Source organism: Leopardus geoffroyi, chromosome C2 (assembly GCF_018350155.1).
Source record: "Leopardus geoffroyi isolate Oge1 chromosome C2, O.geoffroyi_Oge1_pat1.0, whole genome shotgun sequence".
Lineage (NCBI taxonomy): Eukaryota > Metazoa > Chordata > Mammalia > Carnivora > Felidae > Leopardus > Leopardus geoffroyi.
The window spans coordinates 85,327,998-85,472,176 of NC_059333.1; the positions used below are offsets into that span (position 1 = coordinate 85,327,998).

Genomic DNA, 144,179 nt, shown 5'->3' on the forward strand with positions numbered 1-144,179 from the left:
GTAAGCTCAGTGAGGACAGGATCTGTGTTTCTCTTGCTAACTTTAATGACCTCAGCAGTTGATAAATGGGTGAATGAATAAACTCCTATTTCCCATCTTACCCAATTCCCGCTTGATCAGAAGAGAGATGATAAGAACCAGAAATGGAGCAATCAAGGTACAAGTAGAGAAGAAAGATTGGAATTGAGAAATGTTGTCACCTACTAGTCTCAATTGAATAGCGGTATGCTGTCCAGTGATTGCAAGAACATGGAGTCAACAAGAGTAGTTGATCCTTTTTAAAAGTATAGATGTGGGGCGCCTGGGTGGCGCAGTCGGTTAAGCGTCCGACTTCAGCCAGGTCACGATCTCGCGGTCCGTGAGTTCGAGCCCCGCGTCGGGCTCTGGGCTGATGGCTCAGAGCCTGGAGCCTGTTTCCGATTCTGTGTCTCCCTCTCTCTCTGCCCCTCCCCCGTTCATGCTCTGTCTCTCTCTGTCCCAAAAATAAATAAACGTTGAAAAAAAAAATTTTAAAGTATAGATGTGGGGCACTTGGGTGGCTCAGTCGGTTGGGCGACTGACTTCGGCTCAGGTCATGATCTCGCAGTCCGTGAGTTCGAGCCCCGCATTGGGCTCTGTGGTGACAGCTCAGAGCCTGGAGCCTGTTTCAGATTCTGTGTCTCCCTCTCTCTCTGACCCTCCCCCATTCATGCTCTGTCTCAAAAATAAATAAACGTAAAAAAAAATTTTTTTAATTTAAAAATAGTATAGATGTGAAGGAAAAGAAAGGAAAGCAAAGGGAAGGGAAGAGCTGAGGTGGTGGCTGGAGGAGGTGCTGGATCAAGGAAGAGTTTCATTGGCTTGTTTAGAAGGAGTAGATACAAGGGCAAAGATAAAGGGGAATGATTTCTGAGGAACCAGTGGTGGGTCCTACCCACACACATTTATATAGCTTAGAAAAGACACAATTTGATTGAAAGACCAGTGGAAGAAGAATCTAAAGGACCCTGTGCTAGCCCTGCCTTTAGTATTCATTTCCAAGTGGGCGAGCTTGGACAGGCCACTTGAGCTCTCTGAACCTCGGATTTATATCTATGCAGTATGAAGATGAGAAAATATGTAATTGGTTCATCAGAAGTTGACCAAGAGGAAAAGGGTTTAAGGAAACCCAGCACAGGAAGACTCACAAGGCACTGTTACAATGCATTTGAGGGGAACTGCTTGTGAGCTATCACCAATGACTATGTTTCTTGGGTAGGCCAGCAATTTCTGAGGTGGACAGAACCGCAGACCCAACCTGTCTTAGTAGACCCATTATTCATTCACTGCATCATTGGCACTGACTTGGCTGAGCAGGCCTCTATGGGAACTCCATTGTCTAAGCCAGAAAGAACAAACTGGGTCCTGTGCTTGGTCCTTTTGTATCAAGATTTAGCAATCAGCCAGTTAATAAAGTCTCAAAGATTAGTATCAGTTTGAAAGGGAAAATGCACACAAAACAATTAATTAAGAGCATTAAAACAAATGCATTGCTGAGGACGGCCCTGGATCCAGGAGACAAAATGGGTTAAAAAAAATTTTTTTAAAGGAATGCTCTAATTGAAAACTGGCAGCAGCAGAAGACACAGTATAGTTAAAACAGTATCTTATCAGAAAATTAGCAAAATGTAATTTTTATTGGGTTTTACAGATGTTATTTTTAACCACATCAAAAATCCCACCTCATGGCTATTGGCACAAATTGTCATAATTACTATAATTTGAAGTCTGAGCGATGGAATGGCTGCTGAGATAGTTATCTCATCCCCAGACTAAGTCTGCATTAGTTGAGCAGCCAGAAGAAGGAGCTCATGTTTTTGTACTTGGTCTGGACTTCATTTGTGTCCTTTATCCAATCTCATTCTTGGGAATATTGAAGAATAATTTTTTTTTCTACCTGAAACACTGGAGAAAATCAGGAGGTTAATATTAAGAGTGCTGAGGTCACCTTTAATTAACATACCAATCACCTCACCTCCAATCTGCAAGTAAAGTGTTGTATTTTATTCTATTTTTACATTTCCTGGTGAACTCTATCATAGTTAATGCATATACTAAATTCTGGGCATAATTATTCAACTACCTACATAAGCATGGCTAATAATGCCAAACTAAGAAAAAAGAGCTTTTAATATCCCTAATACCAATTTAACATATGTCTTTGCTACTTCGGGAGGAAAAATATGACTCTACGTGTCCAAAATACATGTAACGTATAAAATTAGGAAACAAGATCAAGAAATTTGTTAGAGGAAATGCTGTGAATAACTTATATCCACAGATTCACATGCCAGATCAAAGAATAAAAACAGTTATGACTGTGCTATAATTTCGATTTGGGTTAGATTGGCAGAGGGCCTAAGAGACTCAGCTGATATAAAGAGAGGAATCTCAATAAGAGAACAAAGCTGATCAGACTTAAGGAAATACTTTGAAACAAGAAAAGAAAGGAAAGGTTAACATGCTATTTTAACGATCGGCCAATGCTGAGTCATCTCATTGTTATTTTAGATCATAGAACATTTTCAAAATGGTTTCTTTCAAACTCTCAACCATAGTTTATCTGACTTATTATAGGAAGAAGGGACCTGGATTACATTCATACATTCGACAGATATTATGTGCTGGTCCTGCTGTGGGCCCTGAACAGTTGTGAGCCAGGAGCGCATACAGTAGAGTCACACAGACAGAAATAAAACAGACGACAGACACGTAAAAAGTAAGTATGTAATATAATGGCATGTAGTATACATGTCTTGAAGGAAAGTCAAGCAGGGTAAGACAATGAAGAGTGATGGAAGGGTGGCAGTTTAGACAGAAAAGCCCCCACCCCCGCCCTGAATAGGGTGATAGGTGGGCAGAGACTTGAAAAGTGATGGAGGAATTTGGGTGGATCTGTGGAGCAAAGGCATTCCAGACAGAAGAAATAGCGAGTGCAAAGACCCTGACATAGGAACATGTTAGGATAGAGTAGCAGGAGATGAGATGGGAGAGAGGCCTTGCGGGCCATGGCAGGGACATTAGGTTTCGTTTTAAGTACAGTGGGAAGCCCAAGGAGAGTTTTGAGCAGTGGAGCAATGCAATCTGACTAAAGCTAAAGGGTGATTCTGCCACTGGGTAGAGAGTAAGAGTGAAAGCCACGAGAACAGTGGTGAGGCTGTTGTACAACTAGCCAAAGGATAATAGTGGCTTTAGACCATCATGGTACTCATGAAGGGGGCAAGAAGTGTCAGATTCAGAATGTATGTTGGATATTGTACGAACAGGGCTTGCTAAAGACTGGATGCAAGGGACCAGAGAAAGAGAATAATCTGAAATGACTCCTAGGTTTTTGGCTGAGAAAATGAATGAATGTAATGCCATTCATTGGAATGGGGAAGACTTGAAAAATATGGGCTCCAGATATTGAGATGGGAATCGAAAATTAAACTTTAGTCATGTTAAATGTGAGATGCCCATTAGATGACAAGTAGATAATTAAATATATGGTCCTGAGTCCAGGAGGAAGTTTGGGCCAGAGTTATAAATTTGGAAGCCATTAGCTTATAGATGTTATTGAAAGCCATGAGACTGGGTGCAGCTAACCAGAGAGAGTATGGATAGAAAGGAGAATCAAAACTGCGATTAGAAAAGGGGGAGAATTCCTCAAAAGGAACTGACAGAGATTACTTGACCTCTATGAGGTCTTTTCAACACATTAAAATAAAACAAGCTGGCTTTGAATAGATAAAGGGGGTGGTGGTTAGGGGTTCACAGTAGACTGTAATCTGGGTTTAGTTATCAGTAGAATACTCACCTTGTTGTTGTTACTTCTATTTTTATACAAAGTGAGATACTGTATAAATGAGTATGTGGAGAGCGATTTTGAGGTACTTTTCCTTTACAGTAAATACTATTGAGTAAGTCTGATTCTGATGCAAGTGATCTAAGGATCTTATTTTAAGAAAGGTGGGACAATTAAGGGGAAAAATTAGCAGATTTGTATGTAAGTCCTAAAAGTAAATGCTAAAAACTAATGAGTTTTTTGCCTCTAACAATTATAGGCTAGAGGAGTCATTAAGTTTTTAAAGGGTTGCACTAGATTGGTACTAAATGAAGAATCTGTGTTTTCACTGAGAATCGTGCAGTAAAGAAAAGGCAAAATCACTCTAAGAAATATTTGGGTTAACTATCTAAAACATGTTCTGATGTAAGAGTTATGAGTTACAAAAATAAAGACCATTGAGAGTCTTGAAAGAATTTAAAGGAAATGGACAAAGAACTCATCCAAGCAAAAAGTTTATAGAATTACTTGAAATGAATTTGATACCTTTAGAATATTCTACTTGCATTTGCCAAGCAGAATTACATTTATTTTTCTGCTAGATACAAATTAAATTGTAAGGAATCATTTGAGATGGGAATCAATTGTAGTCACACCTCTATCTTCTAGAAAACAGATTTCTGTAAACATTAAACATTCAGCTTAAACATTCAGAATGAAAATGAGTCTGGAGTTTTGATTGTTTCTTTGGTTTTCTTGTCTGTTTGTTTGTTTTTTAATTAGGCTTTATCTATCAGGAGAGAAGAAAAGGTAAACGAGTAATTGAAAATTCGAAAAACAAACATTAATGAAACTAACCAGAAAGATGCCATAAGATGGAATGGGAGTTGTTGGCTTCCACATTGTGAGGAAAAGATGGTGATTGCTCTGAAAACCAGGACATTTGGCTCAAGAGCCAACAATTGCTTAAACTAAAAAGAAGAGAAAAGAGAAACAAAGGGACCATCAGAAGTAGCAGAGTGTAGTATAAGTACCTGGCGTTAAGCTTTTAATTGCATCCAACTCAAATGACATCCATCTTGAATAAACATACAGCTAGCTGTATGATAAAGCTACTAGCAAAACAACCATCTAAGGAATGGGCCTGCCCCCACCCATGAAGTTCCCTCCTTCAGAAAGCCCTGGGTGACCTACAGAACTGACCACCCAAGTGACCCCACTTCCCCCTTCCTGTGCCCTAAGTCCCACTCTTATGCTTTAAACTAGCCAATAGAGAACCCCTGGGTGGCTCAGTCAGTTGAGCATCAGACTCTTGATTTTGGCTCAAGTCATGATCCCAGGATGGTGAGACTGAGCACGGCTCAGTGCAGGGCTGGAGACTGCTTAAGATTCTCTCTCTCTCTCTTTCTCTCTCTCTCTCCCCCTGTGTCCTTCCCTTGCTCATGCATGTGCATGTGCTCTCTCTCTCTCAAATAAAAATTGATGATAGATAGATGGATAGATAGATAGATGGATGGATGGATGGATGGATAGATAGATAAACAAACTAGCCAATAGAGTGTACCTGTGAAACCTGAGACTGCTACCTTGGGGCCCTGCTAAAGGCAGAGCCCTGGGTCCAAGCTTTCTCTCTTTCTCTACCCCAGACTTCACTGTGCAATCCTTGGGTGTGTCTTATACCTTCCAGGACTTGTGAATAATAAATCTCATTCCTCAAAGTTCCGTGATGGTTTTTACTGAAATGCATCCTGCAACCACAAGGGCCTGTGAGGAACATGTCTGTGGGGGCTCGCTACCAGAAATACAGGTCTGGCAAGTGCCTCTGACATTTCTAGCCATAGCATCACTATCAAAAGGCTGAGACTGACATAACACAGAGATGAAGGTCAATTAAAACATTGAGGAGCAGACACCCTGCTGTTAGGAGTTACCTCAACGGACCCCACAGGATTCTTTGATAACTCTAGAGATCTGGCACCAAGAGCCCATCTCATCCCTGGAGCTCGTAGAGGGCACACAGACCCGAGGCAGCTCGGCCGTGTACTGCGAGACTGACAGACACATATTTGCAGGGTTTACAAACATTTTGGGCCTGTGGTGACAAGTCTAAGTAATTAAAAATTTTACGATTATTATTCATTATAAACTCTGTTTAAGAAGGTAAGGAAATGTATGGTCTATTCACAACTGGCTTCCATCTCATGGTAAGAATCTACCGGCTATACATGAGACATGGTGTGAGGCATTGGAAATACAAAGATGAGCAGGACAGTCTCAACTCACACTGAGTTTACAGTTAATGGAGGGGGAGGAGAAAGGAGGCTGATAAGGACAGATGAGTAAAACAGATGCTTACAATACAAAATGGTGTGCGGTCACAAAAAAGGGAGCATAAACTCTGACTGTGGCTGGCAGAGAGATTAGGGAAAGCTTTCCAGAAAAGGCAATGTTGAGTTGAGCCTTGAATGATAAATAGGAGTGCTCAGGGTGAAAAGCAATTTAAAGATTTGAACTTCAGCTATTTGGAAACAATCCATTTTTTGAAAACACCTCGTTCCCCCAATTGCACTAAATAACAGATTTTATTCTATGTAAGTCAATTCAAGTGAACATCCTGCAACTTTTATTGTCATAGCAAAGTTCAGAATATTGAATCAACTTTGAAATTTAATCAACCATCTATAGCAGGCAGGTAATTACATATTAGAAATTATAAGTTTTTGTTCAATATAGGTAGAGTGAAATGCTTTGGCTTAGGGGAAAGGTACTATCAAAACAAGTTATCCTCAGGTTTACTATGAGTCAGGATTCTAACTGGGTAATATTTAGGGAACAAAAGTTATGCTTCATGTTTCATATTTTAATTTCTAATGAAACTAAGAACAAAATGCAGAGAAATGTAAACTTTTTCAAATCTCAGAGGTATTCTATTTTTTGTTCTGTATTCTAATCTCTTTGCCAGTTATCAGTTAAAGAAGATTGACTGACTGCCCCATTTTTCTTTTTTAATCTGGTTTACATGAGCTCAGAAATAAATAAAATAACACAAAGGAATTGTCCAATAAATTATGACTAATGAATTAGAAAGTGCTATTTGGTGCTTTGTGAACATTTCAAAATATTGTAAGCCTTTTTCCTCATTAAGATATCCCCCCCCAAAACAAAAACAAAGAAAGAAAGAAAGAGAGAGAGAAAAAGAAGAACTTCACTGTAGAAGCATGAAATATGATAACTAATAAGAACAATTATAATCATTTTCTTTAGAATACAGCAACTATGAATGACACATGTAAATAGCTCCAATATATTCATTTAATATTACTGATAATTAATGTGAGCACTAAATTAGAATTGCCTTTATCAGCCCAAGTTGTAAAGCATTGCAACAGCTTAGAGATTACTAGGGGAGCTTGATACGTGGGTGAGGAATATACCAGACTGCTGATAATGAAGAAGTGTAGAGACTTTTAATTCTGTAAGTAAATAGAATGTTTTTAAGCATCGGACATCATCAAAATTTAGCTGAATTAATTGGTAAACACATCCTGCATGTTTGCCTAAATCCTTTTATTCCCTGAAGGAGCTAAATACCTTTCCTCATTTGCATCTGTTGGAATACAGAATTGTCCTAATTTTGAAATTCGAGCAAGCCCCACGAAATGCATTGGGAGTGATTTCTGTAGAGATTTTGCACAGTTTTACAAAGTGATAAAGTGATCTTCTGGATACACTTCTTTATCTTTCTTTCCCAGATACTATCAGAAAAATGAACAAGATTTTTTTAGCTTAGGAAAAGTTGCTGAAAAACAAGTTATCCCGCAGCTCCCTTTGAAAACCTTTTCTCTTGCACTCAAAATAATATGAATTCAGAACAATCTGAAATGAAGTAAAACAGGACAGAAACTGACTTTGTGATATATCTAAAAGCTACAAATGTACATATTTTAAACAACTTAAGCTGACAAAAATGCCCACATCTGAACAGTGGTAGAATATTTGCTATAATCTGCTTACACCAGGTGCTCAATTAATGCTTGCTGAATGAAGGCGGTCCCATGGGATTTGTTTTAAGAGAAACTTGAATGAGGAGAGAAAAGTTCTGAGTCTGACCACTTATTATTTCTTGAGGTAAAATAATGTTTTGTGCGTTTGCCATTTTAATATCACACAAATCAAAATACTTATTTTCCTTCCTCTAATACCAGCTTACGTCAGACCATCATCACCTCACTCCTCAGTGACTAAAACAGTCATGGTGGTCTTCCTGTCCCATTTCTTTCCCCCCACCCTCCTGCTCCCATCCATTTTCCATTCTATATGCTGACTGACCTTTCTAAAAGCTTTCCATGTCCCTGCATTCCCTTGGGTAAATCTCAAAGCATTCAAGACACTCCACACTGTGTCCATAACCAATCTCTCCAGCCTCCTTCATCTCCGCAACTGAAGCACCCACTTCTTGGTGTTCCAGCCAAGCCATGTTTCAACCGCATGCAGTTTTTCTACACACCGTGCTCTCACCCCAGGAACTTGGCACATGTTGTTCCCTCTTTCGGGAGGTTTTACTCTCTCTCCACTCTTGGCCTTCCATCCTTCCATCTGGCTTACTCCTACTTGTCTTGGAGATTTTCGTTGAGATATCATCTACTCTGAGAACCTTCCTTGACAGCTCCTCTCTTTCTAGACTAGATGAGTGATTTGCCACCCTGTGCTTTCATGTAACGAATGACTCAACATGGTGGCTTTTTTGTTATTACCTCTTAATAAATTCAAAGAATTTATTACATCTAATGTGATGCCTGGCACATAGCAGGCATTCCAGAAATATTCTGTGAGCGAATTAGGGACCTTCGAAATGAGTAGTCTTCTTTGATGAAGCTGATGGAGCAATAACTTCTATTGTAAATGATAATACAGTAAAAAGAAAGTATATCAAAAATCGAGACCTGAATCAGGTAAGTGAAAGCACATTAGAAAATACAAAGCACTGGGGCGCCTGGGTGGCGCAGTCGGTTAAGCGTCCGACTTCAGCCAGGTCACGATCTCGCTGTCCGTGAGTTCGAGCCCCGCGTCGGGCTCTGGGCTGATGGCTCAGAGCCTGGAGCCTGTTTCCGATTCTGTGTCTCTCTCTGCCCCTCCCCCGTTCATGCTCTGTCTCTCTCTGTCCCAAAAATAAATAAACATTGAAAAAAGAAAATACAAAGCACTAGTTATATAAGATATTATCATTATCATCATAATTCTCAAATGCCTAGATTGCCGTTTTGACTCTGTCACATTCCTGCTCAAGAGCCCCCAGCACCTTCACTCTCTTACCACCTCTCCACACCCACTCCCCTTCACCTTCCACAGTGTTTCTCAAAGTGTGGCTGTGTAAAGTGGTAATCAATCTCATGGACATTTGCTCCAGGGGAACTTCTTCCCCCAGTCTTAGACCATGTGCTCTGGATGCTGCTAACTCTGCCTTGGGACCACAGACATAGAGCCTGTGACTCTAACAAGGCCAATGAGCACCTTGCATTCTCATAACCAGTGGACATGGTGCGTGAGGCTCCCTAAACTGTGATTAAGCCAGTCTAGTAAGGGTGACCTCAGAATCTCTGCAGGGAATACTGAAGCAAAACTGGCCATGCTCATCTGCTGTGTCAACCAGGCAGCAAACAACTATAGGAGTTGCCAGCAGCCATCTTGCAATTGTTAGCGAAGCATCCTAGGATGAAGCCAATGCGTCTATCAGCAAACAGAGACATGAAAGTGTCTGGTCCTTGGGGTATTCTCAAGCTGCTGATGCATGCCTCAGTTGACACTACAACTATCCATCATAACCAACAATCAGAAAGATGTAGTTCTGCATCTTGACACGGAATGTGACACCTCTGGGTTTCTCCTCCTCGATAATGGATTTTATTTTAATATTTATGTATTTTGAGAGTGAGAGAACAGGGGAGGGAGAGAGATTCAGAATCCCAAGCAGGCTCTGTGCTGTCAGTACAGAGCTTGACACAGGGCTCTATCTCATGGTTTGTGAGATCATGACCTGAGCCGAAATCGGCAATCTGAGGCTCAACTGACTGAATCACCCAGGAGGCCCTGGAAAGTGGATTTTAAAACGTTTTTTTTTTTTTCTTCCTTATAATAATGCTTTGAAAAATAATTAAAAGTTAAGTCCATATTCAATTAGTGCTAACAAAACAATGAATCAAATTTATAAAAACAGTATTGAGATCTTTATAAGCGGAGGGTTTTATTAACTCAAAATACTATTGTAAGTAGAATTACCATCATTGATTTACTAGTCACCTGACTTCTAGTTCAGCTGCAGGTCTCCAATGTTATTAAAATATTAAGTTAATGCACAGGAAATACATTTTCTACAAAATCAGTATCTAAGGAGAGAAAATAAAGTCCATGTGATCAAGGAAGAGCAACATTAAGAAGGATGTTACTGTTAAAATTCCAGGCCAACTCTTCTACTAAATCTTTCAAAAATGTTGTTGGATCTACAGTTTTGGTCAGATCCAGGTTAACACAAACTTGTCAGAATTGCTTTCTTCAAAAGTAAGCAGTTAGATCAGGAAATAAACCACAAAAATTCCTTAATTGCTAGTCATCTAAGTAAGGTCTTATACTTTGGCTGAAACAGTAAACCGAAGGAAAGAAATACCTAGCAATCTTTTGGGGGTATTTTTTTTTCCACTCAAGCTAAGAAAAACACCCTAACTAGCAAAGGGGTCAAAAAGAATAGAGAGGCGATAGCTCTTCAAACCTTCCTTTCTAGGTAGAATTAGCCATTTAAGCTTTGTCCACATTAGCATTAAGCTAGCAAGTCTAGAAAGTGACTTAACTCCTATCACTTTGCCAGTGTGTTTATTTAATATTAATCCCATGTGTTTTAGGAATTGGTCTGAACCGAGTTATATTGGAATTGCCTCCAAAAAGGCTTAATCATGCCTCAGGAGCATCTTAAACTATTTATTATAATAATTTATTATTTGTTTAAAACTTATAATGAATTCATTTATAATGGGTTCCCATTTACAGAAAGTCAATGTATCATTAGCTGGTTGACTGTGGGCCACTTCTTGTGTGTGCTCTTGGTATGGACAACTAATACCCAGTCCTAGACAAGATAACTCTTCTAGAGAATTTCAGATAAGTAATTTGTATTTAATGAGTTCATGGTTCAGACACAATCATCAACAGGATCAATCAGTTAACAAATAGAGACTAAAAATGACAATAATAAAAATACCATTTATTACTTCCTACAGGAAGACTGGAGAGGGACTTTTCATAGTGTTAAGGTTTGAATTAAAATATCCTTACACAGTAGGAATAATACAGCTATACAGCTATCCCTTCTGGGAGAGCCAACACACAGACTTCAGCTCGCTATTATTGGCTTTTCTGTTTGGTAGGACTTGTTTCTTTGCTTTCCTTTTATAATGTGTATAATAATGTGCATTTAGATGCATGAAAAAATTAGCATAGTAATTCAATATTAGTATAGGATTTGAAATTAGCATAGAATTTCAAGCATAACTCTCGAGGAATTATTGATAAACCTGGAACTTTCTAAAGATAAAATCTTCTAGGAGGAAACCTACTCGTTGAATACATGATGGAAATGAGGCAGGGAGGCACAGAGGAGAACGTGACACCCCTTTGCTAGCCACAGAGGCTTCCCAGCTGCAAAGGTGTTTGAGTGGCTCGGGAAGGTCATAGGAATCCTCTGATCTATACAGCTGCTCCTCTGAGATGGAGCATGCCAACTGACCACGGGTATTCTATGACAGCAGTTGGTGACTGAGTATCGGATATGATTTCTCTCTATGATGCATTAATCCTCAGGTGTGTACATAATCATCCTGCTTATCGTACAGTCCAAGTTTTTGTCGCATTAGAGACACTATAGGTACACTATCTGATTTCTCCACGGATGCTTTTCTGCTGGGGGATAACAGTGCCAGGAGCTACATAATGTCCAAGCTTTAAGGCATCATTTTCTCCAGCCGAGTGTTGACTGTGCCAACAGAGGCAGGAGTGGACTAGGAAACTTTTGAATGCTTAAGATGACCGTGTCTTTCAGCCACTCTCCTTTATGCCCAGACTTCTCCAGGATAGAGCATTTACCCTTCTGTACCACCATGCTACTCTTGCTTGGCAAATAATCAATAGACAAACATCAACCAACTCCAGGGGAAGCCTCTTCTGCTGCAAAGAAAAAATCTCTTCCTTTAAGTTTCCTCACCTCTATTTCAATGCCAGGCAAGAGTTTCACTGCATACACTTGGGTATCATTCCTAACAAAGACAACTTCCCATATGAATAGGCATATCTCTAAGTTGCAATAAGATGCAGTTTTTCAAAGCCCTTATTATCAGGGCACTTGGTGTTGGAGCTCTGGCATCATTAATAAAACAAAATATGTCTTGTGAATGAAAACCATTGCATACGTAAATATGCAATCTGCTACAAGAGAAGCTTTTTATGAGTTTATTTTCTACAAAACTTTTCAGTTCAGTTAAAACCCCCCCCCCCCCCCCCCCCCCCCCCCCCCGCCCACTGCCACATAAATTTAAGCTATGGGAGGTTTGTAGCACGCTGGAAGTATGAGGAATCTCAGTGACCCTGCAGTCCATCGGCACAGAAACCCAGGTGTCCTTTGCTGCCCCCAGTCTGCAAGAGAGAACCCTGAGGCCTTGGTAGGGCCCTGAACCCACCAGCCAGAGCTGCTCTGCATTTATATCACATATGCCTTGCTCTTCTGGAGTGGATTTATCGGTTTCAAAAGGGCTTTTGCTGCTGCCTAAGAAAGACTTAAAGTAAAAAATTTATTTCCGCTAATGATCAGGATGACACTCTAATTTTCTGTAGGCAACTAAGGCCCTGGAAGGTGAGGTGACTTGCCCCAGAGTCTCCCCATTAATAAATGACAGAGACTTCCTGACTTCACCTGTTACTCTCCACCTGATACTGTGACCAATCCTTCTGTTCACAACTCACCTTTCTACATATCTCAAGTTTTTATTTAAAAACATTTCTTTCTGGTTCTGTTGAGCTATAACTAGCATACAGCACTTTGTGCAGCACAATGACTTGACTTATGTGTACTATGAAATGATTACCAAAATAAGTTTGGTTAACATCCATCATCTCATAATGTGTATCTCAGTCTTAAGCTGTCTTTGGCTTCCTGGACCTCATGGGTTTATGACGCTATATTTTTATATGAAGCTTAAAGGCACTAAAGGATCCCAAGGGCAACCTCCCCCTCATGTTTGCAGTCTTAAAATTATCAAAGGCAAATGTTTCCAGATGGAACAGTTACTTCTAACATCCTTTGGCTGAGGAATGCGCACATAGTCAATCAAAGTCACTGGCAAGAAGGAAAGGTGCCTCCGATGTGCCCTGGCTTTTTGACGACAGGTGTATCACAGCGATAGTATTTACAACCAAAACTTTGGACAAATGACTGCTGGAGGTCTCATATCTCAGAACTGGTTTTGAAAGGACAAACCCCTTATGAACCAGTCCTTGACAAACTGGACCCTTTGGACAGTTGTCTCTATCACACCAATCCAAATGAACTTGTTGCTGGTCCCAGAGCCCACACACCAGGCTTTGTTAAGGCCATTCCTTGTGATCCTGTCTGGATCTTCAAGGCTCGGGTTCCTGGCATCCCAACCCTCCTGTAAGTTTCCTTGTGCTCCCAGACTGGGAGTGGTATCTTCCTGTTCTCACTCCATATGTACCACTCAGGTTTTTTACCACATTCTAATGATACTAGTAAAAAATAGCAATAATAACAATTAACGTGCATTTAGCACTTACTATGTGCCAGAGACAATAACTCTTCCAAGTAGGTATTATCCCTATTTTGTACATGATGAAATGAAGCCCAGTGAGAACAAGAAATTTGCACAAGGGCAAGCAGACAATAAATGACAGAATAGGTATTTGAACTCAGAATTCTGTAGCCTGAGCTTGTACCATTAGGCTGTGCATCATTGTCTCTCCCTTGGGTTACAAACTACCCAAAGATGTAATCAGTTTCTTAATTATCTCCGGTCACCATGATTTCTCATGCAGCCATGAACAGAATGGGGCCCCAATAAGGAAATGTCGTCGTAAGAGTAGGGAGACCATGCTCTAAAAACACAAAATCCCTCAACACTGGAAACCATTGGCTACACACACAGACACCTCCAGTCACACTCAGCATTTGGCTCTTTCTGCAGTGTCTGCAACAGCTTGGCAGTTCTAATATCTGAAGGATTAGTGCTGATCTACACTGATTGCTCACACCTGCAATTCAAACTAACCCCTGTTCCGCTTTGTGCAATCAGCCATGCCCAGGTAAGACCATCAGCTTCCCAAATGACAGGCAAACAGAGACCCACCTGACAGGTCTGACCAGACACCTGTGAGATCTGCAAAGTAGGAAGGAAGGGGGAAGGGAAGGTGGAATTACAAAATTAAAGCACCGAATGTAAACGGTAAAAGAATGAGTGCTCCGTTTACTTCGCAGAAAGATTAGAAACTCTGTAGACTGAAAACATCAAAGGTCCCCAGCTCATGAATGCAGGGCAGTAACTGGCAATGGAATTTTTACAGGCACTAAGATCCGATATTTATGGTTTTATGTATAGGAAGCCTTAGAGAAGTCAGATAGACCTTAGATTATCAAAAGTGCCAAACATAATGGTGCTTTGATTTCCAATGCTGCCTCCTAACCAGGGAACTCTGCGTGCATTTGCTAACACTGTCCTGATAATCCTCAAAAGGTCCCCTTCTGGAGGTCAGGGGTGTCGATGGGAAAATGCAGTCTGTGCAGGACTAGGACAACTCACTCAGAGCATTGTAACAGAGCCAGAAAGATGCATTGTTCTTCTTGATGAAAAGGGTCCAATTTTGTCAACTACATTTTCCATTCTGAATTTCTCATCTTTGTTTTCAAGATGTAATAACCAAAAGAAAAATGTGTGCTGTAGATATACATAAACATATGTATGTATGAATGTATGTACACGTATGTTTGTTTTAATAGTCACAGTCACAGAAATAAAAGCCACATCCCCATTCATCATGTTCTTATCTTTGGTAATCCATATTGCCTTCTCAAGGGAACGGTAGTTCAATCCTGAGGGACTGGACTAGTTCCAATTACAACCACAAATAATTGGATTTTGGTTTATTTCCTTCTTTTTATACGTGTCAGATTTTTGCAATATAAGTTTCACTAAATTTGTTTGCACTGTATGACTAACCTTTTTTAAGATGTAAATGAAGAAATATCAGAAAAGCAAAGCGGCAGGCCTGGTTTGATTTTAAAGGCATTCTATTCCAGGGGCACCTGGGTGGCTCAGTAGGTTGAGCATTCGACTTCAGCTCAGGTCACGATCTCATGGCTCATGGGTTTGAGCCCCACACCGCGTCTCAGCTGTTGGTGTGGTGCCTGCCTCAGGTCCTCTGTCCCCCGTCTCTCTACCCCTCACTTGCTCTCTCACTCTCTCTCTCTCTCAGAAATAAACATTTTTTTTTTTTAATTTTTTTTTTCAACGTTTATTTATTTTTGGGACAGAGAGAGACAGAGCATGAACGGGGGAGGGGCAGAGAGAGGGAGACACAGAATCAGAAACAGGCTCCAGGCTCTGAGCCATCAGCCCAGAGCCCGACGCGGGGCTCGAACTCACAGACTGCGAGATGGTGACCTGGCTGAAGTCGGACGCTTAACCGACTGCGCCACCCAGGCGCCCCAGAAATAAACATTTTTAAAAACCCAGTTTTTTAAAAAGGTTTTTTTTTTCCAAATAGAGCCAAATATAGAAAATATACATCACAATATCCCCCATGATAAGTCACCATTTCTCCTGCTGCTGCTGATAATTAACAAAGCATTGACCCAGGGAAATCTTTCTTAATTCAAAGTTTAGTTTGGTGTTTGTTGAGGTCTATAAGCTTAGAAACATCAAGGTTATGATTTCTTCTTAGGAAAAGTTAGTGACAACTTGGGGCACCAGTCCTGGAAGTGACTTCCACTCCCCCAAAAATCATTCCACTGACTTTCATTAAAGGCAAAATGATGCAGGGGCATCTGGGGTGGCTCAGTCAGTTGAGCGTCCAACTGTAGCTCAGGTCATGATCTCATGGTTTGAGGCGTGGAGCCCCACATCAGGCTCATTGCAGAGCCCTCTTCCAATCCTCAGTCCCCCTCTCTCTGCCCCTACCCTACTCACATTCTCTCAAAAATAAACATTCAAAAAAAAAAAGATAAAATGATGCAACAAATAAGCAGGATCTTCTCATGCTCTTCATCAGTTTTTATCTTCAGAGCAGTTACATGCCCTATCTGGTGATATTTGTTAAATATTATCATTACTTTAGCCAGATAGTCAAAGTTGGCTCATGGGGATATATTTGAACTTGAGTGGTTTCAGGTTCCAGTAAGAATGCCAAAGCTTGGCTCTAGATAACACACTCCCTTCTGGCCAAGCCCTGAGCCAATCCGGATGATGGTAGAAACTGTTTTGGGGTTGTGGGTTTGTCTCAACCCAAGAGAGTAAAATCTAGGGCTTTTTAACTGTGGCACATCACACCAGACAAAACAGTAGGGTGGAGCCTCTGAAAGCTGAGTCTCCCATGTCTCTCTCTGACATACCTATTTCTATTAAGCAAAGGAAGAAAAGAGGCTCAGGGAGCCAAGCCACGAGCCTGGCACCTTATGATAGAAGAAGCCACTGAGAACACAGGCACTTCATCTTCCTGTACTCTGTTGATTGTTATTATTATTATTATTATTATTATTATTATTACCACCGCTGGGTTAGTTCAAGAAAGAACAAGTCAAAATTACCACCAGTCGCTACATGTATGAAGTGAGCCAAACACCATAATAGATACCTTACATATGATCTCATTTCATTTCAAAAGTTGGCATAGAAGCGTGGTTAAGAGCATAGGCTCTGGTCCCAAGACTTCCTGGGTTTAAATTCTGCCTCAACTGCTTCTTAGGTGTTTAACCTTAAGCAAACTCTCCATGTCTCAGTAACCACTTCTGTGAGAGAAAACCAACTCTTGTGAGGTTTCTTTGAGAACTAAATGATATAAACTTGTGACATAGTTAGCATAGTGTTTGGCTTGCATATGGTAAGCACTCAATACAAGTTAGATATTATTTTAAGCTTTAGCACCATTTCACAAATGAAAAGATTGAGACTAAGCTTGGGTTACTCGGATGGTTTTCAAAGTCGGGCCTCTGGGAACTTGCTACAAGTGGAAATTCCTGACCCCACCCAACACTAAATCAGAAACTTTGGGACAAGTCCCTGTAATCTGTATGCATATAGCCCTCTCTAGGGGATTCTAATGCATGCTAAAATTTGAGAACAAATGGATAAATCAACTTGCCCAAAGCTATACAGCTTCTATCTAAGCAATAAAATCAAGGTTTAGTCTGATCTAAAGGCCTATATGCTTTCCACTAGGCGTGCTATAAATTCAGTCCCAGACAAGAATCATGTGCTGTGCCCCCATGTCTTGACCACATATTAGTGTCCTCCTTTCTCCATACTCACAAACATGGTTTCTACTTTGTCAATGCAGCAGCCCCAGTCTTAGCTCTGCTACAAGAGCCTTCTGTTTCCTTTTCCCAAATTCAGAGCTTTCATACAGTAGTAAAATCCTGGGAGTGGTGAGAGCCAGGATAAAACATTATACTGTGATCAGAAAAATTCAGTATCTTGATTGGTGATATTTTCACCCAGAAATTTTAAATCTGATTTACACAAAAAATGAGGTAATTTGTATATAATTTTTCCTCTCCCCTCTCCCAAATTGAAAAGGGCACAGGATTGCAAATTTTACAAATTAGTCTAGTTCTCTCTCTCTCTCTCTCTCTCTCTCAACTTTGCTATGGCAAGTATGGAGGTTGAGACAAAGGTCCCACTGAAGTAAAGAATACCACCAGGCACTGTGGGCAGGTAGAATCAATCCACATCTGCCATCTCAATCTTGAAGGAATCAGATCAGACAGTATGATTTTAAGAAGGAAGAGAAGTATTAGTATATAAAGACAGCATTGGATACAACTTTGTGCTATTCTTTCTGAGATAACAATAACCTGGACAAAAATTCTCTTCCTTGAATCATCATTCTGTCTCTTCGCTTTCGTTGGAAATGATGAAACATTGCCACACTAACACACACTTCATCTTCTGGACACGATTGCTCTTTGTTGGTTGACCTACAGTGGGAGCTGGATGCTCTCTTTTCATGCATAACAGTTGCAATTGTCTTCCCTTACTAGATCCTGATCCCAATGTTCAGAGGACTTTGGAGAATAGCTTAGCACTGAAGCTTACGAAAGAATAAGATCCCTTGAACAGGAACAACTAGAGTGTTGTGTAAAGTTTCATTGTGAAAATAAAGAGCACAACAAGCCCACTTTACCTTTTGGTTCGAAATTTCCATCACCACCTCCATTTCCTCATGAGTCATTGTCTTTCCAGTTTACCATTTTACCTTTGCCTAAACTCATAGATCCGATCTGCCTTGAAACCACCAAATGATGTCCCAAGTCTTTGAAAGATAACAATCCATGGTCCAGTGTGTGGTTCAGATACCAAGCCCCACGGCCAAGTCCCCTTCACGCCGAGAAAGGCTAATTTCTTCACATTTTTTTCTGGCTGACTTCGTTCTGCTGCCTCAGTAGAAAACGCACCCATTCATGGGGCGCCTGGGTGGCGCAGTCGGTTAAGCGTCCGACTTCAGCCAGGTCACGATCTCGCGGTCCGTGAGTTCGAGCCCCGCGTCAGGCTCTGGGCTGATGGCTCAGAGCCTGGAGCCTGTTTCCGATTCTGTGTCTCTCTCTCTCTGCCCCTCCCCCGTTCATGCTCTGTCTCTCTCTGTCCCAAAAATAAATAAACGTTGAAAAAAAAAATTAAAAAAAAAAAAAAAAAAAAGAAAGAAAACGCACCCATTCAGAAAAAGCAAATTCTGTTGGATCAGGTCACGTTCTGGGGCCCAAGTTTAATCCTCTGACAGGAATATTTTAACTGATAAAAAGAACCATCCATTAGGTGAAACACCTTTACAAAGAACCACCCCAATACACAGCGTGTCCTAGACCAGCTACCATCAGGTTAGACATTCCTTCTGGACTTGGGATCAATAGGAATGGACCTGACGTCAAGATCAAATCCCACGGCAGGGCACAGTGAGTACCACCAGCCTACTCTCTGGATATAGCTGATAGGGAGTGCTAGCATCATTTCTGATTCAACCATTAGTGATGCTGAAACTGCTGCAAACACACGTTGGTTTGGCATATGGTACTAAATGTTCTTCGTTTTATATGGTGGGCAGAAGCCGGGTGAGATGAACAGGAGTGTATACACGCTATGGAATGAAATCCAGAAGAGCAAAGTACTTGCCTTCAATGGAGGAGACACGCTTATCATCCTGAAGCTTGATGTTGAACCCCAAACTGAAAAGATGGCATGCTCTGCTAGAAACCGAGCAAGCCACAGGCCCCCAAGACCTGCTCGGTTACATATCCACATATCAAATCCGAGAGGAAAATCTAGGTGATTCTTTCCTCTGGGGTGAGGGAGAGGAGGTGGGGGGCCCTAAAGTGTATGGCCAGATACCAGAAGTTACTGAAAATATCTCCCCTGCTAACCCAGGTGAGAGGTGAAGCCAGAGAGTTTTGTTTTATGGTGTGTGTGTTATCGGACAATATCTAAAAAGTGAAATACCTATAGTTGCTTAACTAAGGTCCCTGTTGTAACATTCCAAGTAACAACGAAAGTTACTTTGCATTTTAAAATAACTAAGTACAAATAAAATTCAAGCTTAAAAACAACTATTGCCACGTAAGAAATGTCATAATTAACTGCCACTTGGTCACCAAAACTTCCTACTGATTTCTTCCCAAAGTCATAACTTTAGAGAGGTAACTAATCCCCTCAAAAAACTACTGTAGACATGTCTTACTCCCAGAGTCCACATATCTTCCCAATTGATGTAGGCGAAGGGTCTTACCCACTTTATCCTCCTCCTCCACTTGCTGCGCACAGCCTTCTTTTGTTACTAAAGGATTCCTGAATAGAATCGTCTATTCTGTGACCTTACAAAATTCAGATGTGCTGTTATGTTCTAGTCTCACAGTGACTGTCCCCAGATTTGGGGTGCCCTATTTCCTGTTTAGTTTCTGACACTGTCTACCTTCCTTACAGAGCTGATTAATCTCGGGTGCCTGGAATGAAGGCCATGAGGTCATGTAATATTAAGGCACCAAGAAAACTTCAATAAGTGGTTTAATGTATTTGCAGTGGCCAAAATTAGAACGGCTTCCTTTTCCTTTGATTTGACAGACTATTTTTGTGCTACAATTTACAGTTCTTCCCCCTCTAACAACTTGAGTTAATTTCTACTCTGCAAAAAGTCAGAAGCAAAGAAGCTAAAGCAAAGCTATGGATTGAGATAGATCTGGGTAGGTAAAAGTGCAACAGCAAAGAAAGGCAGAGTCGCTTTCTGGCTGTTTCTAGTGACTGAGGCACCCCTGGGTTATGAGCATCCTAGCAATGGCAACTAGAGAACTGAAGAGATGTGGAGACGTGTTCCGCAGTGGTGACAGTGGGGAGAGGCCCAGGAGTGGACTTCCAAGATGTAGGATAAAAGAAGAACCAGAGGCTGTGATGACCAATAAGCTTCTCCTCCTGCCAGAGCTAGTTAATGTGCTATCTAACCTTTCCAGTACCCCAGAAATAAGGCCTTTTTTTTGGAATGTGCATTATACATGCATGTCTTTTTTTATATACAATAAAATGTTTTTAGATTATACCATTCAAAATTACAAGCATTGGGGCGCTTGGGTGGTTCGGTCGGTTAAGCATGTGACTTCTGTTCAGGTCACGATCTCGCCCTTCCTGTGTTTGAGCCCCATGTCAGGCTCTGTGCTGACAGCTCAGAGCCTGGAGCCCGCTTCAGATTTTGTGGCTCCCTCTCTCTCTGCCCCTCCCCCACTCATGGCTCTGTCTCTGTCTCTGTCTCTCTAAAACTTTCTTTCCTTTCATTGAGGAAGTGACAGTCAAAGGCAGGTGTATCATGACGCTAATGAGGTTTGAGCTCCAGGACCCCTCATTTGCACAGGCCCCTTCTAAGGCTCTGGGAGCGGCCCTGGTAGTGTTCACGTGGTCATGTGCTTTGGGCAATTTTGAAAAAAGATATCTAATCTTGATCAGTTAACACCCTGGTGTCTTTCCACTCTGACCTCCTTTCTGTCATGCTTCTCCTTGTTTCATTCAGCTGGCCTTAGAGTACGTGTATTTTTGAGATCCAGTTAAGGGGAAGTTAATCTGGGGAAATATTTTGTTTCATTTTAATAGGATGTATTTATATGGTTCGGTGGCCATCACAGTATAAAGAGGGGCTTCCCAGTTGATGCCTACCACTACTGTGCTGACTCACCCCGCATCACAAAGGAAGTTACGAGGCAGATATTGTTACATGAATGTGTCTTGCAGCAGCTGGCCCCAGCATTACCTGTGCAACGGAGGAGTAACACAGTTTCAAATTTATGAAACTAATGAAACTAGAACGTGGTCTGTGGGAAATTTTCCGATTGTCAAACGTGTAAAATTGTGAGCGGAGGATGTGCTTCCCTTTGAGGTCTCCTCGAAATGAACATTCCCTCCCATCAGCAATATACTTGACAAGGTACGATGGGAAATGTTTGGGTTCTGTGTTTGGCAGATGTGTTTGGGTTTGAATCTTCTCTTTTTGATATTTATGAACCTCAGTTTACTCTCCTGTAAGAAAGGAATAATAATATCTTTCCGAGTTACGATGGGAATAGCTACCGTTGAACATTTTGTCTGCCAGGCACTGGGCTTTACAACAACTCTGTGCGGTGGATACTGTTATTATTCCCATCTTACGGATGAAGTTATCCAAGGTCATACAGTAAGTGGGAGGTGGCCTCCATATCTACCAGACTCTTCCATGAGGACACAAGATAGCATATGGAATGTTTCTAGCATAAACCAGGCAGAGTCATCATCCAATAAATGGTAGGGATTGTTATGAAACCCACCACAGATCTCTCTCCCTTCTGACTGTCTATTGTAGCAACAAGCTCAACTTCACAGCTTGCAGAACAGAGCTTTGCAGAACAGAGCTTGTCTCTGTTCCTTTCTCCTACATGGTTCCTTTCTCCACTAGCAGGTGGCTTTGTGTTCTTAATTATTACTCTTAGCCAATCTATCTTATTTTTGGAATTAGATGATAAATTATTTTAAAAATACAAAAACACTATTATACCACATTAATAAAACTATTATGATTGTTGATATATTCACTAACATTCTCTACATATTCTAAAGTTTTGTTATAAATCATTTGTATGCATGCATCATTTAAAATATTACATGTTTTCTAGACCTGCAATGATATTTTATAATTGACATTTCCTGAGTCACTACATAGCCTTTAGTCTTATTAAAAGTCTTTCTTCAACCAGAATACACTATTTAAATTTTGTAATTTGTGAAAAGGACATTACATACCATGCAGAGTGTTTCTCTATTTCTGTTCAGGCAGTCATTCATTCAACCAATATTTACTATTTACCATGTGCCAGATATTGTCCTCAGTTTTTAAAACTTGTTTGTACATGCAATTGTTATATAATTGTATTCAAGGTTTAAATATAAGTATATATGTTTTGTATATATGTTTTTTAAAACACCATTTTTTTTTCATTGTTTTAAAACATTTTTCAGGTCTTCATAATTATCACTTTTGGTGGCTGTATAATGTTCCATTAAAAATATCTGCCATACTATGCCACTTATTAAACTATTCTTGGACATTTAAATAATGCATTACCATTGGAAAGAATGCTATAGTGAATATCTTCATACATAAAACTCTTCTCATCTGTTGGATAATTTCTTTACATTAAATTCCTTTAAGTCAGGGGACTGAACTTTTTTTGTTTGTTTGTTTTGGGCAGCTATTGTCTTCCAAAGGACTTTAAGAATTCACGTTTTCATCAAATGTAAAGATATTGCAAACACTTGCATATTGTTACTTTAAAAATGTTTATTAGCACATGTAAAATAGTGCCTCCTTCTTCTTTAGCTTTGCATTTCTCTAAAAATTTGTGAGGTTAAACATTTTTCTATTTCTTTTTAAAACAAGCTTATTAACTCTTAAATTGTCTACCACAGGGCTGTGTTAAGAGGACCAACACCAACAGTAACATGGATCAACACAGTGAGTGATAAGTACTGAATTAGGTCCACGTGGTGAATCTTCATATGAAGATTGTGATGGGGACCATGATGGGGAGAGTGTGAGTTGGAAAGGCTGTCTAAACCTGGGTTCATATCCTTCTTCTTCACTTGCCTGTTGGGAAAACCTGGACTTCAAGTCCATTGTGTATAAGATTGCATGAACAGTATAAAACATCAAAGGTTGTGATGAGGCTTAGGTAACTCTGAGGCAGAGACTGTATCCTTAGCACACAGCACAGGGCCTAACATGCAGTAGGTACCCGATAAATATGTAAGCTCGGTTAAGTCCTGATAACACAGAAGTCCCCAGTAAACGCTAAACCTTAAGATATTTTCCCTGATCTCCTGGAACTAATAACCTGGATATGACAATAAGATACAAGAATAAAATCATAAGTTCTTTATGCAGATATTTTCACAGGGAAGGCTTTCCATATAGAAAGAGTACATTCTAGGAGAGTGCAGAGGACTCTTGATAGAAGTGAGACAAGAATAATCAACATGACTTGGTTTATCAAAAAAGTGGGAATGTTCAGAATAGCCATACCCATAGGGAATAGACTGTGAAGTAACTGTTGCCAGAGACGGGGGAAGGGGGAACGAAAAGCAACTGCTAATGGGTATGGGATTTCTTTGGGGAGTAAAGAAAATATTATACACTTAAATAGTGGTGATAGTGGTACAACTTAGTAAATATACATAAAATCACTAAATTGTGCATTTCAAAGGGGTGAATTTTATATGTGAATCACATCTAAAGAAAAAAACTAGAAGTATATTCTTTTCTGTGGCTTATAATTTAGAACCCATGCCAATTAAGCAAATTCTAAGGGAAGGTTAAATAAGGAATTTATTCAAAGGCTCTAATATTTTACTTTTGCATGTGACTCAGCCCCAAATTCAGAAACTAGGAGAGTGGTTGAATAAATTTTGGTACCAATTGCCCCTATCATCAAGAAGAAACTGTAAACATGTCTTGTTATGCTTTCCTACCCCAAATTAGCTATTCGTTTCCTTGAATTAAAAAGTATAAAGATCACCATTTTCAATGAGCTTGGGTCTGTTTAATGCTTAACAGTGTCTTAGGAGTTGCTGAGAGCATATCATAGCAGAGGGCAACAGATCACAGCACCTTGATATTATTCACATAAAAGCTGATAATTCCTTGGGTAAAGATGGTAGAGATGTCTTTACAAGGTCCCTTAACTACTCAATCAGAAAGCAAAAGAAGGCAGTTGAAGGTCGGACCACCACCAGCTTAACTATGTTTCTACTTTATAATTACTTTTTTGTCTGATGCTACCTTTTAAAATATCTTAGGTTACCTTTCTCTTGTCCTTCAAAATGTCTGAACAAATAATTTATTACTGCATAATTTAGTTATTTCAGTATGAAATGGTCAGAGAATGGGTATCTGTGATATTGCAATTTTATAATTAGACATACATATTTGGTTCTTGACACAGAGCTCCTAAAACCCATGGCATGTCATAAGTGAGGACAGTGACAAAGGTATCTTTTGTTATATTAATGAAGGGACTTTTGGACTGCCCTGTGAATTAGGGCTCCTTGCCTGTGGAATCAACCCTGTGATTCCAGGGTTACATCTTTTAGTCCCACCCCCCCCACGCCCACCCCACCCCACCCCCCCTCCCCCGACCTCCAGGAGGGGGGAGGGGCTGGAGATCGAGTTCAATCACCAAAGGCCAATGACTTAATCAATCATGCCTGTGTAATGAAGCCTCCATAAAAATCCAAAAGGACTGGGTTCGAAGAGCTTCCGGGTGTGTGAACCCATGGCAGTTTGGGGTGGGTGACTTGCTCTGGAAGGACATGGAAGCTCTAAGCCTTTTTTCCGAACCTCATCCTGTAGGTCTTTCCATCTGGCTGCTCCTGAGTTGTACCTTTCTTGATAAAGTGGTGACCTAGTAAGTAAAATGTTTCTGACTTCTATGAGCAGCTCCAGCAAATTAATCAAAACCAAGGAGGGGGGACACCTGGGTGGCTCAGTCGGTGAAGCGTCCCACTTCGGCTCAGGTCAGGATCTTCCGGTTCGTGAGATCAAGCCCTGCATCAGGCTCTGTGCTGACAGCTGAGAGCCCAGAGCCTGCTTCAGATTCTGTCTCCCTCTCTCTCTGCCTCTCCCTCACTTGTGCAATCTCTCTCTCTCTCTCTCTCAAAAATAAATATTAAAATAAAATAGAATGAAAAAATGAGGGTGTCATGGGAACCTCTGAGTCTGTCAGAAGCAAAAGTAGCAAGCCTAGACTTGCCAAAAGCTATTCGAAGTGGAGGGCAGTCTTGTGGGACTATCTCTGTAGAGACAGCATGAGAAACCTATTGAGTTGAATTGTAGGATGCCTAGCGGGTGTTGGAGCATTGCTTGGTGTGAGGGGAAAAATTCACACGTTGGAACTAGGTGCAGAACCCTTAGTGTCATATGCCCAAAACAACTACACATAGTCTAATCGTATATTAATTGGTATTAACCAATAGCATTTTTCTGCTGAAAATTCAAAAGAGATTTATTTTAGCTGTATCTGTTCCAAAATGTAATAAGTTTATGTGAACAATCACGTGAAGAACATAATTGCATGATATACACACAGTGCCGTGTATCAGACACGGTGGCAAACATCGGACTGCAATGTGTTAAGTGTCAACTTATCATAAAGTTGTTCCGTAATAAGTGAAAAATGTGATTTGGCTCCTTGTTGTGTGGTTTCTTTCGCTGCACGTTCTCCAGCTGTTACTTGCTTGATGGCACTCAGAATACCTGGCTAGACACTCTCGAAGTTGTAAGTCAAACATGGAGGAATCAGTCTGGCTTGGGTTTCCTGCTTGAGCCAACAGGAAGTAAAAATTAGTCCTCTGCTGTTTTGTCCTATTTAAAGGTTAAAAAAAAAAAAATCATATATGTGGGAAGCAACCAAAAGCCTTCTGCTAAAACAACGGATAAAACCTACACGATAAGTAATGACTTAAAATGTTAAATGGATTTTTTCCCCTTAACAAACTCAGAGTAGTTTAATCCTAAAGTGCATGTATCAGAGAGGAATAAACATGTGCTCAGTTGAATCTGAGGGTTGATAGAGGGTCCAAACTGGTAGAGAAAAAATATCCATATTGCCCTGTTTCCACTTTATTGTAGTCCATAAGATTCCTCAAAAAATTAAAAATAAACTACCCTACGACCCAGCAATTGCACTACTAGGTATTTATCCAAGGGATACGGGTATGCTGTTTCGAAGGGGCAAATGCACCCCAGTGTTTATAGCAGTGCTATCAACAATAGCCAAAGTATGGAAAGAGCCCAAATGTCCATCAATGGATGAATGGATAAAGAAGATGTGGTATATATATACACAATGGAGTATTACTTGGCAATCAAAAAAAAGGAAATCTTGCTATTTGCATCTACATGGATGGAACTAGAGGGTGTTATGCTAAGCGAAATTAGTCAGAGAAAGACAAATATCATATGATTTCACTCATATGAGGACTTTAGGACACAGAACAGACAAACACAAGAGAAGGGAAGCAAAAATAATATAAAAACAGGGAGGGGACAAAAACATAAGAGACTCTTTTTTTTTTAATTTTTTTTTCAACGTTTTATTTTTGGGACAGAGAGAGACAGAGCATGAACGGGGGAGGGGCAGAGAGAAAGGGAGACACAGAATCGGAAACAGGCTCCAGGCTCTGAGCCATCAGCCCAGAGCCTGACGCGGGGCTCGAACTCACGGACCGCGAGATCGTGACCTGGCTGAAGTCGGACACTTAACCGACTGCGCCACCCAGGCCCCCCCATAAGAGACTCTTAAATATGGAGAATAAACAGAGGGTTGCTGGAGGGGTTGTGGGGGGGGGGGTGGGCTAAATGGGCAACGGGCATTAAGGAATCTATTCCTGAAATCACTGTTGCACCACATGCTAACTAACCTGGATGTAAATTAAACAATAAATAAATTTAAAAATATATTGTAGGCCATAGGAGATTATAGTGAATGTTCCTTTTAGTGGAAGTTTCTTTCAACTCTTGCTACTTAACAAAAGGAAGCTTACCTCTAAGAAGCCAAGATTTGGGAAAGGTTTGTCTGCTCACATCAAGACCCCCTCCCCTTGTTTTATTCTTATTTTTCTGTCTTTGAACACCCAGAAGCTCTACTCCCTGTCCAACACACTAAGAATGAAATGGTCTTAAGTAAGATCAGAAAGCTCTGGAAGCCAGGTCACTGATACCAGGCATTGGTTCCCGAAATGAATGGATGTGGTTCTCAGAGGGAAGTTACCCCAAGTTTGAGCTATTCTAGAACAGTCATTTCTAGACTGGCATTTCTCCTAGCAAAACCTAACCTTTGAATGGAGAGAGATTGTTCCCATCTGTCCCCACCTGTTCTTTCACTTCCCATCTCCTCTTCCACATCTTGAAAGCCGTGGCTGGGAAAAAAAAACTCAAAAAAAGGGGAAGTCTTCAGAGTAAGGAAACCCTTCCAGTTTGCTTTTTTTCCTGATTGGCTGAGTTGGTATGGGAAGAGAAAAAGAAAACAACAAAACTGTCCTATTCAATTAAAGAGCTAAGGATTTAAACACTGGCTCAGTTCATTTGTCCCTGAATAAATTACTAAACCCCTAGGGCCTCAGGTTCCTGATCTATTAAATGGGCATAAAATATACGTCCTTGCTGGTTTACCCTGAGGAAAGTATCTGACACATAAGTGCTTAATAAATGGTGTTGGCCTTCCTGTGTGTTCTGGGAAGTGCTTTAGGTTGTGGCTAGGAGTAAAGGGAGGTTTGCCTCTAGCCTCTGCCCAATCACGGTGCCAGATGAATGTCCTGGGTGATCCCAAAGGCAGTTTCAGTTCATTAGGCACACTTTGTGAAAGGGGTTCACAAGAGCTCAATTAAAAATGTCAGATGATACCAGCTTGTTCAGGGATCTCTCCATAACACTTTTTTTTTTTTTTCAATGTTTATTTATTTTTGGGACAGAGAGAGACAGAGCATGAACGGGGGAGGGGCAGAGAGAGAGGGAGACACAGAATCGGAAACAGGCTCCAGGCTCTGAGCCATCAGCCCAGAGCCCGACGCGGGGCTCGAACTCACGGACCACGAGATCGTGACCTGGCTGAAGTCGGACGCTTAACTGACTGCGCCACCCAGGCGCCCCACTCTCTCCATAACACTTTGAGGGGTTCCTTTAAATCAGGACATTATAAAAATACTAGAGGATTTTTACAATGGACAAATTCACACTGTAGAACAAAGTATACCCAATTTTGAAATAAACTTAGATATAACTATTTATATAATTATATCTGCAATTCATATTTTTATTATAATTCAGCCTTTACTGATACAAAAGATGGCAAAAATAAAATGAGATGAAAAACTCTATAATCAGTAGGTGAAAGTAGAACAAAAATGTAAATCAAGGTGGAGCAGCATCCCCAGCCACATGTTCACACTTCCGATTTTAGAGAAATGTAACGTTGCCAGTTTGAGCGGGGGCCCCCTTAACAATCCCACAGTCCGGCCAATCACCTGAAGCATGTCATCACTTTAGATGCACGTGAAGATTACAGTCACTTGTTTCCTGATTACCCAGGTCACTTTTTAAAAGCATTTTATTTACTTTTTTGTATACATACCCACATATAAAGATAAATTGATATAAGTGGCACCATACACATGCATCTTCAGTCCCTTTCTTCTCTTACATTATGGCCTGTGCCAGCCCTTGTCTCCCGCCCACTTTGCTCAACAAAATAACTTAGGTTAGCAACTCCATCTATCCTTCTATAAATGAGACCACCTTACACAAAATCCAAAGATGCCCTGGTCTCTACAGCTTCAGCCTAATCTTTCTCCACCTTCTACATCAAGAACTAAGTTGTATGATGTTCGACATGCTGCTAGAAAGATAAACCAATATACCGTAGAACTATTTTCAAAAGCGAAGTTGAGATAAATGGACTTATCAGTCTTTGGTTAAGCTTGGTGCTTTGCATGTAGCACGTTGTCAGTAAAATCTTGATTCTGGAACTATTTCTAGTTTTTACTTGTCCCCCCCCCCCCCCTTCTTGGTACCACTCTGTCTACAGGAATGAATTTTCAGAGGTTTCTGGGTAAAAATTTTAGCCAATACATATGTATGTTCTGGGGGGAGGGGGGGGTGGACACATACACCCTGAAAGTCAAAGGAAAGAGTGGAGTCAGGGTACGATCGGCCACCGTGAATGGATGTTTGAGTTACCAAGAAAAATGGGCCAGAGGTTCCATCCAACACCTGCAAACCAACTGCCACGTATTAATGTCTCACTTGACATCAAAGATCTTATTTAGTGCCTTATTTGGCTTAGTGTCATAAGAAAAGTCCCAGCAAAGTAATGAGCCCCTCAAGTCTCCCGCTTCATATCTTTTTTAAAAAATCATTTCTTGTTTTTTTTTTTTAACATTTATTCATTTTTAAAAGAAGTAAAGATGGAGTGTGCAGACAGAGAGGGGACAAAGAATCCGAAGCAGGCTCTGTCAGCACAGAGTCCGATGCAGGGCTCAAACCCACGAACCATGAAATCATGACCTGAGCCAAAGTTGGTCCCTTAACTGACTAAGCCACCCAGGTGCCCCTCCCACTTCACACCTTAAAACTTCTTCTTAGAGTCTCCTTTCCTCTCTGCGGTTGCCAGGGCCCAGAAGGTCTCTCCTCATTCCCCATTAAAACTGCTTCAAAGAAAAAACCAAAGGGACACATTCACACTAATATCATATCATAAATGAATAATAAGAGAACTTCAACATACATACCAGTATTGTTTGCAATTTTATAAAAACCAAAGCATTATTTTTAAAAAGAAAAATCCAATAGGGTAGTTTTCAAGGATAATAGAAACACAGGAAGAAGTCCTACAGAGCCTTTCTAGCACTCCTGAGTGCATACATGAGCCTCCATAGAAGGTGGCCCTGAGAAACCATTACGAAGAGCACAGGGCTAGAGTCAAGAAAAGCTGCGGGCATGATTCCAGCTCAGCCATGCACCAGACATTGGAACTTAACAAGTCACTTCACTGTCTAGGCCCCAGTTTCCTCATTTGTAAAGTGAAGGTCTTGAACTAGATCACTTCGAAGTCACTTCCAGCTCCAACATGCTGGGATTCTAGGATTATAATGGTCCTTTTGAGTGGACCACATTATCTGGATTTAAAAGAGATAGCATGCTTGCCATGATACCATAAAGGACTTCTTGGCAAATCCAGAATGGAAAGCTTCTTTTCTGCACGGAACCCACCCCTCCACCCCCTCCCACCCTTAAGGTGGAGAGCATGACTCAAGGAAAATTTGAACTCCAGTTCAACACAAGTGTTGATTGATGACGTGCTATCTCATAAGACTGTTCCACCTGTTCTCAGTTTTCTGTCTATAAAAACAAAGTTTACACTAATGACAGGGTGATCTTTTTTTTTTTTAATTTTTTTTTCAACGTTTATTTTTTATTTTGGGGGGGACAGAGAGAGACAGAGCATGAACGGGGGAGGGGCAGAGAGAGAGGGAGACACAGAATCGGAAACAGGCTCCAGGCTCTGAGCCATCAGCCCAGAGCCCGACGCGGGGCTCGAACTCACGGACCGCGAGATCGTGACCTGGCTGAAGTCGGACGCTTAACCGACTGCGCCACCCAGGCGCCCCAGGGTGATCTTTTTAAATATGAAAAGCTGACCATGCCACCCCCTGCTCAATCATCTGGTAGTTTCTCATCACCTACTCTAGCAAACACTGTCAGTTGCCAACTCAGCAGCCATTTGTCCTGTTCCCCCTACTTTTTCTCAGAGGCCCAAATTTGTTCCAGTATTCTCTACCTGGCCATGTACTTCAGAAGAAGTGGGTCTGTCCCCTCCAGGGGCCGAGTCCAGGTTTGTCTGAGCCAGTCATGGTGATTGCATTCCCCTTGCCAGTGAATGGTTTAGGGTTGGGCATGTAATGCAGTTTTGGCCACTGAGGCATGAGGATTAGTCTGCCAGGGGAGCATCTTAAGAAAGATTTTCCTCCCTGATTAGAAAGACACAGATCAAGTCAGAAAGCAAACAAACAAACCTCTCTTCCTCTTTGGTCATCTTGCAATCCAAAGAAGAAGCAGTCTGAGGATAAAGGATCATACCAAGAATGGCAGAGCAAAAAAGTGGAAAGAGCCTAGGTCCTTAATGACAGAGTTGAGCCACTGAATTCAGCCATCTTAGAACCTCCCTGCCTTTGAGCACATTATATATGCTAATCAATTTTCTTCAGTGTTTAAGTCAGTAGTGTTAGAGGTTTCCATTCGTGCAGGTGAACACATGCTAATACATCTACAGTGCAAAACTAGCATATAGTTTTTTGTACGCAAAGCCCTTCATGATCTAATTGCCTCATCTCAGTCACCATCCATGAGGCTCTAGTCACCCTAGCCTTTGCCTAGCATGCCCACCTCCAAATTGTGCACCCTCATAAACACCACTACTCATCTTTCAAGTTCCAACAAAAGTATCTCCTCCTGCTGTACCGATTTCCAGCAGTGTTTCCTACATGCCTCCATTACATTGTTACCATTTGCATGCCAGTCGACCACACTAGACTGTGAACTTCTTGAGGGCAGGGGCCTCCAGGGCCTGTTTCTCTTATATTACCAGTCCCTGAGCATATTTCTGACTCATGGCCATGCTGAATGAATGTAACCTATCATTTTAGGAATAGAGCTCACCCTTAATTTGGAAAGTTTAATTCCTGTCTATCTCAGTGTGGGCCTTGCCCCGACTCAAATGCACAGAGGTCTGAGTAATTGAAATGTCTGAGACAACATAACCACCAGTTCCTGAGACCTTCACAGACTATGAGTGGTGGCTCTGGAGTTAGTTATGTTTGACAGTCTGACAATCAATCATGTTCTCTTCATTAAAAGAAATGAACAATGGAGGGAAATGTGCCCACTCCATTTGGGGAGTAGACGAATCCTATCCTATAACTCAGCATCGAGACGGAGAAGTGCTAAGGCATAGCGAGCTACCTCGGTGATCCATCCAGCGTGAGGACATCAGGGCAGGCTAATATTTGAGAGTGACCAAAATTCGTATGAAGGAAATGTGGAACAGGGAGACTTCAGACCACAAATCCAAAACCTAAATCGGTTCCGCTTAAGCTTTCCTCTATGTTGAGAAACTGCCTCGCGGAGATCGGACACCGTCTTCCACACCAGCCTGCGCTCTGCTGTTCTCTGTCCCCTCCACACACACCACACATATAGGAACATTGGGCGCTACCTACCATTCAACGTCTTTCTGTAAATAGCAGCAGCTCCACTGAGTAACCATTTAAAAGTTCACATCTGCCCAGGGGTAAAACAAATGACACACCCTGCAATGCACAAGATAAGCCAGAGAACTGGAACACACAATTTCAGCAATTCCCTATTCAGGCCCAAAGCATTCTTTTGGGAATGCAGATCACCTTTAGCGGGACAGGGGGCGAACAATTACACTAGGGGTGCGATGACTCATTTAAACAGCATAATTCAAATATCTTATTCATGTCGCAATATAATCGAACTCTTGAGGGGTTGCTACACTCCTTGAAGGAAAGAAAAAAAAAAGCAATAAAGGAGAAAATGCAGAGCAATGACATGGCGGGGTAGGCAGGTACCGGAGGCTGAAGGGAGTCAGGGTGAGCGGGATGCTGGCCGCCCACTAGCCTTCACGGAGCAAATAGGGAAATTCCCCTCTACTGTTCCCGGAGTTGTGGGGCCCCACTGACCGCTTACACTGTCTATGGGAAAAACATGAATGCTAGTCCAGAGTCATTCGATCATCAAAACGTGCTGAGTACCTACTATGCGCTAGCATCGGGGGTGCAAAGAGAAGACAAAATTCCTCCCCCGGAAATAGCTCTCCCAATAGTAGGGAAGATAGACAAAACAGCATGACCAGCGCTAGAACAGAGAGGGAGAAAAGACACTTGACGGGAGACAGTGAATTCTAGCTGAGAGTGCTGACGCAGGCCTCACAGGATGCGTGCTTAAAATGCCTTGAAAGAGGAGTAAGAAGGGTCTCTCCTGGGCCTACACAAGGCTCACAAACAAGGTAATGTGTCAAACGACAAGTTGCTGGGAGTAGTCTGGAGTGTGTGTGTCAGATACACACAGCAGGGCAGGGTGAGGGGCCGCGTTTACATCTAGGCCCAGGCCCAACCTGCCTTATTTCCCCCCTCTGGCTGCTCCTGACTCACTCTCACATCCCTAAACACCACTCCCAGGCCTTTCTGGGCCTTCCCTCCTGAACACGTGCCCTGCCCTCCGCCTCCAATTTCCCTCACCTTGTTCCCTTCTCTGCCTGGACATTTCATCTCTGTGTGAAGCCTCCCCACATCCTTGGGCAGAGCAAGGTACTTGTCCCTCTGTCCCTCTGCCCACCTCCTTCTGGCCATTTGGTAGGATGAACTATGTTTCTACTTTAAAAAGGTATAGACACAGTCCCTGCCTTCAGGGAGTTTGGGAACCAAAAGCCCTGAAACACAGAGCAAGACACAAGCCACAAGTGCAGCCCCCAGTGTCCAGATGATCACCACAAGCTGAGCTGGCTAGTTATGACAAAGGTGCAGGGACCAAGGGCCATATCCTTAAGAGAGCTCCACTCTGCCCATGGCCCTCAATCAACCCTTTTGATTCCAGTATCTCTCACTGCGTTGTCTCAATCCATGACCTCAATTTTGTTTCATCCCTTTACTCCTCCATTTCGGAGATTGCTCTATTCTTCTCCTGCCCCACAACCAGCTGTCCAGAAACAACATGATAACAAGAAAGAGAACAAGCTGTGACTTCACCCAGAGCTAGACTTGCCTCCCAGCTGCAGCAACCCAATGACTTGCTGTGAATTGAAGGAGATGACAGCATTTAACTGCTCCAAGACATGGTAAGCACTCAACAATCCACAACTCTCCACAATCCACACTCTCTCAACTCTCTCAACAATCCACAATGCTGTTGATTAGCCTTGGGGTCATCCATCATTGCATCCACCTCCAAGCTTCATATCTACTGTCTTTTGAGTTCCAACAATTGTCTCCCCTCCCTCTCCTCTCCAACCTGTCCCTTATCCTTCAGCAACAGTGACAGATCCTATATAACTGTAGGACCACACAAGCTTCATAGAGGAGGTGGCTTGGATGATGGGTCTAAAAGACAAGTAGCCTTGGGATCTGTGGATCTGACAAGAAGAGGGCATACCAGAAAGTGGGAAATGGTGAATAAAGACAGAGACAGGAAAGTATGTATCTAGAGTTCTTGTAGGGGAACGTAGGGTCTCTGGTTTGGCTGGATGGTGGGGTCAATGCCAGAGATGTTAGAGGTCAAGGTAGACAGAGGCTGGGACCATCATCTGCAGTTTCGGGGAAACCACAAGCATGGATTTGTGGGGGTAGGGGAGGGGGGAGCAGGCTGTAGGGTGACTGTATATGAGATGCATTGGGAAGAAAGAGACCCAAGATACAGGTCACTCCTCAGGGGTGACCCTCGTGTCATACAAAACACACAAAATCGGAAGCCCTGAGCTCCAAGATCTGCAACCAATGAAGTGAGCCATCTTGGGACTTCAGTTGGCTCATCGGCAAAATGAAAAGCTGGACTTTCCTGTGGAGTTACCCAAGTTCAAATACCAGCCTGGCCACTTATCAGAACAAAAAGATCTTAGGTAAAGTCTTGAATATTTTGATGTCTTCATTTCCCTCATCTGTAAAATGATGGCAAGGGCCCTACTTTCCTTATGGTGCTGCTGCAAAGACAAAGCATAGACAACCATATTGGCATGAGATAGGAATTTAAAAAGGAAAAGATCTGACTGTTAAAAGTCCTTCCAGCTTAAAAAGAAAAAAAAAAAAAAAAAAAAGATTCACAGTCCCTCCTATGACAGTCCTATCCTATTCAGAAAAAATCCTGGAACCTAATCTGGGCTAGTCTGGGGTACAACATGAAAATTTCCTTCTGATCCATTAAAAAAAAAAAATTGCATCCTTAATGATCCTTTCCAGATTTTCTTCAGAAAATGAAAATGTATCATTAGGAAGTTAGAAAAGCAATTGTAAAAGTCTTGGAAATAATAAAACTCAGTTAAGCCTTTGATTTCTAACTCAGACTTGGCCTGCGTTTAGAAGAGGAAGGGCTATCAAATAGGTATGCAGGCACACCACTTGTGTCTTCCCGTGACTCATGGAGACTCTGGAAAGCAAACAGACCACAAAACTATAACCAAGTGCTTGCTCAAGTCCACCAAACCTTATATGTCCCCAAATTTGTCTGTGACAGGTCAGTTTTGACCCCTTCCAGAATCGAGGACCAAAAAGATGATCTATTTCAAGACTCTGACCAAGAAGGTCCTGTTTCAGTTCTTAAAAAAAAAAAAAAAAAAAATCCCAAGAGTAAAAAAAAAAAAAAAAACAATTACCAAGTGTTACTAGTCCTATTCCACCCTTCACATACCTTGCACTTACTTACCCACCATCAGGAAAACATTTATCACACTAGTGGGTTTCTAGATGTCTGTCTCCCCAGAGACTGAACATAAGGATATGTCTACTTCATGTTTCACTCCCAGTGCCTCCTGTATGACCATCACCATACCTACTATATTTTCAACCCCTGTGATCCAGGGCAGCCTGAAACCACAGTGCATATTCTTGCAATTACACCTACCGCATCCCAAAGGACTGAAGGAAAAAATACCCGGAATACATGAGCGAATGAGCATTCACATCCCATGCCATTCTTTCCACCCCAAATACCCTTTCCTTCATTTTTGAGACTTCTCAAGTCTCCTCTGGAAGGCATTTCCTTATTGATCCCCACTCACTTCTGACTGTGTCTCGCCACTGTGCCTCTCTCAGCAGTTAGCACTCAATGTGTGTTAGAGGAATTCTCACCTCTTTCACTCTGAAGCAGTGTGCTACATTGAGTAGGCTCTCTCTGAGCTTTGCCCTTTTGGCTCTCCTTCTACTTCATCTACTCAAAAAGTCCCCACTTCTTAAGCCTCCTTCTTCCTGCCCTCCTTTCCCACAGATGAAACATCTTTGAGGTGGACAGAACAGGGCACAGGCCAGAGATTCTCACCTGACTATTCATCACAATCATCTACAGAGGTTAAAAAATAACAGATGGGGGCTCTCTGTGCCTCCCCATTCAATAGACAGCAGCATCTTCTTGTGCAGTGCCAGCTGCATCCTCAAGACATGATGGTGGAGGTCAGAGTGAACGGATTTGACCTTATTGGGTACCTTGTTACCAGGGCTGCTTTTAAATCTGGCAAAGTAAATATTGTCATCACAAATGACTTCTTCGTTGACCTCAACTACATGGTCTACGTGTTCCAGTATGATTTCACCCATGACAAATTCAATGGCACAGTCAAGGCTGAGAATGTGGAACCCGTCATCAACAGAAAGCCCATCTCCGTCTTCTAAGAGAAAGTTCCCGACAACATCATGGGGTGATGCTGGTGCCGCATATGTTGTGGAGGCTGCTGGTGTCTTCACTACCATGGAGGAAGCTGGAGCTCACTTGAAGGGCAGAGCTAAGAGGGTCATCATCTCTGCCCATCCTGCTGATGCCCTCATGCTTGTGATGGGTGTGAGCCATGAGAAGTATGACAACGCTCTCAAGATTGTCAGCAATGCCTCCTATACCACCAACTGCTTGGACCCTCAGGCCAAGGTCATCCATGGCAACTCTGGCACCGTGGAGGGACTCATGACCATAGTCCATGCCATCAGTGCCACCCAGAAGACTGTCAATGGCCCCTTTGGGAAGCTGTGGTGTGATGACTGAGGAGGAGCCCAGAACGGCATCCCTGCTTCTACTGGCACCGCCATGGCTGTGGGCAAGATCATCCTTGAGCTGAATGGGAAGCTCGCTGACATGGCTTTCCATGCCTCCACCCTCAACATGTCAGTTGTGGATCGGACCTGCCACCTGGAGAAAGATGCCAAATACAATGACATCAAGAGATGGTGGAGCAGGCATCGGAGGGCTCCCTCAAGGGCATCCTGGGCTACACTGGCCAGGTTGTCTCTTGCAACTTCAACAGTGACACCCACTCTTCCACCTTTGATGCCGGGGCTGCATTGCCCTCAATGGCCACTTTGTCAAGTTCATTTCCTGGTATAATAATGAATTTGGCTAAGGCAACTGGGTGGTAGATTTTGTGGTCCAGATGGCCTCCAAAGAGTAAGAGCCCCCTGGATCACCAGTCCCAGCAAGAGTAAGAGGAAAAGAGAAGCCCTCAGCTGCTGGGGAGTCCTTGCCCCAACCCATCCCCCAACACACTGAGAATATCCTGACCTCTATATGGTTTCCATCCCAGACCCCTTGATAAAGGGGAGGGGCTTTGGGAGACCTGCCTTGTCATGTGCCATTAATAAATATCCAGCCAAAAAGAAAGAGAGAGAGAGAGAGAGGAAAATAACAGATGGGCATGTGAGATCATTGCTTTCTAGAAGGAAACAGATCACAAGTCACTGTTGGAAGTGTTTGTCTGTGGAAGGAAGGACTGAAAGCTGGATGGAAGGGGCAGACACTTTCTTTTCTGTACTGTGAATTTCTACTTTGGGCATGCATGTCATTTAATTTTCTTAAAAATGGAAAAAACAGATCCTCAAGGTCTATTCCCAGATACGATTATTTAGTATATCCAGGAAAGGGCCTCGGCATCGGTATTTTATTTAAAGTTTGGGTGATTTTGATGCAAAGGCAGAATTGGGGCCCAAGGGAGAGAAAGAGGATGTGTATGTGTTGTGTAGGTGTGAATGCACATGTGATTCTGTGTGGCAGGGAGGGGGTTGGGGGCAGGATTCCACAACTGAAAAATTCCTTCAATATTCCTTGCCTAGAAGTTTCCTCAGCCTTCTCCCCAGAAGCCAGATGAGACAGTGGGCTCAATTGCTTCCCCCTAAGGAAAGGCCAGAATGAAGCTTGCTCCCTATTGGAGGGCGAGTAGTGAATGGTGACAAGTGTGGACTCAGGAGCCAGGCAACCCATGTTTAAGTCTTGGCCCTAACTGTGCATCCAGGAACTTCTCTCTGCCTTCGTGTCCTCATTTAGTGTTGTGTGAACATGACACATGTTGCTATATCCAGAGTACTTAGAGCCAGGCCTGGCATGGGAAAAGCACAGTGCAATCACTATTAGCACAAACAGGTGACAGGTGAGCCCCTCGTTATCATGAAAGTTGAAGCAGGTCACCCCCTTCGTCATCTGTGCCCCTGTGGTGCCATATTGCTGGCCCTGTGGAATCACACCATAATGCCATTGTTTGGTTATATGCCTGTCTGCATTACTGGGATGTTACTGCCCTAAGGGAGACCCTGCTGCCCCTTTAATATTTTGTTGTCCCTTGGACATAGAGCAGTGGCCTTTGAGTGCCTGTAAAGCATGCCAAGGAAGTAGCCACTTAGTTACAAAGCTCCAGCATCCCTTTCTTCCAGAAAGCCATTCTTGACCTAGCTGAGTTAACTATCTCCTGCTCTCTGTCCATGGACTCACCTTCTGGTAGCATGTCAACATTTCACCACCTTAGGCTGAGATTCCATCTCTCTTTCCAGGTGAGGGCTCCTTGGCGATAAGCCTTTTCTTCTCCTGTGTTACACACTTCCAGATTTCAGTGCATTTCTTGGCATACAGCAGGAGTGCAATAAATGTCTGTTGAGTCAGACTGCTGTTCTCATCTGACCCCAGCTGACACTCTCTGCAACCCCTACAGAAAGCAACCAAGGTGTTAACTTGATGTATAGTCTCCATATCAATGTGGGTGGGGTGGGGTGGGGTGGAGGTAGAAGGTGGGTTTCTCTCCAAGAGAAGCATTTTTTTAGTAAACAGTCTGCAGATACTTGAAAAAGAGGAACATGTTGTGCCCTGGTTCTAAAATCCTAGGTAATTATACTTCATCGGCAGCCCGGCCCTTTGTTCTTTACCAAAACTGCATAGGAATAATCTTGCCATACTATTGCTACTATTAATAATGTGTAGACCTTATTACATTACAAACTGTATTATGAAAATTGAGTGCCAACACAGGGGAAAACTGATAGGACAAAGCTACCTCATTCTGTTGATAAGGGAGCAGACTTCCTTCGGACCGAAGTTAGGTCCCTTCTGGGCATGGGAACAAACTGCAGCCTCCTCAGCCCCAACCCCCTCCGTCTGCTCTGCTCGCACCAATCAGAGGGATCAGTGAGGACTTTGTGCCAAGTGCTGCCTCCTAAAGAACCCCCTATGCCTGCACCATGGCCAGCAGTTTGCATTCAGAGCAACCAGCAGGCCTTTCAAAACACAGGGACACAGCCCAATCCACAGTGTTCGCTTTGTATAAGGACGTCTTCCCGTACTTTCCACTTCAGTCTCCCAGACCACACCTGTAAATAGGGTGTCGTCCTCACTTTTGTGTCTCACCCTCCTCCTGTGTGAACTATAAATTCTTCTAAGCCGAGAATGGGCGGGGGAGAGGGGGAACCCTCTTGCTAGATTCGCCCCTCTTCCTCTTTGGGGTTGCCCAGGGCTCCTTGGGAGGGCCTTGACTCCTTCGGATTGTGGTGCTCTGTGAGCATTCAACGTACAGCATTGCATCAGCGGGAAGGAGAAGGTTTCCACCTACAGTTCATTAAACACAGTTTTGCTGTGCACATCCTCCACTAGGAAGTAGAGCATCCAAGTCCAGCAATCCGCCGAAGGACCCTGAGGAAAGTACCTCCTCAGGGCTTACTTTTGCCTACAAAAACCAAGAGGTCTGAGCCCAAAAAGGATGTGGTGTAACTTCCTAAATTCACCTCCTATTCTTTTTGGGAAAAGACTTGCCCAGAGACCCAAACTGATTTTCCTTATTTCAAATGCAAATTGCACACACACACACACACACACACACAGGCACACACAGAGACACACACTGTGAGAGTTTTTATGAGGTAAATGGTGGTGTCGTGATCGTCCAAGTTCAGCACCACTTTTTAACTTTCCATCACCAGGCCTTATCTTTCCAGAAAACAGATGAAAAGGTCTGAGGGAGGGAGGTGATCATAGAGATGGGAATGGCTTTTATTAAAAGAGTGTTTTCCCAGACCTTAACTAAACCTCATCCACTTTTGTCAGTCAGGGCCGACAGTTGAGAGCAATATTAGAGGAGGTAATTGCATGTATCAGTCAACAGCTTTTGTCCTGCAGCCGCTGAGAATTACAGTAAAACGGGCACAGGAAAACAGCATACTGGATTAAAGGCAAAAAAGATCTTTCTCCAGTTTCTCTCTACTCACCAGCTGTTATGTTCGGCTGTAGAGACAGAAGCAGCAATAATATCTGGGGGAAATCTAGCCTACCACAGTCTGGGTTTTTTTTCTCCTTCTGTTTTTCCTCCGCCTTAAACATGATTAAGCTTCGACTTTAAAGAGAAACTTTCTCAAAAAGCATTCTATCTCACCATAGCAACTAAGCTATTGACCCTATATGAATTTTTCCCCCCCATTCAAGTATATGAGCACATGTAAACCTGAACCTTCTACCATTGCTTAGACTGACTATAAAACAACCACCTCAGAGTTTTTGATATCACTTACTAACAGGGCCCAGTAGTTGCTTAAATAAACAGTTGGCAAGACACAGGTACGTACGCGGATGAAAAGTTCACATAGGGGTCTGAAATTCACCCCCTTGAAATGCCTACGCCTATGCACCAGGCACAAATCCCCACAAGAGAAGTGTGGTTGTCACCAGGTCCCTGGTGCTGCGGACATCACACACTGGCCCCCATGCCCCAATACTAAAGGAACTTTAGGAACTTTCTCTCAACCATGAGAAAATAACCAAGTCTGTCCAAAAGCAGCCAGAGACTTTGGACACAAAAGAGGAACTCTTAGGGCCAAGGTGGCCACGGTACCTTAGAGGGGGAACCGGCTGAGCTGGGAAGGACAGAGACCAACTCCAGCAGGATAGCAGTGGTCCCAGGTCATTACTGAGTGTGTTAGTGAAACCAGGGGCAGCACTGAGTTTGGCCAGCTCCACCATGACTCTGGCAAAGGCCAACTGGGATATGGGTGCGGTGGGCCACAATAAAGTTGTTGTTAGTAATGAATTTGATCCTTAAATACTTGAAATCCTATAGCCATGATCGATTTCGGATGCAACAGTAAACACGCCTTTTTTTCTTAATTTTTTTTTTACTTTACTTACAGGTCAGAAACTGAGGTTTAGAGAAGTAAAGCAACTCAACCAAGTTAACATAGCCAGTGAATAACACAGGCAGGATTCAAATCCAGCTCTGTCTTTTGCAAAGCCGTGCTCGTGCCGCCACAACCTCTTCTCCCTGGGGAGGGGGCACGTCCAGCAATAGTTGAGTATGGATGCCGGGGATGAGGGGAGCTATAGGATAAACCTGTAGCATTTTCCTGGGACATCAAACCTGTTCAAATATTAGTGAGTGTCAAATGGAACAGGAGGAGTAAGGTGGTGGGGGATTAAGTAATTGCATTAATCAATATTTTATAACATTTTTCACATTAAATCCAATGGCTGTATTAGGGAGCAAGATGCAATATTGCTATTTTTAAAAAAGATTGAACAGGTAATGAATTAATATGATTCAAATTCAAACACTATAAATAGTACAAAGTGGAAAGTTTCTCCCTCCCTTATCTCCAAGCCCCCAATTCCCAATTCCCTACTCACTAGGCAAATTATTACCTATTTTAGGCATATGCATATACATATATCATATATATGTATATATATATATATATGATAGCAAGTATATATATAGTAATTTTTTTTTCTTTTTTAAGCAAATAGTAGCCCACTAGACGTGTTTTTCTGCACATTGCTCTTTTTCATTAAACAGGAAACCTTGGAGTTCATATCTATAAACAACTCCCTCATTCTTGTTGACAGCTGTTAGTATTTCATTAAATTGATGCCTCATTATTTATTTAACCAATCCTATTAGTGGACTCTCAGAATGTTCCGAAACTTTGCTACTACAAACAATGCCTCAATTAATAATCCTTTACATGGATCGTTTCACACATTTGAGAATATGTATGTGGGATGCATTGCCACAAGTAGAGCTGCTAGGTCAAAGGCATTTGCATTTACATTTTGACAGATATTAACAAATTTCTTTCTCTGGAAGTTGTACCAATTGGCAGAAAGCCATTTCTCAGTATTATCAAACTCTTTTCAGTTTGCCAATCTGACAGGTGAAAAATGAAATTTCACTGTTGTTGTAATTTGCATTTTTCTTCCTATGGGTGGGGCTGAGTAGCTTTTCCATGTCCTTAAAAGCCATTTCTCTTTTAGTGTCTGCAAACTGTCCATATCCTTTGCCTACTTTTTATAGGGTTTGGGGCTTTTTTTCATTGGCTTGCAGAGTTCTTTATAGAGTACAGAAACCAGCCCTTTGTCGGAGACTTGAGCCGCACAGTTTCCCCTCACCCACTGATCTGCCTTCTCCCGTCAGTTTCCACTGAGAAACCCAGCCCCACAGTGGCAGCGTGGCACTGGCAGCCTGACTGTCCCCATGCTGACCCATGTTGACCCATCCGCACCTGAACTCTCCTGAAATCTACTTGTGGCCTTGCCAAGCTCCCATCCACATCTTGGGTTCATCCCCCAGGGCCTGTTCTTGTCCAACAGATGTCCAAGTCACCGTGATCTGGCTATTGCATCTCCAAGCTCCTCTGAAGAGGTGAGGAAGTAAGAGAACGGTGAGAGCTGGTGCATATTCTCAACACCAGACCCCTGCCAGGATCTCTACAGGCCACTGTGTCTTCTCCACTAAGCATGCCCGAGATCACGTAAAGTGCCTTGATAATAATAATTGCTCTCACGTATTGAACGTTTACTGTGTGCCAAGCACCAATTGAAGCACTTTACATCTATTTCCTCATTTCATCTTCAAAATGTCTCAAGAAGGTATTATTATCATCAACCTCTTCTACAGATGACAACACAAGTGACAGAAATGTTAAATAGTTTGCCATGGGTCATATAATGCCAATATGAAGCCAGGACTGAAAGTCAACTATATATCAACCTAACCCAACCCTGAAAATTGCTGTAATCTTCAGCAGATATCCTGGCCACCACTCAGGTTACATATATCACATGCATGTACACATATATACACACACTGTAATACAGGGAAATCTCACTAATATGTTATGAGATTAACAAACACTTTATCCTAGTACCAATGTGATATGAGGTCCTGTGGGCTTACATAAGCAAATTAAAGATGTTTGGGGCCTTAGCTTACCTAGTTTTAACCGAAAGCCACGTAAGTTGTACAAAAATCTAAGGAACTATCCAACTTTCCAAGAATCAAGGAAATAGTATCTAGGAAAAGATGGCTTAAGAATTATGACAGGGGCTGGTCCCATGGGTCTACTTGGAAGTGATGCTCTGTTACTGAAAGTTACACAACTCTCATATCCAAGGTAGAAGGTCATCCCAACCCTCAGCACATGCAAATGAAAAATCTTCCTACAATAAGTCGCTTAGGGATGCCTACTTCCGCCTTATAGTTCCAAGGCCTAGGGCTATAAAAACAAACTTCCCCAACTCAAACCCACATCTCAAAGCCAAATATCCTGGGAGAGACACCAGAGTGACTCATTCGGCTATGTCTCTGCCATGCCAGATGAGGCCAGCTCATGTCTGTGCTCTGCCCCCCCTCAGCCTCATTCCCTCGATGTGACCACAAGGGAAACAATGATCCGGTTGCATCTTCATCTTGACAGTATCAATGCAGCCCAAAAGGACAACTTCTACACCATCTACCTCGGACAGCTGTGGCTAAAGGACACAGTCAATCCCCTGACTGAGTGAGTCTATGCAGGAACTGGTAAGACACGACTCTCTTGTGCTAGTTCTGTAAGGGATTCCAGCCAGTGTATATGTTTAACTATACAGTCAGATTTTGGACACTCCAGGTCAAATAATCCAGATGGCAATCTAATTCAATTTTTAGTTCCTCTACCCATATTCCTTTTGATCAGTTGACTGTTAGTTCATCCCTTGGACTGAAAGATAATCTATTCATTTATCATCCCCAAAACATTCTGAGTCCCTGTTGTGCTATAGGCACTAAAAATAAAAGGATCACACAAAAAAGTTCTTAATTATAAGGAACTTATTGTCTATTAAGTTACAGGAATTTAAAAAAAAAACTATTAAAAGCAATTGCAATGCTAGGGAACTTCTGTTTGGATGGAAGTAAGAGTCCACGGGATGACCCTCAAGAGCTGAAACCAGGCAAGATGGCAAAGGATAGCCAGGGGAAGCGATGACTGAGCTAAGGCACTGGCAGGTCTAGAGGTAGTAGGGAAAATAATCCAAGTAGAGGTGCATCGTGAGCAGAGGCCTGGAGATGAGAAAGCCATCACTCACTTGAGAGGCGACAGAAGTGAAGTATGACGGCAACCAGAAGGGCTAAGTCTGTAAACATGAGCAGGGGCCAGCTGTGAAAGGCCTTGCATGCTTTGCCAAATGTGTCTGACCGAAGGTGGGGACAACCACAGAAATAAGTGTATTAAGCAGGAGCATGGTACAACCACAGCAAAGCTGTTCAGGGGGTTAGTCATTTCATCATAGATTGTAAATGACTGTTGAGGCTTAACTGGTTAGTGTTTCAATAAGAGACAAAATCTTAAGCAAAAAAGAATGAGTTCCAGTGTAGAACTAGGAGAAATCAAATGAAATTGGTGTTGGTAGGCTAAGTGCCCAGATGTGAGAGACCCCATTGGTCTTTCCCAAATCACGCTAAACGATATCTACCATTTCTTTCATTAGCACAAAATTTCACACACACACACACACACACACACACACACACACGCAATATCACTTATACATCAGATTATTCATTATAGTATTAGTTATCACAAGATTGAAAAACTAAATATTTATCAGTTTGGGACTGTTTAAATAAATTATGGTAAATATATATATTAATTGTGTGTGTGTATATATATATATATATATATACACATATACATATATATATATAATGGAATACCATGAAGCTATAAAAAAGGCTGAGGGAACTCATTATTTACTATGTAAAAAGAGCTTCAAGATAAAGTATTGAGCAGAAAATGCAGAACAGTGCATATACTACGCTATCATTTTTCCCTGAAAGGTACTGGGAGCAAGTGGAAGGGAAATACATATGTAATTTTGTGTGCGTGCATAAAACAACTCTGGAAGGAGACACAAGAAAACAATAATATTTGGTAGCCAGTAGGAAGTGGGTAGCCAGGGGAAGGAGGCTTCACTATATTCCTCTTTTGCTCCTTTTGAATCATGTAAATGTATTACCTATTCAAAACCGTCCCTGTCCTTGAATAGCTCACGGCCCAAACTGATAAACACACGTACAACAGGCAAGAGCTCATTAAAAATATCTAATAGGCTATAACACGAAGGTAAGAGAGGGGTTAAACAAATACTTGGTCCTGGGCCAGGAAAAATACAATTGGAAAAGATCATATTCCTCCTATTTCAGCCAATGTTTCTGTTGAACATTTCTCAACTGTTCTCCAGGCCCACATCTTGCAGGCGTATCTTTACACCTGCGTAAGTTCAGTGATGACTGAACACCCAGGGAGCTCTTTCCCCAGTCCCCTCACCTTACAGATGTGGAAACCAAAGTACAGCAGGGTGAAGGTGCTGGCTTCAAGCCATGTGGGTGGTTGGCAATGTCCTACGTGAACCCATCATGGTGTCCCTTCCATTGGCAGACGCAGACACTACAAGCACAGAGCCAGCGACGTTGGCTGAAACACAATTTGGTCTGTGGAGATTCCACTTGCCAAATCTCTTTGGGGACCCTGAATAAACTGTGTGCCCACCAGCAGGTGAGATGCCACCTCCTCTCCCCTCAGCAGGGGCAAAGGTCAGCAAACTTGTCCAAGGAAGACAGAAGGCATCTTTTCCTGGGGAGTGCTCTTCAGTATCTGAGCTCACTTGGTCCTGGCCACCTCATTAGACCAGCCCCCAAATCTTGGAACCTGTAGTTCGGTTTTTGTGCAGAACAGAACCTGATCCTCTGTGCAGTTAAACTGAAATCTCAGCATTAAGTTGCAAATCTTGCTTTAAATGAAACAAAAGAATGGTCCATCAACTCATCATCCCCAAGCTTCAGCCTTTAATGTCTTGATAACAGTAGAGTGGTCTGCTCTCATTTGCAAATCCGCACACACCCTGGCAGGCAGCCTGTGAGCCCGGTTCAGCACCTTGTGGCTTCAGAAACAGACCAGGGCTTAGCCTGAGGCAGCTGGAGTCCTTAGGGATTTCAGAGCTCTGACTTGCTCACATTTCTTTCCTTTTGCCACAGAAGTGCTCTTCCTGTCCAGGACCTTTCCTTGCTCTTGAAACTCCACACAGTTAACCGTTGATCTCCCCTCTGCCCTCCTCATCAGCCTCTTTATTCTTCTTGCTCCTTCCTCTGAGCTTTCCAGCAGCAACCCCATCCTAAAAATAGCTCCCCCCCCTTCATCCTGCCTGCTGATTCATGGTCTTTCATGATCTTCCACAGTGCTCTTCCTTTTTTCCTTTCATTTCTAGGTGCCTTTAGAGTATGAGGGGGAAATCTCACTTCAGCAATTTAAAAATAAAACAATCATAATGTAAATCGCAAAAGTGGTGAATATTTACTGAGCATTTACTTTGTACCAGGCACTGAGCTAAATATGTGTGTGTGTGTGTGTGTGTGTGTGTGTGTGTGTGTATCCAGCATGCATGATCTCAGAATAAAAACATCTTCTGAGCTATTTTTGTCTAGAAACAGAATATGATTGGTTTCATACTGTCTACTCTCTAAGATGACAATAATCGATTGTGTTACCATCTGACTGCTTTCAAGTAGCCCCTCATTGTGTGACAGCCACACTCTAACAAACCATCTGGCTGTGTGATGCTTGCACTGTAGCCAGAAATGTAGCTCCCTCCCTCCCAGGGAGGGAGCCATGAGACAGAGCTGCATCAATTTTATTCTTATGCTACAAAACTCAGATTTCAACATCTCTCACCAGAACCACATCACTCCTGCTTGACATGCTACCTCAGTTTGAAGCTACTCAACATGACAACCCAACAGCCTCAGTCTTAAGAGTTTGGAAAATAAATGAGTGTGAAGATGAGCTTTGAAAATCTCTCACTTCTACCTACAAAGATTTTATCAAATGTAACTGCCTGGGTTGGGGACTTGGATAATATCTTCCTCATAAGGAAATTCCACTAGAACTAAATATCTAAATAACTCGTGGAACTTGTGACACTATATTTTCTATGCACCAATTGTCACTTTTAAATTACTCAGTTGAACGTTTAGCTTATTCATCCTATTAAGACAGAATGGGAACCAGCCTCCTTTCCTCAACTCTTTCCCCCCTCTAACTGGTCTTCCTTCCACATGCTGCCAGAGTGGTATGACCAATAAAAATACTTGAGTGGAATTAGTAAACAGACATATGATCGCTTACCTATTTTGCCCACTGATATATTCCAAGATAAATGAATTAATCAGTGGTCAGGAAAAGCATATTAAAACAGGAAGTTCATTATTGCTTATCAATTTGCATCTTTGGCTTTGTTTATTAATGATTCTTCCCAGTGCTGGCAGGGATGTGGTCAACCGAGAGCATCCTTATATTCTTGACAAGAGAATTTGACAACGTAGTTTTTTGAAAAGCCTTCATACTCTTTCGTTCCTAGGAATTAATTAACCTTAATAGCCTAAATATTGGACAGATAAAAGAGTTTTATATAGAAAATGTTTTTCAAATCTGAAAATATGAAAAGTTCAGCGATCATGAAATGTGCAGTAATGGTGGTACAGCCACTCAACGAAATCGTATGCAGTTACCAAAAATGATTATTAAATTTATATAATGACAAGTGGAAAAAGTAACAAAACACTCACATTGTGATGAATACCTATGTCAAACATTCAGAGACACATGCAGAAAAATGCTAACAAGAGAAACTTGGCTTCCCAATCCTGGCTTCCCAGATTGTAAATTGTGTAAAGTTACGTGGGTTCATCTCTGTTGACCGATTTCCTCATATTAACTATAATGTGATGATAAATTTAATAACAGCAACAAAATAGCTGATGCCTTAGGAGTGCTGTAGGGAGGTAAATGAGTGCTGTGGCTGACAACATAAGCAGCGAACAGATAAGCTTACTATAACGATTACTATAAGGGTGATGGAACTGTGGTGCTCTGTCTTTGTTTTCTAAATCCTCAGTGACGTGCTAATAGTACACACATCAGGATGGGGATCTATTTATCTTTCTCCTCTCTCCCTGGGAGAAATGCCTGGATCTGGATGACTTCAGCCATGGTGCTATTGTCCTCTCCTTCCTAGAAATTCCTATAGTGCTTCCTGCTTGAAGCTATTGCTTGGCAGTGTTTTTATGCTGCCTAGAGTTCTTCATTACATTTTATATGTACATAATGATCCCCGACTCCCCACAACGTGGCTCTTAGGAATATGGCATTTGGGGTCCCTCCTTATGGACCCTTTGGCACAGAACCTAATGTGCCACAAGCTAATTTGATTTTTAAAATATGTTGATTTGACAATCACACAGATAGAAGCATGCATATTGCCCATAATTTCAACATTAGTTCTTTTTCCATTTCTTCCTTAATCATATTTTATTTCCATAGTCACACAGGAGCTAAAGAAACAAATAAATGCTGGGGTGGTTTTCCTTGATTTGTATTTCACATCCACTTAGTTTTACAGCTCAGCAGAAACTGAAGTTAGTCTTGTTTCTAAGACTCATTCTGTATCTTTCCTGCACAGAAATAAATAATCTAGGCCAATGGTAATTAATTCCTAGAAAAAAAGATGTACCCAGTGGAAAGCTGGAGGATAGGCCATATAGGACTCCTAGGAGGGAGCCCTTTGGAGGGTAGGATTCCCTTCAATGATTTGAATGATACTCTCCATCCAAAGGTAGGTATTTCTGCTTAAAGTTTTTTGTGATGCTATTTCCCTAGGGCAAGAGCCCTGTAAGCAGATACCTTTAACTGTGCCAGCTCCTTTTTTGTTTTCCGCAATTAGCTTATCTCCAATCATATAAACACACACATGATGACTGTCTTCGGTTATGGAAGTAATACAGGAAAAAAATAGGTTACTTTAGCTTTTAGAGTTGGTTTGAGGACAAACCAGATTAAAGCTTATATGGATATACAAAATAATAGGCAAATACTGTTGTCTGCTTTCCTTAAATTATTTTATTACAAAGAACATATTAATTATAATAGAAGCAAACTTGGACTCTGTGGGTTTCGAAAAAAAAATTCCTTTGTAGCATCACGGCAGGATTTCCCACCATTTCACTCTTTCTGATGAAATTAACTCCCCATGGTTGGTCAGCAGGATAATCTAATTTTAGCCAATCAGCTTGGGAGCTGCCGTTGACCTCACAAAGGGAGAGAAAAGTATCTGCAGTCATAGCAACCACCCGCTCAGCTCTGATCATCTCTGGACTCTTCCGCTTAATGACAGACACCGGCTTGCTTCTTAGATGATTAATCTTTTCCCCTGTGAACCTCCTTGAATACATTAGCCAAACAAGTCTGATAAATTTGTTTATCCCAAGACAATCATTAGAAAATTACCTGCAAAAGTAATTCTCACTAGAGCAGTTTGTGAATGGAAAGCCATATGGCAGATGAGAACAGAAATAAGCAATAAAATCTCTTGCTGTACGTTGCAACAGGTCAGGAAAGTTTTTCCTCTTTGAAGTTTATCATTTTACATTAAATCACAAAGTACAGCAGTGTAAAGCCCATTTTATATGAGCAAAAGAACCTTCTATCCAGTCAGTAGCTGTTCCTCCAACACCGCACCTAATAGGTGTTGGGTTCTAGGGATGGCCTTCTGAATCTGAGCTATCTCTGCCATTCTCAATCCCACAGTTCAGTGAGAGGAGGCACACGTGTAAATACACCATAAGGGCCCTAACAGAGACAAAACAGAGAACTCTCAGAGCATTGAGAAGGAGTGGATAATTCTTTGTTTTTCCAGGGTCAACAAAGAGTGCCGTGGCTATGACTTTCAAGTTTGGCAATGAAGGATGAGCAAGATTTTTCCAAAATGGAAGAATATTCTAGGCAAAGAGAACAACATTTGAAAGACATGGACTTACGGACAACTGTGATAAACTCCTGGGCAGCAAAATGCCTGGGGCAGCTGGATACTGGCCACATCTCCTTCCAGGAAGTGAGACGGGAAGTGTGAGCTGGGACAAGATGGCCAGTACTTTGTAAGGTGGCATGAGCACATTTATACGGCTTCAAGAAGGCTAGACAATAAGGATGGATGGGAAGGGCCAATCTGGAAGCTCCTTCTAAAAATTTTTTTAATGTTTATTTGTTTTAGAGAGAGAGAGAGAGAGAGAGAGAGAGAGAGAGAGAGAAAGCCGGGGAGGGGCAGAGAGAGAAGGAGACACAGAATCCAAAGCAGGCTCTGTAATGCCCGAAGTTCCGAAACCTCCCACAAAAGTCCACCAGAGTCATAAGTCAAAGCCAAGCGGCAAGGGTCGTTTATTGCAGGTTCGAACCTGGTCCTCTGCGCACTCGTCGCCGGTGACGCAAGAGGCCACGATCAGGGTTGGTACAGCGTTTTTATAGACAGAGACAAATAGCACAGGGGAGGTTTCAAATTATGAGGGGCCTGATTAGTCGATTTTAAAGTAAGGACATTTGTTGTTTTCTGATTGGGCGTCCTTTGTCTGTCCTTTGGCGGGAAGGCTTTGTCCGTTACTTGTGGCGGGAGAGAAAAAGGGGAAGGGGGAAAGGGGAAGGGGGAAGGGGAGGAATGTGTTAAGCAAGCAAGATTACAGAAGCGAGAAACACCGGTTAGTTTATGTACAATCACTCATTCCATTACATATCAGACTACATTTAGGAAGGTTTACAACCCATTCTACTACACAGCGGGTTACATTCAGGAAAGGTCTCACAATGCTCATAGCAAACAGCAAGCAAAACAGACTTCTCAGCAATTGTATTTCTTATCAAAGATCCATAATAAGCAGAAAAGAGAACCTAGCTTTAAACTAAGGTAGGGCTGTCATTTGGATTGTTCCTTTCAGCTCCAGGCTCTGAGCTGTCAGCACAGAGCCGGATGCGGGGTTCAAACCCATGAACCGTGAGATCATGACTTGAGCTAAAGTTGGGTGCTCAACCGACTGAGCCACCGGGGCACCCCTGGAAGCTCCTTCTGAGATTGAATTGAGAGAATGTAATTGTTGTTTTATCCTTGGTAATGCTCTTCACTTGTGGAAAGAATGAGAAGACAGTGAGGGTTTGTTGCAGCCACACAGCCAAATGGGACATTTCCTATGCAGTCACTGGTTCCGCTACTAAAGGATCAGTTTGATGAGTGGGAGGGAGGGCAGGGTCTCCATTTGGTTGAGCGTTTAAAATGAGAGAATGTGTTTAAAACAGCTGATGAGACAACAGAGTGGTCATAAATGCGGGCATAGCCTAATTGACCCTACAGGCTTTTACAAATCAACATTCGACTAACCTCGCCTGAACCAGGGGTCAGGCAGCAGACGGCCGGCTGGCAACCCAGGCAGTCTGAGTGCAGATGCGGATTCTAGCAGCGGCAGGACAATCAGGCCCGTGCCAGAGGTTCCAGAGCAACACTCGGGTTCCATTAAGACAGCTTCGGAAACACAGACTGGATTGAAAGACATCATGTAGCTGGGCCCCTCGCTGATGTTGTCCAAAGCCATTCAGGAACCCCAGCAGAAAATGTGCTCCAAGCCCAGACCAAGGCCCTGGGCCAGAGGGCTTCTACGTCTACAGGTCTGTCTGGGGATCCCAGTTCTGGCTCCGATTCTCTCATGTCTTCTAAGATGAGTGTTGCTCGCTAAACTCACTCCACGAGAGCCTCAAAAAAAAGCCCTTCAGTAAGCTGAGGAATCAGTATTGTCTATATTTTCCAAATAATCAGTAGTGAGCATGTTATTAGGTTTCTTAACATAAACGTATCTTCTAAAAAACAAAAATTACAAATCAAGCGACCTCAAATGCTATTCTCTATAATAGCAAATACACATCTAGTTGAACATAAATGACCACAAGTGCTTACTGAGCACCTGCTCAGAATTAGGCCTATGCCGAGCCCTTCACAGACCCTGAGTCATTTAATCCTCACAGGGACCCCAGACGAAAAGGAGCTCTGTGAGTTTCTTCTGTTTTTTATGGGGAAATGGCGTTGGAAGTGGACATCTTAAAAAAAAAAAAAGAACAAAAAAACACGTGTAAATGCAATTGTACTTTTAGATAGCCTCTTCTTTAAAAAAGGAACGAAAACTTTATTGATTCAAGATTTAAAGAGACTATTGCCTTGAAGCTATTATTAAAACATATATGTATATATATTTTATATGTATATACATATGCATATATAAGCATTATATATGTACATATGTATATATTAATATACATATATTATATATATGTTATTAATATACATATATATTAATATATATATATGTATGTAATATATTCTGAGCACCTGTATGCCAGGCTCTGGAATACAAGGAGAAACAAGTGATATGATGGCGGAGGCACAAGACAACTAGTATAAGATGGTATGATACGTGCCCTAACAGTGGGTTGTGCAGGGGCAACTGGGTGGCTCAGTCAGTTAAATGCCTGACTTTGGCCCAGGTCACGATTCCACACTTTGTGAGTTCAAGCCCCATGTCCACCTCTATGCTGACAGCTCAGAGCCTGGAGCCTGCTTTGGATTCTGTGTCTCTCTCTATCTCTCTCTGCCCCTCTCCCGTTCCCTGTCTCTCTCTCTCTCTCTCAAAAATAAATAAACATTAAAAAATTAAAAAACAAAAAAGAGTGGGCTGTACAGAGTAATACAGGAGCATAGAGGAGGCAGAAATCAGCCCATGAGGGCCTTGTTTGAGCAAAAGCTGCCCTTCACTGAGCACCAGGCTCCACACTCCAGACGTGACAAACAGCACTTCATTTACATGGCCTGATGACCTCGGGGGCGCTGTTTTCCCCTGACAGTTTGTAGCTACAGAATATAGAGCTTAGAGGTTAGGGATCTTATCCAAAGTCCCAAGATCATTTTTTTTTTTTTATAATTTTTTTTTTAATTTTTTTTCAACGTTTATTTATTTTTGGGACAGAGAGAGACAGAGCATGAACGGGGGAGGGGCAGAGAGAGAGGGAGACACAGAATCGGAAACAGGCTCCAGGCTCTGAGCCATCAGCCCAGAGCCTGACGCGGGGCTCAAACTCACAGACCGCGAGATCGTGACCTGGCTGAAGTCGGACGCTTAACCGACTGCGCCACCCAGGCGCCCCTAAAGTCCCAAGATCATTAAATGATATTTCTAGGATTTGAGCCCTCATCTGTAGGATTCCAAGCTTTGGGTGCATTTCACTACATTGTAAATCACACGAATACACTCTACGCCCATCTCGCAAGCTCAAGTTCTTTATACCTGGACCATCAACTTGCATTCAGAGGCAAACTCCCACGTTCACACCTCAAGGGCTCTTCCCTAAATTTGCTTCATTTATTCCTCAGTTTCCTTGTTTCTTTTATTCTCCCTGAAAGCAGACCAAGAGACAGTATTTTCCCAAGGTCCAGGGCACAGAATGCTGCTTCATGAAAAACCCTGTGTTTCAATTCCAAATGACACAGGCTACATGTTTAATTTTTTTTTCCTTGGATCTCTTCAGACCCTGGAGATTTGCTGGAGATACATTCTTTCTCTCTGTCTCTCTCTCTTTAATGCTGCAAGTCCATAGTCTACCTTTTTACAAAGGAGTTCTCTATCGATAATAACAGGTCCTCTATTCATTTTCCCCCTCTGAAACCCACATGATTAGAACTATTGACCTTAATCTTAACTCTGTAAAGGTAACACAATGGATTTAAAACCCCAGGGAAAAAGACAGCAATAAGGCCCTACATGAGGGTAGGAGGCCTCATCATTTAACCCAGGATTGCTGTAAACTCTGAGGAACATAAAGCCAAAAACCCTAGACCTTTCATACAAACCTTTTCCATTTACTTTCTTGCTTTAGCCCAGAGGGAAATGACCTTTAGGACAAATCTGTCCAGGCAGAAACCCTGAGTGTCTCATGGCAGGTGTGCATCCTCACACATCCTCCCCTTCATGTTCATACAAAAGTGTCCGTGGGCACAATTACAAGGCCCTGCAGGGCCTGGGACATCCCATAGGGATGCAATGTTCCAGGGAACAGAGCCAGGATATTTTGGTTCTAAGGCAGAGTCCACTGGTTAGATCCAATGGTCAGAAGTACCTGGACAGAGTTCTGATCACCTGGAGACAATTGGCTGATAGCTTCTGCCAAGCATGCTGAGGTCCAGAAGGGATGACTATTTTCATAACAATGAACTGGAGAAAAAACGAGAAGCCAGGACAGAAACCCAGACACATCACACACTGTAACGCTAGAACAATCTACTATCTGCTGTTCTGTCACCTCCAAGGCTTCTTCTTCATCATGTTGCATACCAGTGACAGAAGAATTCTTTCACGCCCCTGCTCAAGAACCTACTATAGCTCCCTGTTGCCTCTTATTACTGCGGTGATCATACATCCTCATTTGCTACAGTCTTGGCTTACACTTGTTATCCTCGTGTGATTACTAATCGCCTCTCCTACCATCCTCAATAGTGTTCCAATTTGAACAATCAGTTATGTGGTCACTGTCTCCTGACTACTTCATACTCCTCTGCCCACTTTACCATCTTCTGTTATGCTCTGTAGACTTCAAATCATTCTGTATTTATAGTGACACATTTCAGGGATTAGATTGGACCCACCATTATAACTTGGTGCTCCCTTCAACACGGAGTGGAACTACTTGTTTCTGTCTGTGCTGAGCCATGGTTCCTAAGCATTTCAGTCAATTACACATTTAGTAAGGTACACGTGCCAGTATGCACAAACTAGTTTTTGGAAATAACTTTGCCTTTAAACACAAGTGTGTTAGAATCCTGACCGTGCAACTTACAAGCTGTGTGATCACAAGCAGGTAACATACATACATAAATACATATACTCTGTGGACCAGATTTTCCTCATCTGTGAATATATATGAATACAGGCATCATCATAGAACCTAACTTGGAGGGTTAGTCGTAAGCTTTAGGTGCAAAGATGCAGGTACAGTGCTTAACATGTACATGCTGGCTGAAGGTGGAGGTCACCATCACCACTCCCACTGCTTGCTCGGCACAGGCTGCCGGACAGGTGATGGTTACACAACATAGTGTTAGCACTTGCAGCAGTGATAACACTGCGCATCCCAAACACGATTTGAGACCTATCTGCTGAATGATTGTGTCTTAGTAAGGTTTGATATATCAGGGGAGTGCTCTCAGCAGAAAGGGAGTAAAGGATGAAATACAGAGTGTATGGAGAGGAGGGAGGAGAAGAACGCAAGAATGTGATCTCAGCTTCAGATGAGCTTCAGTCGGAGCCCATGAAAAAGCTCTGGAGCACAAAGCACATCACAAAGTGGTTTCCAGCTTGAACAAAGGGGCCGGCCTTTTGTACCCCATGCATAATGGTCATTAGCCAAGGTCTCGAGGGCTGTATCCTCCCGGGGAATGAATGCAGCTGAGGGATGCAGCTGGCAAAGTGGATGCTACCGTGGGGACCAGCAGCATCCATTCATTTGTGATTCCCACTCGGACCTACATACGCTCCACTACGCCTAGACAACCTCTGGGAGACTTTGGAGGCTGTGCATTTAATACGTGTGACTGAAGGCAAGACACTTAATTTCTCTAAGACTCAGTTCCTTTATCTGCAAAATGAGGCTGGTAATGCTTAATATTGTAGGTTATTCTCAGGATTTAGAAAGAACACATTCTTAATCCTGGCAATAAATGGGATGGAACTGCACATCTTTTTCTCACAGCCAGATTTTTCTTTGTTCATTATGCACGGAATCTAGGTTCCTCACTTACATGCCTTTGCTCATGCTCCCTCACCACTCCCTGCAGAAAGCAGCGCCTGATCACATACACGCAACACATGCTTACAACCTTCCCCTCAAATTGCACCCACCCCAAAATAACCTCCAATGTATCCTCTACTTCAAATTTCCATATCCAAATTCTTCCTCCTCCCTCAGCCTCATCTACTTCCTCAAGTTTACACTGTTCTTGCCCTTCTCTGAAATCCCTTTTCACTTAATTCCATGTAACTTAACATTTCATTGATTTCTAATTGTTTGGTATTTGTTTGGTCTCTTCCAACCAGATTTTAAATATCTACTCCTCCATCCCCACTCCAGAACTCAGGCATCCAGGGCGAGGCATCTAGTGGGGATTCAATTTACCCTTTTGGTTCGATTAAGAAGATTTTTTGATCAGAAGAACAAAGAAATACCTCGGTTGACCATTTCAACTCTCAGGATTCTCAAAGCTAGCAAAATTCTTCCCTCTGATCTAGAGGTGCTCGGCTGACACCCCAGAACAATAGTGCATGTAAAATGAACGATAATGGCTTCCCTGTAATTTAGCTCACAGATGAATCTTAGGTGAGATTTTTCTATTGGGTTCTAACAGTCGCTGAAAATTGGTGCCCTAGGAGGTGCAAAGTGGAATGCCCAACACAGCTCTGATTATCAACTGCAGCCGATGCATGCATCACAATAATGGCAGGCCTAGACCGCTCTTAGCATTTGAAATCTTTGAATAAATCAAACCCCGAGTATTTAACAAGTGCGGGTGTGTCCTGATTTATGCAATAGGTGTGTTTCTGAAGAGCTGATTTATGCAAATTGAAATTTGGGGAGGGGGGAGGGGATCAAATTATAATTGAAATTCCCTTGGAGTACTCTCTAATTGATGGCATCACACTACTGGGAATTTTTCCTATAAATAATTACCATTCACTTATTTAGTTAGTTTTAACACAGCATTTTTGGTCTTTTCAAGTCAAGATATACATATATTTTCCCTCTCAGACATTTAGGGAAATAAAATATAAAAGCCACCATGATTCAGTACTATTTTTTGCTCATCTCCCCTCCTTCCCCCCATATGAAATAGGTTATTTTATTTGTTTATTTTAAAGTACCACCCATTTTAGGGGCGCCTGGGTGACTCAGTCGGCTAAACGTCTGACTCCTGATTTCAGCTCAGGTCATGATCTCATGATTTTATGAGTTTGAGCCCTGAGCAGGGCTCTGTGCTGACAGTGTGGAGTCTGCTTGGGATTTTCCCTCTCTCCCTATCTCTCTCATGCTCATGCTCTCTCTCCCTTTCAAAATAAATAAATAAACCTTAAAAAATAAAATAAAATGCCACCAATTTTTATGTCATAATCTACATTTTAAAGATGAGGAAATGAAATTCGAAGAGGTTAAATTTACAGAGTTACACAGTACATTGGTTTGTTAGGGCCACCATCACAAAGTACCATGGGCTGGTTGGCTAAACAACACAAATGTATTTTTTCACAGCTCTGGAAGCTAAAGTCTGAGATCAAGTTGCTGGAGGGGTTGGTTTCTTCTGAGGCCTCTCTCCTTGGCTTCTAGATCGTCTTCCTCCCCTTGTGTCTCCACGTGGTCCTCCCTCTGAGCCTGTAGGTGTGCTAATCTCTTCTTCTAAAGACATCAGTCACATTGGATTGGGGACCACCCTAACAACCTAATTTAACTTTAAATATCTCTTTAAAGGCCTTATCTCCAAATTCAGTCACATTCTGAGGTACTGGGGATAGTACTATAATTTCAGGATACACAAGTCAGCCCATGACACACAGCCAAGGGGAGAAGAGCTCAGATTAGAACCCAGCCACTCAAAGGTTTAAACCAAGGTTCTCTCTCACTACTTTCTGTGTAAGGTATCAAGTAAATATCAGGTTTCACTTACATTCCTACGTTCCATCTACAGCATTTCTGTTATAGTACAATGTATGTGTAATTGAAGAAAACCTTGTTTTATGCAAAATTGCATGTGAAAAATAACAGACTTGGGGCGTCTGGGTGGCTCAGTCAGTTAAGCGTCCAACTTTGGCTCAGGTCATGATCTCACTGTTTGTGAGTTCGAGCACCGCATCGGGCCCTGTGCTGACAGCTCAGAGCCTGGAGCCTGCTTCAGATTCTGTGTCTCCCTCTCACTCTCTGATCCTCCCCTGCTCGTGCTCTCTGTCTCTCAAAAAAAAAAAAGAAAAAAATTTAATTTTTTTTTTTTAAAAAGAAAAAAGAAAAATAACAGACTTTATGCGGGAAATAAGGTTAGGCAGACCCCTCAAAAACCGTAGAGCTTTGTAACAGAGCACTAATAAAAACATTAATGGTCCTTTAAAAATCCTTAGCAGTTAAATCTCTATTAGCATTAGCACCTAGTCTGAAATCAGTCTCCATCATCTGCAGCCTTAAACCTCAGAGTTTGGGTGTCCTCTTCCTTTACGATATATGTATCAAATAACATTTGCTTCCAATAGAGACCACTTTCATCAAAATTTAAAAGTCTGATCCTGAGTGCAGTCTTCATAAAGATGGTGTCCTCATACTCTTCTTAATCTTGTTTATATGTACCCTATTCCTGGGGACCAGTGAACTATGAGGGCATCCTAATCTGTGAAGTCCACACATGATTCTATGGCCCAGAACCAGTGAAATGGTCATTATTATACTAATAGCTACTATTTCCCAAGCACACACCTGGCAGACCCTGAGAGAGGTCTCTTACATGTCAATAATCCTCATGGCAACTCTTCAAAGCAGGTATTTTTATCTTCACTTTTCAGCCAAGGAAACTGAGGCTAACAGAAGTTATGGGACTTCTTCAAAAACATAGAGGCACCCAACAGTCTAGTTCAGGAATTGTTCCAGAACATTACTTGTTCAAAATCCTTTGCCTGTTCCACACTTTCACAGGTAAGTTGGCCTGTTGGATGTAGGTCCGACCATTCATTCAACCAGCCACCAGTTTCAGTTAACTACAAGAATCATCCCCATCCTTACTACTTTCCTCCCCCAAAGTGAACACTCTAATCAAAATGTTCTTTCTGACCATTGTAACACTGGGTGACTTGACTTTTCATAAGGAAACAGAGTAACTGAGATGGTCCATCCACATTTCACACAAACTGTTGCCATGCCCAACTCCCAACCCCTCCTTTAGGCTTTGATTTTTTCTTTTTTTAACCTAAACCCATAACTTTATAGTACTCTTTGTTAATTTTCATCATGTTAATTTAAACCCATAGTTCCAGGAATTGGTTATCTTTTTACACTTGTCATCTGTTTCCCTCCCAATCTGGACTTCTCTGCAAATGTGATGAATATTATATATGCCCTCATTTAAGTCATTAATAGACACTGAACAGAACAGGATCAAGGTTAAGACCCTTTTGTCTTCTAAAGAATCTCTCTCCATAATCACAGAGACATGCTGTTAATCCAACCAACTTTTCTGCCATCCAGGTTTTTAATGACAGACTGTATCATCTTGCGGAGAATAAGGTAACAGCTTGTCAACGTACTTGGTTCTTCTGTATTTGGTTCTGACAACTAATAACTCAGCTTTTCCATTAGGTGCTTAGAAATCATTAGATTTCTAGTTTGTTTTCAATTCTTGCCCAGGATCAGCATTATAATTTCGTAGCTCAACAGTTTCTCCTTTCGTTAACAGCAACAGCATGTGCTCATTTCTTGTCTCCTGGCCCCACTCCTGGCAACATCTCCTTAAGTTCTGTCAGAATGGATTGGTAGTCACATCTGTAGACCTAGTGATCACCCTGCATATTATCACTCAAAAATTGAGGCACAAATCTACTTAAAGGCATGGACTTGTTTAAACTTTTTATCCTATCCTAAGTCATGTGTTCTGTCTAGAATATTTACCCTACATTTTTGAATCTGAATACTATATTCTTTAATAAGGAAGAAAGGCATTTATTTTATCTGTCTTCTTTCCACCTTCTATAAATATTACAGTTGAACTTTTAACAATGTAAGGGTTAGGGAGGCCAACACCATCTCCCAACCCCTCCCCCCCACAGTCAAAAATCCACATATAACATTTGACTCCCTTAACTACTAATAGGCTACTGTCAGCCAGAAACCTTACCAATAACATAAAGAGTCGATTAACACATATTTTGTATGTCATGCGTATTTTATACTGTATTCTTACAATAACACAAGCTAGAGAAGACATGTTAGTAAGAAAACCATGAGGAAGATAAAATATATTTATAGTACTGTACTATAAAACAATCTGTGTATAAGTGGGCCATGCAGTTCAAACCCATGCTGTTCAAGGGTCACCGGCAGTCTGTCATTCCCAAGCTAGACATCTTTTTCTTCTTGCTTTCAATGTCCTTTTTGAGGTCTTCGGTGTTTCATGAGGCTTAATGGATTTTAAAACTAACCCTTCTTTTAGCCTCTAAACAAAACTGTGCCCCTTTTGCATTAATCCTCATTTATTCGGCCATTCTTCCATGGCTCCTTACCATTTGAGCTCACTGAAAAACTCTCTGGGCAATCACATTTTTCTTTTCTGACACCTCTCCTAATATTTTGAATGACTTCTTCAAGACTTTTGAACAAGATTTTTCGTGTTTTTGTCTCAAACCACTTTGAATGTGAAAGATAGATTTGCTTCACAGGTTTATGGATGTTTAGGAAATATTGTAACATACAACTTGGAATTTTCATGTTTTCTTAATTTATGCAATAATTTACCTAACGGCTTAATATTTTGAAGAGCTTACAAGGCCTCATAAATAACTAAACTTGGATCTTAGTTTTGATGTTTTCATGTTACTAACACATTAATTATGAGACACCTATAATTAATCTATGAAACATATAATTCCTTTTGTTTTTAATTTAGTAAACTAAGATACTAACTTTATCATATCTTCATAAAAGTGGAATAATCAATTCAATTAAAAATTCAATATTGTTTTAACAGACACTATTGCTGGTTAAATAGTCCATTAGTAGTTTCAGTCACATTTTCAGCTCAACAAAATGTTTCAAACTTCTTAAAAAATCTGGAAAGTTGGCAAAAGCCAAAACATATTTTGTCAATATATCTAGCTTAATTTTTAAGCCCATGTAAACTCCAGAATAACTTCATTCATCTGTTTTTTATTAATTTATCCTGAACTCATCAAAATATAACTTTGAAAGAGTACTTGATGTCTCAAGAGTTTAAATTTTTAAGTAGTCTTCTTGGTATTACGGTAAGTAGGAATTAATTCCCAAACCTCTAAAATTTATTTCAAAATGTGTAATTCTATAGATGAAAACTTAATTAAAATTGTTTACTTAGAGACGCCTGATGAGGTTATAAGAGCTTATGGATAAACAGTGGGTTCTGCTACTCTTTATTCTGGAAGGCTAGAGCAGTATTTGCTAAGAGAAGTTCATGCCTATAAACAAAAGCAACCAACCCATGCCATACTTCTGGCCACATCTTCCCCCCCATTTAGTTGACATGATGTCATATGCAGGAAGATTAGGCTGAGGCACATTAGGCCTTAGCAATACAGCCTAACGAATGATCATGCCAAGTGGTAGAGAGAAGGTACACTGGCGATTAAAACTGACTTTTGACTTGTTAGATGTCCTGTTCTTGGTCATCTGTGTTCTTCCTGCCCACCGTGCTCCTTGGTCCATATTAGGCCTTCAAAAATATTCATTAAACAAATGTACTAACAGATGAATGAATGATTTTAAGGCCCACTAGTTAATAGACTTTGAGACTACCAACAGACTTCTTGCAGAAGTCATGAGTGTTTCTGGATCTCAGCAAGGCTGAGCTTACAGAAGATGGGTATGATCGATGCTGGCAAAAGGTAACAAGTTTCTACTAGAAGGAAGATAACTAGTGGTGTGTTGGTGAAAGTTTAAGAACTAATGTGCCAGGGGGCATCTGGGTGGCTCAGTCTGTTAAGCCTCTGACTGTTGGTTTTGGCTCAGGTAATGATCCTACAGTTCATGGGATCAAGTCCCATGTTGGGCTGTGCACTGACAGTGCAGAGCCTGATTGGGATTCTCTCTCTCTCTCTCTCTCTCTCTCTCTCTCCCCCCCTCCCCCACTCATGCTTGTGCTCTCTCTCTCTCTCGCTCTCAAAATAAATAAACTTAAAAAAAAGAAAAAATTCTCCAGAAAAAAAATCCCTGATTTGCAGCATTAGTCGATTTTCATAGTGTAGATATTCCCACTGTGACCAAAGTGATATTACTGAATGTAGAGTTGGGAGGAGATGCATACAGTCTGCAGTCCTTAACACAGCCTGAGTGGCTTCAGTGAATGGGTAAGCTACTCAGCACATCAGCAGTGTCCAATACTTACATAGACATTATGACCTCTTTTTCTGGCATATGTGTGTGTATGATTTCATGCAAATAAAAAATGAGATTAAATTCTTTAATCTCAAACTATACAGAAATGCAATAATTTAACTTTTTTCTAAGTTTATTTCTTTATTCTGAGAGAGAGAGAGAGAGAGCGCACAAGTGGGGAAGGAGCAACGAAAGAGAATCCCAAACAGGTTCTGCACTGACAGTGCAAAGCCTGATGTGGGGCTTAAACTCATGAACTGTGAGATCATGATCTGAGTCAAAGTCAGATGCTTAGCCGACCAAGTCACCCACGGGCCCCAGAAATGCAATAATTGAAATTGACAGAGTAGTCAAATATTTATAGACATGGGAAGATATTCTGTATCAATACTTATTGTTTGGGGGAGATGTCAAGACAGTTAATACAGCATAGCACTTTACTGAAAATATAAATACATAGGGGCATTTGACTGGCTTAATCAGTAGAGCATGCAACTCTTAATATGGGGGTCGTGAGTTCAAGCTCCATGTTGGGCATGGAGTCTACTTAAAACTAAGTGAATTAATTAAAAATAAATAAATATCAATATCAATATACATGTAATCAAATTCGCACCCAGAACATTTCAGAGTGAAACTGTAGAGTGTCAAAGAAAAAGATCAAATATCAAAAGCAATCAGGGAAAATAGACATCTTAGCTACTTAGCACTATATGGACTGCTCATCAGTAGCAAAAGAAAATCATTGAATAGTATCTTCAAAGTGTTGAAAGAAAATTCTGTCAACCTAGAATTCTATAACCAACAAAACTGTCGTTCAAGAGTGAAAGACAAATAAGGATTAGAGAGGTCATAATATGCAAAAATCATCACTGAAGAAAATGCTAAAGAAATCTGAAAGAACTACTGAAATAAAAAGAAATACAAACGGAAAAAGTAGAATGCCAAAGGTAAACTAAAAGTGTATAAATTGGGTGTTAAAATTTTAGGAGTAGTGACTAAAACTCTAGAAATAGATTCTAAAACTTTTAACCCAGGTAAGAAGAATTTTAAAAATGTAGTCGACTCAAAGGAGGGCAAGAAATAAGAAATTAGAAAAAAGCATACAAAGCATAGTAAATAGGATATACAAGTAATAAAAATAAATGTAAATAAATGCAATTTAACAAATGCAATTAATGTAATTAAATAAATAAATATAATTAAATAAGTTATAAATGTAATTAAATTAATCAGTTAAAACACAGAGGTTGTCAAGTTGGGGGGAAAAACAGCTATATGCTACTTATAAGAGACATATCTAAAACAAATTGTTATTAGGAAAGATTTTTAAATACATACTGGCTTAATACTGAGGCTGAAGTTGTTAAAGCTTTGTCAGGTCAGACACTGACATTCTAAGCAACCACTTTGGAAAACTTGATCAGAGCTGCCTTTAATGCAATATATGTAGTACTTTTATATATATGAGTATATACACGTGTATACATATTTATATACCTATACACGTGTATATATATACCTATATATGCTATGTATGATGGAACTGGGATTTTCAGCCATGTCTCAGCATCAGAGCTTTTGGCCTTCTAGAAGGATTTCTAAGCCATATCCTCATCAGAATCTTTCCTTCAAATAGGCCAAACACATTTTTATAGTCTAGAAGAAAATGTGCACACACATGAACACAGACAGCCAATGGCCATAGAATGTTCCTACTGAAAAGATTTGAGTGATCCTCTAAATGTTCTTTTAAGGATCTCAGAGCCTTTGGAGACTCTGAATAAAGTTATGGACCCAGTGGGAAAAAAATAATGTCCAAAACCAGAATTATGCATGCTATTTATGGGGATTTACAGACACCCATCCCCCAAAACCCAATCCTTGAAACACTAACAGCCATAGATGGACCCCATTTCATAAGCCTACATTGTCAAGACAAACAAAATGAGTTGCTAGGAAAGAGGGATGTTAAGTATGCCCAAGGCTGCCTGACCAGGTTGTAGGACGCAGAGTCAGAGCCTGCCTCCCTCAACCCCTCAGTGTTCCACCAGCCAATGCTTGTATACATTTTCGTGGCCACACTCCGGGTGCCATTCCTTGAAAAAGCACTTCTAAAATAAATGGAGGATATCTGACAAAAAGAGCCAAGTAACATCTCCTTCTATTCCTTTTATCTTCAGAACTATTTAAAAAATTCTTTAAGTTTATTTATTTATTTTGAGAGAGACAGAGACAGAGCGAGTGGGGAAGGGGAAGAGAGAGGGAGAGAGAGAGAGAGACAGAGAGAGAGACACACAGAGAGAGAGAGAGAGAGAGAGAGAGAGAGAGAGAATGTCAAGCAGGCTCCACACGGTCAGTGCGCAGCCCAATGTGGGGCTACAACTCACAAAACTGTGGGCTCATGACCTGAGCCAAAACCAAGAGTCGAACACTTAACACTTAACCAGAGCCACTCAGGCACCCCAGAACTATTTTAAATGAAATTCTTAAGCCAAATGATCAGTTAACTATTAGCTCAATGGATGCAGAAGGGTCATATGGCCCAAATTACGATGAAGGAATCATCATAAATGTATGCTATGTTTAGAGACCTTGAAGATCTATTGTGCCTTAAAAATCAGGCATGGACATAAAGAGAAAACATGGATCAGCTAGGGTAAGGCAGGTTGGTCTCTTAAACTAATCCTTTCTAGCAAGGGGTTCCCCAGGTTTTGGAAAGTTGCCTGTCTTTTAAAAGTACCTTGAACTATCAGAAAAATTTTCTTTAGAATTATAAATCATTATTAATAATTACATGTAGATTTTGAACTAAGTGGAGATGGAAATGTTCCTTCACTAATTCGTACAAAGCTGATCGTGTGTTCCCTCAAGACACTTGGGTTGAGAGCCGTGGTCGAGAGACAGAAACAAGAAAATCTCCGTTGATTTCAAAAACTGCATTATATTTCTTTCTTATCCTGCTTCAAAACTAAATTTTCTATACTTCACTTACATTATTAAGAAATATAGTTGTTTGATAAAAATGACCCAAACTTTTTATGAGAGCTGAGGTAAGTATGGAAAGAATTTTGTCTTAGCTATTAAAGTATCCCCTCGTTCAGTCGAGTGCGTTAAAGATGGGGGAATAAAGTAACATTTATGTTCCCCCATAAATATGAAGGACACTGTCTTGAGTCACTGCCTGTAGACTTATCAACACTGACATCTGGTCCTGAAAGCCTATCCCATTGTCAAAAAGAGACACTACATTTGGGAATTCTATGATTGACTGGATGCAGAGACAAATTCAAATTCTAATACTGCTACTCCCAAATGAATTTCTGAATTTCCCATACTGGATGCGTGATTCTGAAACAGGCAAGACTGATTCAAATAGTGTGTGTGATAGGACCTGGGAAAGAATAGAAATAGAAAGTTCACCCTCCCCCACCGGATTGTAAACCCTAGGAGGACAGGCCCCTTGACTTCTTCACAGCCATGTCCCTCGGGCTTAGCGCAAAGTCTAAGAAAATATTTATTGAACCAATGAATTAATGTATGAATTTTCCTGGTATACTTGTATTTTTTGTTTGAAGCATTGAGGCTTTAGCATCTGGAAGAATTTATTTAAAGCCCTTTTTTTAAAAAAAATACAGTCTGTAACTGTGTAATCTCGTGTGAGCACAAAGAGGAAAAGAGGGAAAAGGGGACTACACATCAAAATATGGTCCAAAAACCCAATTCAATGTGTAGTTAATGTCTACTTAATAAAGTTATCTCCCTCATAATGTTTGGTTTTAAAATATGTACATCAGAGTTCTCAGAATCACCTGGGCCAGTATCTACCGAGTCAAGCCCTAACAGGACCATGAAAACAATGAGAAAAGAGCCAGGAACACAAAACAAATCTCATGTACGAGAAGGTCATGCTGGTCAATCGCCTCTATTTCCCTCTTTGCCCAATGTCATTCTCCCACCTTTCACAGCCTTTGGCAAGCCCTGCTACTCTCCCCTCATCATTCACTGTTATACCTAATGTGTCACACCTTGCTTAGCTTTGGGTCTCTGCATTCTCCTTCCACCCCACCTAGAACCTTTTGATCCTCACATGTAGGCTGCCTCCCTCTTCCTGTTTTAGGTACCTTAGGCATAAGAAATTCCAGCTTTCTTGTCAGTGCTCTGTCTACAAGGCAACAGTAAGTTTTGATTGATTTTAAGACCCTACAACAGTTTTCTCATCTTTATCTCTTTGGTCAAGTCATCAGCTACATGTAAACATGCACACATGGGCATATGCATGGGTATACATCTTAATGTATACACGTACATATACAGAGACACACATACACATACACACACATCTTGCATAACCAATTATGGACGCTGAAAAACCATTTCCCTGATATCAAATGTCTAAAAACTCAAATGACTGTTTGTTATAGTACAGCACTATGATGATTTCCATTCATATCGACAGCCCTTGACAATGGAAGACATTCATGTGTTTTACGGTAGAGCAAAGATTAATCATTTCTGAACAGTTTTAATGGCCAATGGATTTGAATCAGGTGAAATTTGGCAGTTCAATCCTGAAAGATGGTTAACTGGTTAACTCCTTCTAGGCACATGCTTAGTGACTGAATGTCCACAGATGCTTGAGAACTGAGATTTCTCTTCTCAATGACACCTGAGTGAGGTCTTTAACTCATCTCTAAATGGACTTTATTGGGGAAAAAAAATGAAAAAAAAAAACCCTTGTAAAACTAACTTAAATTCTCATCTATCTATCCACCTGTGTACCTTTCTTTATGCATCCACCCATGACATATATAAAGTTGTAGAACTGTCTGGAATCTACTACGTGCCATGTAAGAGTTCACTATTGTAACACAGAGTGTCATGGGCAAGACTTACTGTTCGGTAATGTGGCTTTTGCCAAGGCCTGAGTTTTCTCCTCCTGTTGTCTACTTCTGTATCTAGTGCTGTCTCTTCTTTTCCATGTTACTTGATCTGTACTAATTTTGTCTTCTGTATTCACCACTGAAGTGCTAACTGGAAAATCAAAAAGCACATAGCACTCTAGGCAAATACTCTGAATTCAATTAACAAAACATTTAGATTTTTTTAACCTTAATGATAAGAATGTATTCACTGGTTTTCTTTTCACTGATATTAATATTATATAAATTTCTGCACCCAGAATGAGCTCATCTGACACCTTGCAGTTGATGCTCCTCAAACTTGTCATGAAGACTTTCTCAGGACACCCTTGCAAGCCTATAATGAGTCTCCAACTGGCAGTGGAAGACTATTTAAGAGACTTCAGCAGGCTTAGACAAGGAAAGAAGAGCTTCCCACAAAGCGCTTTTCCTATCTCTCTTATTCCCAAATCATGCACCTGAGACACATAGTTTGCTATCAGCAAGAGGGCAGAGGAGAGAAAATATAATTTTAATTATCATATATGTGCTATAAATTGCACAACTATCAGCTATTTTGGTGATCTTGAATCTCAATACAATAGTAGGTTCTCAAAAAATGTTTATGTCATAAATAAATCAAAGTCAGTAAAGCAGATTTCATTCACCAGCACATCTAATCTTGCATCATTCTAATATAAGTGGAAGTTTGTTGCATGAAGTTCAACTGCTTTATATGACTTCACAAACATAAAGAGAGAAACAAGCATTCTAAGGTATTCACCACCTGAAGCAAATACAGGCTATGATCTTAACAGGATCAGTTATGGAACTGAATGGTTCAGAGAGGACAGTGACATTAAAGTCCATTCCAGCATGATTTGATCCTACTGTTAGGGTCGTTTTACTCAACACCTAAATCAAAGAGCCGTTCCCTCCTATGGCAAGTGTTATACCTCCCAGGATAAATGAAGGCCCCACTTTGTAAAGTTTCACCATTACTTAGTTAACTATTCCTTAAATAGATACTGCCCAAAATAAGTTATTTCCTTTCTTTTTAACTAAAACAATCGGCAAAGTAGCAAATAAAAATCACAATATATTGAAATCAAAGGCATCCAAATTGGCAAAGAAGAAGTCAAACTTTCAGTTTTTGCAGATGACATGATACTCCACATAGGAAACCCAAAAGATTCCACCAAAAAGCTGCTAGAACTGATACAGATATGCAGCAAAGTTGCAGGATACAAAATCAATGTACAGAAATCAGTTGCATTTCTATACACCAATAATGAAGCAAAAAAAAAAAAAGAGAGAGAAATCAAGAAATGGATCCCATTTACAATTGCACTGAGAGCCATAAAACACCTAGGAATAAACCTAAGCAAAGATGTAAAAGATCTGTATGCTGAGAACTAAAGAAAACTTATGAAAGACATTGAAGAAGGTACAAAGAAATGGAAAAATATTCCATGCTCATGGATTGGAAGAGAAAATACTGTTAAAATTTCAAAATTTCAAAGCAATCTACACAGTCAATGCAATCCCAATCAAAATTGCACTGGCATTATTCTCAAAGCCAGAACAAACAATCTTAAAATTTATATGGAACCACAAAAGACCCCAAATAGCCAAAGTAATGTTGAAAAAGAAAACCAAAGTGGGAAGCATCACAATCTTGGAGGTTAGCCTCTACTACAAAGCTATACTCATCAAGACAGTATTGGCACAAAATCAGACACATAGACCAATGGAATAGAACAGAGAACCCAGAATTGGACCCACAAATGTATGGCCAACTAATGTTTGACCAAGCAGGAAAGAGTATCCAGTAGAAAAAAAAGACAGTCTCTTTAGCCAATGGTACTAGGAAAACTGGACAGCAACATACACAAGAATGAAACTGGACCACTTTCTTACACCATACACAAAAATAAACTCAAAATGAATGAAAAACCTAAATGTGAGACAGGAAACCATCAAAACTCTAGAGGAGAAAACAGGCAACAACCTCTTTGACCTCAGCTGCAGCAACTTCTTACTCGGCATGTCTCTGAAGGCAAGGGAATAAAAGCAAAAATGAACCATTGGGACCTCATTAAGATAAAAATCTTCTGCACTGCAAAGGAAACAATCAACAAAACTAAAAGGCAACCAACAGAATGGGAAAAGATATTTGCAAGTGACATATCAGATAAAGGGTTAGAATCCAAAATCTATAAAGAACTTACCAAACTCAACACCCAAAAAACAAATAATCCAGTGAAGAAATGGGCAGAAGATATGAATAGGCACTTTTCCAAAGAGGACATCCAGATGGCCAACAGACACATGAAAAGATGCTCCACATCACTCATCATCAGGGAAATACAAATCAAAACCACAAAGAGATATCACCTCACACCAATCAGAGTGGCTAAAATTAACAACTTAAGAAACAACAGATGTTGGTGAGGATGTGGAGAAATGGGAACCCATTTTCACTGTTGGTGAGAATGCAAACTGGTGCAGCTGCTCTGGAAAACAGTGTGGAGTTTCCTCAAAAAATTAAAAATAGAACTACCTTACGACCCAGCAATAGCACTACTAGGAATTTATCCAAAGGACACAGGAATGCTGATTCATAGGGGCACTTGTACCCCAATGTTTATAGCAGTGCTTTCAACAATAGCCAAATCATGGAAAAAACCCAAATGTCCATCAACTGATGAATGGATAAAGAAGATGTGGTTTAAATATGCAATGGAATACTACTTGGCAGTAAGAAAGAATGAAATCCTGCCATTTGCAACAATGTGGATGGAACTGAAGGGTATTATGTTAAGTGAAATTAGTCAGTCAGGGAAAGACAGATATCATATGTTTTTACTCATATGTGGAACTTGAGAAACTTGAGAAACAGGAGACCATGGGGCAAGAGAAGGGAAAAAAAAATAGTTTCAAACAGAGAAGGAGGTAAACCCATCAGAGACTCTTAAATACAGAGAACAAACTGAGGATTTATGGGGGGCAGGGGAAAATGGGTGATGGACATTGAGGAGGGCACTTGTTGGGGTAAGCACTGGGTGTTGTAGTTAAGCAATGAATTATAAGAATCTATTCCCGAAACCAAGAGCACACGGTATACACTGTATATTAGCTAACTTGACAATAAATTATATTAAAATAAAAAAAATTTTTTAAATCACAATATATGTTCATTGAAAATAAATGCCATGGACTATGTAGTAAATGCTTTCTTTCAGTTTAATTTAACCAAAAAATTGAAATAAAACAGTGTAATGCATTTTAGTCATGCCTTCCTTTTTATTTAAGTACGGGTCCCTTCTTATTCTTCAAAACATAAAAAGGCTGAGCAGATTAAGTAATGAAAAGGAGCATGTTCCACCTTGTGTTTCATAAGCATTGACCTCTAAGGAGACTAGTGAAGTCTAGCTTTTTACCTAGAAAATGAGAGCTTGGAAACTCAGAGGTCGCAGACCAACACCCTGAGGCTGAACTGGCCCAGGTACAACAGGCCAACATGTATATATGAGATACCAATATTTAGAAATCATAGATTTCCAGAGAGCCTGGGTGGCTCAGTTGGTTAAGCGTCCAGCTCTTGGTTTCGGCTCAGGTCATGATCTCTCAACTCATGAGTTCGAGCCCCACATCAGGCTCTGTGCTGACAGTGTGGAACTTGCTTGGAATTCTCACTCTCTCTGTCTCTCTCTGCCCCTCCCCTGCATGCTCTCTTTCTCTCAAAATAAATAAATAAACTTAAAAAAAAAAAAAAAGAAATCATGGATTTTCTATAAAAACTATGCACTTCTACTAGTTTCTCAAAAAACAAAACAAATGAAGAAGTGGGTTCTGGGCTCCTCAGACCTGGAGGCTTCCCCTCTCTAGGTGGGAGGTCAAAACTGAGGAAGCCTAGGTGTTCCCAGGTATCTTCAGTTACACACATTTCCTTCAAGCTACTGTAGAAATAAGTAGGCCAAGCCCAACTTGTCATTCTTGTCAATCCTGAGACCTAGACCAGGAACAGAGAAGAATCCAGATGCAAAAGGATACAATTCTACCATCTTGAACGTTTGCTTACTTATCCATTTTACAATTGGTAAGAGCACGTGACAAATCTCTAATGCCCAAAGCTGTTCTCAGCATAAATGGCCACATTTTAATCAGCCCAATATTCACACTGAAACAGAATTATTCTTTGTTCAAGTTTGGTCTGCTAGCAAACCTCAACAGGTTGGGAGATCTTTGAGAGGAGGGAAACGTTACACCAGGCCTATTCGTCCAGCACCTCGCACCACAACAGCCCTGTGGGGTGATGAATACACGGGAGAAGGGGAGGTGGGCTGAGCCTGTGAGGGAAGAGTCCAAGTTGGAGCAACTACAGTTACTTTTGTTTTCATGCATAAGTGAATGACTCGTCGCAGCATCGTTTAAGGACATACAAAGGAAATTTGAACACTGAGGTCAATTCCTAAAATATTCAGATTACATTGCTATTTCACAAAATGGATTTCGGAGCCCAAATTACCTTAGTAACCGGCTCCATGCATTTCATAACCTGCATTACATCAACCACCAATTTAGGAAAGAAATATTTAAACAGTAAGAAATGAAATGTTTCTTCACCGCAATTGATTTTCCTTATCAAGAGGTTAAAATCGCTGATACTTTTCAGTGAGTGAAAAAAAAAAAAAAACAAATGCAACTTTCGGTGAATATAAATATTTTTAAGAACAAAAACCACTTAAATGTAAAACTGAAATTGGTTTGAAGTGATTCACAAAGGCAGAAATAAAAATCACAAATAAGCATTCAGAATCTGAAACAAATTCATTTTATGAAGCAAAACACACGGAATCAAATATTTTTCCATAGCAGTAAAATATGATTTTCCTTAGGGAGCTTGGAAAATTCCCTCCAAAGTTCTGATTGATAAGCTTTTTAAGAGAAAGGCTGCTTTTTGAGGTAGTAAATCGCCTACTGACATTCTCCACAAAGCTTCAGTGTTTAATACCAAGCTGCTGGGTTGCAAGTACAAAGACATCAATTATCCCAAAATAGATTGGGGCAGAGTCCAGTTCACTTATTAGTCCTTTAGGCTATGTCCACAGGGGACAGAGAGAAATAGAGATTTGGCAATCAGCTGGTTAATTTGATCATCGCAGACAACTGCGTTGTATAATTTAGGTCGGAAACATACCCTGACCTGGTATTCCTAATTTGGAACATTCATCAAATTAATCAAATAATCACCAATTCTCAATTTCACTATACCCTGTAAACAGAGTCTTAGCATCAAGCCTTCACTTACAATTATAAACAAAATGCAACATAATCTGGGCAACTGCACCTTTTAGGGGTGTCCCATTTTCTATATAGCCCTTCCAAGCCATCTTCATTCTCCACAGCTATCAGCCTAATTCTTCTTATCCCTACTCCTTTCTGTACAGATGCACTTGCCTCCTAGCATACAAAGAAAATGGAGTCCATCAAATAGAAACTCCCTCAGCTCCCCATTTCTCAACACATATACAAAGAGTCTTTGTAGCACTCTTTGTACAACACATATACAAACACGCTTCTTAACTCCTGTCTCAACAGGAGAGCTTTCTTCTTCAAGAGTACCTTCTAGCACCTTCTCCAGATCTCATCAACACTACTTCTCAGGAAACTTGTTCCATCTTCTTTATCTTCAACCTTTCCCTTTATACTGGCTGAGTCAACTTAGCATATAAACAAATGAACCCTCTCTCAGGTGAAAAAGGTAACTTTGTCTTCCACTGCTAAGAGTTTAAATTAGTGGAGGGGCGCCTGGGTGATTCAGTCGGTTGAGCGTCCCACCCAACTCAGGTCATGATTCTTGCGGTTCATGAGTTGGAGCCTGGCGACAGGATCTGTGCTGGGAGCTCAGAGCCTGGAGCCTGCATCAGATTCTGTGTCTCCTCCTCTCTCTGTGCCTCCCCCACTCACACTCTGTCTCTCTCTGTTTGTCTCTGAAAAATGAATAAACATAAAAAAAATAATTTTAAAAAAAGTTTAAATTCGTGGAAACCTCTCTGGAAAGCAATCTCACAATAAGTATCTAAATACCATAAAAAGTTCAGGTCTTCTGACTCGACAAATTCCTCTTCCAAAAATTAATTCTTGAAAAACAGTACAAAATATGGACCAAGCTTAACTTCAAATACACTTCTGGAGGTGTCATTATAAGGAGAAATATGAAAAGAAAAGCTAAATATTTAACATTAAGAGGAAGCTTTCTAAAGACTTTTTAATGTTAGAGGAAATATCAAGTGGAAAAGTTACACAAAAGAAACCGAAAGCCCGTCTGTAAGCTCTAGCAGGTGAGTGCAATAGGGGTATGCCACAGGGGGAAGTGGAGGTCCTCTGCAAGTGACACTATTCAAGCATCATGAGGTAAGTGTCTGTCTGCTTCACTGCTCCATCCCTCAGCAACTAACGCAGTGCACATGGTAGACAGCTAACAAATATTTGTTGAATGAATGAATGAGAAGTTTTATCTCTGTCTAATTAAATAACTCCATATGGAGAAATACCCAGGGTGCAGTGAGGGAGGAAAACGGTCTAGCCAATTAGACTTGCCAAATCCACCCTGGTAATTAATGCAAGGACAGATGCTAAAGCCAGTCCTCTGTATGTGCAAAACAGAACCTGTAATCACTCATTTGGCCTCTTCCCAGCTTGGTTAAAATGCATGGAAAAGACTGGAAGGAAATGGTTAAAAAAAGCATCAGTGTTGGGGTGCCTGGGTGGCCCACTCAGCTGAGTCTCCAACTCTTGATTTTGACTCAGGTCATGAGCCCATGGTTCATGGGTGGGTTCGAACCCCACACGGAGCCCCCCCAAGGAGTCCCGCATCGGGGTCCACACTGATAGTGCACAGCCGCTTGGGATTCTCTCTCTCCCCCACCCCTGTCTCTGCCCCACCCTCTGTCTCTCTCTCAAAATGGATAAATAAACTTAAAAAATATTTCTAAAAAAATTTTTAATGTTTATTTATTTTTGAGACAGAGAGAAAGAGAGAGACAGAGTGTGAGCAGGGGAAGGCCAGAGAGAGAGGGGGGCACAGAATCCGAAGCAGGCTCCAGGCTCTGAGCTGTCAGCACAGAGCCCGACACAAGCCTGGAACTCACAAGCTGTGAGATCATGACCTGAGCCGAAGTCGGACGCTTCACCTACTGAGCCACCCACATGCCCTCCCAAAAAATTGTTTTAAAGAGCAGCAGTGTTTAGAGTGGTAGGATTATAGATCTTTTTGGCTTTTTATTACCCTCCCATACTGCTCCAATATTCAGTAATGAATATATATTCTGCCTATAATTCAAAAAAAAAAAAAAGCTTAAATATAAAACCCTACATTTACTCCACATACATGCACCTCTTCTCCCTACAAGGAAGCGTCCTCCCAATCCCTGGCCTTCCTTTTCTCACCCTGAGAGTCACCCCCCTGCACTAAAATTGGCCTTGCTATCATCACCAAAGAGCTCAGAGTTGTCACATTCAATGGTTACTTCTCTGTCCTCATCTGGCTGAACATGTTGGCGCAGCAAGTGACACTGTCAGCCCCCACGCCATCTGCTTGAAACCCTTTCCTCCTTGGGATTCCACGACAACACTCCTACCTTTTATCTTTCACTTACCGCTTGTTCTTCTCCCCTTTCTCACTCACCAAGTAATGATCGTGCCTTCCAGGATTCTCTCTTTATCCATCTTCTTTTTAAAAAAAATTTTTTTTTTCAACGTTTATTTATTTTTGGGACAGAGAGAGACAGGGGCAGAGAGAGAGGGAGACACAGAATCGGAAACAGGCTCCAGGCTGTGAGCCATCAGCCCAGAGCCTGACGCGGGGCTCGAACTCACGGACCACGAGATCGTGACCTGGCTGAAGTCGGACGCTTAACCGACTGCACCACCCAGGCGCCCCTCTTTATCCATCTTCTTACTATAGATTACCTTTAGGTGATCTCATCACACCCTGACTTCAGCCACTCTGTGTTTATAACTCTCTGAACTTACTTCTCTAGACTATTCTAAGCTGTGACTGATACATACACAAGTATATGACCCACCAAATCATATATGTAACTACAGAATGTATAACCCACAAATTACCAGGTCTGAAGAATGAAAACCTGTTCTTCTGCCTGGAACCTGGATCTCTGTTCATTGCATCCAGCCCCAAAACCAGGGATCCTCTGAGATACATCCGTCTCCCTCACTGCTCCAAAACATACAAAGAGTCACTAAACAGTTTACCAAGTGAACTTTTTTCTGGACATCTATTCTTTCATATTTTCATTTAGCATCCGTTATGTCTCTATGGGTAAAATGTGAGATAAATACATCTCTGCCCTCAAGGGCCCACAGTCTAGTGAGAGAACAGACAAATCTGTCATCATGACATGTTCAGTGTTGTGGGTATATACAGAATGCTATGGGAATGAACAACTGGGTGAATCATAATGAGTATCTTGGCAAAGGGTTCCTGATGGACAAAGTTCTTCAATCCAGGCAGTGGTGGTAGGAATGAAGAAAAGGAAATGATGGGCCTGTGGATATTCTGGATGACACTGAAGGAGTGGTCAGAGAGGACTCTCAGGTTTCTGGCTTCAGTGACTCAGCAAATGGCCCTAACCCCTCCCTACCGCCACCAACACCAAGTGTGTGAAAGACTGTAGGAGAAGCAAGTTTGGGAAGTAATGAGTAGTTGGAACAAGGTAAGCATCAGATGCCCAGCATCCATGCATGTGTATTGTTTTCGTTTGTTAAATGAAAAAAGCACAGAGATGAAGAGGATGTGTAATATTCTACTCTTTGTGTAAGGAAGGGGAAAAAATAAGAACCCACATTCCTATTTGTCACTAAATACAAATAAATTTGGATTTGCTGAAATATGCATAAAGAATGTCTGGAAAGATACATAAGAAACTAAGAGCAGTGGCTGCCGGTGGAGAAATGAGAGACAAGGATGGGAAAGACCCTACTCACTCCTTTTTACGCTTTCTGGGTTTGGATCATAAATGAAGTATGATTCAAAAGATACTTGGGGGCACCTCGGGGCTCAGTAGGTTAAGCATGTAACTCTTGATTTCGGCGCAGGTCATGATCTCACGGTTTGTGAGATCAAGCCCCACATCGAGCTCTGTGTTCGCAGTGTGGAGCCTGCCTGGGATTCTCTCTCTCTCTCCCTCTATCTCTGCTCCTCCCGCTGGCTCTCTCTGTCTCTGTCTATCTCTGTCTCTCTGTCTCTCTGTCTCTCTCTCTCTTTCAAAATAAATAAATAAGCTTTAAAAAAGAAAAGATACTTTAAGGGGAATATGGTGGTCAAGAAGTCCCACAAAACAAAGATTGAGACTACAGCTGGATAAGGAGGTCACTGGTGAGTGTGGTGACAGCAGTGTAAGGGGAGGGGGCATGGGGAGAGAGGGGCTACAGGTCTGGAATGGGAGGAGGGGAAGCCCCTTGCAGCAGGTGAAGGAGAGAATGGACGGAGGAAAGAGATTGTGGGGACAGAGCGCTCCTCTGAGAAGCGTTGGTGAGAGGTGAGGAGGTGACAGGGAGAGACTTAGAAGAAGTTAAAAAGGGTGTCTGGTATGGCTCTGGTCTTCTAAGCAGCCTCCCTAAAGTCTCTCCCTCTCCTCAGTCTGACCTTCCTGTGGCCACCGCGCCCTCCAGGCTCCCCACCATCTCTTAGCAGATGCCACACTCCTTGACACACGGGTCCCTTTACACCACAGTGTGGCTCACTGCACCCACTGTCTCTTCCCTCTCACCACAGAGCCTCACTCTTGTAGCCAGTGTCAAAGGACTGGCATTCCCAATATTCCCATTCTTCCCTTTGCACGCTGGCATGCTTTTCCCCACCTGGCGAAGGTTCAGTCAGACATCAGCCCTCTCAGAAGTTTCCCCTGACCGCCTTCCTGCCAGGGTCAACAGCCTCTGTTCTGTATGCCAGTAACACCAGGACCTCCTCTAATGAGGGGTTCCTCATTGGTTTAACCACTTCACCGCAGCTGATCTCTTTCTCTTCATCATTTGGCAAACACTACATGCATATTGTGTGCCAGACATCGTGCAAGGTGCTAGAAATTTTTTCTGAATGAGCAACACCGATATGGCTCTGTCCTGAGGATGCTTACAAGATAAGTGGGGGAAACACAAATGAAACCAAACATTAGCTACTCACAGATGCTGTCAGTGCCAGGAAGAGAAGGTACAGGATCATCCTGTAAGCTGTGTGACGGCAAAAACAGGGGTTTTTAAAATTGAATTGCACTGTAAAATTTTAAACATTTAACTGAAAGTTAAAATGTAATCAGGCTATTGCTATATATCTAAATAAATTTGTATTTCGGAAAATAAGGCAGGGCAAACAACAATTACTAAATTATGTCACATGGGGGTGCCTGGGTGGCACAGTCGGTTGAGCATCCGACTCGATTTCAGCTCAGGTCACGATCTCACCCGTTCAAAAGATTGGGCCCCACGTCTGGCTCTGCACTGACAGTGTGGAGCCTCCTTGGAAGTCTCTGTCTCCTTCTCTCTCTGCCCCTCCCTTGCTTACTCTCTCCCTCAAAAGAAATAAACTTAGGGGCGCCTGGGTGGCGCAGTCGGTTAAGCGTCCGACTTCAGCCAGGTCACGATCTCGCCGTCCGTGAGTTCGAGCCCCGCGTCGGGCTCTGGGCTGATGGCTCAGAGCCTGGAGCCTGTTTCCGATTCTGTGTCTCCCTCTCTCTCTGCCCCTCCCCCGTTCCTGCTCTGTCTCTCTCTGTCCCAAAAATAAATAAACGTTGAAAAAAAAAATTAAAAAAAAAAAAAAGAAATAAACTTAAAAAAATTGTTTCTTAAATAATAAAATATGTCACACAGAAAGAGGAAAACAAAGTATTCACTAGAAGAAAATCATGACTGTCACTTTTCTGTCAATCCTTCTAATTAGTGGCAATCCTTTAAACTGATCATTTTTCTACATTACTACATAAAGTTCACTAAAATGTTTATTGAAGCTTTAAAGATTTTTTTGGTCACACCAAAACACCCAGCTCTGCTGCTGGGTTAGCAGTGACTTAAGCTCTCTTAGCTCTTTCACTGGTTAAGTTAAATGTTGGAGGTGTATTTTCCTCACTGACCTCTGACCCTTTACGCTAATTCTGGCCCAGCACACTTGTCCACTTACCTGCCTGGGGCCCTGTGCACAGACTGCTTATGTTTGGTCTTCTGGCATTTGAGCCTCCCCTCTCCCTCTTAGCCTTTGGCTCTGCTTTGCTTCTGGACTACCATGGGAAAGTCCCTAGCATGGTCACAGGGACTTCCTGGGAGGGACATCCTCCCAACCCAACACCAGATTCAAATGTTGCTGAAATATTTGGGGTTTTTTTAATGTTTGTATAGATATACATATATATATTTTTTTTATTTTATATAAATGATATTTATTTTATACAAATATTTATTTTATATAAATATATATATAAATGTTTTTTTTTTTGAGAGAGAGAGAGAGAGAGGGAGACAGAGAGAGCGAGATGGGGAGGGGCAGAGAGGGAGACAGATGATCTGAAGCTGACAGCAGAGTCAGATGCAGGGCTCAAACTCACAAACAGCAAGATCATGACCTGAGCCAAAGTCATACAGTCAACTGACTGAGCCACTCAGATACTCCTGAAATATTTTAAAACAAAGGGCAAGACTTCTGAGGTTTTGCTGGTTTGTGAACAATCAGGGGCTCCTGTCCAGGCTAATAAGCTCCGTATGTTAGAACATAAAACTAATGAGACCAAGATCACAAATTCTTCCTAAACAAGTCTGTCAGCTCTGACGTTGCCTAAGGGACTAAAAAATTTTGTAAGTTTCTCTATATCTCCTCTTTGACTTCAATCTGAGCTACATTTGCATTGGGAGAGATAAGATGTCTATCCAAGAGCCAAGTGACTAGAAAAAAATGAGTGGATTTTTTTTTTTTTTTTTTTTTTTTTACTTTGAGATCTTCTAATTGTCAAACCATGTGAATCTATTACTTATTCCTCAAAAACTCCATTTTAAAAATAAAAGCGAACATGCTCACCTCGGTGCCAGTATTAGAACTTGGAATCTAGATAACCAGGAGTTCTGATATGAATCTGTGGTCATCATTTGCCTTGCCTCCCACCCTCTCTCTATTTCTTCCCTCCTTTCCTCCCCCACCCCCAACCCAGGTTCCCTGTTTCCTTTCATTCCTTTGTGCCTGCTGCTTTCCATAATGTGGGTAAGTCCCCAGTGCCTAGAACAGTTGTTCTGCATTTGAATTGCACATGTTTTTCTTAATAAATGCTTACTATTAATCCTTTTAAATCATTTTACAGATACAGAAAATATATACCTTTAATCCTGGCCAAACGGTTTACAAATATATCTCTTTGGTCACAAAGGTGACAGGGTAAGAATATAGAAAACAGGGCAGCACAAATCATGAGATCATTAAATCTGGACCACGAAAGATACCAATTTGTTCATTAAGTTAACAAACATATGCTAACATCTCCCATGGGCGTGACCATGAAGTTGGGGAAACCTCTGTTCGCTATCCGTAGATTATACTTAAATCTACCCCCTTTAATAACATGGATTCATTAATTCCACAAGGATTAAAGGTCCACTTTTGTGGCAAGCACTAGGCTGACACTAGGGATACAAAGTCAAACAAGACATGGTCCGTGTCAGGGTCAGGTAGTTTGGGGGAGCTGGTGGGGTTGTTACATCCTTGGGTGCATCTTTGCCTAAGGAATGTGTGTGGACAATGTGTGTTTCTCTAAAGGAGAGAGTAGTAGTAACTACCAGGGACTGGAGAGGAAAAATGGGGAAATACTGGCAGGGACATGAAAAGTCAGTTCAATTTCAGTCCATTACCCCCATCCCACCTCCCTCCCAACCCCCACCCCCCTCCCCCCCCCACACACACACACAGGCACTGGTTTAGATCCACATGATGAGGGAGATTTTAGAGTGGGAATTTGAAGAACATTTCTCATGAAAGTCACTCATTGGAACACTCGAGGCACAAGCAGAGCACCTGTGGGGTCGAGGGAACAAAGTGCTTAGAGGGCTTGGGAGAACACAGTTCCTCCCCAGACACTGCCACAGACTCTGTGCCTCTGTGGAACCCTAGAATCTCAGCAGAAGAACCCTTTGCCAATGAAGCATGTTATCATAGGTACCTGCAGCTGGGCCAGAGACAAGTGACGTGACAGGTTACCAGACGAGGAAAACATGCATGAACTTGTTCCTACTCTGGAAACTGGAAGAGACATTAAGGGGAGGTATGGTTCGACAGTCATCGAAGGGGGCATCAAGGGTCATCACAATTTGGTCCATAATCTTAGTAAGGCCTCACTTATACTCAAAGGCGGACAGAGTTTGGATCCATTTGGGTGATCTATAAATTGTGCCCACTTGTCGGGATGAGCCCTGGGTGTTGTAGGTAAGCATATGAATCACGGGAATCTACCCCCAAAACCAAGAGCACACTGTATACACTGTATGTTAGCCAACTTGACAATAAGTTATATTTAAAAAGTAATAATAATAAAATATAATATAATATAATATAATAGTGCCCAAAGCTTTCTCCATGGAATTTCATCCTTTGACCCTGTTTCTGTCCCAGCATTACTGGGTTTTTAAAAAATAGGCAAAATATGATCTGGTAATTTCCTTGAGGACAAGCGCTCTATCTCATTTCTCTCCGGACCCGTAGTTTCCACTATAGCGCCTGTGTTCAACAAGTACTACACTGTCTTAAATAATATTTAGTAGCATCAATTCTATGGGAAAATACTGCATATTTACATTTAAAAGTTAATAGCCATTTTTTCCTGTTCAGAAGGACAACCTGTTTCTTAGTTTGGCTGTATGTCTACCAACTGACTTGTATTAGCAAAAATTATGAATTATGAATTCATATGAATTCATATGAATATGAATTATGAATTATGAATCCAGATCACAGGATTTTTAAAGCTTCTAATACCATCACATTAGGGGGTAGCATTTCAACATACAAATTTGGGGGGGGGGGGGAACAAACATTCACTCCATTGAAGGAACTATTTAAATAATAAGTTTCCTGTAAGTTTCTGAGATTCATATCTGAACAAAATCTTTCAGGTCTCAAAATAAGGTTATTTCTATAGTACCGTGTAGCAGCAGAATTGCAGGATGAAAAGGCATGAACATTTTAAATTTCGGTAGATATTGTCAAGAGCTCTCCGAAAAGCTTGTAACAATGTACATAACTGAAGGCAAGTTCTTACTTTATCTGACCTGCCCTATATATGGGAATAAAAGAACACAACACTCAGTTAGTAGCTGGCAGACAAAATCAAAAGTATCAAAGGCTGTAAACATAAACAACTCTCCTCTTTGTATGCCCCCCCATCCTCACTGCAAGAGACACCATGTGTCCAGCAAAGATGACCAGTGCCCCAGATGGCTTTCTAGATAAACAGTAGGACAGAGGACAATGCTGACATTTAGGCTGACTAAAAGCAATTGTTGAGAGTAAGACCTTAGAGATAAACCAAAAACCATGAACCTTTTTCTATCTAGTCCATAAAAACACACATATATGCCCAAAAATAAATGAATAAGGAAGGTTATTAAAGCATAGTTTATAACACCCCCCAAATTACCTACAGGTTTTTCACTAGGGGACTGAATAAAAACATTCTTAGCAATGCTCTGCGGACATCAAAAGGATAGTAGTGTCCAAGAGATGTCTCTGAGGAATTGCTAAAAACAATCTGAAGAGTATGACCCATTGGTTTATAGGTATGGCCATGTGTGTTTGTGTGTGTGCACACGTGGTGACAAAGGAGAGGTCTCGCGTGACACACCAAATTGCTATCACTGGTATCACCCCTCCTCCTTGAGGAGGATAGAAAGGATGGAATGGGACAGTGGCATTAAGGGGCTTTTCCTTTATTTTTTAGCTCCATATACTTATGGAAGCATTTGTCTATCATTTACTTGTACAAATATTTCATGACAGGTAGGTACTACTCCTACAATTATTTCATAAAGTGCCATTTGATGAGTCACTATGACATGTCCTATTCATGAGGAAAAAAATTGTGGGCACAATGAAGCTCTCGTTTTCCCCAGGGACATGGGCCAGAGATTTCCACAAGTGCTGTCAGGTCAGCACCACAGCGCTTGGTGATTAAAACATGCTTGTGAGCTGCCATTGACCATATAATCTAGTTCTCAATAGGATTCAAATATATCACAGCTTGACTCAATTCCATTTTATAGGATATAATTTCACCCCAAGCCAGGACTCCAGACCCCCTAGATAACAGATCTGAGAGGCTGTGCCGTGAGGCAGATGGAATTAATGCACCGGAACTAGTGGGAGATGAGAAGGTATTTTTTTTTTTTTTCTAGCACATATTGATTTTCAATGACAAAATACCTCCCCCTAGAAAATCATCTCAACCATAGCGTGGTACACAGTGGAAATTCTTTCTCCTTAAAATGTTCATTCGGAAAACTCAGGCTGAAAGCCTCACCAAGGCTTGCCAAAGTCTGTCCGTGTGTCCTGGAATGTGAACCCACTTACCGTGGCTCCAAGTGCAGAGCCAGCGGTGGTCAACTACTAAGGAGTAAGCCACTGATGTAGTGTGCTCCCGGGCGATACAAATCCACCAGCCCTTACTCTCTCAATTTTGAAATCCAAAAAAGCTCTAAAATGGAAACTTTGTAAATACTTCATTTGCCCCCAGAAGTAACCGGACCTGAATTCAAGTGGTAGAAAACCTGATGTGAACTAATAGAAGCTATTTATAGTCTTTATTTTGCATATTGTAATATTCAGTATGTTTAAAATATTAATATATCCATGTTATGTAATAGTAGTTATCTTGACCCTCGAGAGAAATTATATTCATTCTGGAGATTCAGTATACTATCTTCTAAGAAAAAAATTTTTTAACTATTCACTTAAAAATATATCTGGCTCAGGGCACCTGGGTGGCTCAGTCGGTTGGGCATCCACTTGGGCTCAAGTCATGATCTCACAGCTTGGGAGTTCGAGCCCCACATCAGGCTCTGTACTGACAGCTCAGAGCCTGGAGACTGCTTTGGATTCTGTGTCTCTCTCTCTCTCTCTCTGCCCCTCCCCCGCTCATGCTCTGCCTCTCTGTCTCTCAAAAATAAACATTAAAATTTTTTTTAAATATATCTGGCTCTAAGAGTTTCCAATAAGGGATGAAGAACTGTATGTGCTCTGATCAACGAAGCTTTGAAAGAAATGAGATTGAAGTTTTCCTAATAATCAAGAGCAATATAGTGCTTGAACACGTACATGTACACACACACACACACACACACACACACACACACAGAACCTTGTTAAGAGCTAACAGATAATAGCTTCATTACCCAGAGAAATAAAATGAATTCCAAGGAATAAAGAGAAGCAAGTGGAAATATGCCATATCAAAACAGCTAGTAATAGGAAATGACTTTACTGCTTTGGTACTGAAAGATATTGCCCTACATTTGTTAAATGATGTAACAGAGAGAATATTCTATTCATGGTATAGGAAATAAATACAATTTCCTCAAAGGAAACCTATCTTGATCCTGCTAAATGAATATAATCTTACATTTTCTCTTGGGGAAACATTTTAAGGAGTCAGTAATAAAGGCCACAGTAGTTGATTCTGTAGATACACAATGTAGCCAAATTGTAAAAACTACTGTGAAAAAGTAGCAAAGACCTGCTCTGTAGGTTAAACTCCATGGACCCATTAATTTCAGTCAAGAAAGAGCAGATAGAAAACATTAGTTTCATCTAGTCTTTGAAATAACTTATAAAATCACCTTGTTTTTATAAAACTTCTAGAAGAAAATGTAAGAGAAAATCTTTGTGAGTTTTAGGTGAGCAAAGATTTCTTAGATATGATACCCAAGGCATCATCCATAATAGAAAAAATTTAAAAACTTAGACTCATCAAAATTAAATACATGTGTTCTTCAAAAATCAGCACTTAAGAAATGAAATGAAAAGATAAGCCATGGATTAAGAAAAAAATATTTATAGGGGCACCTAAGTGACTCAGTCGGTTAAGTGTCCAACTTCGGCCCACGTCATGATCTCACGGCTCCTGAGTTCAAGCCCCACGTCAGCTTCTGTGCTGACAGCTCAGAGCCTGGAGCCTGCTTCAGATTCTGTGTCTCCCTCTATCTCTCTGCCCCTCCCCCACTCATGTTCTGTCTCTCTCCATCTCTCAAAAATGAATAAACATTAAAAAAAATTTTTTTTAAGAAAAAGAAACTAGAAATAACTAATGTTTATCAACAGAGCAATGGTTAAACAAGATGAAGCATCCATATTATGAAAGATCATGCAGATATAGCTGTAATGAAAACAATGAAAAGATCCCCAAGATATGCTGTTAAGTGGGGGGGGGGGGGCGGAAAGCATAGTCATAGGGACATAAGGACAATAACGAATAGTATAATTTACATCTAATATACACACACAAGTACATATATACTAAACTACATTAAGTTTTCTTCTAGGGAAGATTGAGACAATGAAGACAGAGTGGACTTTTATTTTTTAATATGTTCTTCTGTAATATTCTAATTTTTTTCACAAAAACATGTACCACTTTTGCCATCTAAAAACACAGTTTAAATGCACCTGCTAGCCCTTGACTAAATAATCATTTCTCAGAAATACCTGCTTCTGGGAAAATCATGTTTTCCTTAAAAGGAGACTAAATTACTGTGAATCGTGTTGGATAACAAAAACAAAAACATATAATAGAATTGTCTATCAGCCAGCATTTTGATATCCTGGTAGCTTACCAGTAATGATAATAATTACAACATGCACATAGTTTTCTACTACAACAGCCCTGTGATGTGATGTTGCCACCCCTATTTTGGACAGGATTCTGAAGCTCAAGAGGTCAAGAACTGCCCAAGACCACCCAGATAGGCAGAGTGAGAATGAGGCCTATAACGTAAAATCTTATATTTTTATTCAGCTGCCTGCCTCATCAAGGATGATGATATATACATAATGGTGACCCTGAGGCACTACAGGATCCTAAAGGACTTATGAATCATCAAAGAAAGATTTAATTATATTTAGTGTAGTTTGGGTTTTACCCATACTTTATTGTGTTATAATCCCTGGAAAGGTATTCAGCCACGCATAGCACACACCATCACCCTAGTTCAGAATATGTGATTAACCAGAATGCCTCTGGCATGGCTGAAACATGGAGAACTTACTCCACATTGATTCACTTCATGATTTAAGTCTTTATTTTCCTCTGACAGAGAAAATACCTCGCTGCCCTACCTCCCCTCAACCTTTACCTCAGAAAACCCTCAGTTCTCTCTTCACCAAAGACCACGTCAGCCCAACCGTCCAACAGTGGGAAGGCAGAAGGGTCAGGAGGAGACAGCCTGAACTACCGCCAACAGAGGCCTTAGGTTGCGACAGCCTTGAGGCTGTCTTCCCAGCTCCCCTCCTACAGCTCCGGCTCTGGTGAAAATCTCCTGGTCACCACACCCTCACTCTGGCTGGGCATTCCCACAGCCTATACATGGGAACACTCACAAACGAAAGGCAGTGGGTGAGCAAGTGAAAGTGTATCTGAGCTCAGGCTGAAGGCCTGTTCTCATATTGCATTTGCCTATAAATTTGGAAGCGGGTTTCTTCATGGCACCAGACTACCCCAACAAGAGGACTATAATTTGGGGGTTGATCGGTTCGGCTAACACAGGTTAAAAACAGACTTGTATTATTTAAAATAATTAATAATAATTTAAAATAATTAAGTGGCTAGGAGAGATAAAGTTCTAAGACTGGGAATCAGGTAACCCATGCTGAAAATAAGGCAGAACTATGTACAAGAGCCCATTTTGGAGCCAAACAGGTAGCCCGCCTTGGACTCTGGTTGGATAATTTGAAACAAGCTACTTCATAGATGAGGAAGTTAAGGCATAGAGAGCTTCTAAATCTCTATGCCTCAACTTCCTCTATAAAAATCAAGATAGGGGTATTACATACCTACCTTAGTAGTATGACTAAAGATTAATCCGCATAAAGTCCCCAGTACCTTTCCTGGCACATAGTGGATGCTTACTAAAAGATAACATTACTATCAAACTCTCATCCTGGTTTTGCCACAAAAATGAGAACACATAGTAGATGATTCTTCAAGATCCTTCTAGGTCTAACACTTTATGATTCTATCACTGCAATTAGCAAGCTGGCAGCGTAACTTCATTATCATGACAAGTCCATAGGACTCCCTAGCTAAGGACTTCATTTCGGGGAATTATCTTGGGACCATTTCCAGGTCTCCAAGACACCACTGTTTCTGGGTCTCCAAGACACCACTGTTTCTGTTGCCCAAGGAGCACTAGAGGAGACCCCAGATTGTCTCCATAGTAAGTCACAACCCACGTGCCAGGCCAGGTGTCCACTGCAGAAGACATTAACCGCAAGAATGAAATGAAAAAGCACAATTCCTACCCCTACATTGTTTCCCTACATAATGCTCTTTGTGGGTGGGGAAGTACAAAACACGAAGAAGGAAGCTATCAACTATAATCTCACATGCAGCTATAAATGCCTCAGTTTACTTTAGATCTTTTGTCTATACATGTTCCTCTGTGTGGAAGTGAACTCCTTACTGATGTTAAACTGTTTCCCTTAACATTTTAGCAACAACCCATCCCCCAGCCGGTGGCCAAGCTTGAAGCTTGTAGCTCTAGGCTCCATTCACTAGCAGACATGCATTTCACTCAGCCCATCTCCTAAGTCTTGAGGGTAAAGGATTTCCAGAGAAATCAGTAGTCACCCTTCTTAAACTACTTGACCCAGGATTTTCAGAGTCCAAGGTTATTCCCAGGACACAGTTCTCCTTTAGCTCTTAATGACCTCCTTGGGGGAGGGAAGGGAGAATAGAAGGGAAAATTCCCCTCTGCCCCTGGGGTTCTACATCTGACCTTCAGGCAATGGGTATAAAAGGCTGAATGGGTATAAAGTGGGGTGGGGGGAATTATGTCCATGGAGCAGCTGGAACAGAAAAGATCCTCCTAATACCTACTGTCCATGTGGTGGCCACCTGAAATGAGTCAGGGCCCATTCAACAATATTCACCTGGTGGTCCAAGTCATAGGCCACACATACCTCTGAAAGCCTTGACCTCATAAGGACGCACCCCTCAGGCTAGGTGATTCCAGGAGAATGTCTGAGATTTCTTCGGATTGTCAAAAAAGAAAAAGAGAGGGTAAGGAAAGGAAGGAGGAAAGGGAGGGAGGGAAGGAGAAAGAATTGAAGGAAAGTATGGAAGGAAGGAAGGGAGGGGAGAGGGAGAGAGGAAGGATGGATTAAACTATCTTAAGGCAGAATATGAAATAAATTAACATAAATTACAGCTTAATATTGTCAGTATCTTTGATAAACCTGATGGAAACCCCAGAAGCCTGTTTGGGGCTAATCTTTAGTCAGGAATGGCAGAGTTGAGATGCTGGTAATGCTATTTTTATTTTTAAAAAATAATACCAAAGAAACACCTTTCCTTTCAAATATGACATCTTGGTCCAAACATGAAGTCAAAACTCAAAAATACCCACCTGCCAGCCTCTGATATTTGGTTGCTAAAACTCCAGATTCAGAAGTGTAGCCAAGAAGGGGATGCTGTTGGAAGTCAGAGGTTTGCAACAGGAGGCAGGCTTTTAAGCACCTGCCACTTCAAGGGAACTGAGAGGTTGGCAAAGAATCAGTGAGTTCATGTTGCACTGAGAGCCGGCCTGGATCATTCAGGGAGAAAAACTTCAAGTGCAGGACAGTGTGGGCACCTAAGCAGGCTGCCTGGGAACAGGTGTCAAGCCATATAATACCTGACCCCTTACTTGTCACATGGTGCTTGCTAGACTTGGACAAAGTGCAATGATGGCCTTGAGAGAAAATTATTTTTGTTATTTTCATTTTATTCTCTTTTCTCCTGGATTGAGCAAAGAAGTAGAATTAGCCTGCCAGGAATATTAATTCTCCAATGCATGTTGAAGTGATCCTCATTTTCTAGTAGGGCCAGGTCAAGGATAAGCACCTATCTGAAAATTCTCCTAATCTTGTAATTAGTTTGCATCTTCCATTTTATAGCAGCCTTGTATACCAAGATAGAGCCAAAAGCAGACCAAGGTAAAGGAATTCATCTCAGGTTGTAAATGTGCACTCACATGAATTATACAAGTAACCACACTGACAAAATTCATTAACTAACTAATGTCCTACTACCTCAGGTAGAGTTTATTCCCTTTAAGGATATCACTTCATACTACCTACAACTCTTACTCTAAATCTTTAGACTTGACTTTCACCTTCAATTTTCAATTTATTGTTTATGCCTTTTGGTTTTCTTTCTTCTCTGAGGCCCAAGGGTAATCCTCCCAAGGGATGGCCATCTTGAAGGAACACGGTAACCAGGTATCTGTGATGGGGACAAGGGTTTCTGTATGAGTCTCCTCAGTTAGTCAGGGCCCCTCATAATGACTTCTAGAAAGTTGAAGAATACTCTTAAAAAAAAAAGTAAGCACAATGATTAAGATAGGTGGGATATTGAAGGTGCCCCAAATCACTCACAGAATCAAGGTACATCTCAGCTCCTAGGACAGTTTCTTGCTCCCCTTGTTTCTCCCTCCAACTACCTAAATGGTGTCTCTGGTTTTTCATTAAGGCTTCTCTAATCCCCCTCTAAATGACTTCCCAGAAATCCCTTCTTCCTTTGGATCCTTAGTGCTCTTACTATTGGTACTAATATAAAATGTCAATGCCCTATGTTGGTCATTATGTCCCACCCTTTCACATAGGTTATTCTCACTTTAAAATTAAGAACGTCCTCTTAATTCCAGAAAATTTCCACAGCCCTCAGAGCAGTGGCTTGTAATGTGAAGATTGGTACCAACTGAAAGCCCCATGAGGGAGTACTGACCCACTCCTGACCTCCAGTGACCTTGCTTTATCTGTTCTCCCCCTGCCTTTATTTCTTCATCACCCACCACCTAATCTCCAGTCCTAACACCTCTCTCCATCCAACATGGAAACATTGTCCCTTTTAGTGCCAAACTCTCTCAAGTGACTGGAAACCCAAATGATATTTGTTTTGTTTTGTTTTCCAGTTTTATTTCATAATCCTCTCATTCACAAGGCACAGAGCCCTCTCAGGTATGGTGTCTAGGTAGGGTCAAGTCCTTGGAAATACCACATCTTTCCAGTGACAAGCTCTGATGCCGAGTCCAGTCTATCATGCAAAATGCCTTACTTTGGATGATTTTTCTCTCAGGAATGTGAGGTTCATCAGCAGTGCCCAGCCTAGTCCATCAGTTACAACTGTCAGGGTCTGAATCTCAACCACCTAGAACACTCAGATTCTTTCCCAGAGTGCTTCTGGGCACCAAGCCAATCAGATGGTGAGATGTCAGTTTTGTCACCCGAGCATTCTATGACAGTTAGGAGGGTCTTCCCCATAGAGCACAGGCAGGAACCTTGAGGGAGAGGGGCATACTCCTCAGACCAATGAGTCAGAATCTTGGTGCTGACATATTCCAAACTTTCCAACCAGGAAATGGAGAAATTCCAGGGAGATTAGGGCAAGCAGGTTTCCAGTGAGGACTCTGAAACTCATGTTATACAGAGTGGCATTTGGCAGAACACTTTTTGTTTAAGTTTATTTATTTATTTATTTTGAAAGAGAGAGAAAGTCTGAGCACGAACAGGGGAGGGGCAGAGAAAGGGAGACAGTAAATCCCAAGCAGGCTCCACGCTGTCAGTGCAGAGCCAGAGGCAGGGCTCGAACTCACAAACTGTGAGATCATGACCTGTGCCAAAATCCAAAGTCCCACGCTTAACTGACTGAGCCACCCAGGAGCTGCCAGAGCACTTTTTTTAATAAAGAGGTTTGCTTCTTGTAAAAATGTTGGTTTAATACTAGAGAGCTTTCTTGAAAAGGTGCATTGGCCAATTCCTATTAGCAATCTTGCTTTTTTTTCATGTCTGTCCTTGGAAGACAGTGTCAACTCTAACAACACATGTGCATGTGTGTGTGGTCACCCGCCCTTCACAGGTTGCCTTGAACAGCTTGGTTTCTCTCCCCAAACCCCACCCTTCCCCATGGACTGTAAGTTCTAACAATAACCAGTCTCCAATATATTATTGCTGAATAATTCCTTCTTGGTGGCTTTATAAAACATTTTTAAAAGAATCTGTATTGTTCTGCTTGACTCTTTTGAGATTCCTAGTATCTCATTACGTCAGGGTAGTCTTTGTTTCCTCAAGGTAAAACACACACACACACATACACTCACACACACACACACACAACAGAAACCCACATATTACTGGCCTTTTTATTTAGCTGTCACAATACCAGCAGTGGGAGAGTCACTATGTGGAGGAAACAATAGTAACATGGATCACTTCACATTAAAAAGTGGTACCTAATTATTGTTTTTAGGGGCAGCTAATGAGTGGTACTTGTAGGTGATTAAACACATTTGGGTTTGGAAGACCAATGGGGTGAGAAGCAAGCCTCCCTGCTTGGTAACAGTGTAGGGGGAGAGAGACTTTGAGCCCCGCATCTGCTTCAAGAGTCCCATCCCACCCCACCCACAGCGCCTTCTCATGGGGATTAACAATGGGCGGAAGATGCCTGGGAAGCCACCCAGCCAACACAGCCCATTCACAAAGAACATCCTGATTTTGCTGTGTATCATTGCAGGTTCAGCTCAGCCACCACTGAGGACAAAAAACAGCGAGTATATTTACAGCTGGTGATGCTGAATGGAAGAGCCCTGAAAAGGTCAAAGTTCAAGAGTCCCTACTCTATATCGTGTGTTGTGCCAGATATTGAGGACACAAAGATAAATAATAACCCTCCTGGCCCTCAGGGAATTCTACCTGGCAGCCAAGATAGACCCATATACACTGCTAGAGACTGAATGTTCGGGTCCTCCAAAATTCCTCTATTAAACTCTGGTCCCTAGTGTGACGGTATTAGGAGGTAGAGCATTTGGAAGGTGATTAGGTCATAAGGACAGTCTCTTATGAATGGGATTCGTGCCTTTATAAAAGAAGCCTGAGAATTAAGGAGTGCACTTATCATGATGAGCACCGGGTGAGGCATGGAAGTGTTGAATCACTATATTGTACAACTGGAACTAATATAACACTGTATGTTAACTAACTAGAATCAAAAGAAAGACTTAAAAAAGAGAGAGGGAGAGTGAGAGAGAGAGAGAGGTCCAGAGAGCTCCCTTCCACCTTGTGAGGATACAATACAATGAGAAGTCTGTAACCCTCCCTGGGCATGCTGGCACCCTGAGCTTGAAATTCCAGCTCCCAGAACTGTGAGAAATAAATATTTGCTGTTTATAAGCCACCCAGTCTGTGGTATTCTGTTATAGCAGCATAAACGGACTAAAACATATACTTAACACAAAAAGCACAGTGATGTGTTAAAACAAAGACATGAACAAAGCATTATGGGAGAACAAAGATGAGAATGACTACATCTGGCCAGTTTGGAGACACCGAAGGGGAAGGAGATAAAGGCTCCATGGAGGAAGTGTCATTTGAGCTGGGCTTTCAAAGAGGAGGAGGAAGTTTGGAAGGTAAAGCCTGGACCCTCTGGCGGAGGAAACACAACAAAATAGCAAGGAGACATTGAAGTGTGTAAGCAACAGAGACCAAATTGGCAAAGCACTTTCAACCTTATATGCACAATAGCAATGTGTTCATGCTTTCTTGAAGACGTCCCTTTCTTTAATGGTTCAAGTTGCTACAAAGATAATACATGTTAAACACCTTTCCCTGATTAGCCAGAGCTTGAAAATCAAGTTTATACTGTATCAAAACTTCCTATTGCCCAACTCTACCACCTACGTCTTTTGCTCAAATTGTTAACAACAACTTAAACAGCAACTTTAGGAAACTTGAAAGATAAGGTGAAAAGAAAGCAGTTCCCGAAACAAGTGATGCTTTCTCATTGGAATCCACTATTTAGCACGTCCCCTCAGCCACTGTTTCATTTACTCTAACTGCATGGTCCTAAACACTGAGGTTAGAAAGATGAGTTAGAGGGGTGCCTGGGTGGCTCAGCTGGTTAAGCATCCAACTTCAGCTCAGGTCATGATCTCGCAGTTCACAAGTTCGAGCCCCACATTGGGCTATGTGCTGACTACTCAGAGCTTGGAGCCTGATTTTTTTTTTAAATGTTTAAAACAAAGAAAGATGAAGTAGATATGGTCTCTGCCTTCTAGGAGCCCACAAATCAGTGAGCAAAAAAAAAAAAATGGCTGAAAAGCAAAAAACATGGGTTTGCTTTGGTGACACTGAGGGGCCAAAGCTGCTTAATGACCATGTTTTTGCCAGTCTGAAGCAAAATGAGCAAACTTCTCAATATTATCCTTCGTAGTCTCAACTCATCTTTTGCAATGGCTACACACCATCTCACTGCACAAGCCTGTGATTCTAGGGTGACACTCATCAGAGAGCATGTCTTAATTTTCATAAAAGTAAATGTATTTTATTTTTAAATTTTTTTTTAACATTTATTCATTCCTGAGAGACAGAGAAAGAGCATGAGCACGGGAGATGCAGAGAGGAAGGGAGACACAGAATCCAAAGCAGGCTCCAGGCTCTGAGCTGTCGGCACAGAGCACGATATGGGGCTCGAACTCAGGAACATATGAGATCATGACCTTAGCCAAAGTTGGATGTTTAACTGACTGAGCCAACCAGGTGCCCCATATTTAAAAAACAATTTTTTTAATGTTTATTTATTTTTTTGAGAGAAAGAGAGAGCATAAGCAGGGAAGGGGCAGAGAGAGAGACACACAGAACCCAAAGCAGGCTCCAGGCTCTGAGCTGTCAGCACAGAACCTGATGTGGGGCTCGAACCCAAGAACCATAAGATCTAGACCTGAGCCCAAGCCGGACACTCAACCTACTGAACCACCCATGTGCCCCAGTATTTAATTTTTTTTTTTTTTTACATTGAAATGTCACTCCTTTGGTGATACAGTAGTAGATGGTAGTTAGGTTATTTAAATACCTTCACTCATGTCAATTCCACACTGGTCCCAAAAAGATATTTACCAGTTTTTTAAGTACAAAAATTATGAAAACTTTCAATCTACACCTTGCCAAACAAAATGTTTCACTGATTATTTTTTAATGTGTTTGCTAATTGTTTAGGAAATATTTAAATTCAGCCATCAAAGGAGATCCTTATTGAATGCAGATTCAATAGACTAGGAATTAATTATGAACAGGCTAGTAACAAAAACTGGAAACCAAGATTTAAAACACTGATTATGGTACCCATAAAGAGGGGGGAAAAAGCAGATTATAAAACACTATGTTTAGATATGTGTCTAATATGTATTTTCCATATAATATTCTATATATATATACCCATGGAGGAAAAGAACTAGATGGAGAATGTTTATATCCCAAGATGTAGAATTATAGAAAGGTTTCTTTTTCCTTTTTACCTATCTGCAGTTTATAATTTTCCTATGATGAACCTATATTGCTCTTAAAAATTATTTATTTTAAAAGAAAAAGAAATATGTGTTGATTTCTTAAGAAGGCACTATAAACTCTCAAGATATTTTTAATTAAAATTTTAACCTGCTAATTTCTCTCTCAAGTTTCTGTGTTAAAGAAACAGTAACCAATATCAAAACGTGTTGAACAATGTGTTTGACGTGGATTTAGTAAGTACCCACTATGTGCCAGGTACTGCCTGGGACATGGGGACTCCAGCAGTGCACAAGCCAGGCTTCAGGGAACTCAAGGTCAGTGGTCCCTCATCTCTAACAGGAAGACCTAGAGAGACCAACCCCTTTTTGTTTGTTTGTTTGTAGTGCAAGTTGGGGAGGGGCAGAGGACAGAGGTTCCAAAGCCAGCTCTGAGCAGACAGGCTGACAGCAGCAAGCCTGATGTGGCACTAGAACTCACGAACCGTTCCATCATGACCTGAGCTGAAGTCAGACGCTCAACCGACTGAACCACTCAGGTACCCTACACTAACCTTTTTATTTAACCCCCTTAAAAAACACCTCCCTCCCCATAAGCCTACTGCTCAGGATCCCCAGGGTGGAAGACAGAAAGGTCCAGTTCAAAAGTTACCCAGGTAACTTTCTAATGTTGTCAGCCCGGAATCAACCTCAGAGCACCACTAGTGAGGTGGTTTCTTGCCATTTCTTGACAATCCTGAAAAACTGTAAAACAAGAAATGGCTCAATAATAAAAAAAATGTTTCAATGATGTAAGGATACTTTATATAATGAAATTTTAGACAGACATTCAAAATCCTGTTTTCAATGACTAGTTAAGGTCTGGGGAAATTCTCATAATAAAACGGTACTTGGAAAAAAAACAGGTTAGAAAGTTTTATATTCATTATATTCATTTATTCATTCATTTACATTACATAAAATATATTCAGACAGGAAAAGCAATAATTAAAGTTTGGAAGAAGATTGGCCAAAACAGTAACGCTGATACCTATTTTCTTACAGTGACATATTTTTAATTTTTTTATTTTTTATTTTTTGCAATCATTCATTTTCATTTTTATTTTTTTTTTTTTCAATATATGAAATTTATTGTCAAATTGGTTTCCATACAACACCCAGTGCTCATCCCAAAAGGTGCCCTACAGTGACATATTTTTACTGTCTATCTTCTATTCTTTACTTCCCTGAGTTTTTCCAAATTCTCTATAAAATGAATGTGTATTACTCCAATAATCAAAAAAAAATCATCTTTTGAAATAACAACCAGCCAGGAATTATCATTCCCCCCTAATCACCAAACTCCTAGAAAAGCAAGATACTGTGGCACAGGCCTCTGTCTCTAATGTGGGCCTAGAGTATTCACAATTTTTTGGTTTATGGGAGGCAGGACTTTATGCAATAAGCTTGATGATCCTCATTGTACAGATGAAGAGATAAAGGCTCAGAAAACTCCATTCACTTATTAATCAAAAAATTCTTACAAAGCTCATTAGCCAGGCATTCAAGTGTGACCAGGTCTCAGCCTCTCCCCGCTTGATCCCAGGGACCAGTGACTCTTCATTCAGGAATTTGCTCCAAGCTACAAAGTGGCAGAGCCAAGATGTGAATCCAGGTCCTTCTGGTTTCAAACTCAGACTCTTTTTGCTGGAGCACAAGGCCCCCTAAGCAAGCACACAAGGATACAGCCACACTGTTGAGACAAAAATCCCATTTTGAACGGAGGAGTTGCAGGATAACCTAGTAGTGAAATGTTCAGGCTGTGGTGTCAAAATACCTGAATTCAAGTCTCTGCTGTACTCTTCACTGGCTAAAGGCACATCCCTTCACCCAGAGCTGATGTCCCATCATATCAGGCTGTCCTGGAGAGACACCATCAGACGCACGCCTCCTACCCCCATCTGAGTCTGCTGCACATCATGGCTGGGCTGTCAGTCTAGTCCCTGAGCCCTGATTTGGGTCACAAGGTATTTTAAGGATTGCACTGCCGAGATATATGAGGGATAGTTAGATATTCAGAGACTGGGGGGTCTCCAGACAAAAACAGCCACTAGTCCTTTGAAATCTTGTACTGAAATATCAATTAAAACTTGCGATGCAAGGTCCTAAATTGAAAACTGTTATGTTATAATAAAGTAGCCTCTGTCGGCTTTACAACAAAGGCCCACAGTCTTTAATTACATTAGAGGACAGTCTTGTGACCAAAGAAAGCAAAATTAATTAAAAGATGGTTTTTGTCTGAAAAGGCCTTGGCCTCATATGGGAGTCATTCATATCCCCTACTAAGACATATATGTTTGTGTCTTGTCTAAAGCCCCATGCACATAGTAGGTATACAATATATGCTAGTAATTGATTTATCAATTAAAAGATGAGTTTTATTGGAAAAGGATAGCAAAATTGACATCTTTGACCCAAAGATTCTACTTGTAGAAATGTCAGCGAAAAATACATTCACACCTGTGGGAGGGGTTGGGGGGAGAAGAGAAAGTGTTTCACTATAATAGAAAAAAAGAGAGCCTCACCGTCCATCAACAGAGGGAGGTGTAAATGAGTTAATGGTAACTCCACACTAATGCAGCCATTAAGAAATGCAGAGGCTCAGGGCACCTGGGTGGCTCAGTTGATTAAGTGTCTGACTTCAGCTCGGTCCAGATCTCACAGTTTGTGAGTTCGAGCCTTACATCAGGCTCTCTGCTGTCAGTATAGAGCCCGCTTCGGATCCTCAATCTCTCTCTCTCTCTCTCTCTCTCTCTCTCTCTCTCTCTCTCTCTTTCTCTCTCTGCCCCCACCCTGCTCTCACATGCTCTTTCTCTCAAAAATAAACATTTTAAAAAAATGCAAAGGATCAAATATGCACTGACTTAGAAAACTCTCCAAGACATGTTTTAAAGTAAAAAAAAAAAAAAAAAAAAAGAATTTCAAATAAAGTAGATACATTTCTATTTATGCTTATTTTTTTAAACCTCTGAAGAATTTATATTTATATGTAAAAATAGTGAAAGGAAATTCAAATGACACAGAGCAAACTTCTAGCAGTAGTCACGTACCTCTAAGGGGAAAGACAGGGTGCATGATTATGTCTGACTGGGCAGGGCTGGAAGGGGTCAGGATAGAAGTATTCCTTGAATCTTTTACAATAACGCTGTATTTGTGTATTACCTGTATAATAAAAAAAATGAACAGACTGTCAAAGGGGTGGGGGGATAAACAATTTAAATTGTGTTAGAAATAATTGTTTCAGAAATGATGCAGTCAAAAACATATCTGCCAAAGTCTGGCCGCCAGATTAAAGAAATTGATCATTTCAAATCTCTTATTCCCCCCCACCTCTGTGGTTTAAAGGTTGCTTTCCTTTAGCTCATTATGTTTACACTGCCACTTCAAGCTGCCTTATCTGAGAATAAATTCCTTTGCTAATGTGTTTTTAAAAATTAGAAAGTTTCCTTACTTAAAAGGCACCAATCAACAGGATTGACTTTGCTAACAAGTGTGCTGAGCAAGATCTGATTTGGGTGGAATGGCCGGCCCAGGAAGTGAGAAATCAGCATCGCATGGCATTTCAGGACGTGACAGTAGTCACTTAACAGATTTGCCTTTATCTTTCCAAAGGAGAGCCTTTTCCGATAGAAGTTGCCTAATTGTTTCAGGACGTCCAGCTGAAGCCAGGCTGCGTTCACCTGCTCTCCTCCTCATTGTTCCCTTGAACGCTTACCTGCCCACACCTCTGCCGTTTACCTGCAGCAGCTTAGAGAGCTGGCCCTGGGGGCTGTTTCTCGGAGCCAGCATGCCGCATCATGCTCTGAGACCCTAAAGAGGCTTTGTGGTATCATAACTTTCAGACAGACAAGCTGCTAATGTAAACAGGAGGCGAGAGCAACGCCAGGCCACACACCTAAAAGACACCTCCGTTTCAACCATTAGCACATGTCAGATGGTTTAAGACTGATTGAAATACCTCGTCTCATGCCGCCTGAAGTTCCACTCTCCATTCCTAAACGGTTCCTCTGTTTTTCCACCTCCTCAGAAACACCAGTAATCAGAGTCAACAGTCTCAGAGAACTCCAAAGTTCAGGGGCAACAGCAAAGCTCCCAGACTAGGAATGGTGCAGGACATCAAGGAGGAAATATGCCACCGACTGAAAAACATTCAGCTGGTTCACAGAATATCGAATGATAAAGATCAGGAAATGTGTTCCGGATAGCAAGAGACAGCACCATTATCAAAACGATATTTGAGTAGTCTTTTCTAGAGGCTAGTTTTACAAAGCGTCTTCATATGTCAGATAAGTTCTAAACATCGGAGTACGAGTTTGAGTCCAAAATTCAGGAAGAGCTTAGTGATAAACATGATGGAAATACATGGCTGTGTCTCCAGTGGAAGAGAAGGTTGACAACTGTCTAGATAAATAGGGTTTGGAAATCTGAGTAAGGTAGTCTTACTGGTTAACAGACTTCTAATAACTCTAGATCTGCTTTTAAATCTGTGTCTTGGAGTAGATTTCTTAGTGAGAGATTCTTTGCTCAATTGTGTACTGCCTGAAATAAACACAAGCACAGAGGAGAGGGAGTATATTTTGCTTCTCTTCTCCTGGGATCTTTTGGGGCAAAGAGAAGTCAGATTGGGAGACTTTGGCATGGAGCCCCTTCTACTTTCCCCTCACCCCCAAATAGAAGTCTCTATACAGTATTATTTGTACTTCTTGACAAAACTTGGGACTGACCTTCTCAACATTCCTTCTGCGAAAAATGCTGAGAGAACATGCTAGTCTCTTCCTGTAACAATTCTTACACTAAACCTCCCTTTTAAGAATAAGATCTGGAATGAAACTGGGAACATGAATCTGAGAACATGGGGCTATTAGATTTCCATTTCAGTCTGTTTCTGGCTTGATTTGATTAAAGTCCACTCTGGCTATACATCCAACGTCTTACTTTCTCATTCTTCCACCACTATTTAATCCTTCATTTCCTCCACTACTGGAATGCTTCATGCTGAATGATTGGATTAAACTCCAGCCCTTCAGGATGGACCTAAGTCAGCGTGGTGGTCCAAGACTCCTTTAGTTGATACGTGGCTTTTCCACATTTGCCGATAATAAATGTTTCCTCCTCCTTACTTCTTTAGTTAATACAAGCTGTTTTCAAAGAAAACAGAATTTTGCGGAAGACGGGCTACCCCTTTTCCAGGGAAGGGGATGCTGGGAGCACATCACTTACACGCACCTTTTTTTTCCTCTTCTGTTCAAAACAAACATCGCATTTATTCTTTGTCTCCAGCTTTCATGGACTTTTTGTCTTTTCTCTCCTTTAGATCTGTGTATGCTCACAACACCTGTCTCTCTGGAAAGCACATATCCCGTTTCTTCAGCTCACCAGAAGTAGACATATATATTATTTCCCTGAGGGTTAGAGAAAGCTATCAGAACTTGGCAACATATAAAGTAAATACCCACTAATTGCAATACATTCATTTAAATCAGGTCTTTATCCTCCTTAGGCATTGTAGTAGGTGGCTTCCTTTGAAGTCTTGTTGAATTTGTCCAAAATTACCTTGCCTGAGGCAGACGGCTGTTTGGAACATTTGTTCTGAACCGATCCCCAAAGCAGTAAATCTTAGCATTGGTAACGGCTCACATGCCACAAAGAGGAAATGTCCTGGGTAGGGCATGGATCCAGGCTTAGATCCCCCATTATATACAAAGAAAAGAAAGAGAAAGGGAGAGATAACTGCACAACTCTCAGGGATATAATGCTATTGTATAACTCTGATGATGTTATAAGCCACAAACCCTGTACATTATTGAAATACATAACCAAAAGCCTACCAATGAATGTCTTTCCTCTTTTCTTCTGCAGCATCCATGCATGCATGCATCTCTCGTTTTACAATAATCTTGCTACTGTTATTTGTTTGTTTGCTTACTTGCTTTAAATGCAAATAGCTTATGCCCTCTCGTTATTTCAAACTCAACCTGGGAATTTCATTGTACCTGTATGAGAGAATCATGCTCTGTGGGCATGAAGATATCACACCTATCATTGACTCTCATCATCCCCACAAAGACACTGATAATCTGATGCAAACAATCACACTCTGAGATCCTTGGACTTATTCAAGGCTTTGTTTAGGCTGTGTCACATACTTCTACCATGTACATAAAACAGCTTTCAACCAATTATATCAGAAACTGCTCAGCAGTAGGCAAAGAAGCTTATCTGAACTTAGAGCAAATGACTCCCTAGTTAATTGTCATGGACACAGCCTTAAGTCATGGCCTTCTGGAGCAAGGGTAGAATCTCAATCAAGTTGTGAAACATTTACACATTACATGATTTAAGTGCCATATGAAAACACAGGATGGGTCAAGATGATTCCTTGGGATAATCTCCAGTGATAGCCCCAGTTTTGGGTGATGGGAGATGAAACAGAGTAAACAATACTTATGAACCTCATCACAATATCAAGCCAAAGGAGTTAACGACACACTATCAAAATGAGGGAGGAAAACAAGAAGGAAGGCGACAGGGGAATCAATAAGCAGGTGATTTTACTCAATAAAAAGGAGGAAATTCCCAAGATGGTAGTGAAGCGAGATGGGAAAGGATGGGCTGGCAATTGTGCAGTAGGCTGGAGGAGTTACCCAACCAGATAGCCATCAGAGTCTGATGCCTCTGGGAGAAAGACTCAGAGATGAACTTGATGAAATACTGGATGTGCTCAAATACACTGAGGAAAGATTTAGACAATTAGGGAGTGTGATATATAAATTGGTGTTAAATACCTAGAAAAAGTAAGCAAAGTAAAAAAATAAATAGGTAAAATGGAATATTGAGAACTAAAAACTTCAAAGAAAACAAAAAGCTATGAAAGATGCTATAAAAAGAAATATAGGATATCTTTACCTCCTACTATGGTGTGATCTCCATAATATTTTATGTGCTTCCATTTCCCTAAAATACCCATTTGATTATATTAAAAATAAAACAAGGGGGGGGGGGCAGGCGGGTGGTAGGGCACAAAACTTTAAAAATTAAAAAATAAAACAAAGGAAAAGCAAATCAGCAAATAAAAAAATTTAAAGGTTACTTATAGGACAGGGGATATTAGTGCTTAACATTTTTGGATATATATTGTTTTATAGCTTTGACTTTGGTACCAAGTTAATATTTTGCATAAATAAACAAAATTAAATTTTAAAATGCCATCTTTGAAGAATCAAAAGTAAGGTAAAACAAATGAACCTCACTGTGTGGCCAGCTGACAGCCTAACCTCACAGAGAAGAGCTAGTTCAAATGACTTTTACAACAGCTATTTGACCATATGTTCTTGGGAGGACATACTCTAAAGACAACTGTTTTCACGAATTCTAACTGTTTTCCATAATTACATTAGTAGTAGCAGTGTTGGTATTGTTATTGTGAGACTGTTATGTAATTATGTTATGAGAACTGGAATTTCCAGTGTGAATAAAAAGAGATAAATATGTAAGACAGTGAGGTTAAGAAAAACCTCTGAATCTGAATTGAAAATATCGGTACTTTTTTTTTTCCATTTGCATACAGTATCTTTTTCCATAGTTTCATTTCATTCTGCCATGTCTTTAGGTCGGAAATAAGTCTCTTGTAGGCAACATATAAGTGGGTCTTGTTTTTTTATCTTTTCTGCCACCCTATGTCTTTTGGTTAGAGCATTTAAACCATTTACGTTTAAAGCAATTATTGATAGAAAATATCAGTATGAACTCATGTGTATTCTACCATGTAAATAAATATGTATTATACACACACACACACACACACACACACACACGCCCAATTTCCTAAGTATGTTCACTGAAAAGGCTTAGAAAAAGCAACCAACCCTGTAGCAATAAGTACCACTAGTGTCTAGACATCCTCTCTAAACACCATCTCTCAGTAAAACAGACCAGTGCTCTTTGGAGAGAAGTCCAATTCCAGATGTAGGGTAGAAAATGTACAAGATGATCCTGGAATATCTTGCAAGAAACTATCAACGATTACCAAGGTTATATCAAAAGGATGTGGGACCCAACTTGAAGAGGCTTCCACTGGTTTAAGAAAAGATAATTTGAGAATCAATAAAGATAATAACTGCAATGGAGGTGCCTGGGTGGCTCAGTCAGTTGAGCGTCCAACTTTGGCTCAGGTCATGCTCTCGCGGCTCGTGAGTTCAAGCCCTGCTTTGGGCTCTGTGCTGACAGCTCAGAGCCTGGAGCCTGCTTCAGACTCTGTGTCTTCCTCTCTCTGCTCCTTCCCCGCTCATGTTCTGTCTCTCTCTGTCTCTCAAAAATGAATAAACGTTAAAAAAATTAATCAATTAAAAAATAATAAATAAAAAAATAACTGTAATGGATAGAAACATCAAATATGATATTAGCACAGTTCCATAAATGGAGTAATTATTAGAGTAATTACGCAGGAGCTCATTTACTGATCTCTCTCTCTCTTGAATTTCTGTGATGCCCACTGAGTATAACATCATTTGATAATGAATAATATACCACCTTATTTTATTTTAAATATAGTCTGACTTTGCATGCCTTTTAGAAATTACTTATATTTTTAAAATAGATCAATAAATATATGGTAAAAAAAAATCAAAACATACCAAAAGATACAAATTAAAGTAATTCTTTCCTTATTCACACATTCCTGTCCTCCCATAATTATCCCCAATCACCTAAAAATAACTACTATCATATTTCTTATAGAACATTAAGAAAAAGTAATAAGCATACACATTATTTATAGACATCCTTTTCTTTAAAAAAAAAAAAAACGTACAGGTAAGCTAATTCTATATCCTTATTCTGCTTTTTTTCTAATCTCAAAGATAGATCTTGAGGCTCTTTATATACTAATGCAGACCTACCTAAATTTTTTAATGGGTACACAGTATCCCATTCAGTATATGGATGTCCCATAATTTATTTATCAATTTCCATATTGATGAATAGCTACCCTTATTTCAGTTTTATTCTATTTGGTATTACTATTTAACTCTACCCATATTTATATCTTATTTGATTATGAATTCTTCATCAGGGCATGAAGCCTATGGCATATTTTTCTACATCACACGCTGTAAACACTAAAAAATAATGTGTGCAGAGTCTCCTTGAAAAATGCTCGTAAACAGTTGGGTACCACGAATTTCCACAGTTTGACTTTTGAGGTCAGTGAATAGATGCTAATATTTCACCATTGTTCCTAGGGTAAGCGAGAAGCTCTTTACAAGACTACAGACCATTTAACACTTTATAAATCAGAGCTAACACTTGAAATTACACCCAAGGTAAAGAAACAGTCACCATAGTGAAGGAGGGCATAAGCTATTTTGTGCCCTGAAGATTTGGGTTGATTTTGTCTTTACGGATCTTGTTTCTACTTAGGACCATTAGATTTTGTTTGAAGGTGGAAGATAACGTTGTGATTGAACAGAAGCCCATGTACCAACAAGGCAACTGTAGTCTCTCATGTTTTCCTCTTCTACATCATTGGAGAGTATCACTACAGTAGGTAGGTTTATGGGCTTAATCAACCCTTGGCAACAACTAAATTCAATGAAGAGTGTACATCAGAGGTTCATACTCCCTGGCGTATTAAAGGCTAATTCCCAGGACATTAAGGAAGTAAATAATGCAACAGATTAAAATTTAAGAATAAAACCATTTTATCAGATAAAACAGACTCTGTTTTTTCCCCTGCTTTTGAAGTAAAGGGTAAAAAAGCAGTAAAGGTCAACTCAGAGATCTTTAAAATTATATTTTTAAATAATAGGAAATATGGGTATCCAATTCTGTGGTCATTTGTGAGGTTATTTCTTTGAAATCTAAGTGGAGCTCCCTTCACACTCATTCATGCTCACACACACACAAACAAGTGCGCGCGCACAGGTGTGAGAAGCCCAACCACTCCAGGATTAGCTGTTCCTCAGAAAGCTCAGTAATGATCTGAAATCCGAAGCCCTACTTGAACTTTTCTACTAATTCAGTAATTACTGCTGTGCCTGAAATTGGCCCCTTTCCTGCAATTACTCAACATGCACTTTCAGTCAAAGAGGTTAACACCTGAATTTAGATTCTAATTAGCACCTAAGGTAGAATTTTTTGTTTAAAGCTTATTAAAATGGGGACTTTTCCCAGCATAAGATTTCACTAGTGTATACAGGTAAACACATGGTTTATGGATCAATCTGTTTCTGCTTATCTTAAAAGCAACAGAGGATAGAGGTGAAACCAAGATCAACATACCATCATTTAAGATACTAACCTCCAAATAAATCAAATTCAACCAATATCTGGAGTTGTCAAGCTGGACAGACCCTCGATACAGTCAAAGACCACTGTTTCCAAATCCCCATTTAAATAAATGATTTATCTCAAAGGAAGATGTAAGCAAACGGAGCGAAAAATCAATTAATATCGGTGTCATTGGCTTTCAGGGCTATCTCCATTTCTCTCCACCAGCTTTCCTAAGCACTAATATTTAAAAGATAGCAATGCCAAAAACTCAGAATTATGTGAGGGCAGGTGGTCTTGAATTCCTCAGGCAGCAATTAGTGTGAGTCTAACTTCAACCACCAGTGTGTCAAGTTAACTAGGTATCCTCTGCCACATCCCTGTGGCTGCCCAGTTATTGCTTGGACACCTCCAGCCATATGAAATTCATAGTCCTGCTTCCTAAGGCAGCTCATGTTCTTACTAGGCACCCCTGAAAACATGGAATCCATAAATGATAGCTTATAAGAATACTGGGTATGAGGGCATTCTCATGATTCAGATGACTCATAATGAGCTTTCAATACATACTACTGCTTAACAATTTCTCTCCTACCTTGTGCTTATGCAATTGACATTTTTAAATCCAAGTTCAAGAGCTTATCCTTATCTTTTTTGAATTTTCCTCTACTTCCGTTCAGCTCCTTGTTCAACCAACCAAGATGATTCGGGTTGGTCCGTACCGTCTGGTTTCTTGTTAGCTACAAATGTAATAAGCATCTTTCTCTGTTCCCATTCAAGGATAAACTTGAAGATATTTACAGGGTCTCTCAGCATCAAACTTAGCTAACACGGCATTTCCGTGTAGAAATGAAATTCTTGTGCCTCATCAGCAATTCTGAGAGTCACATCATATTCAGAGCCAAATCAAGTAGAAGTGAAACAATGCTTGTGTCTTCAAAAACAAAGCAAGAGGGTCAAGGGGTGAGAAGTGGTAAAAACCACTTGTATAGTTTCCTAGGGCTGCCATAACAAAGTGCCCCAGAATGCGTAGCTTTAAAAACAAAAACCAAAAACCAGAAATGAATTTTCTCACAATTCCAGACGCTAGAAGTCTGAGACCAAAGCATCTGTTGGTTGGGTTGATTTCCTGTGAACCGTTTCTCCTTGACTCATAGATGGTCTTCTCTCTTTGTCTTCCCCTGGGTCTTTTCTTTGTACATGTATGTATCATAATCTCCTGTTTTTATAAGAACATCAGTCATGTTGGATTAGGGCCACCCTAATGACCTCATTTTAACTTAATTATCTTTTTAAAATTTACCTCTTCAAATATAATCACATTCTGGGGATTAAGGCTTCAACATATGAATTTTGGAGAAACACAGTTCAGCCCATAACACCACTTAAGAGACATTTCCCTCCATATTCTGAGTTATAGATTGCCTCTGCTCCTTCCACATCAGCTTCTGTAAATGCTTATGTTAAATCTCACTAAATTTGCAATCTTATTTACTTAGTACATATGTCTTTTCACATTTATTTTTAGGGCCTCGTGTCAGTACTTCAGAATCTGCCTTCAAATGGATAGAAGCCTAAATATATTTAACTTCTTTAAATGCTGCAGCTACTTGATGAAAGGTACCCTTTGCTGATGGACTTATTTACTGCAATAATTTCTACTTTAATCCAAACTTGAATGAACACAAATATATACACATACATAGATTTATGAAGTTACAGCATATTTATTTATATTCCTGCCACTATCCTGAATCTTTCTTAGAGAAAACACGATATGAATATGGAGGTAGCTGGCCTCAGTTATTCTGAGCTACATGTGACCAAGGAAATTTGGTTACATGAACTCCAGTGAAGTCAATTACGTGCCATGGACTGGGCTTTCGACCCAACTATTTATCTCCTTTAAATGTGTCTCATCACAGTAGAGCCCTATATTATGCCCCCAAAAAGCTCAAAACCTGTAGAAGTAAGACTGTAGGAATATTTTAGGATAATGGGTGTTAGCCACATTCAGTCACTAATATGCCTTCTGTGTCCCCAAATTCTTATAATCTAGAAATCATTAGTGTCTAGTAGATATTTGTGAGTATGTGGACCAAGAGAAACTGAACAGAAGACCATGGGGGAGGGGAAGTGGAAAATATAGTTACAAACAGAGACGGAGGGAGGCAAACCATAAGAGACTCTTAACTACAGAGAACAAACAGAGGGATGAAGGGGGGCGGGGGAGGGGAAAAATGGGTGCTGGGCATTGAGGAGGGCACTTGTTGGGATGAGCACTGTGTCTTGTATGTAAACGATGAATCACGGGAATCTACCCCCAAAACCAAGAGCACACTGTATATACACTGTATGTGAGCCAATTTGACAATAAATTATATTTAAAAAATAAAAATAAATGTTTGATAGATTCCTCTGGGAAAAAAAAAATTTAAAAATAAAATGTTTTTTAAAACACTGGTATAATTCCCTTTTGACCATACTGTGAGCTGGAATGTTGCTCTAGAGTCACTGTATACCTGCAAGCACTTAAACAAAAACTCTTCCTGTGATGTAAAATTACTTCAGTTATACCGTATAATCAAGATAATAATATATCAAATAAAGCAAAAATCTGGCTCGAAGACAGCCGTTAGACTCAAGAATTAACTTGACTGCTAAACTTACTTCAACAAGTGACTAAAAGATGTACCTTCTCTCCCCCTCCCCTCCTCAGTATGCTCAGTTACTCCAAAGTAACTTCCAAAGGGCTGAACATATGTAAGACCAGGCCACGTGGAATCCAACTACACCTAACAGATAATACATCAGTAACATAAGAAGGAAAAGCCAAGTAAAAGATAACATGAACACTGGCATGTTATTTACTTTTTTTTTAACGTTTTTATTTATTTTTGAGACAGAGAGAGACACAGCATGAGCAGGGGAGGGGCAGAGAGAGAGGGAGACACAGAATCCAAAGCAGACTCCAGGCTCCGAGCTGTCAGCACAGAGCCTGACGCGGGGCTCGAACTCACCAACTGTGAGATCATGACCTGAGCCACCCAGGCGCCCCTGAAGATAACATGAACGGTGGCATGTTATTTTTAATAGCACCCGTTTGTTCTGTAAAAAACTTAACAGCACATTTTCTCTGGGCCCTGGAAAATAAGAGAATTCACGTAAAATAAAATAAATCCCTTCAGAAATGTTTTGTTGGGGGGCCTGGGTGGCTCAGTGGGTTGAGTGTCTGACTCTGGGTTTTGGCTCAGGTCGTGATCTCTTGGTTTGGTGAATTTGAGCACTGTGCCAGGCTCTGCACTGGCAGCATGGAGCCTGCCTGGGATTCTCTCTCTCTCTCTCTCTCTCTCTCTCTCTTTCTCCCTCTGCCCTTCCCCTACTTGTGCTGTCTCTGTCTCTCTCAAAATAAATAAATAAACTTAAAAACAAAAAAGAAAGAAAGGTTTTGCTGATTTTCCCCAATACCAGAGTAGAAGGTTATCCACATCTTCAATTAAGCTTACCCCCAAGGAATTAGCGCAGTGACAGCAGGCATGGACTCTGGTGCTAACCTGGGGGCAAGGCCCAGAATGTAATAAGCACTCTAGAAATCTTTGCCATTATTATTTTTGGTTAACAGCATTAAAAGTCACAAAAATCTATGAGTTGGCTATTGTTTTCTTTATTTATACGTGAGAAAATCAAGACTTGCCCACGGTCAACAAACTACTAAAAGTTGGAATTGAGAGTTCTGCCTCACTCCTGCTTCTGCTGTAACTTCCTCTATAAATGTAATCTTATATGGAAATTGCTTGTCGCCCAATGGTCAAGGGCACGTAGCAGTGGGGAGTTAGTCGGAATGTCCTTAAGAAAATTTAGTCATTAAACAGTTCTTTGCTCATGCTAATGAATGTAGCAAATTCAGGCTTAGTTTGGCCAAACACCTGAAGTGGAAACAGGCAGGACACCGAGTGGGGGTTAGAGGCGTGGGCAGTTCCTGAAGTCAGGGCATCAGTGGCATTGTGATTCTGAGCCATCTGTCCATAACAGCAGGATGCCAGCAAGTGACAAGTTAGGTTAGGGCAGTGGTCTTTGAGGGCAGAGGCCTTGTCTTCTCCAACTTTGTGACAGGCCCAATAGAGCATAATAAATACTCAATAATAACTGTTTGTTAAATTGAGTTGTCTTGAACTAAATTGAATTGGCCATCCATCCTCACTTATATTGCTTAAGAAGCATAAAAGGCCCCACCCCTGCCCTCACATCCACACATGCCAAAATAATTCATTTATTCATTTGCTCATCAGATATTAATTGAGTGCTTTCCATTGGAATACTCCGTAATAAGAAAGACAGGGTCCTGCTATCATGGAGCCTAGAGTCTGATGATGGAGGAAACGGATAATTAAGCAAGTAATTGCATACAGTTCAATGAGTGTTCTGAGAGGGAAGCATGAGGTGCCACAGGAGCACATGGCAGGGAGACCTAAATGCAGGGGGGGGGGGGGCCCGGGGAGGAGAGTGGTGGCAGGGTGTCACAGGGGACAGGGGCCATAGAGCTGAGGCTGGAGGACTAACCAGGGCCTTGCTGGTCTTGATAAGGAGTTTGGGCTCTTGCAAGTAACAATAGGTAGGACCTTTTATTCTCTTAAATGTTTTTAATCTGGGGACTAATATGCTCTAACTTACATTTTAACAAGATCAGTCCAGCTCCATTATGGAGAACGGATTGGACAAGAACAGTCTGGAAGGGGAAGCTTGTGCTGCTGCAATAGTCGAGGCAAGAGATTGTGGTGGCCTAGGTTAGGGGAAGGAGAAAAGTGGAAAACTTGGAGATATGTTTTGAAAGTGGAAGAAGGGTATGGAAGTGGAGAGCTGAGATGAGCTGAGAGTTTTGGCTGGAGAAAATGGGATGGTTGTGGCTCCATTCACTGAAATGTAAAAAGAAGAGGAGTCCAGTTTGAATAAGCTAACTTTGCAATGCCCCTGGAACATCCACATTAGCAGCTGCTCATAGGAATCTGAAGCCCAGGAGTAAAGATAAAGATACTGTATGCTGACGTGCCATAAACAATAAAGTGGTCGGCATACACGTGGCCATTGATCGAGTGAGACCAAAGTAAGACTAAGAAGTGAATACAGGGAAGGATATTGAGGTATACGATTATTTACGTTTCTGAATCATGGGGCAAATAGTTAAAAATACTGGGCTCCACTCTATGAGTTTCAAATTTAGAAAGTCTGCCTTGAGGCCTGAAAGTTTGCATTTTGCTGGATGTCTCTGATGCAGACAGGCCTCGGACCACACCTTTAGAAATGCTAATTTTGGGGCACCTGGCTGACTCAGTTGGCAGAACGTGCAACTCTTGATCTTAAGGTTGTGAGGTTGAGCCCCACATTGTGTGTGGAGATTACTTAAAAATAAAATCTTTAAAAAAAAAAAAAAAAACACTAATGTTACTGATGGGCGGAGGGAAAGAAACACAATAAAATCTAAGAAAGAGCAGCTGGAGTAGAAAAAGTAGGACTAGAATATAGCTCCTGGAGACAAATAAGACAGCTTCAACAAGGGAAGAATGGTCAGTCACACCGTTCTCTACAACAGCCTTCCCAAGATGGCTGACCCTAAATGTTACAGCCCTGAAGGTCCCCGTCACAATGGAAATGTGCTGTTATCTAAAATGAGTTACACATTTTTGGCCCCTTCAGATTCAGTCTTTTATCTAAAACTCTTGGGGCTATATATATTTCAGAATTCAGAATTTGGGGGATATTAGAAGATTGCTTATGCCGTATATTATTTAAACCTCCAGGAGGGTCTGAAATACCATCTAACTGTCAAATACAAAAATATTTTTGCAGCAAAGTGTATAAATACTCACACTGTGCAAAACAAAGAGCCTTACGTCAGTTTAAACCAGGTGCTGACAAATGAACCTAAACTGGATCAAGTTTTCCCTAAGCTAAGTTACCAAAAACATTTTAGATAACCTTTCTTGTAGCATTTCATAATAACTCACAAGAGCCAGCCCTCCCAATACATACTTCTCCAAGTAAACATCAGCTCTTTTCTCCAGATATAGTGCCCTATGTATTGTAGTGTTTATACATTTCATCACTGTTTGACATGGGTACAACTGTGCTACCACTTTATTGGGTTTCTGTCTTCTTATGTGTCACTGACAATGTTTTTGAGTGTTTTCCCTTTAATCTCATTTTCTCATAAGGACTATGGTTTTTATTGTACAGCTGTGCTGAACATGTATATTCTCAGAAGTGCATATATCACATTAGAACCGAATTGACTGTATCTCTAGCATTCAACAGGATCTTAAAAGAAGGAGATACACGGGCACCTGGGTGGCTCAGTTAATTAAGTTCAGACTCAATTTCGGCTCAGGTCATGATCTCATTCATGGGACTGAGTCCTGCGTCAGGATCTGTGCTGACAGCACAGAACGTGCTTAGGATTCTCTCTCTCTTTTTCTCTCACTTCCACTCCCCCAATCACGTGTTCTCTCTTTCTCTCAAAATAAGTAAATACACTTTTTTAAAAAGAGAGATTCAGAATAAATAAATCTTATTGGGAAGAGGGTAAAAAATAATCTTAAGGGCCAACTGTGATACCCTCACTCCTACTAAAAATGTACGTGACATATAATAGAAATAGAATAATCAGAAAAGCTAATGTGATCATCTCTGAGTAATGGGTGGAGAGTAATCATTGTCTTTATTCTTTATTGAATATTCCAGGTTTTATGCAATTAGTATCCACTATTTTGTAATCACAAATACGTAAATTGTTGGCTTTTGTTTTTGTTTTATTATTTTCTTGCTTCTTTTGAAATCTGGATCCCAACCAAGCGATCTAGGCTTAGGGAGGAAATGGCAGTGTTGGCACCTGCTTTGGAAGTTACTGGATGCTTGGGTTGGGAGTGCGAATGCACCTGAAAAATCAAGATTTCCCTTCTTCACAATTTTGCCCTGGGCTAGCTCCGCCCAACCCTTAACCTTCAAGCGCATCCAGGCTCCCAAGGGGCTAGTTTCGGGTCTTCCTCTCAAGTAGATGAGAGCTGCCTACACTTCCTTTCCAGATCTACAGCCAACTACTGAACCAATCGCTAAAAGGGTATTGTGTACGTCAAAACCAAATACCAATCTCCAGGTCTTAGATCCTATCCTCTTTCTTAGAAAATCCAGCCTTAATCCAGTTTGCATTTTTCTGCAAAAGCAGCTTATTCACTAATGGAACAGTCAGATTCCTCCACTTGTTCATTTGTTCACACAGAAAAAGCTGTCTGGGAGACCACCTGTATGGGAAGGGCAGTTGAATAAGGGTTGTTTTTTCTGAAAACAGATTTTCAGGATAGTTCTCAGGATTTCACACATGTCAAAGTCTCACTTCTCCATATGACCACATGTGGCCTCCACAAGGAACCCCCTTGTATTCTGTAGCAGTCTCACCAAATGTAGGACCGAAATAAAATGTGTATTACTATCTGAAGCTAGGAGGTTCCATGTCCCCCTCCCCAACCTGACACACAGACACCAAAATTTCACACATTATCTAAAATTTTCCCACTCAAAAATCTGCTTTGGGCCTGGTTCTAAACTAGTTACTGAGACATAACTTCCAGTGATGTTTAGGGGAATTCGATCAAGCAAGGAACTACTAAATCGTGCTGCAAAGACGAAGTAAGTTAGGTAGTTAATTTATAAACAAGAGTGGTTTCTGCAAAGTAGCTAAAAGCCTCCCTCCTCAGAGAGATTAAACTTTCAAAATTACCAAATAATATTTAAGAGGCACCATTTGCTTTTACTTGATAATGTTTTATTCTGTCTTCTTTCCTACCCTGTCAATGTCTAATAGTGAAGCTGTAAATAAGAAGTTGTTTTATAATATAAATGACTTAGAATATGAAAGGCTTCCTACAAGAAAAAAAAATGTCTGTTTTAAACAGGAAAAAATTCTTTCACCAGCTTCTTTACCTAGGATGTCCCAAATTTGATGAAGTACTTGACCTATTACCACAAGCCATGTCCACATCATGGCAAGCCAAATTTTGGAGTTGAAGTGAACTGCAGCACTTGGAAATAATTATGTATTGCTTTCTTTATATGGGAAGAAAGCCTGTCCAACAAAGTGTCTGAAAATGTTTGTTCTAGTCCTCAAAGGAGATTCGAAGAAAACCCTTTAAATGCCGATAGTTAAGAGCTCATATCTAAGGAACACAGTCCTGGCTGGGGATCATGGTGAAGGAAGAAAAGTCAAGAGAGGTTCCTGATGTTGTAGATATAAGCATGGTACACTAAGAAACTTTCATCCTCTGTCTTTCACACGTTCTTCTTTTTCATGTTCTTATCAATTCAGCATGTGGGATGACACATTTAAGAATACTAAGTAAATTTTACTTTCTTTAGCCTGGTCTGTAGGGGTTATTGAGTTATTGTTTTGATTAAATTAGTTATTTCAAACAACTTCTGTGGCTAACCTAATTTTTTACTGAATTAACCAATTTGGGTGGTTTTTATTCATTGGAACAGTAAGTATAAGCACATTTAGCCACTGAGTAGGTAACTGTGACCATGCCACTCACTATGTCCCCCAAAATTATCTGGGGCTCATAGGAAGAACAAGAAAATAATCAAACCCATCCAAAGAACTGCCAGACTTCCGAGGAATGCTCAGGTCAGCCCTGATGAGCCCTTGCTCATCTTTCTCCCAGTAGTGGAGAGATGATTCAGCAGCAATAAGATGATTCACCATTGTCTCACAAGCAATTATAAAAATACCGCTGTGTGGCTGATGAAGTACATTTCACGGAGACCTAGACTCCATATTCTATTAATATAAGGCAAGGTCCATTTTTAAGCCTCTTCTCATGGTCAAAAACTATTCTAAAGTTCACTCATTACGGTCTCTTCTACCATGAAAAGCTGCTACATTGTGGACACTCACTGGAACGGAGCCAGGGCATGAAAAGAAAATGATAGGTGTGCTCTACACCGAGTGCCTACTCTGTGCCTCTGTACCTACTGTGTGCTGTTTTACAGATGAGGGAACTAGGGCTCAGGAGTGCTCCATTTTGCCTGAGGTCACGCAGCCTTAAGCTACAGATGTAGGATTCAAGGTGAAGAAAGTCCAGTTCAACAGTGTTTCCACTGCACTTTGGTGGATATCTTCACGGAAAGGTACCTTCATGACTCTAAATGAGGAGTGCTTCTCACCCAAGCTCCTTCACCCTGCAGGAGGCCATTGTAAAATAGCCCCTTGCTTGGGACCGGGGCTCTGGTTGCAGATAATCTGCCATTTATTGATGTGTGACCCTGGGCAATTCACGTGAACCCTCTGAACCTCGGGGCTTACAAGTTTAAAAATGCAGACCTTGATGTGCTACTTACATCAAAGAGTGTTGTGAAGGCTAAATGAGGTAATGTTCATTCGGTCCCAGTACATGTTAAGTATTCTGTCAGAGACCGTCATTAGTAACTATTATTGTTTTTTGCTGATTCAACCAGTGGCTCCAGAGATGTGGTATTTTTCCCACGTGATTGCAGAAGGTTAACTCACCTCTTTTCCTCCTCCTTTCTCCTCCTCGTCCTCATCTTCCTCTCTCTTTCTGTCTCATTTCCTTTTATATCTTTATCATTCTTCTTTCTTTGAAATTTTACATTTTTTTATTATAAAAGATTTCAAACATACAAAATTTAGAGAAAATAGAAACCCCCAAATATCCATCACTGAGCTCCAATAATTATTAATGTGTAGCTAATCTTCTAAAGGTTAACCCTAAATTTTAATAAATTCCTCTTCAATGTACTTGTCATATAGGATCACTTGAGTTTCTCTGAATAAAATTTCAAAAATACCAGGAATTATTTTCAAACGTACAAATACGGCTCACGCTTTACTTCCCTTTAGCCGGTTTTAAAAATAAAAATTGAAAAAACAGCTCCATCTTTTTGGAAGCATGGTTTATAACATTACAGGTGCAATACTTTTACAAAAGATATATGATCCATCGAATTCTCAAACTCAGCATGGGATCAATGTACATATATGAACTTGAGTAGGGCCTGAGATTTGTAAAGTTTACAAACACTTTAAGAAGTTTTTTCCCCAAACCTGGTCCAAGGGTTGGAATCTAAACAAAATAAAAAGAAAATGAGTTAAACCAAGCTTTATCCCCCAATTAGAAGAATTCCCCAGAGCTCTATCATTGAAAATTGGGCCTTTCTCTTCAAATGCAGGCCTCCAAAGTCTACGTCGTTGGTGCAGAACCACTGAAGTTATTGCAAACCACATCTCCTGGTCTCTGAAAATGATTTCTTAGTAATGGCAAACTAATTATGTGATTACTAAACTCCCTTCATGTGCCATTAGTCATAGGAAGCTGGAAAATATGCCTGTTTTCAAGGCAAATTGCTCATTTTGAATTGTGCCTCAAAATGTAGATTCTCATCTGTAGGTCCAAACTGAAAAATCCAAGCCAACTTTTCAATTAAAACTTCTAAACAGCCATCCTTAGCCAGGCCAGCCAATGGTCTGTGATGACTTGGGGAATCTTTTAAATGGAGACAGAAATGAAAAGACTGGAGTCTTCTGCATATTTTCTTCCTTCCCTGCAAATGCTTTAGGGGAATTCAAATCACAACCACTTTTTTTTCCCATAACTCAAAAAAACACAGCATAACTATTTCCCCCCCTGACAAACCCATGTTTCGCCAAGCATTTGGCTCCACTTGTCTGATAATGACAACTGGCCTCATTTTCAAATCCAGAGGCACAGGCCCACCCTCCCAATGCTGCTATTCCCTAGAACTAGGAAGACTACCGCAGAGTTAGGAATGGGACTGGGGAGAGTTTTATCCACAGCAGAAGGGGGGAAACCACCCACATGTGGTGTAAAGAAAAGAAACAGCACCCACACACACACACCCAAAGACCAGGGGCGGGGAGAATGGAATACGGCTGTAATGGCAGCAAGGGACAAAGACTCCAAAACTTGCTCAATGACGAAGAACTCCTTCAGGCACAAACCGCATCCCATCCATTTTTGTAACCACAGTGCTTGGCACACAGTAGGAATGCAATGAATGTTTGGTAAATTCAATTTAATTGAAATGAGAAGAAACAGATTGACCCAATGTAGCTTGCAGTGTCTCTAAACATAATTAATTCTGGAGGTTCTCAAAATCATCTGAGAGTTGCTTGCAGGCTCAGTAATAATTTTCATCTAATGACAGCTCCCAAGACCAGATATGAATTTCATTAAAGGAGTCCGCATGCCAGCCGCTAGAATATGAGCAAAATGTTAAAGATCTGTATATCACCAGGGTCAGGGGACAGAACAGGATATAGGTTAATTATGCTCTATCAAGCTTTTGCTGGATGGAATTTGTTTCTGAGAACAGGAGCAGATCTGTTTTAGATCCGAATCACCGTGATAACAAGTAGTATTCTGCGAGAGTGCGTGCAGCCAGGGCCTGAGCTGCTAACTGCTGGGACGCCCAGCTTGGCCAGTCTGGGCTCTACAGGCACACCCTGGGCTGTACAGCACAAATAGGTGCACACAACAGGCCCACAAGAAACATCCGCCAGATTGAAGTTAATTTGCTCCAATGGGGCTTTGGTCCCCTTTAAAACAATTCAATGAGGCTGTTTCACTTCTACGGTGATGTTTGCTGTTTTAAGTCCCAAATAACACTCAAGTTCGATCTTGTTTCAGCCCCAAACTTTTCATTCAGGTGTGGCCTCAGCAAAGCTGATAACAATTACGCACTTTCCCTGACCTCATTCCAACTTTCCTGTAAACGGGTATGGTATGAAAAAAAAATGCAGAATGGTAACCTAATACCAATTCCAACTCTGGAGTGGCTGCTAAGGTGCTTTATTGTGTCTCGAGGAATGCTTTCTGCTACCACTTTACTGTAGTCAAAGGAGAGGGTGTGACACTGGAGGTCTAGGAGACAAGACCGGGAATTGCATCTTCTTTTCATAAGCCGAAGATGAGTGTCGTGCCAATAAACAGCTGGGCTTCCCATTGTCCCATGTCTACGTATCAGGAAGTTTTGGTAGCAGAGACAATGTGAAATGCTAGAGACAAAAGTAATTACTTGAATCAGTACAAGTTCCCCTGGCTGTGTTGATTTAAGATGCTCTATTAACTACTGTACCAAGTCAGAGCTTGATTTCTTTTTGTTGTGTTTGCTTTCTTCCCAAGTGAGCAAATAAAGTAAGTACAAGACCGGAAACTAGAGAGTACATAAACTAGGTAGGTGGGATTCAACGAGTTAAACCTTTAAGCTTCACAGAAACGTGGACTTTGAGGCGGCCAAAAAATGGCTCACTGGACACTTAAACTCCATGCTTCTGTCTCTGAGATGACAGCTAATTAAATACCAGTCTTTGTAACATCTTACATCGGGTACTCTGCATGAAAAACCACAGCCTGACATTGTTTAAATAGAAGTTCTATATTTCCAAGTGCTGTTTGGTGAACATATAATCCTTTTGTAATAAAAAATTAATTTATATTATGTTCAGTATTTGAAAAGTGGCCCTTGAGCAAAGCTGTGCGGTACAGATGAAAAATCATTCGATTCAAATTGAGATGGATTTGGGTTCAAGTCCCAACTCTGTCAACCTCCTAGCTCTATGAAAGTGGAGAATTCCTGTGCTTCTCCAAACTGCAGTGTCCTCTCCTGTAACGCGGTGAGTGATAACACCTGCTCTTTCACAGAGCTGTGACGGGGATTAAAACGGTAAGAAGGGCCTGACACACACTAGCCACTCAGCATGTGACAGGTATTGCTGTCATTAACTGAGAATGTAGGTTAATCATATTAACTATTGCTAACATTAACTAAGAAACTTCCTTCTCCCCACAACTGCTGTAGAGAACAAGCCACAAGCTAATTCTATATGACCATATATTTTTAAAATGCTAATTGAGCAGCACTGTACTGATACGAAAGACTATTGTAAAGCGTACATTTGGGTGAAAAGGTCCAGGAGCTGGGAGTCAGGCGCTGTGGCAGCTGAGATGTGGTGCGATCTTAGACAAGGCTCCTGTACCTCAGTCTCCCCATCTCAGTCACTCTGAGATGATAACGCCACCACGGCCTACCCCATGCAGTGGTTGCAAGGATCAAATAAAATACACACGCGCGCGCGCGCACACACACACACACACACACACACACACACACACACAGGAAAAAGCTTTGAAAGTTAAAAGATCTGTATTCACAAATGGTGGATGTTATTATAATTCCATAGTTTGAAACTATACATGTTAATATCTACTCTGGGTTCAGTTGTGCTTTTGAATCATGACCTACCTAACCACAGCCCCCAAACAAAACAAAGCAACACAAAAAAGATCTTGACCAATCAAAAAAAAAAAAAAAAGATAAATTCTTGAAAACTAGTATGAGAACTCCTACTTCTATATATGCTGTATAAAAGATTCTAGATAGTGGCATGTATTGGTTCTCTGTAGGTTCCAGGAAAATTGCAAAAAATATCACCAAATCTGTAAAATCAAACAGGCAAGCAAGTATCACATTGAACAACAACCCTCTGGCTTTTCTAGAATCTTAGCTAAAAGAACTCTTCATTTATTCAGCATACACAGTCTTCTTGTTTCATCTACTTATTTCTTATGAATGAATGAGTCAGAAATGGAAGGTCCTGGCAGACAGGGATCCTGGGACATGCCTTCACATATGGCTGGTGAATAATTGATTTGAAATAATCACTGTAAATGACACACATTCATTGCTGGTGTCAGGTTCATTGTTACTAGCCTTTGGAAAGCAATATGGCAAAATCTATTAAGAGCCATAAAAATGCCCATATATTTTCACCCAGTCATCACACCCCTGGGAATTTATTCTAAGGAAATAATTCATGTACAAAGATGTTCATGGCAGTTTCCTGTGTAAAAGTGAAATCATTTAAATGTTCAACTGTGGTTATAACAAAGAAACAATAATTATAAGGATAATGCAGCAACCGAGTCATATTAACAATAAAATGTTAACTACAAATGCAAAATATCCAATGGTATGACGTCAAGTCTGTAAAACTTTGGCATGTGAATAATGACCAGAAATAATACACAACCATAAAAAGGTGTTAAGGAAACCAGATATATATATTTTTAATCTTTTCCGAATTTTGCTATTTTTCACTATTAAAAGAAATAAATATTCATTGAAATATTTTCATTTAAACAAGGCTATAAAACTTTCAAAACAGTAGCATTATCTTATTTGATTTACATAACAACCCTGGAGAGGTGGTGAGGGCATATTTATCACCACTTGACAAACGAAGAAGCTGAGGCTGAGAGTCTTCCGGTCTATCGTCCCTCTTAGGAAGTATCTGTCCCAGCGCTTGAACCAAGTCTGCATCATGCCCTTACTTCTGTGTCCTTTCACTCAAGTTTCTGCTTTATGCTCACCTCAAGGAGACCGGTTCCCCCAGCCTGGACTGATCAGGACTCTGGGTGAAGTGCTTTAACTCAACCCAGCCTTTGAGGTGCCCTGGCTTTCTTTAAAAGTTCATTTTCCTAAAAAGGTCCCTTCTTCCTCACATCTGGGCCCCACCTATTCAACAAGGACTGAGCCCCCAATCTGCACAGATTTTTTTTAAAGTACCCCAGACTCTGTGGACCAAGAGCAATTTTGTGGGAAATCCCAGCAAGCTTTGATTTGGTTTTGGAGACCATCTTGTATCAGACAACTATAACTACAGATATTGATTTAAACTCTGAAAAACAACCAACTTACTTATATCTACTCATAAATATCATAAATGGGCTGAAAGCAATAGTGAGTCACCCCCAAAAAAGGTAAAATTGAACACATAAATTCCAGAATGAGCTTTACCCTCCAAATATCAGAGATTCTGGTAAAACCTGATCAGAGCAGTTACATCTCCAGCTGCATGTGGCAAGTGCTGCTGGGAAAGGTTACATTTTCTTGAACATTAAATTTTCATTTCTGCACATTCAGAATCTTGAACTCTCCTCATGATCCAGTAGTGACCACTGATGTGACTATGTCCTTGCAGAAACAAATTTCAAGGAGGAAAAAGAGGAGAGCCTGTGGGACTCAGTCAGTTGAGTGTCCGACTTCAGCTCAGGTCACGATCTCATGGTTCTTCTTGAACATTGGGCTCCCTGCTGCCAGAGCAGAACCCACTTCAGATCCTCTGTCCCCCTCTCTCTTTGCCCCTCCCCCGCTCATGCTTTCTCTCCGTCAGAAATAAATAAGCATTAAAAAGGGGGTGGGGGGAGAGTTCCCCCCTGGAAAAAAGTTCTCCAAAGAGAACTGGAAGAAAGGGAATGGGGAAGGGGAGAAAAGAAGGATGGAAAGATGAAGAAATACAGTGCAACCAAATGAAATATGCCTAAAAATTAATTTTATGGGAAAATGGGAATAATTTTATGGGAGAATTATCAGCACTTCAACTTAGGAAACATTATCTATAAAATACTCAGCGTATGGTAGCAGTTCGATAAATAGGAGCCGAGAGTGAGTTTCTTTTTATAGAAATATTCTGACTAATAAATATATATGCTGCCCACAGTAATAGTATAATAAACGAAGAAGGAATAATAGAATCCAAGTACCACCATTTTATAGCCACGAATGAATTAATGAATTAAATGAATTAAAGATTGTCAACAACTGCTAACTTCACGAGAGAGAGTCAGTCAATATGTACTCCTAATGAAAGAACCAACACCACCTGTGAAATAAACTTGTCAAAAAAAAATCTAATCTGAATCCGACCAAGCCTCTAAATCCAAACACTACTTTATAAGAACTATAGACAGAAGATACAGGAATATGTGAAGTATGCTACAGAGATGCAATCCACAAAATCCAGACTGTTTTGGTCTGGTCTCGTTTCTTCAACGAATAAATCACATCACATGGAGAGAGAGAGAAAGAGAGAGACCTACAGATTAAAAGATACTTAAAAAACATATCAACAAATCATAATGTGTGGCCTCATTTGGACACTGATTTAAATAAACCATAAAAACAATAAGAAATTAATGAGATGATGAGACAATTGCAAATTAAAATACTGACGAGGTATTTGATGATGATAAAGAATTATTGTTAATTTGTAAGATCCAATAATAGTATTGTGTGTTTTTGTTAAGAGCCTTTATATTTTAGAGACACATCCTTAGCCATTTGTGGAGTAAATGATATGATGCCTGGAATTTGCTTCAAAATAATATGGGAAGTGGGGGGTTGAGATGAAGTAAGAGTGGTCTGAGTTGAAGCTGAGTGGTGATGGGTATGTGAGGGTTCACGATACTATTCGTTTGTATATGTTCTAAAATCTTCCTCAATAAAGAGGGTTCTTTTAAATAAATAGTATCAATAAATGTTAGCTCTTCTTTAATTAGTAAAGTAAAAGTCTAATATGATAGCCTGGGTTTTAAGAGAAAAGCTATAGACGCATAATTTTAAAAGAGAACTTCAGTAGGCTGCAGAGTAGAGATCAATGAATGAAATCACCTTTGCTTCTTCTTAAATTTACATGTCGTGTCTCTTTGCTTAGAAGATACGAAAAAGAGAATGGAATAGATGAAAGGAAGGAGGAGACAAGGACGAGAGTATAAGGCTCAGGTAAGGAGAAAATAATATAGACTAACAGCTGGATCTGAATAGGTCGTTTGAAAATAATCAAGTAAAGCCATAGGATTGGGTTTATAATGAGTCTACTATATTGATTGTATAAACATCAGGTTTTCAACCAGACAGATGTGGGTTCTCAAGCAAGTTTCAAGCCTAATGACTTAAGTTCTCTGAGCTTCAGTTTCCTCCTCTGTTAAAGGAAGGATAACCCGAGTCTGTGTGGAGATGAGACAAGCTATGTGAAATGCCTGGTCCACGTGGGCCATGAGTAGATGACAGCCTGCCTCTTCATGGAGGGAGGCCAAAAGCCTTGCTGACTCAAGCAAATAATGGAAAGACAGAAGATGTCAGATTCGAGATCGCTTGGCTGAGGGACACTAAGGAGTCCTGCATTTGTGTTCTGTGGCTTATCTAAAATATTGCTGCTCATTCATGAGATCTGAAGCCCAATTGTCCATTCACCTTCCTCACGTCCACAGGGCAAAGAGTTGGCAAAGCTCATGAACAAACCAAAACATCTGTACACACTAAAATGGACTAGCACAGCCTCAAACATCTAGGCTCAAAGTTTTGCACCCTCAGATTTTATTGGCAAAAAATATTTGACTAGAACATTTCCTTTCTGTGATGAAGTCAGTTTCCCCTTGATTTATGAAATCTCAAACCAGCACGCTTATGCTAATACCCTGCCAATGTACCCATTTACCATAATGTGGCAAATGAACATGGGTGCCAAGTTCCAACATACTCAGGCCTAGAGGCTATGGCTTTTTAGGGGAATTTCTGCATGTTTCCTATCATTTGATCCTTCCACAACTAGACCACACATTTTGTTCTTGTTAAATTGGTGCCAAGTGCCAGGCGCAAGTGGGAAGCTCCAAGAACACCATGTAATTTGTTTCTTTTCTTAAATTATATTATTATCGTTATAATTTTTACCAAAGTAACACACATTCTCTGTATCTCAAAATTCAGGTACACAAAAAGAAGAAAATTAAATTCCCTGCCATCTTGCCACCCATAGATAACTAATGCTAGCATTTTAACATCTTGAAATATACCTTCCAATTTTTCTCTGTGGAGCTATCTTTTTCTCTTCTATACTTTTCCTTTCCTGCCCCCCGCAAATGGGATACTATTGTACCACAGTTTTATAATCTGTGGAGGGTTTTTTTTGTATAATATATCTTGAAACTTTTCCATTACCTTCTGCATCATTTTTACTAGCTACGTACTATTCCATCAATGGCCATATTATAATTTATTTGGCAATCCCCTATATCAGATACTAGGAGGCTTCCAATTGTTCACTAACATAATCCGATTCCTTAAAATTAACAATAAAAAAAATTAGTGAGAGTTTGGGGAATTTCTGTTTTAGTAATTCCAGACCTAAACCTGTTACCAAATAGACTAAATGCAGCTAAAAGACCTAGACCTAAAGTTCAAAACCTCTTTGAACTCTGGAGATTCCATTCATGTGCCTCAGGAGACCTGCACCTGTGCCGCCACCTCCCCAGCTCGACCGGAATTCCCAAGGTTAATGGTGCCATGCAATGGAGCAGGAAGCTTTGTTTCTCCAGAATCCTGTGGCAGCGTTGATCTAGGGGTTCAAGCAATGTCTTGTTTGCAAAGCCTGAGTCAGAACCTCCCCCACCCACTGACTGAAAAGCACTTTTACTCTAGCTTTGTTTCAAGTTTTGCCACAAAAATAAAAGGGACATAAGGGAGGGTAAGAGAAACCACCAAACCTCAGGCATCTTTTCATTTTCCGTTGGGTGGCTGGTGCTACACCTCCCTTTGCTCCTGGGGTTCTCAGCACCATTTCCCACCAGCCACTGGAGCTGCTCTGACTCTCACGCAATCCTAGACATCCAGTGCCATGCCCTAGATGGTTTTGTCCAGAAGGAAATGCCTCTTGAACAAAAGCAGCAAACCAGGAAGCAACTGTGAAAGGAAGTCAGAGCCGGTGGGGGTAGAAAGTCATTCCCAGAATGCTGGCTTCTGCCAGTGTTGATTTTTCTGTACAAACAATGTAAAAGCACAAAAGCTGGCAGCAAGGATTCATTCTAAGGATGAGGGGAAAATACGTGTGTGTGTGTGTGTGTGTGTGTGTGTGTGTGTGTGTGTGTGAATATACACTCATTTCTTTACAAATATTTTGGAAACATGAGGCCCAAAGGAATAGCTAGAGTCTTATGGGGAAGAAAGAGAATAAGAAAGACCTAAGAGACAGAGAGATCGAGAGGGCAGGTCACAAAAGGACAATTATTCTTTGGTGGGGGTAGGAAAAGACTTCGAGAATTCTCCTCTAAACCTGGATTATCTCTCTGCTTTTGAGTGTTTTCAATAAATACTTTTTTTTTTCCTTCAAGCAAATTAGTTACCAGAAAAATATCCTGCCTCCCAGCCCCTTGCTCTGCCTGACAGTACCTGTCAAAAAGATAAGATCTTTCAATGAATTAAAGAAGGTGAAAGGCCAATCCCTCCCAGGCATCTTACTGTGATTTACATCAGTATAATTATATCTTCTATTGCTCTGGGAAATTGACTATACCTACAGGGAAATGCTACTAGTACGTAGGAAGTTTCTTTTTTAATTACTATAGAATACAGACCTGCGACTTTATTTCTGGACCACTCTGACGCTGTGCTTCCGAGGGGGGAGTGTGGCCCATAAACACAGAGATCTTTTATCTTTATGAATAAAAACCTCAAGATAGAGTTGGGTTAGTACTAAAGAGAAAAGGAAACGAAACCAAAGGATCAGTATTAATGTGGGTAATCATTTAATTGTGAATATGAGCATGTGCATGTGTATGCACTTACACACTCTGGCAGGGTACTGTGCCTTTAATCCCACAAATCTTTCTATATGTTTTCTTTTCTTTTTTATTTTATAATTTTATTATTTATTTTTGAGAGCGAGAGAGAGACAGAGTACAAGCCGGGGAGGAGCAGAGAGAGAGGGAGACACAGAATCCAAAGCAGGCTCCAGGCTCTGAGCTGTCAGCACAGAGCCTGATGCGGGGCTCAAACTCACAAACTGAGAGATCACAACCTGAGCGGAAGTCAGATGCTTAAGCGACTGAGCCACCCAGGCAACCCTATATGTTTTACTTTCTTAAACAAGATTGCTTACCAAACAGGTGGTTCTCTTGCAGTTGCTGTTTAAATCACGTTTAATTTGCACCCTCAGTGAATATCAGCATCCATTTGAGGTTTTGCTTCTTTGCATCGTCTTTACTTTTCTATTCTAGGTGCCCTAGAATGTCATTAATTCTGTGTGTATCACACACATATATGTGTACACAAAGATGTGGATGTGTACCCATGAATACATGCTTACATACACATATAAAATATTTTTATTTAGCCAAAGGCGTGACTAAGTGTACCTTCAACTGAAGGAGTGAACCAACTTTAGTTATTAACTGGTTCATCTCTATTTAAATATTAATCTCATGTGACTGTTAATTTTTTAAGTTTATTTATTTGTTTAAGCAATCTCTATACGCAACTTGGGGGTCAAACTCTCAAAGAGTCACATGCTCCTCCAACTGAGGCAGCCAGGAACCCCTGATGCATTTGTGTTAAAACATAGGCACATGCTGCTTACTGCCTGGGATAAGTTAGTACTAAAAACAAACAAACAACAACAACAAAAACCTATAAATATAATTAATACTAACTCAGCTGCCCCTCTTTTCTCACAAATGGTCCAATTTTATCATATAGGATTGATCCCTAAAATTTAACTTCATAAACTGAGTTAGTTTAAGAACTGAACTGATGTTATTTGTATTCCGAAGCTAAATTAAATTACCGATTTAAATACAGTATATTTTCATATCCAGATTATCTCCATGGCATCATTAGAGGAAATTTTCATCAACTTTTTAAAAAAAAATTCAGTAAACCTGAGCCTTAAGCTTGGGGAACTTTTTCAGAGTAAATTTCAGAGTGAATTCAGAGTAAATTTGTCTCAGCTACAAATGCAACATGGTGACGCTGAACTCGCCCCCAATCTCTTGTCATCAAACATTATTTGATCTCTATGTTGTTTATACCAGACATCACAAACTGTCTCAGGTTAATGCAAAGAGATGGCAATCTGGAACATATGGGCTAAATTTGATTTGTCTTTTTCCAGATTTATAGGTAGAAACCATCTTATTCAATCTCCTTATTTACAAGTCAGAAAACCGAGGTCTGAAGATGTCACAGAATGTGCCCAATTTCAAAAAGGTAACATAATGGTAGAATCAGGACACAACTCAAGTCTCTTGAATCTCAAACCATTGCCCACACTATCTTCTCTGATGAACTATTTCACACATCGAGCTTTCTGTGGAAAGTGATCTAGATTGTCACTCTACTTTTTAGAAACAGGTTTCTCATAGAAATTTCAGCGTCTCCTTATTCGAAATATATTCTGGCAGACTGTGCTTTCCAAAGATGGCTGCAATACTATCTCCCATCCCACATGCTCATCACCATGTATTAATGCTCTTCCCAGTAAGAGGTGGGGTTTATGTTCCATTCCCTTAAATCTGGGTTTTTATCTATTGTGGAAGTGATGCTATGTAACTTCTGACACTAATCTTAAGTGGTGATATAGCTTCCCTCTGTTTCTTGTAGGATATTTGCCCCTGCGACCTCACTACCATGCTGTATGGAAGTCCAGGCATCCAGAGTGGTCCCATGGCGATGTGACCCAGCTGAGTTCCCAGATGACAGCCAGCATCAACCACTGGATGAGTGAGTGAATGAGCTTCCAACAATTGATTCTTGCACCCTGCCAACAAGTCACCCCCGTTTCTGGATTCATCGATTTCTGGCTGCTACTACAGCCTTCGCTGCTCACAGGGTATTGGTAAAGAGATTGGAAAGAAGCTGGAGTCCATGGTGAGGACAGTCCAACCTTTTCCCTATTCCTTCCTCATCCATTCTCGTGCTACTGAGGAAAGGGTCAGCAGGAGCCCACTTGGGTCCCCCTCTTCTTCCTTCTCCAACCATTGCCTTATGCTTTTTCTTCCATAGGCTACCTTTTCTCTCCCAAAAGGTTCAATTCAAAAGACCTCCCTTTCCAAAGAGATTCCTCTGAACCCTTCACCTAGAATATCACCCATACGTACCAGCTCTTGGTTGCAGACTATGCCCAGGGACAAAACACATTTGACACACTCCAAAGTCAGGGGGATTACTACTCTGCATTATGTGCATATTGTTTTTACAAATGCTATTATGGCCACGGCGGCTTTAGTTGCTTCCATTATTGGCGTATACTGAGGCAGCAACCAACTTAAACCCCAACATATTTTTTTCCTAACATGGACTTCTACCTCAGACTTGTATCTAAATTCAGAAACTTCCCTCCAAGCTTTTTGACAGCAGGGACACATCTTTCGATCCCTTTAGTGTGTACTGAAGGGGCATGGTAGCTACCTGATATTGTAGGCCCTCCAGAGATCTTTATCTTGGGAGACTTTTCACCCCTGTCCAATATTTTAACCAATAAAACTATTTTGAATCTTGAATCAATCAGAGTTACACTAACTGTTTATATTTTATATTCTGCCAATTTCCCAAGCACGCCTGCTATGATTTCACAGAAGTCATTTTTTTTATAAGTCCCAAATAGAATAAGGTCAGAAATAGAGACTAGAAATAGAAATAGAAACAGAAATACAACGTTCTTTGATTTCAGTATCTTTTAATATACCCACAATACCATTATTTGGCTCAATTTTATTCCTATCAATCAAAATCATATTATGGTAGACATGTTTAAAAAATTGAAATTGTTCCTGAATCAATTTATTTACTTATTAATTAACTCATTCATTCATAAATATTTGTTAGACACTTATATATGCCAGGCACTATATTAAGTGCTAGAAACAGAGAAATAAATAGAACTGAGTATTTAAGAAACATTGGATTAAAGGACTTGGCCCAGAAGTGCAGCTTTGTTTCTGTTAGCCAAAAAATTGAAAACAATGTAAATGCCACCAGTATAGAAATTAAGTTATAATTAACTTATTACTAATTATAATTAATTATATTACATATATTATTTCTATATTATATTACTTATTATAATTAAGTTATTACTGCTGTGCAGCAAAAAGAAAAAATGAACTACATTTATGATTCAATGATACAAGATTCTCCAAGACATTATACGGTTAAAAAAAAAAAAAAAGCAAGTTGCCAATAGACATGGCACAAAACTACATAAATAATTTTTTTCTTAAAAATCTTATGCTTCTGGGGCACCTGGGTGGCTCAGTACATTAAGTGTCTGACTTCAGCTCAGGTCAGGATCTCACTGCTCATGACTTGGAGCCCCGTGTCCTGCTCTGTGCTGACAGCTTGGAGCCCAGAGCCTGCTTCAGATTCTGTGTCTCCCTCTCACTCTGTTCCTCCCCTGCTCGTGCTCATGCTCATGCTCATGCTCTGTCTCTCTCTCAAATATATAAAAAAAAAAAAATCCTTATGTTTCTCTGGGCTGCCTGGGTAGCTCAGTCAGCTAATTGTCCAATTCTTGATTTCAACATAGGTCATGATCTCACGGTTTGTGAGTTCAAGTTCCACATTGGGCTTTGAGCTGATGGCGTGGAGCCTGCTTGGGATTCTGTCTCCCTCTCTCTCTGTCCCTCCCCTGCTTGCTCTCTATCCCTCTCAAAATAAATAAAAATAAACTTTAAAAAATTTTATGTTTTTATCCATAAGAATGGGATCTTGCCATTTGCAACAACATGGATGAAGCTAGAGAGTATTATGCTATGTGAAATAAGTCAGTCAGAGAAAGACAAATACCATATGATTTCACTTGCATGTGGGATTTAGGAAACAAAACAAACAAGCAAAGAAAGAGAGAGAGAGAGAGAGGGAGAGAAAAGCCAAGAAACAGACTCTTAACTATTGAAAACCAACTAATGGCTACCAGAGGAAAGGGGAGGGAAATGGGTTGAATAGGTGATGGGATTAAGGAGTGCACTTGTCATGATGAGCACTGGGCCATGTATGGAATTGTTGAATCACTGTATTGTACACCTGAAACTAATATAACACTGTATGTTAACTATACTGAAATTAAAATTTTAAAAACCATAAAAAAGTACATGTTTCTATAGGTTTATATATTTATAAGCACATGATAGGGAAGGTCTAAAAGGACATATACCAAACCAATGACAGAGGGGAACACCTGGGTTGAAAGCTGTGGTCCAGGGGCTCTGGGTGGCTCAGTCGGTTAAGCGTCCCACTTTGGCTCAGGTCATGATGTGATGGCCTATGAGTTCGAGCCCTGCATTGGGCTCTGTGCTGACAGCTCAGAGCCTGGAGCCTGCTTCAGATTCTGTGTCTCCCTCTCTCTCTGCCCCTTCCCCACTCACAGTCTCTCTCTCTGGAGAAACAAATAAACATTTAAAAAAAAAAGTAAGTAAGTAAGTAAGTTGTGGTCCAGGAACCTGTATCTGCATTGTTTGGATATTTTAAAGAGAATTCTTTCCTGTATTACTGGTATTGTTGTCAATGGATTTTTACCATTAATAAGTTTTTTAAAAAATTACAATACAGTGTAAGCACTAAAATAGACATATGAGCAAGATACTATATGACCCAAAGAAAGGCAAAAATGATCTCTTCTGTAAAGTTTCCCATCCACCATACCTTTTTTTTCCAGAAATGGGACACTATATCTCAAGTGTTCATAACATAGATACCCAGAGACATAGACTAAAAAACTACTTTGGCAATTTATGACACCTTTGGAATGCTGGTTAAGTTGCAGACATTAGAACCCAAATTATGAAGTGCTCAGATTGATTGGCAATTCCTGCCAGGAGGCTTCCATGGTGTCAGCGTTGTGAGCCTCATCCAATAGGTGAGGGAACAGGAAAAGGAACAATTAGTGTCTTGTCCGTAATAACTCAATAGTCCGTGGCAGGAGCAGAAATTTCAATCCAAAGGACCCACTGGGATTGATCCTGTGTTCAAATCAAGAGTAAGATGACAACAGATGCTGGTTTAGAAGCCTCTCCCATCTTCAGGAAACACAAGGAAATATGGCTTGCCCCACCCATTAGATTTCTTTACAGGGCAATGGAGTTCATGCCTATAAGGTAACCAGGGCATTTTGGTCTTTCATCCACAGCAAAGCCACAGAAAGAGGCAGGTTTCCAGGAACATTCTGAGCCTGATTCTCCAAGCTCACTCTTCTGCTGCACATCAAACATAAACTCAGCCACCACACAGTGTGAAGCGCTAGCCTTAGAGGGTCCCTTTATGTAACAGAGTGGCTGTCCTTACCTCAAGCTAGAAGAAGATCCAGTGATTTGAATAAATCTCCTAGCATCGCTTCCCTGATAAAGAAAAAAGTCCATTCTATTCCCCACTTAGCATCACAAGTAAAAAGTCTCCAGAAGCGTCTGTGCCTGTGACATTTAAATTCATGGATGAAGCTGAAGCTCCTGTCACCCTCATTTATTCCCAACAGGTGAGTCAAGAGTGCATGCCGGCAAGATGTAATGCTGAGTAACTTGGCTTTTTTTTCTTCCCGATTTCACTGAGACCCTGTAATGTTATTTGATGCAGTTTTCTGTATTTAATTAATTTAACATTCCAGATTTTTAATTTGCATTTAATTTAACATTTCAGGTTTTTAATTTACCAGATATTGTTTATCAAATATTCATTTCGGAGACTTTCACCGTATATACAGTGCATACCCCTCTTTAATTAGTGTGTGGTAAATTAATTCTTCTATCCTTGCTCTTTCATCAGATATTGGATTAAGGAAGTTGCACTGTTTCAACACAGCACATAAACTCGTTTATTAAACCAAGATGGTAAATCTTTCCATGTATGTGCATTGCTATTCCGCTTTCATGCTTAACCTGATAAAAACTGCTGTGGTTAAAACCAGAAATCTGTTATTGTTTAAAACCCACTGCTTGGTTTGACAATGGAAGTGTTACATTTTGTATTCTCTCCAATTATTGGCTTCAGTTCTGTTCTTATCTTACTCCTGGCGCTGTAACCCTTCCACACACACCCCCACCCCACCCTGAGCCTTCTTTCCCTGTCTCTCTCATCCATGTTATCACCCTCTCCCTCCCTGGGCTACTTGTTAAAATGAGATTATACTTGTCAACGCTCTCTGTTAACTTTTCTCAATGACTCAGATATCCCGGGTTACAAACTTCAGCTTCTCATCCCGAAGTTTTACAGTTTACTTCCCTCTTACTCTTCCCTCTCTCCAGGCAAATAATAACCAGTCCCCAAAGAGATATTATATTCAAATTTTGTTGGAAGAGACCATTGTGGAAGGAAGGATCTTAGCTCTACTATTACACTGTAAGCTATTTGAGAACACATTTTCTTCAGTTCTACACCCCAAAGCAGCACCCTACCATACTGCCTTGTACAAATAGGAAAATGGTACCTGTTTGTTGGATATCTGAATAGATGGATGGATAGGTGGGTGATTGGGTGGATGGCTTCACGCACGGAGAACAAGATTTGTCCTGTGTGCCTGGCACCAAGCTCATTCTTCAGACTTTGTTTTCTCATTTAAATGTTTCTCTTAACGGAGAAGTATGTCCGTTTGACTGATTAGGACACCAAAACTCAAAGATGTGAGTTAAGATTTGCTCATGAACTCACAGCTAGCAGGGAGCTAAGCCCAACTCTGAACCCCAATAGGTCTGATCCTCCTGTGCATATTACACATGGGCAGGACTGGCTACATAATTTGTAGGACTGCTGTTCTCTGAATGTGCTTTCCCGCTCCATATTCATACATGGAAACCCTAATGCCCAATGTGATGGCACCAGAAGGTGGAAGCTTTGGAAAATGATTGGGTCATACGGGCAGAGCCCTCATGACTGGGATTGGTACCCTTATAAAAAAGGTCTCAGAGAAATTCGTTTCCCCTCCTTGTGAGGACACAACAAAAAGTCTGCAAACCATAAGAGGTCTCTCACTTGACTGTGCTGGCTCCCTAGTCTCAGACTTTCCAGCCTCCAGAACTGTGAAAAATAAGTTTCTGTTGTTTATAAGCCACCCAGTCTATGGTATTTTGTTACACCAGCCCAAACAGACTAAGACAGAGGCCCAGAGCAAAATCAAAACCCCTGTTTTTTTCAAGACAGAGACAGCAGAGCATTAAACCTAAAGTGAAGCCCTTCTAATCATGGAGTCTATGGGGCATCACAGGTCACATGCCCATGAAACCAGCAGGACCCACCTTCCAGCTCCAGCTTCTCACTCCCAGGTTGTCCATTAGAACCTCTGGGTTCCTCTTCTCAGAGACACTGTTCCAGCCTTGTTGTCAGAGGCAGAATCAAACCAGGAAATTTGAACCTTGCCCAGATGCTTGTGGTAGGTTAGGTATACCTTCTAAATAGACTGGAAAGCCTTGAGGGCAAAGAACACCTCAAAATATGATTCTGTCACATTCTTTATTCCTATCAGCACCACCGTCACCCCATCACCTTGATCAGGGATGGTGGGTGGGGACTGGGGAAACAGTGCACTTTGCTCTGCGATACCTCACTGACCAACCAACGAAAGCACACTCTAAGAATGGGTATGCTGCCTTTGCTACTCTGATGAAACGGATTAAACATGTACGCAGGTAAGGAAGAGCCAGATGGTAGACGGGAACCATAAAGAGTACAGTGGTAACAGTGCTGCCTGTGAGCCTGAGAGCCAAAGCTGAGCGTGGCACCCCAGAAAGAATTCTTCTCTTTGAACTTCTGCGAGCCAATCTCGGGGCCAGTCTCGTGTGAGCCGAATCTAAGGAGCCCTAGTGTGAAACTCAACACTTTATATGGCCGAAGCTAAATGACTGCTCCTCCCCACCCTCTATGGCCTTCTTATGTGGCTACTATTCTTTTCAAAGGAAAGATAATGATGTTGATGGGCTTTTAAAGAAGTCCTTATGACACCAATTTCAGAGGTGACAGCTACCCATAAAATATCACAAAGCAGAGACGGGAAAGTCTTTGAAATCCTGTGGAACAGCACAAGATGGTATTGGCAACTCTGCTTGTGACCTAGGAAAGCGTGTTAAAAACCAACAAATAATAGGGGCGCCTGGCTATCTCGCGTGGCTGAGCGAGAAACTCTTGATCTCGAGGTTGTGAATTGGAGCCCCATATTAGGCACAGAAATTACCAAAAGAAAAAAAAAAGTAAAACCAGCACTGAGGGCATTCAAGATGAGAGAGAGCATGCACCGGGTTAAGGGCAAACACTTACTCTTTAACTACTAAAAGCCAAGTTTTCGTGTGCTTGAGGGCAGGGCTCACAGCTGTCTTGTCCCTTAAAGAATCCTCAGGGGCCAATGCAGGCGCTCAATAAATAGAGAAAGGCAGAAGGAAAGAAAGATGGCCCAAGGGGACATAAAAGACAAGGTTAGAAGGACGCACCTGCAGGTTTCATTCCTTGGCCATTTCCATGTATTTCCAAAAAAGATGATGGCACTTGTATACATTCTTTGTCGAGTTGTGTTTTCGTGGTTTATACCACACTTAACTTCATCTCTTAGGAATTTAGGGGCCATGGCTGTCACCAGAACTGGAGTGCAGGCACTTGATCTTCCCTTTATCATCTACTTCCAGCCACCAGAACAGCCACAGCATCCCCGGCAGTGCCCTGCTTGAGGGAGAGCACCAGCACCTGGGAGGTTGTTAGCCAGGAGGCCTGACTGTCGCTTGCTGGAAGGCATTCTCTTTTAAATAAACTTTTCATTTTGGATTAATTTTAGATTTACAGAAAAGTGACAAAGATAGTACAGAGAGTTCTCATTATCTCCTCACCTAGATCCCCATAACGTTAACATCTTGCATAACCATGGTACATTTGTCAAAACTAAGACATTAACATTGGTACATGACTATTAACTAAAACCCAGACTCTATTCAGCTCTCACCAGCTTTTCCACTTATGTTCTTGTTATTTAAAAAATAATGAATAAACTAATTTGGGGTGCAGTTTTGGATTTACAGAAATAGTGAGCGGGTAGCACAAGTCCGATATAGCAATCCCATCCCCACCGTGCACCCCTAGCCCACAGTTTCTCCTATTGGTAACATCTTCCATGACTGTAGTACATTTGTTAAAATAATGAGTCAATATCAATACATTATTTTTTTTTACTTTTTGTTAATGTTTGTTTATTTTTGAGAGAGAGAGAGAGAGAGAGAGCGCGAGTGGGGAAGGGGCAGAGAGAGGCAGACACAGAATCCCAAGCAGGCTCCAGGCTCTGAGCTGTCAGCACAGAGCCCTACACGGAGCTTGAACTCACAGACCACGAGATCATGACCTGAGCTGAAGTCCGACGCTTAACCGACTGAGCCAGCCAGGTACCCTTCGATACATAATTATTAACTAAAATTCATACTTTGCATTAAGATTCACTCTTTGTGTCGTGCAGTTCTAGGAGTTTGGACAGACACCTGATGACATGTATCCACCATGACAATATCATGCAGAGTAATTTCACTGCCCTAAAGATCCCCTGTGCTTCACATATTTATCCCTCCCCTCTCTCCCCTAGAACCTCTGGCAGTGATTCATCTTTCTACTGTCTTTATTTGTGCCTTTTCTGAAATCTCATCTGGTTGGAATCATACCGTATATAGTCTTCAGATTGGCTTCTTTCACTTAGCAATATGAATTTTAAGATTCCTCCGCATCTACATGGCTTGGCTAATGAATGTCCTTTTTCTACTTCAGGATCCAACCCAAGGTTAGTGTGGAGGCATTTTTTTTTTTTATTTAAGTATAACTGACATAAAATATTCTGTTGGTGACTGGTGTATAACATAACGATTCAACATTTGTACACACTGCATGTGGTGACATTTTTAAAACTTCCCTTTCTATGATCAGAATTCTTTTCAAAGGAAGAGATCAGTGTAATATCTTCGGGTGATTTTTTTAAAACATTATATTCATTTCTGTAACAAATATTCATTGAACTTTCACTATGTACCAGGCATTGTCTTAAGCAAGGAATACGCAGACTTGAACAAGCTTTAAGAGATCCTTGCTCCTATAGAGTTTAAAAACCTTTCCTAAAATTACTATTAGTGGCTATGTACTGTTCCATTTTATCAATTTCTTTTGAAAGAGATCAGCGTCCTAAGAGACAATGTTAAAAGTAAAAAAAAAAAAGAGAGGTCCATTTTTGAAGTATTTGCTATAGGGGGTCATATTCTTCACCAGAAAGGACATAGCTATTGACACTGCCTCTAGTCATGAAAGTTCCGATCTTGTCTTTACTGTAACTGTTATCCCCCTCCGCTTACATTTTCCCCCTACTCTCTGTATAGCCCTCAGCCCCTTTGTCCTCTTCCAATGCAAGCAATCTAAGCAGTCAGCCTCCAGTTCCAAGCTGGCCTGCTGGCTGCAGATTGCTTCTTGCCCTCTACCTCCCACCAAAAATGCTTCCTCTGTGTGTGTACTGCACACACGTACCTCACTTCTGAATATCCATTCCAGCAGGGGCCTGCACTTAACTTCCGTAAGCCCAGGTTCCTTGCTGTAAAATTGGCACACTCTCACGATGAAGGCTAATCTTTATGCAGTGTTTGCATGTTTACAACCGTTAATTGCTCCTGGATGACCACGCTGTATTCCCAAGAGATCAGGAAGTGATGCTACACTATGAAAAGTAGGTAAACCAGGGGCAATTTTTGGTGATTCATCTCAAAGTGCATTCTTTTTAACCACCTAGCGTTTCACCTTGTTCTTGTATGAGTACAGACCTAAGATATAGCCCCTCATTCTGAAAAGCATATTGTCTTTATCTAAATGAACGCTGTGATATGTACTAGGAAAAATACGATTTTTGGAAGTAGGCAGACCTGGGTTTAAAAATCGGTGCAACCATTTACTAACTGTGTGACCTTGAACAAGTGACATAACTTCTTCAAGCCCAGATTCCTTATCTCTGAAATTGGGGCACTAGTAATAGCTAACCCTTGGAAAGAGTTTACCGTGTGCCAGACACTGTTGATTTGATCCTCACTACAATCGAATGGGGTAAATTTAATTATTATCATTCCCATTTTATAGAGAAACAAACTAAGGCAGAAATAGGATAAGTGACCTGTCCAAGGTCATGCAGCTAGTAAGAAGAAGCAAAGCTGGGATCCAAATCTGGGAAAACTGGCTCCAGAGTTTAAATTCTTGACCTTACATACATATCCTTTTGCTGATACTACATGAGATAATTAGGAGGATTAAATTAAACCTTATATTAATGGCCTATTACATAGTATTCATGGTCCATAATAAATTTATATTTCCTTTACCCACTCCTACTGTAACATTGTTATCTTTCTGGTTCTGGATACTAAAATCTCAGCCAAACAGGTATAGTACAATCAGACCATTTCACCTGTGAACCAGACACAGGTGGCACACACAGGGAGTTTAGAGCCGTTTGGCATTCCTAGAGGGAGGCATGAGCACAGAGAGGTGAGGTTGTTTTGATGGATGGGAGTGATGTCATAGAGAATGCTGAGTGTCCATGGGGAGGCAGTATAATGTAGGGTAAAGAATATGGGCTTTGGAATCAGCCAGGTTCGAATCCCAGCTCTGTCTATACTGTAGTCTGGAGAATTAAATGAGATATAGAAAAGGATGCTCACCACACCTTCTCTTCTTAAATTCATGCACACTCTTGGGTCTCCTGGGTGGCTCAGTCGGTTAAGCATCTGACTTCAGCTCAGGTCATGATCTCACAGCTGGTGGGTTTGAGACCCACAACAGGCTCTGTGCTGACAGCTCAGAGCCTGGAGCCTGCATCAGATTCTGTGTCTCCCTCTCTCTCTGCCCCTCCCCTGCTCACGCTCTGTCTCTCTCTCAAAAATAAATAAACTTAAAAAAAAATTCATGCACACTCTTGTTGAATCACTACATCCTACACCTGAAACTAATATCATACTGTATGTTAGCTACACTGGAATTAAAATTTTAAAAAATAAATAGGGACACCTGGGTGGCTCACTCAGTTAGGCATCCAACTCTTGGTTTCAGCTCGGGTCATGATCTCACTGTTTGTGGGTTTGAACCCTGATAGTGCAGAGGCTCCTTGGGATTCTCTCTGGCTCCCTTTCTCTGCCCCTCACATGCACTCTCTCTCTCTCTCAAAATAAATAAACTTTTTTAAAAACCTCAATAAATAAATAAATAAGAATTCATGCACATTCACACAACTGGACACTGTCCAGCAGCTCCAAAGAAATATAAAACTAACCTCAGAAAAGGAGGCACCTGGATGGCTCAGTTGGTTAAGCGTCCAACTCTTGATCTCAGCTCAGGACATGATCTCACAGTTCACAGGATGGAGTCCTGAGTCGGGCTGTGCGCTGGCAGTACGGAGCCTACATAGTATTCTCTCTCTCCCTCTCTCTCTCTCTGCCCCTCCCTCCATCCCCCTTACCTCCACGCCCATGTATAGCCCTCAGCCCTCCATGCCTGCTCAGGTGCTGGTGCTGTCTCTCTCAAAATAAATAAGTAACCTTAAAAATTAAAAAAAAAAAAAAAAAGACTATCCTCAGAATGAAAAGTTTGAGAAGTATGTAGTTCTATATTTGATTTAGTGAGCCAATGGATTGCATTTCAAGCTGCTGACACCAAGCTTCCAATATGGCGGACTTTTGGTGGTGGGGGAGTGGCAGTAAATGTGGTAGGTGATTGTATGTCTCTCCCCAAAACAGTGTGCTTTTTCAGGCTTCACCAAAACCTGAATGAAATAACCGTCAAGATTCTCAGCTATTTATTGCTCAGACTCTACATTCACCAAGTAACCTTCTGATTAATACCTAGAGCCCCAGAGCCCCAGAGAGTGTCCAGGTAGAAGAAACGGAAATATTCCTGGCCCTAGAAGAAAAGATCTCCATTACAAATACATATAAATCAATCTTATATAAATTAAAAGGTATTGCTGTCCAGAAGGTAGAAAACCCTTCAGTCTCTTTGATTCTAGCATCAGGAAAAATTTGGAAACCCCATCTTGAATCCCAGACTGCCTAAGCACCTACTATGTGCCAGGCATGAGCTCAGCACTGTGAGGAATTCAAAATGACATAGTCCTTGCTAAAACAACTTAAATGTGGTAGAGATAATGAAGCAAATACACCAAGAGCTAAAATAAGGCACAAGTTGAACAAAATGCTACCTCATTATCACCTTGAAAAACCCCCAAGGCCAAGTCTAGGCCTCCTAGTTCTATTCAACTTGAGGAGGTGATAATGAGGAGAAAATGTTCTTGCCCATTAAAGAGTTCTTAACGTGGAGACCGAGGCTGGCTGCTAAATAAATGGTGGAATTTTACCTTTCAAGTTACATAGGTAATACCTGTTACCTTTTATGATACATACTTTACAAAGTCTATTTCTACAAAAGGAGGGAAAAAAGAGAAATGCATACATAGGGGAACAGAAGCATAATTTATTTATAGATAAAGAAAGGACAAGAGGAGCCGATGGCAAAGGCCACTCGTCCGAACGGTGATAAATGAGTGAATCAACATGCAAACTCAGTGGCTGCCAAACCAAGTCAGTGCCTGTGTGGCTGATGACAATGAGGGTCCACATTAGCCCACACTGCACCCCATACATGGACACTACACCCCATATATAGACAATACTTCCCAGAGACCCAACATACCCCTCTATCTATTCCTGTAACATCTTACCCTGCCTTCTCAGCCCAGATTCCAATAGTGTCTCTGCATTAAGCTTTTCCCACCTCCCACTAACAGTACCTATTCCTTCCTCCTCTAGCTTCTCCCATATGTTGTCTCAAGGGCATTCCCTGAGACATGGGCATTTTCTCCTGCAGGTGGATGTGAGGCAGCAAAAAGAATATCAGAGATTGAAATTGAGGCATCTGGGTGGCTCAGTTGGTTAAACATCCAACTTCGGCTCAGATCATGATCTCACGGTCCATAGGTTGGAGCCCCGAGTGGGGCTCTGTGCTGACAGCTCAGAGCTTGGAGCCTGCTTCGGATTCTGTGTCTCCCTCTCTCTCTGCCCCTCCCCTGCTGGCGCTCTCTCTCTCTCTCTCTCTCTTTCTCTCAATTTCTCAAAAATAAAATAAAACATTAAAATTTTTTAATTAAAAAAAAAAGAAGAATATCCAAAATTGATTCAGAAAACCTGGGTTGGAATCTGGATCTTGCCACCAACTAACTGTAGAACTGTGGAAAAGTTACAGTTCCACATTCCAGTGAATGGAGAAGGCACGTCCACTTCAAAGAGCACCTAGGAGACCTCAACGAGACAGTCTAGGACAGAGATGAGCCTCCTGAAAGCACTGCCCCAAACTGAACCTGGCAGGACCTCGGGAGGATGTGCACTTCATCAAAGATGGTTTCCAGGGGCGCCTGGGTGGCGCAGTCGGTTAAGCGTCCGACTTCAGCCAGGTCACGATCTCGCGGTCCGTGAGTTCGAGCCCCGCGTCGGGCTCTGGGCTGATGGCTCGGAGCCTGGAGCCTGTTTCCGACTCTGTATCTCCCTCTCTCTCTGCCCCTCCCCCGTTCGTGCTCTGTCTCTCTCTGTCCCAAAAATAAATAAAACGTTGAAAAAAAAAATTCAAAGATGGTTTCCAAGGGAAGAGTTCAGTTTGTAAAGAAGAGAAGGAGGAAGGTAACCGGATGGATTCACAGAGGGAGTACTTACCCATGATCTTCCAGCTGCAGAAGACACTCTAGAAGCAAAATTACAATAACCGATGTCCCTTCTTTTTATGACAGGGGCCAGAAGGGACCTGAGAAAAGTATAAGGAAATGTGTTTGTAAGCTAAATCACATTTTAATTTGAATATAGAAACAATAGAAACTCCACTTTATTTTCACTCTTATGTTGCTGTTTTAGTGAGGTGGAGAGGGGCAGAGGGAGAGAGAGAATCCCAAGCAGACTCCACGCTCAGGGCAGAGCTTGATGCAGGGCTCGATCTCACAACCCTGGGATCATAACCTGAGCTGAAATCAAGGGTTGGACGGTCAAATGACTGAGCCACCCAGGCACCCCAGAAACTCCACTTTAGATAAACAAGAATAATCTCAACATGGGTCCCAAGCAAAACCTTTACTTTGGTCTGTTCTGTACACAAGACAGTGGAGTCTTATGGCTCAGTTCTGTTAGTACTAAATGTAGGCACTTAGGGACCAGAAGTGACTGCCTCAAAGCAATCCAAAAGCTGAGGACAGTGAGTGGGAGAAAAATCGGACTGAGGATCTGGACACCCAGGTTCTAACTTATTGTCATTAATGTTTGTGAAGTTGCCTGGGGAGGGTCTCTGGGTCTTTGTCTCCTCATTTCTCTAGTGAGACAGAGCTGTGAGTGCCCTCCTAGGCTCCTTCTGGCCCTGTGCTTATCAAATTGAGAAAGCTTGAGAGGTCAGTAAGGGGCCAAGGTGAAAGCCATTCAGCCCACTGCCCCACCTTGAAGCTTTACATTGTGAGATCTCCATTTTACTGAAAGCATTCAGCATCCCCTGTGCTGGGTACTAGGGCTCAACTCAGGTCATCCAGGAGCTGACTGGTGATCAGGATGACCAAAAAAGAAAACCTAACAGCTAGAGAATCAGAAAATACTAAACAGAAAAGAATTTATAGATTATCTTGTGCTAGCCCTTTCTTATACAGAGGAAGAAACCAAGCATCAGAGGGGTCAGAAATTCTTTTCCCAAGAATGCAGCTAGAGGAAGATAGCTTGGGGTGGGGGTGGGGGGTTGCGGTTCTTGATGTATGAGGAACCAACTCCTCCCCACCCCCCCCCCCAGGCGGTCAGCAGCAGCCTCTCTCCAGGCCTCTGCCTCTCCTGGGGAATCCATGCAGCTCAACCACTGTTTCTTCCGCTCCAACCCTCGCTGTGGCTGTGGAGTTGAGACTGGCACCAAAGCCCCCTGATCCCCTGCCCTGGACGTTTTCTGTCCCACCAGAAAAAAATAAGAGTGCCGTACAAGCACACCCAGTTGCAACAATCCTGGGAAGACACAAGGGATGGTAAAAGCTGACTTGTCCTGAAGCCCATCAGCTCCCCCGGGGAGACCCACCGGAGAATATGTTTATGCTTTTCTCAAAATACCTTTTACCTGGGCATGGGAATACCTATATTCATTTTTTCATTTAGAAATGTATAATTTTTGAGGGTAAGGAATAAAACTAATTGATACTGCAAATTCAGAAGACAAAATGGTGAATGCAGGCAGAGATTACAATAAAGCTGATAAAGTCTCAGCTTCAGAGTCCCTCCTTTGCAGGGGCTCCTTCCAAGATGCTGGGAGGGCCCTAGCAATGGGTTCATGTGGTCATACAGTCGTAAAATATTTGCAGAAGTGAGATATTTTTGCATTCTTTTTCTTGTCTTTTCTTTTTCTTTTAGTGAGCGGAGAGAGAGCTGGGGAGAAGGGTGGAGGGAGAGAGAGAGGGAGAAAGAACCACAAAAGCAGCCTCTACACTCAGCTTGGAGTCTGACAGGGGGCTCGATTCCACGACTCTGCAATCATGACCTGAGCCAAAATCGAGTCAGATGCTCAACTGACTGACCCACCAAGGCACCCCTGCGTTCTTTTTCTTGAAGTGGTTAAGCCTCAGGCCTCCATATCTAGGTGTTTTCAGAGTCTGAATTTCTTCTCTTCTCTCCTCCTTTCCTTCTTTCTAGGACTGGAAGAAAGATAAGTTTTTGTTTCTGCTTTAGTGAAAAGAAATGTACAACTTAAGAGAAGATTGAGTCTGAAAAATTAAAAATGAGAGTCTATAAAGAGCAAACTCTGAAACAACGCAGTGCCCTTGAATAAGGTGGGTGGGAATTCTGTGTCAGTGCAATAAAATGTGCCAAAAATATATTGAGTTTAAAACTCAGACTGCCTTGGGGTGCCTGGATGGCTCAGTTGGTTAAGTATCTGACTTCGGCTTTGGTCATGATCTTCTAGTTCATGGGTTCCAGCCCCACATTGGGCTTTGGATCTTCTGTCTCCCTCTCTCTCTGACTCTCTCCTGCTCATGTACTCTCTCTCTCTCAAAAATAAACATAAAAAATAAAAAGAAAATTAAAATTAAAAAATTAAATACAAACTGCCTTTCATCTCATAAATTTTAGCCATTTTGATTGATTTGACACACGCTGACATATCAAAAATAAAAATGTGTCAATCTGTTTTGCCAATTCTAAAAACAACAAAATAAAATAAAATAAATTCTAATTAACTTATCTGGTTCTCCTGATCAGTTAAGTCAAGTCAAAATAAACCCATTTGCTGACATGGTTACACATTTACTTCTGAATGAGATTTTTAAAATTACTGCTTGGAGAAGCCCATAGAAGAATTCATTTAACTTTTAACCTCTTCTGCCTTAGAACAGAAGAAGCTAATCTGAATGTCTAAACTTCATTAAACAGAACCTTCCAACTGGGAGTTTTACTTTAGAGTGGGTGAAAATATTTTTTTACAGGAGGGACATTTTATTGTGTTCACTAGGTATGCCTCATAAATGCACTATACTTGTGACTAGTCTATCCCCTCTAAAGACCCACAAGTGTCTGGTGAGGGAATGGGGTGTGGCAAATTGTGAATTTTAAGGGTAATTGAATCATTTAGCCGTTACCATATGCCTCTACCCGTTTTAACCCCAAATGTTACATATGGCTCCCCCGATTTCTAAGCTCTGCATTTAAAATAGAAACCTCTATGAAGGAACAACAGGTATTTTTTTCTTTTTTGTCCTAAGGGGGGAAAAAGAACCCTCAAATATTTATGGGTCACTAGTAAAGCCAAATGGGGACCATGAAGGTTCGTTTACAGATTTCATGCACAATGACATCCCAGGTATGGAAAATACTTACCCCTTTCTTTCTGGGACCGACATTTGCCATTCCAGGTAGAAGAAGTCAGCCTAAAGACAGTGATTCAGTATAACATCACTTTCCTCTCAAGATTCTAAAATGCAGTGTTTCCCAAACTTGGCAGATAAGAATTATCCGAGGCAGTTATGACAAGCAGATCTCCTGGACTTAGGTGGAGTCCAGGAATCTGTATTTTTAGCAAGCATCCCAGGTGATTCTTATCACCATCACAAAGCTAAGGCTCAGAATGGCTCCCAGAGTCATCACATTATTGGAATAAATACAGCAGCCACAGGGAAATGTACTTTAACCTGTACACAGCTGGGAAGCCACTGGGATTCATGGCTTAGAATTTCATCTTCAAGCCAAGATGTTAAACATATCAATGAATGTGTGTTCCTTATTATCACCCATAATGGTTTCCTTCTTCATGTCTTAGGGGAATGCCATATGCCCAGAGTTCCTGGCAGCAGAAAACCAAAATATTAACAGAATAAATTACTTCAAATTAGACATGTGCTGCTGAACTATTCTAAGGTATTTGGAATATTAACGAACTTGGACCTGGCTAAGGATCATTAATAGCATTGTCCTCCGAGCATATTCTTTGAATAAAAACCTTCAGAGTTTGCTTTCAACTGCCCAAGCACTGGTATCTTCATCGTCCTGCAAAGAAAGCGAGGGGTTGGTTTTGCCAGCTCTCCAGAGCTTTCTCTGTGATACCTGTAGTCAGAAACAGCTCACCTTGGGGACAGTGCCAGGACCCGCAACTGCCTCCTCCCCTCGCCTGCCTGGATGGTGCCAGTTCCAGCACGACCCAGACAGATGAAGAATGTAAGCAAAGCAGAGGTGGCTCTTGTCTCCGCCGGGGGGGGGGGGGAGGAAAAGACCCACTTCCTCCCCTCCAGAGATGTCCTCCAACCAAGAAGAGCTGCCAAGACCCAAGGTCAAGCCTGTCACACACGTTAACGGTAGAAAGAATTAGGACTAAAATATAAAACCTATGAGAAAGTCCTTACTATCAGGGACTGGGCTCTCTCTCTCACCTGCTGCGAATATGTCGTGATTCTATTTCCTGAACGCAAATGTAATTCTTTTTGAACATCATTATTATTAATATATTGTTAATTTTTAAGAAGATAATACATTCGCATGGTCAAAACAAACAAGATACAGCATGAGAAAAATCTCGCTTCTACCCTTGCCTTCCACCTGCCTAGTTCCCTTTCTCCCGCCCAGACATTACTACCATATTTAGTTTCTCATACATTCTTCCAGAATTTAGGCAAAAACAAGCAAATGCACATCTATCTTTGTGTTTCCCCACTTTTTACACAAAGGATAAAATCCTAAGCCTACTGTTTTGAACCTGGCCTTTTGCCATCCAACAAACACACCTTAGAACCCTTTCCAAATCAGTACAAAGAGAGCTTCTTCATTCATGTTTGTAGCTGCATAATATTCCATAATAGGATGCGCTGATTTGTAGTGAAATTATTAGTTATTAGTCTGTTTTCCTGACAGTGAAATAAATAATTGTTTCAGACACCTGAAATTTAAGCAAGCCCATAGACACCAAGAGAGTCAGTAAAGTTGCACCTGCAGAATTTCTGAAGCTTCTCAGAGGGTCGTGATTTAAGAAATACATCTGTTCCATGTAATTGCAGAAGGTTATTCAATATATCATGTGCTATAGGAAGAGCAGCCACAAAGCATCTGAGAAAAATTAGAAAAGTATTTGAACCTAAATATGGATTAATTAAGGTAAAGAAGGGAAAAACAAGAGAGGCGGAAAACCAGCTTCGTTTCTGTAACTCCCTTTCAGCTTTGTCAGACTCTTTTCAGTTGTTGGAGAGACCAAGGCTTGTTCAAATAAGGACTCAAGGGGTCTAATTAGGTGGGAAGGGAAGAGACTGAGTAAAGGGAAGGCCAGAAGGAAGACAAGGAGGGCCGGGAGAGCAATGTCCGGATGTTTTTATTCTCAGAGGCTAACCTGCTCCCTAAGAAGTGTTTTCATGGTCATATGTTCCTCTAGGCTGTGATTTTACAAAAGGAAATCTTTCAACTTACAACTCAACATCTTTGGCCACAATAGTATTTAAAGGTATGTCCCTTTGTTGTCCACCAACCTTTGAACTGTTGAGTCATGTACATATTCATAATGTCATGTTTTCCTCTCAGAAGACGTAAAAAAAAAAAAAAAGAGGTTTCATCGCTGGCTAACAATTGATAAGCGCATCGATAAGTACATTTCAAAGTCATTTTAAACTTCCAAATGAAAAGCTCCAAATATTTCTTAGAAGTTGGGATAACCAAAACAGGCTCCCCCACCTTTGCACTCTAGCTGGTGTGCAGTGACCTGGGATGTTAACTAATGCTT

General features: G+C 41.0%; 4 long non-coding RNA genes and 1 pseudogene across 6 annotated transcripts in view; 3 read left to right on the plus strand and 2 right to left on the minus strand.

The window, feature by feature from the left end:
• The window catches only part of LOC123576138, a 12,129-nt gene extending 7,118 nt beyond the window's left edge, over window positions 1-5,011 (plus strand). The window contains exons 2-3 of the long non-coding RNA XR_006701185.1: window positions 2,596-2,737; window positions 4,565-5,011. This is a non-coding gene — a long non-coding RNA (uncharacterized LOC123576138). The remainder of the gene's footprint in view (window positions 1-2,595; window positions 2,738-4,564) is intronic.
• Window positions 5,012-21,135: 16,124 nt separating this feature from the next.
• On the plus strand, window positions 21,136-23,838 carry LOC123576139. The gene is made up of 2 exons (XR_006701186.1): window positions 21,136-21,499; window positions 23,014-23,838. It is a non-coding gene; the product is annotated as an uncharacterized LOC123576139 (long non-coding RNA).
• A 1,750-nt stretch (window positions 23,839-25,588) lies between these two features.
• LOC123611202 lies at window positions 25,589-80,909 on the minus strand. Of its 3 annotated transcripts, XR_006718487.1 has the most exons (6): window positions 80,606-80,909; window positions 77,599-77,645; window positions 75,525-75,630; window positions 67,384-67,521; window positions 38,630-38,840; window positions 25,589-25,963 (listed from the first exon to the last, which is right to left on the minus strand). It is a non-coding gene; the product is annotated as an uncharacterized LOC123611202 (long non-coding RNA). The 3 variants fall into 3 exon arrangements; XR_006718489.1 differs by lacking the exon at window positions 75,525-75,630; XR_006718488.1 differs by lacking the exons at window positions 75,525-75,630; window positions 80,606-80,909 and having other exon boundaries at window positions 77,599-77,880.
• On the plus strand, window positions 34,209-37,513 carry LOC123611201 (annotated as a pseudogene).
• A 7,787-nt stretch (window positions 80,910-88,696) lies between the features above and the next one.
• Window positions 88,697-89,843, minus strand: LOC123576140. The gene is made up of 2 exons (XR_006701187.1): window positions 89,744-89,843; window positions 88,697-88,997 (listed from the first exon to the last, which is right to left on the minus strand). It is a non-coding gene; the product is annotated as an uncharacterized LOC123576140 (long non-coding RNA).
• Window positions 89,844-144,179: the final 54,336 nt, after the last annotated feature.